Below are 105322 nucleotides of genomic sequence, written 5' to 3' on the forward strand. Positions count from 1 at the left end.
TAAGTGTAAAGTAATAGTACACTAGCCAGTGGTTAATCAGATTTTAAAATCTGCATGCAAGAATAGCATGTTGGCTAAGGGTTTTGGTTTTGTATGTCTTTTTTCGGTTTGAAATTTTGCCATGTTTTTGTTCTGTTGCCATCAACTACACTATTAAACAGATTTTGAGTGGCAGCACAAAACATAACACATCTAAACAAAATTTAATATTAGAGATCATGCAACATATTAACTACTTTTGAGGACATTTCATGAATATTAATTAACACTGTATTATATAAACAAACTACTGTCTACATTAATACAAGACCACTATTACACCCAATGCACAACAGCAGCTGATGTAAAAGCACACTACATGCACCAAGTTAGTGGTTAACAGTGCAAAGATAACGGTTGAAATGCTAATGATGGTCTAAAATACTTTCACTTTCAGTTTACAGTAAATCATGCTCTTTCAAGAAGGAGTGTAATCACGTGACAAATGGGTGTGTCTGTGTGTGTCTGTGTGTATTTGTGTGTGTCTGTGTGTGTCATACAGAGAGAAAGGGATGCAACAAGGTAATGGTCCAATGGTATCAAACTGTGGATCTTCACATCTAGCTAGAACTTCACACACATTTAGAGACGTATTCTGAGTTGAGTAAAAAAGACCACACCCACTTCTGGTTAAAGTCTGAATATATGAATATTTGTGCACCAACCAAATCCAACTTAAAATACAAATTACTGTACATCTTGATATATCTTCCTCATTCATCAGAGAAGAATACAAATGTGGAGAGAAAAGCATATGAGCAATGAGAGGACTTATCAGCAAAAAGCTTTGTTATAATGCTTTAGGTGAAAAACATGTGAATGAAATAGGCATTAAATTTGACTGATTTCAAGCATAAGGACATTGATTTGTTCCTTTACATCCCTACCAAGCACTTTCTTAAACCATAAACTGAAAGCACATATAAGTAGATCGCAATCCATATGTATAACTGAATTTCCATGAGAATAAAAAGTTAAGAACCCCTGTGTTAGTTTATGATGAGATTGTCATTGTCATTGATGTCAATGGGAAAAAAACACCACATTCCATATTGTCTAAGCTTTCTTGCCATTAATAAAACAAAAAACTCAACCCATGACACATGTCTGAAATCCTCTCTACATTTGAAGGCAAATTGTGAATATCACATTCTCAAGAAGCATGGCTAAGCCTTTTGTCAAAACTGACTGAAAGGTATTTTTGTGTATATACACATCATAAATAATCAGTATTGTATGTTACTCATGGCAGTTTTGTAACCTTATGGGAAAAAAAACGTGATTTTTTTTTAACTCAAGATTTTGAGTTAAACTTCCTGTTTGATCCTGACCACCCCTCACCCCTTTTTTTTTTTTTTTTAACATAAAGATGCCTTTATGTTATGGCACAGTGAAATTCTTTTCTTTGCATATCCCTGCTTGTTAGGACATTGAAGTCAGAGTGCAGGGTCAGCCATGATGTAGCACCCCTTGAGCAAAGAGGGTTAAGGGCAAAGCTCAACAGTGGCAGCTTGGCAGTGTTGGGGCTTGAACACCCGACCTTCTGATGAAGGTCTAGTTATAATGTTACATAATAGCCATCAATAACCTAAATTTACTAATCATCTTCATTTAGTAATGTGAACTCTATTTCATTTTCAGATTAAATTTACAAGAAATGCACTTACTTTCAGTTTCCATTTACAGAAAATACTGTCAATAGCCGTTACTGCAGTGGAGGATGAGTGGTGCAGGAGGAGGAGTCACCAAGAGCTGATGCTATAAAACTGCAAACTGAAAGATGTGCTACTAGTGGAGCTGCGCAACCATAAACTGTGAGTACATCCTCTTTGCAGATTTATTAAATATAAAAAGTGTTACATCCATGCTTCTTAAGTACTGTGTTATCTGACTGTAGTTTCTTATATCTGTTTCCAAAACCTTTTACTTCATCGCAACTTGCTTGCATTCTTGAAAAAATAACACTAATTTATTTAAATAATGGCAACTACATCTGACATCAACTGCAACTGAAAAACCTAAATATAGTTGATTTTGGCACATTGGGTTTCTCTCTCTTTTCTTTCTATGCTTTTTGTGTCTGAAGAATGTGTCCTATTGCATGGATGTTTATGAAAAAAATGAAAAAGCGTAGAGAGCAAGAAAGAAAAGAGATAGCATTATTATGTGAAAATGTCACGTTATTACATGAAAAACATTTTGTTATTACGAGAAAAGCATCATGAGATAATTAAGCAGTATCACCTGAGCAAGAGTGCTGTTGTAGTGAATATCAGCAAGATTGTGATTCAGCTGTAGGTAATAACAACAGATCTAAAAAAAAATATGTAATATTAGAGATTCAAACAACAGATCTACAACTGTCTACTTTTGAGGACTTTTTGTGATTAGTTACATGATTATTAACTTCTACATTATATAAATAAACTATACCTGCGATATTAAAAGTGAGGTGTGTGTGTGTGTGTGTGTTTGTGTGTGGGAACTGGGAAAGCTAGTCGACCCAGTGAGAAGCTGTGAGTATATCTTTACAAATTTGTGAATTGACAAAATAAAATTTTGAACCATAATATTTGGAGTCATTTTTGAATATTTATTTGTTTGTATGACTACATATAGAGTTATTTCTACTTTTTTTGGCTAGAACCCAACATTAAAAGTCTTTCTATATTTTCTACTTTTCTCATCAGGATTCATTGAATTGAATAAAATGGGAGAGTCTGAGTCCAAACCTTCTCCACCACCACCATGTACACCTTCTGCACCACCTCCACGTACACCTTTTCCACCAACTCCATCATCTCCAGGTGAGTTTAGTGAGCAGAAGGAAAATCACCTATTAGTCTTCTAAAGTTTATCAGATGATGTTCAGTTAACCTCAACATTACATACTGAAACCGGTTATTATTTACTTACAATTTAGCCTCGTTAGTTATTCTTTTTTTTCTAATCATGGGAGTTAATCTATGAGTAAGAATGTGTAATTCATGAGTAACTGATGTGACTTGACCTAAATCATGGAGCACAGCATAGAATTAACATTATTTGAAACAGGTTTAATGCCACACACTCCTGTGTTGATCATTTCTAATGCGTTCTAGATAGAACAGAATTTCAGGGATAGAAACTATCCATTAATAACAACAATAAAGTTAAAATCAGGAATAATCTTGTTACAGTGTCTCTGCTGTAAATGAGAAATCCTTGTATAAAAAAATACAATCACAAAGTCAATGCATCTAGCAATCAGGTCTATTTTTTTAAACATTGCCTCTGCACCTCATGGAAATATATTGAAAACTTTGTATTTTGAAATTTGAAATTTACAGGTTAGCTATATTTGTTACGATCACCAGCTGGAGTGCCCATGAACTCCACTAGAGGGCACTCCACCCCAGACTCAAACCAAGTCCTTGTTTGTATTTTGGATTTCACTTTGTTAAATAAAAGCTGCACTTGGGTTCTTCACTATGCTCGTCTCAGTGGACTATTGTTACAATATTTCACATATAAACACAAAACTGTAACCAGTTTTTTTTTTTTTTTAGAATTTAATAATCCATGGAGGTCAATGCCTTGGGGGTAAGTTGCATTAACGTCCATAAACAAAATATCTATAGCCATTTGATCATTTAAGCCTTTGTTTAAGTGCACTCTGAGCATTTATGCACTTGTTCTTATTTCAGCTTCAACACCTGTCATAAGTTGTCAGAGCTGTAAATTTAAGCTTACATTTCAGTTTAAACAGATTCTGTTTTTATTTGACTATTGACTATTATTTTAAAAAGTTTCTTTTTCAAACCACCAGGAAATAAAACTGTAGGATGTTACCGATCCTTTTGTGACTTTTTGTGTTTGTGATAGGAAAAAAGACACTTTAGAAGAGAAACTGAGGAACTTTAAGCTCAGCTCTCCTCATGTTAAGTATGTCAGGATTCTGATCGTTGGTGAAGTTGGAGCAGGAAAATCCAGTTTTATAAATTCAGTCAATAATGCTTTCCAAAAGCGAATCACCTGTGGGGCTCTTGTTGATGCAACATCTGGAACCAGTTTCACAAAAGTTGTAAGTACCGCATCATATTCAATGATCCCTGGTCCTCTTGTAAACGGGGGTCTAGGGCCAACTTCAACATTGGAGTGATCCAATGACAGGCTGTGCATTTAAAAAAAAGCACTGTTCTACTTTGCTTGAGTGAACAAACAGTGATGTTTGGTATTGCACAGTTGGGAAAGAATTATTCGATATTAAAGCAAACTCCATCCCCAAATGAGCCCAGAATCGGCCCTGAGTGCAGACTCATTTATTCAGGCAAAGTGTAAAAATGCCCTATGGAGGCTTTCATACCTACAGCATTTATGCGAACAGTGTTTTATTCGATTTGGAACCCTCGTGTGTTCTCTGCCTCAGTGCAGTTTTGTAGTCAGGTGAGGAAACAGTAATAACTCTCAGGTCCGAGAGCATCAGAGTGAGGTCGTATTGAAGCTAGAAAGTGTTTTAACTCTGAATTGACTGTTAAACCGAAGCACAAACTAATCAAATAGCAAATAAATCAAATGTATCAATTTTGATTCATACTCTGCTAACAGACGTCTATTTGTAAAAGCAGCTTATGAGCTGAGATCAACACCCTAAAGCAGGTGTACAGCACTGTACATTCCAATATTATGTTTAATATGAACTTTCAAGAATACTTGAACCTGAGCCAGAATGCACAGCAAAAAATTTTAATACATAATATACAGTTTGTGTCTTTGTCTTGCAGTACAAAACTCATTATATCAAGGGGAAGGACGGCTCCCGTTTGCCTTTTGTCTTCAATGATATCATGGGACTTGAACCTGAAAAAGAACACGGAGCACATGTACAGGACATTGTCTCAGCCATAAAGGGGTCTCTTGAGGAAGGACACAAAGTGAGAATATTCTATATTAACTACATGAGACAGAACAATTACTTTTAGCAGTGTTACACTATATAATGTTACTGTATATGGAGAGTATATGTTAGAATGTTGTTCAAATAGTGTTTGAATATCATAGTACAACTGTAGTTCTGTAGTAACTTACCCAAATTGATTTTTGCATAGTAAAATGGGAGTAATATATATTTTTTTCACCAATTTTCAGTTTAATCCAGTTAATCCTGTGTCCGAGAATGACTCCAACTACAAAAGCAATCCCACAGTTTCTGATCAAACCTTCTGCCTGGTCAACGTTCTAGCAGCAGACAAAGTGTCACTCATGAACAAAACGGTTATTCAAAAGCTGAAAGAGATCCGTGAGAACGCTTCAAAGTATAGTAAGTCCCGATACTATAGTTTAGATTCATCCCAAAATGTTATAGTGGCATAATTATTCCTCAAACATAATATCATTGAGATTGATTTGGTTAGAAGGTGTTGATTGTTTTTCTATAACAGCAGCCCTGACAATAGTTCCAACTGCAAAGCAACTCACAGGTTTAGATTAATACGCTAATTCTAATAGTTTCTATAGTAACACCTCACACAGGGACTTGTATTTATTTAACATTTATGGAAGGAGTCTCCAGTGTCCACGCTTTGTAACAGTCAGAGGTAAAGCTGTAATGGAGTTTTCTGATCTATAGGACTGAGGAGTTTACACTCTGTGGTTTCTTGGTAACACGACAAGCTGCAGTTTGTCTTATTAACATCAGGGGAGAAAAAAAGAGAGAGCCTCGTAAGAATAAACTGTTTGTAGCTGCTATAGCATAAGTGATAACAGAAGCTTGTTTCACGAATGTTCCACAGCAATGAATGTAACTAATTAATAAAACTTTAAATTAATAAAAATTGTAATTGTTGACAAATTACTGTGATGATAAGAATTAAACATTGTGGGACGTGCAGTTATAGGAAAATATTTGGGGTGGTAACAGTTATAATAACTCCACTTTATGACACCACCCAGTCGTTGATTATTTTCCTATAATTGCATGCTCCCCAAGTGTTTTAGTCCTATCATATCATATTAGAATTCCTATTTTCGTCTTATTGTAGATATTAAACTCTTCATCCTATTGTACAGATTTGCCTCAAGTAATTGTCATGACCAAAGTGGATGAGCTCTGCCCACTGGTTAAAAAAGACATAAAAAAGGTCTACACCAGCAAGAAGGTCAAACAAAAGGTAATTGTGTAATTAATGGTTTAATGAATTTTCTGTGAATGTAACTTATTACAATATTGGGATTGAACCGATATGTTCTAAATCAATATAAATACAGATATCAATAGAATTCTCCTCTATTTAATTGGCTCTTTTTATCTAATAGAGCTCCATATCACTGTATTTTGGTCTCCCAAAAATTATTCAATTAATTTTAAGAATATTAACATCTACAATTCGCATGTATTTTTTGTTTTTTTTTGTCATTCCTAAATGAACACACTCCATTGTTATTAAAAGAAAATCTTCCTTGAAATCATAAAGCCATCAAAAATGGACCCACAGCAGCACTGCCTTTCAGCTTTGTAGTAGATCTTTATACCGAGTCCACTATGAACTTTTCTAATCTTTCTGGAATGTAACAAACCCAGAAAACTGAAGTAAATCTAATTTATTATTATTATTATTATTATTATTATTATTAAGTGGTTGCTGTCAACTATATACAGCATAAAGCTTGCGAGGAAGTTCCACATGGCATCTGGTTAAGAAGTTAAAAAATGCTCTGTTCTGCAACTTGCTATTTGTTATAATTTGTGAATGAAAATGACTTCTTTATCCAACAGCCCTGTTTTTCCAGTGTTTCTGGGGCATAGTTGTAAATTTACTAATTTATCAGTTAAATAAATCATTTGATATGTTTGTTTTTCAGATGCAAGAGTGTAGTAATTTGTTGGGTGTTCCAATGAGCTACATCTTCCCTGTGAAGAACTACCACGAGGAGGTGGACACAGACGATGACATGGATGTTCTGATCCTCAAGGCACTTGATCAGTTTGTGAATATTGCCAATGATGCTCTGACAGAACAAACCTCTGGTGACAAATCAGAGTGAAGAGTTTTTTCACTCCAAAGATCACAGCATCCTGGACAGGATGAACAGGCCAGCAACTACAGGAACATTAAGAAACATTGTGTCATAGAAAACCTGTAATGTAGATATTATTATTAAAGTAAAGCTCATTTCTTCTACTTTCATCATAACTGGTTTGTGTTTCTGATTACTGCCATTGTCACTGAGGTATGCTTACTTTGGACTTATAAGTAACTTTTTTATATACCATTAGTTGAATGAATACATAAATCAATTCAAACAAATAAATAAATAAATGAATTTTGATTATGTTTGGTTCTACTTATTTTTGAGATTTATACCATTACACAAAACATGTTTTGACAGATACAAAAGCACATATACAAGTGGAAGTGGTAGCTCAGTGGTTAAGACGTTGGGCTTCTGATCGAAAGGTTGAGAGTTCAAATCCCAGCACTGCCAAGCTGCCACTGCTGGGCCCTTGAGCAAGGCCCTTAACCCTCAACTGCTCAGTTGTATAAATGTGATAATTGTAAGTCGCTCTGGATAAGGGTGTCTGACAAATGCCATAAATGTAAATGTACAAGTAACTTTACAATACTTTACATAGTTTCATATTACATAATTATGCAGAGCCAAAGCATTCAAAGAATGAATTATTTTTCATTAACTACCAAGGAACTTAGTGAGATTAATTACTCACTAAGTAATTGTGTCTTGTCTTGTCAGATGTCAGTAACATGACAAGCTGCTTTGCCAAGAGAAAGTGAGGGAACGGCTGTTTATAGTTGGAACTAACAGGAACTAATTTGTTCTTTGTGATATAGCTATCTGTCACAGGACACAGAGGACTAGGTTCTTTTTCCTTCAAGGTTTCATGGCTTCTTTCTTTTCAATAATTATTTTCTGTCAAAATGTTTAACCTTTTAATGTTTTTGCAGTGTGATTTGGACAAAATGCAAACACAACAGTGAAAAATATGCTAGTGCTTTACACTAATTACAAATTGCTTTATGGTGAAATCATTTGGTTGTCAGTGTACTGTGCTGACAGCATTTTGTGGGCTAATGTTTCATTAATGTTCCATTTTGTTCATACACACATTTTTAGCTTAGCAATGCTGGGAAAGTAAAGTGCAATTAAGCACACCTGCAATCTCCCAGGAGCTGTTTGTTGGTGCAGACTCCCTTCAGCGAATATTTACATTTTACTCTTAGTTTCACTGTAGTTCCAGAATAATCTATGGCAGTTATTATTATGAATATTATGCTATCTGAGTAATAAGCTGAAATTTTAAAGAGTTAAAAGAGAATAGCATACCTGTAACAACACTGTGCTTCTCTGAGGAACTACAATGTTCTGTTAGAATATTGTAAAAAATAAAAAAAATAAATGTAAAAAAAGCCTCTTGTCAAGTTGAAGTGGTTTGTGTACTTCGCTGCTATATCACCATGACTATACCCTTGCAATGTAACCAGGCTTGGGGAATGTGGAACGTAAGGGCTGCGGTACCAAACCTCTTGATTAGGGCTAGTGTCTCTCTCCTTCTATGGAGTTCCTGCAAGAGTTAGGCCTCAGGTGGGGAAAATTAGTACACCCAGGCTAAAGGCCTTGTAATTGGAGTTTTTTTTCAGTGGATAAGGCAGATGCCCCCATGAAATTTCAAGTCTCAAACTATGACTGTTGTTTGTGCATATGAACCAAATAGCAGTTCAGATTATTCAGCATCTTTAAAAATTTGGAACAGGTGCTTGAGAGAGTAGCTCCTACTGGGGAACAGGGGAATGATGGCAACCCTGTTGTGAGTGAGAGGAACGGCCTCAGGGATCTGAACCAAAGTGCTGAAATGTTATTAAACTTCTATGCAAGCCATTGATTGTCAATAACAAACACTTTGTTCAAACACAAGGTTGATCATATTAGTAGCACCTTCAATGATCAATGATCAGTTTTGTGGTTGTATCGTCAGACTTGAGGCCATATGTTCTAAACACCAAGATAAAGATATAGGCAGAGCTATCAACTCATCACCACTTGATGGTGAGCTGGATTCCTCGCACAGGATGCAGGCCAGATTTACCTGGTACACCAGGACAGCTTTCCCTCTTGCTTGGGAATGATAGACTGAAACTTAAATACATGACCTTACCTCATAACATGTAAAGGAGTTCTTCTGTGTACAGAATGAGGTTGGGGATGTTGAGTCTGAATGAACCATGTTCAAGTCCTCAATCGTAGAGGCAAATGCAAGAAACTGCAGCCGGAAGGCTGGTGGTGCCTCTCATGGAGGTAACCCTAGCACACGCCTTTGGACACCAGTCATGAGGGAAGGCATCAAGTTGAAGAAAGAAGTCACCTGAGAAATGTTCGAGCACTGCACCAAAAATTCCTTTCGAGAGGAATTGGATAGTAATATGAGCACTCCCAGTGAAAACTCACATAGTCAAACATCCCTCTTGTACAGCCGGGATTGACGTTCTTGATCCTGTAGCAAATTCTCCTTTAGTTCACCCAATGTGTGGAGTTTTGTTGTCAGTTCAGGAATGTATTGAATATCATTTTTACTCTGTGAAGGTCATGTATCCCAATTTTTCAAACCCACGTATGACATTGCAAGGCTTGCTACTATATAGTAATTCAAATGGGAAGAACCCCTCGAGGCTTGCAGGACCTTTCCGACTGCAAATAATAAGTGTTCGAATCACTTATCCCTATTCCAAGAATCATCATGCATGATCTTACAATTCATATTTTTAAGTATTTGTTTAAATCATTCAACCAGTCTATTTGTTTTCAGTAAAAAAGCGGGTGCAAATTGATTTAATCCTTAATAATTTGTACATTTCCCAAAGTGTAGGTGATAAAAATTGCTTAACTCATTGGAACTAACACAAAGCGATGCCCTTCTGCACTCCATTCTAATGGCCTGACAAGGTCCATACCAAATATTTTGAGGGAGACCTTGACATCACTCAATATAACATATCCTTGATAATAGAATATTACAAATAGAAAAGCAGTAATAGAAAATTATGTGTAGGGCACTGCAGCATTTGGCTGGACTCACTGACCATCAATTATTTTCACTTAGTCAGAGGTGAAACTAAGGTTTTTTCCTCGGGGCTGCTCCAAGGGGAAATGCATCCGAGAAATCTTCATGGAAGAGGGTAGGGGGCTCAGATATGATGTCAACGGCCCAGTCAGCACTGCGCAGAATACACATAACTGAAATTTCACCCAAAATTCCAAGAATCAGTGAACGGGTGAGACAAGGACTAACCACTCTTTCAATTTTATTGTTTTGATGTCAGTAATGATGGAAACCAGGGGATATTCGTGAATATCCCTAAGCACACACCTCCCTTTCACCTGATGTACCTTTTCCAAGGTCTTTGAATCAGGCTTTGGTGGTAGAGGGTTAGTTGTACCTGGTGTGATATGTGGCCAATGTTCCCATTTCTGACTTGGCTGGTTGACCTGCTGGATGATCACTTTCTTCAAAAACTCCAACTGAGTTTCTAATGGGAGCTGCTGGTATTTTGTGTTACCATAGACTTCCTGTCAGCTCTAATTAGTCTGGCCATTTTTCTCTGACAATTCTCAACAAGCCTTTTCAACCTGCAGAACTGCTGCTTACTGCCACTTTTTGCTCCATTCTTTGCAAACCCAAGAGATTTTTAAAAAATTATCCTTTCTACATTGCAACAGGAAATGAATAGGCTTAACACTGGCTCTCTTTCTCCATCCCCTGTATGTAAATAGTTTTTAAAAATGGGTGCATTTTATAAATACAGAAAAGCTATATAATATATAATAATTTTATGAAAAATGATATGGAAGTGTGTATAGTATGGGAGGTTCTGTAGTTATAATGTTACATAATAACTATCAATAACCTAGATTTAATAATTATTTTAATTTTTTTTTAATTAAATTTACAAGAAATGCACTTACTTTCAGTTTCAATATTTCAGTTTTACTGGAAATAATATATAATCCATGGAAAACTGCCAATAGGTGGTTCTCCAGCTGTTTAATATGTGGAGGATGAGTGGTGCAGGAGGAGGAGTCACCAAGAGCTGATGCTTTAAAACTGCAAACTGAAAGATGTGCTACTAGTGGAGCTGCGCAACCATAAACTGTGAGTACATCCTCTTTGCAGATTTATTAAATATAAAAAGTGTTACATCCATGCTTCTTAAGTACTGTGTTATCTGACTGTAGTTTCTTATATCTGTTTCCAAAACCTTTTACTTCATCGCAATTTGCTTGCATTCTTGAAAAACTAATGCTAATTTATCTAAATGTAGGCATCTATATCTGACATCTACTGCAACTGAAAAACTGAACAACTCTTTTCTTTCTTGCTGTCCATGCTTTTTGTGTTTGAAGAAGGTATCCTATTGCATTATCTTCTATTAAAGAAGAAATTTGCCATGCTAACGCACTGACTGACAGACTGTAGTAAGTAGTAAGTGTAGTAACAGTTTCAGTGTAACAACCTATTGCTAGAATTCGAATTTTATGTAGCGAACACATACAGGGGAAGTGATACACATAGTGAAATGTCCGAGTGCTGTTATACTAAACATCAGCACTTTTGGAATGCCACTTGTCCAATCAGATTAATGGACAGGAACTGACTGTTGAGAATGAAATGAGAAATGAAAATGTTCTGTAGCTATGATCTTGGCCCTGTAGATGGTGCATGAAGAGTGCTAACACAAGGCATGCTGTGAATAAAATGTGCTCATTTCTTATGCTGAATTCTTACTGTTTCATTTTCTCCTCTAATGTTCTTTAAAATTCTCTAACATCTCAAAATCTGATAAATAATATGAAACGAAGTATAATATACTAAAAAATTCAATATAAAGACCCAGTTTGTTTGCTTTTGTTTTAGTTAATTTTGTTTCTTTGTTTGTTTTATTGTACAGATAAGTCCTGGAGTAAAAGGAGACACTGTAAAATGTTAACAAAAGAGTGTTTTGGTGATGTGGCAGCGTTGATCTCACCTAACCAAGGACATATACTAAATGGCCAAAAATTTGTGGACACCTGACCATTACACCCATATGTGCTTGTTGAACATCCTATTCCAGATTTAGTCCACACTTTGCTTTTATAATAAGCTATTCTATGAAGGCTTTCCGCTAGATGTTGGAGCGTGGCTGTGGGGATTTGTGTTCATTCAGCTAGAAGAGCATTAGCGAGGTCAGGCGCTGATGTTGGATGAGCAGGTCTGTGGAACTTATTCGGCGTTCCAGTTCATCCCAAAGGTGATCAGTGGGCTTGAGGTTAGGGTTTTGTGCAGGACACTCAAGTTCTTCCAGACCAACCTTCACACACCATGTCTTCATGGAGCTCGCTTTGTGCACAGGTGCATTGTCATGCTGGAACAGGTTTGGGCCTCATAGTTCCATTGAAGGGAAATCTTAATGCTACAGCACACGAAGACATTCTAGACAATAATGTGCCTCTGACTTTGTGGCAACTGTTTAGAAAAAGCCCACATACTGTATATTTTACAAAACCTTGAATTCAAAGCCTCTGAAAGTGCAGGTCGAGCTGTTGGGTGTCTTTTCAAGAGAAGTCTCTCACTGACCTCAGAAGAAGCTGAAGCTGCATTAAAACTCAGTTCCATAGATGACATTCTAGAAAGTGATGTAAAGATAGTTTGTTCTAGTTTGTCTTTGTTTGTAAGGACAAATGGGACACAGAATTTCTCCTAGAAGAAATATTGGATAAGAGAAAGATGTCTATATACAGTATATTGTATACTTGAAATTGATTAAAATATATATATATTCTACTCATGCTCGTGAACCTCGATCAAACAAAATGAAATCCATGCTCTTATTGTTGGAGCATTTATATATTGATTGATTCATTCATTCACTATATGACTAAAATTACATAATTCATATAATATAGCCTATGGTGTTGCTGCAATCCTGCGTTAAACTGTCTTTCTATATTTCCCACTTTTCTCACCAGGATTGTTTACTGTGGATTCACTGAATTGAACGAAATGGGAAAGCCTGAATCCAAACCTGCTTCTACAGGTGAGTTTAGTAAGCAGCAGGACAAACACATCTTAGTCCTGTATATCACTATTAACTACAGACCACAGATTCATAATTATTTCCACACAACTTGAGCATTTTGCAATTAAAAAGAGGAATATATTAAATGAACTATTTCAAATAATGTTTAGATGATGTGTTCAATCTGTTCAAATTAAATATTAATACTAATTAAGTTAATACTAATACAAGTAGAACTGGACACCACATTTTTTGGTGGAATTATTATCCATATATCTGTTTGTTACTAATTTGTAGGCCAGAATTACCATCACGATATACTCCAAACAGGTAGGAAGCTATTGAAGAAAAACTGATTACAGAAATTTGACCTTGCTGTAACTTTGACCCTGTTTGGGTCGATTCCAAAATCTAATCAGTTCAGCTGCTGGCTACAGTGATATTTCCTCATAAATCTGACAAACATTCAACCACTCGTTCTTGAGATATTATGAGAATCTCAGATGGATACATGGATGGACAACCTGAAAACATAATCCTCTACCACCTAGTGGCAGAGGCATAAAAAAAGAAGGGGAATGGCAACACTTTTTTCTTCTGTTGTTCTTTTAGATTAAAGATGGCGTGATTTTATCCCATGTTCTCAGACATGGCTTGAAGCAGAGTAAAACCCAGTTACATGTGATAAAAACACCGTAATGAGCCTGAGTCATTCAGATTTCTGACCCGAAGCTCTCCATTTATAAAACTGTTAAAATCAGGAATAAACATATTTACTGTATTTCAGCCAATCCTTGTGCATAAATAAATAAATAAATAAATAAATAAATGTAGAGAAAAACTGAATTAAGTATATGCATCTTTTTTTTAGATCTTTATTTTAAAATAACACTGATCCTGCACTTGTGACTTCTGACGCTTATTGACTTTACAAACTGTAGAAACTTACATTACCTATTCATTTATCGACCACTTTATTACGTACACCTGCCAGTTCTTGTAATTCAAGATTCAAAGAACTTTATTAATCCCAGGGGGAAATTGCTTGTAATGGCAGGAGCACAATGCAGAAAAGTTTCAAACACAACAATCTCTACACAGAATGGAACAAAAAAAAAGGAGAATGGTCAGACTGGTTCAAGCTCACAGGAAGGCTACTGCAACACAATAACCACTCTTTACAACCATAATGAGCAGAAAAGCATCTCAAAACACACAATTCGTCAAACCTTGATGAACTTGAGGATGAATGAGCAGGTGTAAAGGTGTTCCTAATAAAGTGGTGTTATATATAAATGCAAAACCGTAACCAGGCTAATTTTGTCTGTTAGAATTTGATAACCCATGGAGGAAAGCGTCTTGGGGGTAAGTTGCATTAAGTTCTTTAAAAAAAATGTCTATAGCTGTTTGGTCTTTTATTGCATGCCAGTGTTTAAGTACATGCTGTACACTTCACATTTTTCACATAATATTCTGATTTTATTCGACTCTATTAATTAGAAAAGTTTCCTCATCAATGGTAGGATGCTTCAGGACCTTTTGTGAATTGTGCTTTTCTGTGTACGATTAGGAACAAAGACAATTTAGAAGAGAAACTGAGGAACATTGAGCTCAGAATATCTGATAAGTATGTCAGGATTTTGGTTGTTGGTGAAGTCGGAGCAGGAAAGTCTAGCTTTATAAACTCGGTCAACAATGTCTTTCAAGGACGAATCACCTGTGATGCTCTTGTTGATGCAACATCTGGAACCAGTTTCACAAAAGTTGTAAGTATGTCAAAATATTAATCTGCCAATAGAACAACATGATTTCAAGCTTGAAATGAGTAAAATATCTAGAAATATGTTTATAAAATTAGTATTTGTTTAAGAGAATTATTAGTTGAATTTGCCTATATTCAAGATAGATTCTGGATAGTTGGACCAACAAACAAAAAGAGAAACTAAATGCTTGATGTAAAACACAAAATGCTTACAACTAGTTATTTATATAATAATAGAATTATTTATTTAGCACCAGCACTTTGTTCTCTATGCTCAAGTCATTTTTTTTTTATATGTACTTGGTAAAGTTTGGTAAACGATTTTCCTTTTCTTGTATTTCTGACCAATGAATGAAAGAATTTCATAAGTACGTTTTCAGCTACACATCCCTCAGCTAATGTTTTTTGTGATACAAACCAAAGCAGTTTCAATGTCTTCAAGAGGCACAACACTGTACAGTTCACTGTGTTATGTTTAATAGGGACCTTCAAGATTATTTAACCCAGAGCCAGATTCAGTATGTGTCTTTGTCTTACAGTACAAAACCCATTATATCAAGGGGAAGGACGGCTCCTGTTTGCCTTTTGTCTTCAATGATATCATGGGACTTGAACCTGAAGAGAGCCGGGGCGCACATGTACAGGACATTATCTCAGCCTTAAAGGGGTCTCTTGAGGAAGGACACAAAGTGAGGAGAACATTCTATATTCATGAAATGAGTCAAACAATTCCTTCTAGCATTTTAAAACCAGATATCATGTTTATATCTAATGTTACATGTACATGAACATGGTTCAAATAGTTAATGTCATAGTACAACTGTACTTCTGTAGTAACTTACCCACGTTGCTTTTTTTGCATAGTAGAATGTGACTAATATTTATTCTTTCACCAATTTTCAGTTTAATCCAGCTAATCCTGTGTCTGAGAATGACTACAAAAGCAATCCCAGCGTTGATCAAACCTCCTGCCTGGTCAATGTTCTAGCAGCAGACAAAGTGTCACTCATGGACCAAAGGGTTATTCAAAAGATGAAACTGATCCGTGAGGAGGCTTCAATAATGAGCAAGTCTTAATTCACTTCTTAGCTAACTTTTATTTATAGTGTCATGTTTATTTCTCCAAAACACTGATAATGTAATAATGTCCACTGGTAATGTCCTTGATTCTCATTGGTCAGAAGGTTAATTTTTACTTTTTTTTTTAAATAATAGCAGCTATGACAGCAGTTCCAGCCGCAAGGCAAATCCCAGAAAGCACTCGTAACACATGATCATTTCTATCATTTCACTGAAGTATTCTATAAGAAGGCGTTTATGTAATATTAATGAAGTGTGAAGAGAGAGAAAAATGAGAGGCTGGGGAGGGAACGACTGTTTATAGCTGCTATAAGAGAAATAATAAGTTTGGTAAAATAATAAGTATACAACGCTGCAGGGTGTGCGCTTATAGGAAAATAATCTTCGGGGAGGTAACGGTAACTTCTCTGCTTCATCACACCATCCCGTCATCGATTATTTTCCTATAACAGCACACCCCCAGGTGCTTTATTCCTTACATATTGAGATGGGAAAACAAAGTGTAACCACCTTTCTAGCTTCAAATTGCTATTTTTGAATCTTTAACTCTTCATCCTGTTGTGCAGATTTGCCTCAAGTAATCATCATGACCAAAGTGGATAAAGCCTGCCCACTGGTTGGAGAAGACATAAGAAAGGTCTACACCAGCAAGAAAATTAAAGATAAGGTAATGGTGAAATTATTGGTATATACTAGGGACATAACCACATATAAATTAATTATTAAGATTGAACAAATAATGTGCTCTAAACAAATACAAATACAGATACAAATAAAAGATGCACTACAGGGCTGGGTGATATGACAATAATATCATATCACAATACTTGAAAACATTTGTACAATGCACATTATAGCCAATCATTTAGCAAACAAAAGACATCACGATACCAACGATATTTCAGAAAGTGTATTGTGACATATTTATCATAATATCGTTATTATATCGAATTGCATTATACTGTACTAGAATCAGTCCTGGTGTTTATCAGGACTGAAAATCACGTAGGACAAAAGAAAAAACAGTTCTCGTGCTGAGTATGAAGCTTGTGTGCAGGGTTGCCAGGTTTCTGCAAAATTTCCACACAAACTACATAAAAATATAAATTATGTTCGGAAAAAAAGCTATTTGTAGTTGTAAATTTAAAAAAATTCCTTTTTTCGCTCCCCAGCAGCCACATTTTGTCCAGTGTTTTCCAGGGCTTTCTGGGGAATAGTGATATGATCCATTTAAAAAAATAACAAAAATATATAAATAAATAAATAAAATTACATTAAAAAGCACAGCTTGTCAAAAGATTTTACCAAATTAAATCACCAAATTTCATTTAATGTTATTTGTTTCCCCCAACAGAGTATTTGGTAGATTTTAATCATATTTTTTCCTAGATGTGATTCCATAAATTCTGAATTAATTTGCTAAAAATTAAAAATCATTCACATGCTTATTTTATGTATGAAGACCATCTCCTGTGTGAACTCTTGACTGTAACACACTTGACTTCACACACACAGACAGACACCCCCACTCTTTATTTTATTCATCAGTTAAATAAATTATTTAAGTGTTTTATATGATGTTTAAGTGTTTTTTTTTTTTTCAGATGCAAGAGTGTAGTAATCGGCTGGGTATTCCAATGAGCAACATCTTCCCTGTGAAGAACTACCACGAGGAGATAGACACGGACGATGACATGGATGTTCTGATCCTCAAGGCGCTTGATCAGATTGTGAATCTCGGCAATGACGCTCTAATAAACGAAACCTCTCAGTTGGATGAAGAGGCGAAGCCTTGTTGCTTCATAAAAAACAGCCCATAATTGAATCTGTAGTAGACATCATCCCTTGTGAACAAAATACCAGAGCTGCTAACAATGATTTTGGTAATAGGTTAATCCATCAATTATTTATATTATATTTATAATATTTTCTGCAGCATTTCAGTCAACTAACACTATAGAATTCTTATCTAAATTAAATAATAGGTAAATACAGCATTACTGACATTTCTCAGATATTCTATCATAGCATGAGAATATTATCAAGTGCTTATTTCAATTTTTATTTTATATCAATATTTATTCACACCTAGCAAATTCAAAATAAAATCAAACTAAATATCTGCTGTCTGTCTCACTAAATGCTAAATTAAGTTTGCTGGCTGTGTGTGTGCAAAATGAATCATTTTCACTGTGTAGAATCAGCTCCAAAGCTTGGTTTTCCATGCCTTGAACACATCATCGACTCTTTTTGGAACTAACTCCAGTGTGAGCGCCATTTTGTTCAACTTGTCTACTGAGCTTCATTTAGTAAGACGGCGCCATCTTGTGCAACTTCCTGATAGAACTTCGGCTAGTAGCAAACTATTAATATGTTCGCTGAGAAATTGTTCAAAAACATACAAAAGGAGCTCAGTTACTTACAACTTTGGACAAGAGGTTATGATTTAAAGCCAACAAACTGCCACGAAAAACACTACAACAGATGAATTGTCCATTTTAAGCTCATGTTAAATGAACTTGGATTGTGCTAAGCTAATCGGTTCAGTAACACTTTAGCTTGAAAGCTTACATACAGTATTATAGCAGGAAAAGTGTTAAAATTTAAAAAATTGGCAACAAGATGATGTTAACATTGAGCTGTATGTCAACTTTAATGTGATCATTTTTACTCAAAGACTGGTTCTCTACATTACTGGTAGATTTAATTTTAAAACTAACTGCTAGTCAGCAGCTAGCTAGCTGTCTTCCCTTAAACTGTAACTTAACTGAATCTTTTTGAAACATTTTATTTTATTAAACTAAAGAGCAGAAATGGAACTGTGGGTAAAAATTAAAACATTACTTACCTTAATAACACAAAATAAATAGAAAAATTAGATAGTATTAGATACAAGTACTAGTACGAGTAAACTCTGAAACGACTGTGCAAGAAATTGTGTTTATTTATAAAAATGAACCACACAAACTTGGAGGAAATCCTCTCTTTTTTTTTTTTTTTAAAGGAGAAATCAGAGCCTAATGATGGCCTCCTTCACTTGCATTGAGATCTCCTTGGACTTCATATTGGTAGCTCCAGTCAAACAGCCGCCAAATGCCAACTCAACACCTGATATCAACTCCAGACCTTTTATCTGCTTCATTTGTCTTGAAATAATGAGGGAATAGACCGCACCTGGTCAATTAACGTCTTGTCAGTCAATTGTCCAAATACCTTTGAGCCCCTGAAAATGGAGGTACTTTGCTGAAAATGGCTGTAATTCCTAAATGGTAAATGCCATATTTTTGTGGAACCTCTTAAAATAAAGCTGAAAGTCTACACTTTGATCACATCTTGATTGTTTTATTTCAAATCCACTGTGGTGGTGTATAAAGGCAAAATCACAAAACCTCTGCGATTGTCCAAATACTTCCGGACCTGACTGTATATCTGGCCGGAGAACAAGACTATTTCAAGCTTGGAATTAGTAAAAATGTCTAAAAATAGGATTAATAGTCTTTGGTTTATCATAATCTTATATTAGGATATACTAGATACTAGAAATTCAATATTTTGACGTGCTAAGATGCTGTTTTTTTGCAGTGCTGGAACCTGCTACCAAGCATTTCACTGCAATGAAGATACTGTGTGTTTCTCTTTGTATTTGACAAATAAAACTTGAAACTTAAAACAATTCTTGAAATATGTTAGTTCCTGTAATTAGATACACTATATTGTCATTCCATCACCAGCTTTCTTCTTTCCACAAATGCAGGTTGTTATGTTCCCTAAACACCAGAAAGCGAAACTAAACTCCTCTGTCCTGAGGAATTTTCCATGGTCTAAAAGTTGTCACTGACAGTCCTTCCATAAAATGTTTGATAAATGCCTCCTCACAGAAAATTTCACCATATCAAAGATTTTTTTTAAATCTATTTACTGTGCATCCAGCATATATGTCCCCGCGAATGAGCTGTTACTATAGAAACAATAAAGTATTAGAACAAGCACATTAATATAAAACTGTGATTTGCATCTTCACTATTGTCAGAGCTGCTGTTATAGAAAATTAATCAACATCCTCTGACTAATCAGATTTTCTGATAGAAATGCTTGATTTATATATACAGTACTTAGTCTTAAATGCCCTATATTTTAAGTACAAATTTTCTTTTAGATGTTTATTTTATGACTTATTGCATGCATTATTGAGTAAGTATAAAAACATTTTACATGTCCGAGTATTAGTTTTCCAACAAAAAATTAAGGAATTAAATTTTTATGTCAGGAAAGAAAGCAACATATTACATAACAGATAACTTTTTAGACAAAAACATAATGAAGGCTGCTGGGTTTTGCTGTGAAAGAAAAAGGTTGTCGCACCAAACATTGACTTTGTTTAGTTTATTTCTGTTTACTGCTCGTTCTCGTTATAGTATTTTCTTTTATGTAGAAGTGTTACATTTCTGAAGGTATCTTTGCTTTATAGCATTTCTTTGCACAGTACTATATATTTATTTAGTTATAATTATTTTTGTGTATATATATATATATATATATATATATATATATATATATATATATATATATATATATATATGTGTGTGTGTGTGTGTGTGTGTATGTACTGTATATATGTGTAAAGATGTAAATACAATATACACAGAGAGCATGATTCCTCTATTTTAAAAACCACCAGCCGCTAACGATGTACTAATTCTTACCTCCACTCTACTCGTCTCCAAGGCTTCTGGAGTTCTAAATTCAGGAATATAAATAAATGTCAGATTTGATCAGATTTAGTCAGATTTGGTCAGATTCTATATGTGAAGTTTCTACCAAAATATTCTTGAATTTGTTTGTTTGTTTAACATTTTTAACCTTATGATTTGCATTTAAATGAAAGTATGAAAGTAAACAAAATAAAATGCAATATTCATTCATTTGGTTTTGGTTTCGACTGCAGTGGATTCACAGCCTTATTTTTTGCTTTATTGCCATGACAACCATTGTTTAATCTGCACAGCCAAGGCTTGTGTTACAGGGTGTGGGAATAAAAAAGTCAAAGTAAAAACACTGCTAGTAATAAGAAGTGCCAAGAAAAGTTTTTTTTTTGTTTTTTTTTTTGTCCAGTATATGGAACAATATATCATGATACATATGTCAAGTCCATCACAGGACACAACACTCACAGCCTCACTCACATGTATGGGAATTTTCAATAGTATAAATGTGAACACAGTTTAGTTCGCATTGTTACAGGTTTCTAAGTCAACATCACAAATGGCTCAAACATACACAGGACTGTAGGGAAATAGAAAAGTGCAGGTCATATGCAGGTTGTTATCACTCATAACAAGGAATAATGATTAATACCTAACTTATGTTACATGTTTAAATCTTCAAACAGGGTAATAATAGCTTCATGGTGTGAATGGATAAAAGATTGATATTATAAACACCACTTGCATTAATCTCCAATGTGTGCCATCCTTTATAAAGCATAGTCTATAATATTTACACATTGACCTACATGGGATATTCTTTTATAGAGAATAGAGATAGAGAAACTCGCTGTACTCTCATATTCCCTGTGTTGGTTTTTCATTTTATTTTCAAACTCAGATGCTTTTTGTGAAAAATAACTAACCTGGTGAGGGAGGAGGTGAAGTTGGAGTGGACTGACTGGATAACATTTCCTGGTCGATGTTTTGACGATGGTGGTGGAGAGCACTGTCTAAAACAGCAATCCAAAATCTCTCCAAGGTTTGAACTATGCCAGCAAAATAAATGCACAATAGAGTGACTGTTTTTCTTTCCTGTAATTTATCACTTGTCTGACAAATACTTACACTGCTACGCTCTTCCGTGTTGTCAGAATCATTATGATTTATATTTAAATACGACTGGAATGTCTATAATAGGAGAACTATAACATTTTGTAATAAGGAAATGAAAACATTTTGCATTGTTATCAACATTGTGCAAAAATAGACTCACTTACCTTGGAGGGTCTTGCTGGACTGAGCTGTTGTGTGCAACTGCTGGCTGTTGCTTGAGAGCTGTTTTTAAGGGTGTACATAACATGTCCACATCTGACGAACAGTTTCACTTTCTGAATGACAGTTACTGTGTGATCAGATAAGATTTCCTGTTTGTCATCCTATTACATAAACAACTGCCGTTTCCATTAAATGTGCTATTAGTCTAAATTAAGTGCAACTAATATATATATATATATATATATATATATATATATATATAATCAAAAAATCAATTATATAAAATCATTACATATATATATATATATATATATATATATATATATATATATATGATTTTGGGACCTGGCGGAAATGATGAAGCAGGAGGCAGGCTTGGGAACAACTCAGAGGTGTTTTATTCGCCAGTTTCACTTTCACTTTCAGCGGTTTATTTTATTTTACACACGCGCGGCTCTGTGCTGGATAGCTCTCTCTCTCTCTCTCTTTCTCTCTCTCTCTCTCTATCTCTCTCGAGGCGCTCGTCTTTCTCCTTTTCATCCTCACTCCAGCTCACTACAACACAGACACTCGTTAGTAGAATTCCCCGCAGGTGTGCATTCCTAAATTCGCAAACCGGCGCTCGACCACGCCCCCGCTTCCACATACCCCCACCGCCCAATTCAGGCCGGGGAGCCATCCTTCTCCATCGTGCTGTACTTCGTCTATTGCAAGGAGAGCTTGCGGCTGATGTACAGCATGGGGCACTCCTCCCCTTCCACCACCTGGGACAACATGGCCCCCAGCCCTCCGCCACAGAGAGCAGCTTTTACCTGAGTGCAAGCCTGCTGGCACGGCTCCATCCACTAGACCGGATCTGGCGCCCGCTTTTTAGTGAGATCAGTCAGCGGGCTGGTGACATCCGAATAATTAGGCACAAACCTATGATAATAGCCAGCTAGCCTTTTTGGTCTTGGGTCTCAGGCAGGCCGCAGTCGCTGCTGCCTTATCAATTTGGGGACTCACCTGCCCATGGCCCAAGTTGAAGCCCAGATACCATACTTCCACCCGCCCAATCACACACTTCCCTGGGTTCGCCGTGAGTCCCACCCGCCTCAATGATCTCAGAACAGCACTCGGGTGCTGCATGTGCCACTGCTAATCATTACTGTAGATGATAATGTCATTCAAATAAGCAGTGGCATAAGCAGCATGTGAACGGAGATTCTGTGCATGAGTCACTGGAGTGTCGCGGGGGCCTCGAACAACTCAGAAGGAAGGCTCATGTATTGGTGTAACCCAAATGGAGTGGAAAAAGACGTTCTTTTGCAAGATTTTGGAGTCAAGGGGATCTATCAATACCCCTTTGTCAAATCGAGTGTCGAATAAAAGTGAGCCACTCCTAACTAATCGAGCAGCTCATCAATGCGAGGCATTGGGTATGCGTCAATCTTAGACACCATGTTGACTTTTCTAAAGCCCACACAAAAATGGTCTTGGGCACCAAAACCACTGGGATGCTCCAGTCACTGTGGGACTCCTCGATTACTCCCATGTCGGGCATAGCCTTGAGTTCATCCTGAACTACATTTTTCTTGTGTTCGGGCAGACGATAGGGATGGCTGCATACTATCACCCCTGGGGTTGTCTCTGTGTCATGTTCTAGGAGATCAGTGTGACCGGGGAGAGGTGAGAACACATCGGAAAACTCCCCTTGCTATTTAGCCACATCCAAGATTTGGGGCAGCATTAGGCTGAATTCACTTACCATCAATTACCCTCACTTGGTCAAAGGCATGCCTGAGGCTCTGATCACATGACTGCTCCAAGGGGAAATCCCCGAGGGAAATCCCAGCCAAGAGGGGAGGAGCAGAGCTCCTCCTGCTCTCAATGTCCCCCTGACATGGAGCTGACATTGACAGCCCCAGCACCACCTCCCCAGCCAATGCTGTGAACATCCCACACCGTTTTTCACTACTGCAGGACCCATCCACAAACATTTCTCTCGCTAACGCTCAGAGCCCCGGCCAATTTTTCCCGAGGATTAGTGGATGGGTGAGGCATGGACTAACCGCTGCCTCTATTCTATATTTTTGCCCCAGAAGTGAATAATGTCTGGCACTAGCGGATATTCGTGATCATCCCCATGCACACACCTCACCTTCACCAAACTTGCCTTACCTGTTGCAAAACAGCCCGTTTCAGGTCTGGGTAGTCCAGCATGTTGGCGAACCGCAGCTGCTGGGCCACGAGTTGGGCTTCACCAGTCAGGAGAGGCAACAGGCGGGCCGCCTACAGACCCTTGAGCCAGCCCCATGCTACCACGGAGCGCTCATACAGCTCCAGAAATGCTTCAGGATCTGTGGTCCCATCTTGGTGAGGGAGACGTGGGGAGTGGCCCCAGGCCTTCTTTGATTAGCTGTTACTGGTCTCGGCGCAGCTGATGGAGCGCCTGATGCTGGGTCTCGTGGAGGCTGGCGAGGGATGTGATGATGTTGGCCAGTGCTGAGGATTCCATGATGGTGTCTTCCTCAACTTCCCGGGTTTCAGCAACAGTGTAGCAAACCTTACGGGTTCGGTCAGAAATCAGTAAGCAGGAGGCAGGCTTGGGAACAACTCAGAGGCATTTTATTCTTCAATTTTACTTTTGCTTTGAGCAGTTTATTTGCGCACACACATACAAACGTGCACACACAGCTCTGTGCTGGATAGCTCTCTCTCTCTCAAGGTGCTCTTCTCTCTCCTTTTTATCCTCACCCTAGCTCACTGCAACACAGAACACTTGTTAGCACATCCACAGGTGTGCATTTCTTACCACTCGCCTTCTCCTGCTCCACCCTCCATTCACAAACCGGTGCTCGACCACACCCCCGCTTCCACAGTTATGATTACATTTATGGCATTTATTATTATATTGTAATATCTTTTTGCACTTTTTATTCCACACTGGAACTGTGTACTGGTCGGCACTGCACTGTCCTTTACTGTGCCTATTTTTTTAACACACAGTTTTATTAATTATTGTACTGTCTTGCATTGTTTGCACACGGTCCTCGAAGAACATTGTTTTGTTTCACTGTGTACTGTACCAGTTGTATATGGTTGAAATGACAATAAAGCCACTTGACTTGACTTGATAAATTGCCTCGTAAACATGCCAGGCCTTTTTGTCTATCTTGTAGCTATTTGCGTAAAAGCTTGTGATAATGAATCAGAGTTAGATGTGTTCTCTCCTCCAGACAATTTGTGCGCCACTCACCTGCCAGCCCACTGCTGTGTATGGTGTCTTTTAGTTTTTCTTTCACATTGCTCACCGTCTGACAAACATTTTTGTCAGTATTTGCACATAGCTGCATGATTCTGAAATGCTTGTCATCCATGTACACTAATGAATCCACCTAGTAATCCACTTTACTATATGTCTCTACTGCAGGAGGTGGTGGGATATAACTAACACAGAGTCAGTTCTCATTTTTTGTCCTACATGTCAAGATTTATATTATTACAGAAATATGATTTTACAGATACAAATAACACAAAAGAAAAGAAACAAAGAAGTAACTGATTACAATACCTTTTTAATAGTTATAAGTATCTACGTAGGGCCAGTGCAGAAAAGAATGAATAATCCTTCATTAGCACTAAAGACACTACTATTACCTACGAAGGGACACTGACTAATTACTCGTTAAATTTAATGATTGGTGACATAATTAAGCTGATTTGTTTGAGCAGAGTGCCTCATTACTAGTCATCTTTTTCCAACTCACGTTCCACATAGTCATTGGCAAAATTTAGAATATCTCTCAATGCCGTGAGGATGAACATGTCGATAACTAGGTCCTGAGTGATCGATTCGGAGTAGTTCTTCACTGGGTAGATGGCGTTTAATGGGATGCCCACGTTAACACTGCACACATCCACCTGAGGAAATAAAAATCAGCATGCATTATATGGAGAAATACATAGGACAGCTGAAGACATGACTTAGTAAGGAGTGGGAATGAGATAATTAAGTCATGGCCATGTAAATCTAACCTGAAAAAATGTCAAACACTGCGATACATGTGGGGCTATTGCTTGTGCTAAAAACATGCCCAGACACACACACACACACACACACACACACACGCACACACAGATTACCTTCTCTTTGATCTTCTTGCTGTAATAGATTTTCTTTAAATCCTGGCTAACTAGTTCACAGGCTTTATCCACCCTGGTCATGACAATGACTTGGGGGATTCCTACAAAATCAAAATGAAATTCTTTAATACTCAAATCATTTTCATGCTTGGTTTCTTTTATTTTCTGCTCTAGCTAAACCCTGAACACCTACCAAGATAATTGTACATAGGTTAGCCAACAGAGACTGGTGAGGAAACAACTGTTTTTTTTAGCTTCTATAATGTAAGTCAGAACAAAAACATCATTTGCAGAGGTTCCACGATATTAAACATAACTATAAATGGATAAAGACTATATATTTTTATTGTAATATGTTATTGTTTCAATAATAAGGGTTAATTCACAGTGACTTGTAAATGGACTAATAAATGTGTATAATCTTTGATATGGTCAAGTTTCCTGTAAGGAAAATGTAAGGGGCAAACCTCCCTGGCCCCGGCCCACCACTAGAGGGAGACAGAGAGCTGCCTCTGGGTAATTAGCTGCAACCGGCTCCACCTCCGACCAGTCTATTTAAGGGCTGCTTACAGGTTGCTCAAACTCCATGTCTTGAGTTCACACTGTGAGGGCAGGTATTGGTATTTTCAAAACTACAGCTCTATCCTAGTCCTTTCCTCCGTGCCGGATTGTCCTCGCCTTGTCAACCTAGTCACTCTCTCAAGTCTTAGTATCTTTGTTTCCTGGTTAGCTCTCTGTAGCGAGCAGTCAGAGGTTTCTCCCCTGATGGTCCTAAGTTTATGACTTTAATTTCTCCTTTGTTCTCATTCTAACTAGTTCATCCTCCTTATCTACTCTGCACTTAGGTCCTATCTCTTGAGTAATGGTTCTGGCTCACTTAGTTTTCCCAGTCTCCTGTATACTGAGCCCTGGGTTTGAATCCGGCACTGGGTGAGTCACCACATTAGAGACGTTTATGCAACATTTACAGAAGGAGTCTCCAGTTTCAGTACTTTATAACAGTCATAGGTAATGCTTTAGGAAGAAATTTTACATTTCCCGGTAACATGAAAAACTATTTTTCCCCCTCTATTTAACTTGAAAGAAAAGAGAGGCTGTTTATAGCTGCTATGATGGAAGTAAAAATAGGAACTAACTTGTTTCATGGATGTTCTGAAAACAGTTAAAAAGTTTAACATGCCCTTTCATTGATTAAAAAAAAAAAGTAATCATTGGAAAATTGCTATAGAATAAAACACTTAAGTTAGTTCATATAAAAATTAATGTCAATATTTTTTTCTTTCAGTGTTCTTCAGGTGTTCTTCAGTGAATATGTGAAATGTGTTAAACAGATATATGGTGATTTTAATTGGTATATTGTTCTATTGTATATGGGGTGAAGAAATCAGCATCTAATCCACCATTGACCACTAAAAAAACACATATAGCGTATGTCGACCACTACTATACATCGGCTTCCAGCTGGCTTTACTGGTCTGCCCTGTCTCCAGTTCCCAGTACAGATTAATAACACATTTGAATAATAATCAATAATAGGTTAAGAGCAAAGCTAGAGCAGGAAAAACCCAAACAAAATTATTCATTTATTTTACCCAGCAGGCTAGCACTCTCTCTAACTTTCTTCATTTTTTCAAAAACGTTGTCTTCCATTCTTGAGACTGACTCCGCAGACAGAACGCACACCAGGCAGTGAACCTTATCACTCAGAGTTGGGTTCTTTTTGTGTTTTGGGTTGTCATCAGTTATGGCTCCAACAGGATTAAACTACAACAGAAAAAAAATAGTTTTTAATGTAACGTGGCAGGTGCCTTCTCAGGCAGATCCGCGGCCACCTTCACGGGCTTTTATAGCACGGCGATCTCAACAAGGTAATCAGCGTAAACATGCAGCACCTGGCCGCGCCTCTATATAAGCCCTCTGATTGTCTCACTCTGCGTGCGGACATAGATCTGTGCCAGGTAACCGAGCAGCGCCACGCTACTCTGATTGGTGATTTTGACATGTAAAAAAAAAGTGAAGAAAAGAAATAAAATTAAAAATATTTATGCTTAGAAAGAAAAGGAAAGGGAGAGAAATTTATTGAGGGAAAGAAAGAAAAGGGAGCTCAGGATTAAAGAGGAAGTGGCACAAAACTAAAGAGGAGGACAGACTCCGCAGGGCCTCCACGACATTTATTGAACAGCTTATCGCCTAGCCCCATAACAGTATGTCCGCACCAACACCGGAGCCAGCGGATTTAGGACGGATAGCGGAGATTGTGGCCGGTCAGGCCACAGCTCTGGGGAAGCATGAGCAAGCTCTGGCGGCAATGTTTTCAGAGATTCGGGGTGTGTCTGAGCAGGTTGCACAGATTCAGTCCATGTTGCAGCCCCAACCCACTTCCCCAGTGGATACAGATCAAGGATCGACCCGTGGGTTGACCGCCCAACCCCAGCCCATGACACAGTCTCCCTCTACCCCTGCTGAGACAAGGTTGCCCGCTCCCCAGCCCTATGCAGGAGATGCAGGGAGATGTAATTCTTTTATAATGCAGTGCTCACTGGTGTTCGAAATGCAGCCCTCCCAGTTCCCATCTGAAAGGGCGAAGATCGCCTTTATGATTTCTCTCTTAACTGGAAGAGCGCTAGCATGGGCCACAGCAGTGTGGCAGAATAGATTAGCTGACCACCCCACTCTGGATTCATTTGTGTCAGCACTAAGGAGCACCTTTGACCATCCACTCACGGGGGAAGGCATGACGTCATCCCTTCTGCGGCACCGTCAAGGTAGCCGCTCAGTGGCTGATTATGCCGTGGAGTTCAGGACTCTCGCGGCGAGCTCAGGTTGGAATACCCAAGCTCTCCTAGCTGTATATGTGCAAGGCCTCTCTGAGGAGTTAAAGGATGAACTGGCTACTCGTGACCCTCCTAATGATCTAGAAGCATTATATGAATTGTCAATCAGAATCGATAACCGCCTGCGTGAACGACGCAGGGAACGCCGTTCAGCCACAGGGAACATGCTGGCTAACAAGTATAGACAGGCTTCCATAGGCCTCTCCCGTGGGCCCGAGTCTGACGACTCTTCGGTAGAGCCTATGCAATTGGGCGCCACTGGCTTGCCTCCTCACGAGAGGGAGGCTCGTAGAAGTGAGAATAGGTGTTTGTATTGTGGGCAGATGGGTCACTGGCGTTCACGTTGTCCCCGCCTGATGCCAAAAGGCCAGGGCCATCCCAGGAAGAGGGACCTGTGATGGCCCCAGACACTGTTCCTCACCCGTCTGGCCTCTTCATTCCCGTCGTCATTGATTGGGGAGAGGGCAAAGAAACCAGTCTGCAGGCCTTCGTTGACTCAGGGGCGGCTGGCAATTTCATGGACGAGACTCTAGTCAAGAGACTAGGGCTCCCAGTAGACCCACTTCCCCATCCCATACCCGTCTTCGCACTTGACGGGCGGCCATTAGGGTCGGGACCCCTAACCACCCAAACGTCACCGGTCACTCTACAGTTAGGCCACCACACAGAACGAATGACCTTCTATGTGACTCGGGTACCTGAGTTGCTCCTAGTGCTCGGGTTCCCTTGGCTCCAAGCACATAACCCCCGCATTGACTGGTCTACCAGGTCCATTTCTGTTTGGGGCTCTAGGTGTTCCCAGAGCTGCCTCAAAGGAACACCCTACCTCCAACTACTGTGGAACCAGTAGATTTATCCCACGTGCCCCAAGATTATTGGGACCTCCAGGAGGTCTTCTCCAAACAAAAGGCCCAGACACTGCCGCCCCATAGGTCCTTTGATTGTGCGATCAACCTACTCCCAGGAGCTGCTCCACCTAGGGGCAGGTTATTCTCCTTGTCACCCCCAGAACACCAAGCCATGGAGGACTATATTAAAGAAGCCCTGTCCTTGGGGTTTATCCGCCCATCCACCTCCCCTGCGGGGGCGGGGTTCTTTTTTGTCAAGAAAAAAGAAGGGGATCTGCGGCCTTGCATTGATTACCGCGGCCTTAATGCCGTGACGCAGAAGGATAGGTACCCACTGCCTTTGATGAATTCTGCATTTGAGCGCCTGCAGAAGGCGAAAATTTTCTCAAAATTGGACCTACGAAGTGCCTACAATCTGATCCGCATCAGGGCAGGGGATGAGTGGAAGACCGCGTTCATCACGCCGTCTGGGCACTATGAGTATTTGGTGATGCCCTTTGGCCTGATGAATGCCCCCGCGGTCTTCCAGCGGTTCATTAATGAGGCCCTCCGGGAGGCCCTGAACCATTACGCCTTCGTCTATCTAGACGACATTTTGATTTTTAGTAGCTCGCTGGAGGAACATGTGGTTCATGCACGCCGGATCCTTCAGCTCCTTCTCCAGAACCGTCTATATGTCAAGCTAGAGAAGTCCCAGGTTCATGTAACCACTATCTCCTTCTTGGGCTTTGTGGTGACCCAAGGGAGACTTAGTATGGACCCAGACAAGGTAAAGGCAGTCACACAGTGGCCACAACCCACCTCAGTCCGGCTGGTACAACGCTTCCTGGGGTTCGCAAACTTTTTTCGACGCTTTATTCGGGACTTTAGCACCCTGGCTTCCCCCCTTAGCGCACTGACCAAGAAGACCCAGGCTGGGTTCAAGTGGACTAGAGAGGCACAGCAAGCCTTTGAAACCCTGAAAAAGAAATTGACGACAGCCCCTGTGCTGCACATGCCTGATCCTGAGGCTCAGTTCATAGTGGAAGTCGATGCCTCAGATATAGGAGTGGGTGCCATCCTCTCCCAGCGTTCAGGGCCAGACCAGAAATTACATCCGTGCGCATACTTCTCCCACCGTATAACCCCGTCAGAGAGGAATTATGACGTTGGGAACTGTGAACTCCTGGCTGTAAAACTGGCATTGCAGGAGTGGAGGCACTGGCTGGAGGGTGCCAAGCACCAGTTCCTTATTTGGACGGACCACAAAAATCTGGCCTACATTCAGGGGGCCAAGCGTCTGAACCCTCGGCAAGCCAGGTGGTCCTTGTTCTTTACACGTTTTAACTTTGTCTTGTCTTATAGGCCAGGGTCCAAAAATCTTAAACCGGATGCACTCTCTAGGCAATGGGATATACCCTCACGGGAACCCAGCCATGAGCCTATAATTTCCCCTCCCCGAATAGTGGCTCCCTTGCGCTGGGGCCTGGAGGAAGCCATCCGCACGGCGCTCCGTCAGGAGCCGGACCCGGGTGGAGGTCCCCCAGGAAAACTGTATGTACCCTTGACCATACGGCCTCAGGCCCTGTCTTGGGGTCATACATCTCCATTTGCAGGGCACCCTGGGGTCACCAGAACCCTGGAGTTTTTGCGCCGACGCTTCTGGTCGCCCAATATGGAAAAGGACGTCCGGGCCTATGTGGCTGCCTGTCAGGTCTGTGTGCAGAACAAGGAGCCACATACTCACCCATTTGGTTTGCTTCATCCCCTCCCCATACCCTCTCGCCCATGGTCCCACCTTTCACTGGACTTCGTTACAGGTCTGCCATTGTCCCAGGGGATGGCAGTTATACTGGTCATCGTGGATCGGTTCTCAAAGGCCTGTAAATTCATTCCCTTACCCAGAGTCCCTTCAGCCAAGGAGACGGCCAAGCTCCTACTGCAACACGTGGTCCGGGTCCATGGCTTTCCGACTGACTTGGTCTCCGACCGGGGACCACAGTTTACCAGCCGATTCTGGAAAGCCTTCTGCCGTCTCTTGGGGGCTACAGTTAGTTTATCCTCAGGTTTCCATCCTGAGTCCAATGGCCAAACCGAGAGAGTCAACCAAGATTTGGAGCGCTCCCTCTGGTGCCTGGCCTCCTCCAATCCTTCATCCTGGTCGGAGCACCTCATGTCGGTGGAGTATGCCCACAACACTCTCTGGCACTCCTCACTAGGTATGTCACCGTTTGAGTGCCAGTTTGGCTATCCACCACCCTTGTTTGCAGAGCAGGAACAGGAGGTGGGGGTTCCCGCAGCGGAACACATGGTGCGCCGGTGCCGCAGAATCTGGCAGAAAGCCAAATTATCCCTGCAAGCTGCTGCCCAGAGAAGTACCCGTGCTGCCAATCGGAAAAGGCGTCTGGGCCCAACCTTTCGTCCAGGACAGCGGGTGTGGCTGGCGACCAAAGACCTTCCATTGCGGCTAGAGTCCAAGAAATTGGCCCCACGGTATATTGGGCCTTTTAAGATCCTTAGGAGAATCAATCCGGTGGCATACCGCCTAGCACTCCCCCGCACTATGAGAATCAACCCTACCTTCCATGTCTCACGTCTAAAACCGTTCCTGTGCAGCCCCCTGGTGACTTCCACCCACCCATCCCCACCTCCTTCTCGTATTATTGATGGGGCCCCAGCCTTTACTGTGAGGCGTATCCTGGACTCACGCCACCATCGGGGGGGCACTCAGTACTTGGTGGACTGGGAGGGTTATGGTCCAGAGGAACGCTCCTGTGTCCCAGCTCGGCACATCCTGGACCCGGCGCTCATCAGGGAATTCCGCAGGAACCAGGCAGCTGGTATGGGAACGTCAGGAGCCGTTCCTAGAGGGGGGGTAATGTAACGCGACAGGTGCCTTCTCAGGCAGATCCGCGGCCACCTTCACGGGCTTTTATAGCGCGGCGATCTCAACAAGGTAATCAGCGTAAACGTGCAGCACCTGGCCGCGCCTCTATATAAGCCCTCTGATTGTCTCACTCTGTGTGCGGACATAGATCTGTGCCAGGTAACAGAGCAGCGCCACGCTACTCTGATTGGTGATTTTGACATGTAAAAAAAAGTGAAGAAAAGAAATAAAATTAAAAATATTTATGTTTAGAAAGAAAAGGAAAGGGAGAGAAATTTATTGAGGGAAAGAAAGAAAAGGGAGCTCAGGATTAAAGAGGAAGTGGCACAAAACTAAAGAGGAGGACAGACTGAGAGTCCTCACTCCCAGATAGAGATTCTGCCATCTTAAGTTAGAGATTTTGTCTCATTTGGTGCCTTTAAGTTCGGCCTGAAGGAGGGCCAGTTTTAAGTTGTGTTTTTCCGCCGCGCTGCGGCGCTTTGAGTTCAGCCGTTAGATTTGAGCTTCCTGATCCAGTATCACAAGCACTGCAACACATCATAAATTCCATTCAATAAAATTAGCTCAGTGGGTAACATCACTGCTTGCGGTTCACAACCTTTCCGGTTCGTATCCCGCTTTAGGCAGCTGCATTTTAGGCGGAGTCTTTTAATCCGTCTCCGCACTTGGCTCCTCTCAAACCATATATATTGTCCTCTCGGGCAAGCAGGGCCTGCGCGACATTTATTGAACAGCTTATCGCCTAGCCCCATAACATTTAATGACATATTAAAAACAATTAATCCTCTGTAATCACAAGCAAGATTTGGGAGGTTTGGTTTTGGTGTTTGATGCGAAGTTAATTATCTTTCCTCCAGTGCTAGAAATAATAGAATTTATTGAAGGGAAATGTATTAGCAAATGACCAGAATGTATATGTACTTACAGTGTAGTCATCTAAAATGTGTCCCTCAAATGCTTTGATGATGTCTTCCTCTTTTATTCCTCCTTCTGCTGATTCAAGCCCCATGATGTCAACAATCTCCAGAGGATAAGGCACACCTCTGCCCTTCTTCAGCTTGTGTATGTTCATCTGAAGTACATTTAAACACGGTTAGACAAATCGTCTTTAATATTTCATTGCCGTAACGATTAGGAGTGAGGAGCAGGATGTAAGCGTGTGTAATTCTAATCTAGTGCAAAGACTTATCAGCATTACACCACAATGACAAATTCGCATTAAGTCAATGCATGCTCAGGAGTAATGAGAACAAAAGTCTAGCAGTGAAAACCACCATGGGCAGAGATACAGTAGTAGGTCGCTATTTTCCTCACAAATGCACGACGCAATGAAAAAAAAGATCTGCTTACAACCCTATGAGGATTTTGTTTACATACTGATTATGAGTCTGATAAAGAGGAAATGTGCCCAGGCATATCTGGACAGGGAGGAATGGGGGAGGAAGTGTCTAAAATGGAGGACAAGGCTGAACATTACACAGACTGTGAACCGTCTGTTGAGGGAAGATCTGGACTGGAAGAAAACGGCTCTGCTGAAGTGGAAGTTAATTATATTATATTATATATTTTTTAATAACTGAACGCTGTTTTGCATCTGTGATAATGATGGAACTTATATATACTCTAGTGACCGCAACGAAATATAAACTATGATATTCTTAATTCAGTGGTTATTTGATGTAATATTTTGTGTACATCACTGTACATCGTAATTGATTGTTACTTACTTTTTTTGTGAAGCTTGTTCCTGTACATGTGTTGTTTTCCAGAGCACTCATGGCATGACGGCCTAAGAGGACCCTCTGGACTGAGTTGATGAAGGATGATTTCCCAGCGCCAGTCGGTCCATACAACACAATTCTGAGGGCCTCAATGCTGGGCTTGAATTCTTTCACTTCATGCAGTATTTCATCTTTTCCACTGTGAAGCAGCAGAAAGAGTTTTGTAAGGAGACTACTGTCATTCAAGGACTATTAATATAATATTACAATAAATATGTAAAGAATAAGACACTGTGTGCCTTGCTGTTATAGGAGAATAGTGCATTGTTATGACACATTTCTTAAAATTAAAAAAATTTTGGTATATCTGGTATATATTTGAAGTGAGGTATGTTCAATATATTTTACATAATGGGGGCAAATAATTGTTTATGGAATGAAATGAACTGAATATAGAGTCTTACCAGTCCATTTTCCTCCAAGGCTCTGTGAGTACTTAATGCAAGAACATAAATAAATGTTACTTATTTTGTGGATCACAGCATGATAGATTTGATCAGTATCCTCATCCTCCTGGCTAAAACAATACACAGCCTACCCTAGTTTATTTATTTTATATATGATTTTTTAGAGAACCTTAAGATTTAAATTTAAATGAAAGGTGCATTATAAATAAAAATGTCAATCATTCTGCATGGGATCTCACTGACTCCAGAGCTTAACTCAAGATCACTGTGTGAAAAGTGTGGAAATACAAATATACCAGGAAAAATATCACTAATAATAAGCTTCATGAGGCATTATTACTCCAAAAAAACAAAAACCATTACCACACTTATATAGATTATAGACTCAATTTTTACTTGTTATATTATCTGATTTATTACATCTATTATTTTCTACTTCAGTAATTCACTTATTTTCAATCATTCTCAATAGCTTCATGAGGCATTATATGACTGTATAACATGTTTATAAAGCATTGTTAGACACAAAGGGGGAAAAGCATGTCAGTGTTTCTCAATCCTGGTCCTAAAGTACAATCTCCCTGCACTTTCTGTGTGTGTTTTCTCTGCTCATAACCTCCAAATGCATGATGCTCTATGATTTCTGATATGTTGTAAAATTATATATTGCTAAATGTTAACGCTTCTGCCAATCTAAGTGTTTCTCGTCACAGCACAATACACCATTGTATTTGGGTGAAAAACACCTGGCGAATCTTACCGGCTGGTTCAGGAACTGGCAAAAACACATCTGGAACCAGAAAAACAAAAAATAATGGGTTTAACAGTCACTTTGCCTCCTGTTACTGGCTACATCCCAAACTGAGTAGCAGCGCACTAAATGTAGAAACTCTATAAAAACTGTTACAAAACATTTTAATCAGCGGAGAAAATTTAATATGATTTCAGAAACATACTCTGGGACCGGGTTTGTGAAACACTGATCTACTTCATTCTACCCTCATATCCCCTGTGTTGGTGTTTAGTTTTATTTTGTAATTCAAATCCTTCATAAAAAAAAAACGATTAAAATCTCGACATCTTCTTTGAAAGATAAAACTCACCTTGTGAGGATGGAGATGAAGTGGATAGTTGACTTCCCATTTCTGTGAATGGTACATGAGTGATACAACAAAAAAAAACAATCAATATATGACAATTTGAGGTAATTTGAGCGATCTTTTACTCCAAAAGTGTACTTGTGAATTATATGTACAGTATAACGTTTCATTCAATACTGATATTGTAAAAAAAAAATAATAAAAAAGACTCAATTACTGTACCTTGGATGGTTGTTCTGCTCTTGAGGGTTAAGTGTAACTACAGTCGGTTGTTACGATTTTAAATCTGTATACAGCACAATACCTTTATGTGCTAAATAGTTTCATTTCCTGAATAATGTATATTATGTGGTCTCATGTTGTCAGGTTTCTTATACAGAGGATAGGGGCAGGCCTAGACTGGCCAATCAGGAGATTCTGGAAGAAATCCAGGTGGTTTTGTCTGTTCTGCAACCTATGCTGGCGTTTTAGGCCACTGTTAAAAAAATAAAAATACAAGTCGTAAAATTTTGAGAATACTATGATATAATAATACTATGAAAAAAAGATACATATAACACTCACGTGTTAAATAGAGGGACATTGAGGATTTGGTAAAGTTACCTTCAAGGCTATCAGTGGTTACATCTGTGTGCCATTTAAAGAGATGGAGTTGAGATATTGATGAATAATCAATCCTGAAGGAGCGGCACTCTGGGATTGCAATACATTTTGGCATATAGGCTCATATGATAAACTTAAGCCTTATGACAAGCCAGTATTTCAGTTTCAGAAGCGCTGATTTTGTTCCTACTTGCAGATTTGCATTTGGTGACACCCACAAAACTCCATAAAAGGCAAAGCAGACACAGTTAAACTGACAAGCAAACAGCAAAAAATTCTCAGGGGGAGAAGTGAAAGTTATTTCGACTCATGTTTATCTATAAGAGCATAAAAGCAGCTGAAAGGATATAAAAGTCCAGAGCCGAGTTACAGACAAAGTGAATTAGATATGACTAAAGTGAAAATGGTTTAAGATTAAACGGAGAGAAAAAAAATCTACTCTGTCCAGTCACTGATGGCCATTGTTTTTCCGTATGTGCACTTGTTCTTCTTTGACAGCTTCTTCTTCTTTCTCAGTCCCTCAGTTACAACAGTGGAGGGCTATTACAAACAACAAGTGGATCCTCGATATACTGGAGAAAGGATATCATCTTCAATTCCATCACAGACCCCCATCATGTACCCGTGTCCGGCCTACAGTGGTTCAGGACCCTTACCAGAATCTTGCCCTTGCTGCAGAGGTCCGGGAGCTGCTGAGGAAGAGGGCAATAGAACCTGTGGATAATCCACCCCAGGGGCTTCTATTCGAAATACTTCCTTGTTCAGAAAAAGGACGGCAGTTTCAGACCCATTCTCGACCTCAGACGTTTGAACAAGCACCTCAAACCTCTTCCTTTCCACATGTTACGCGTGGTGGATGTCTTGCATGCCATCGAACCTGGCATGTGGTTCACCATGGTGGATTTAAAGGATGCATATTTCCATATACCTATTGCTGTCCATCACAGACAGTTTCTACGGTTCACATTCCAGGGCAGAACATATCAGTACTGTGTCCTTCCATTCGGGCTGTCTCTCTCCCCATGCATGTTCACACGATGTATTCAGACAGCCCTGGATCCATTACAGCGGGATGGCCTGCTGTGTGCCAGGACGTCTCAGCAGGAAGTCAGCAACACTCGGTGCCAACTGGAGCCTTGCGGCCTTGAGATTGAGGGTAAATCTGCGGAAAAGCTGTCTGGTGCCTCACCAGTTTTCTAGGCATGCGCCTGGATTCCAGGTCAATGAGGGCTACTCTCACAGTGCACAGGAGCCAGGCTGTGCGCAGGACATTAGCAGGGTTCCAAATTCAACGCAGGCTACCCTACATCAACTTTCTATGTCTGGCTGGGATACTCACCGCAGCCTCGTCGGTCATTCATCTGGGCCCGTTACACCTTCGGCCATTTCAACGCTGGATAATAGCCAGACGGTTGTCACCAATTCACAACCGATTAACTCTGGTTCATGTCACAGCCAGCTGTCCAGCTGTTTAACCGTCTCTGGCGGTCTTCCACTATTCATAGAACCATGGTTACACCCGTAACCAGCATTCTATTGGCCAAGTCCACAAGAGGACATTAGCTGGTATAGGGATGATCAAATGAGAAACACCTAGGTTCCTGGTTTGTTACATAGTTTACTGCTGAAACATCTGTGGGATGTGAGACTGAAAAATGTTCCTGATATTTCTTTTCGGTGCTCAGTGCTTGAAACTGAGGGCTAAATGAGCTGGCTTTCTTTTCTGAAACTGTTGTTCACTGCTGATGTGATGTTTGAGATAAGACATTCAAAAATGTTCCAGGTATTTCTTTTGGAATCGTAGTACATTTGGTGGTTGAAGATGGGGGTTAAAGGATAAAGGAGTTGCCCTTCTTTACAGACATGTGTTGTTGTTCACTGCTGATGTGATGTTTGAGATAAGACATTCAAAAATGTTCCAGGTATTTCTTTTGGAATCATAGTACATTTGGTGGTTGAAGATGGGGGTTAAAGGATAAAGGAGTTGCCCTTCTTTACAGACATGTGTTGTTGTTCACTGCTGATGTGATGTTTGAGATAAGACATTCAAAAATGTTCCAGGTATTTCTTTTGGAATCGTAGTACTTTTGGTGGTTGAAGATGGGGGTTAAAGGATAAAGGAGTTGCCCTTCTTTACAGACATGTGTTGTTGTTCACTGCTGATGTGATGTCTTTGAAGATAAGACATTCAAAAATGTTCCTGGTATTTCCTTTGGGTGTTCTGTACATTTTATTGTTGAAGCTGGAGTGAGGTTGGGGTAAATGAATTACCTTTCTATAATTAAATATTTTGTTGTTCACTGCTGATGTGATGTCCACCCTGTTATGTTGTGTCCACCCTGTTTCTCACCTTTGTCCACCCTGTTCCCTGTGTAGTTTTTTTATATTAATTAAATAAAATCAACACATATTATGCATATATTTCTGGTGACTTGCAAGGAATGAATAGACAAAATGAAATCACTTAAAAATGGGGCTTAATTGTATTGACATTCCTTTTTATTCGAAATGAAATGCGTTAAATTTACATCGTGTCATATAACATATCTTTTTTTAGATAATGCTTGTTTATTAATGCTTTATTAAAATACAGCTGGGGGTCAAGTGAAGGACAGTTTAGCACTTTGAAAATGTAAATATTACTGCAACTATTTATTCTAAACACTTATTAAAAGAGATGAGAATGTCCAGTAACAGGGGGGGACACTTGGCTGATGTCACATGTGAAAAATTTGGTTAAAAATTATTACATCTTAATATCCTGAACTGGATCACTATGTTTTTCCGAGAGTTCAATAAGCCCTCCTTCAGATGAAATGATAAAATCATGGAAAATCTGGCGTTTTTTCATGGAAAGCACCCTGAAATGGCAAGGAATAGCAGGAATGACCCTTGTACAGTATACAGCATCATCAGCTGCAGGTGGATGTGTGGTGTTTTAACCTTCTCTCCAGCAGAGGGCGGTATGGAGCAGCCATGACTCTGCTCTCCAACATCACGAAGAAGAGAGACTATAAATATAAGTGGGGGGATGTTTCTCCTCCTTTTCGTTGTCGGGGTTCTCACCATGTGGTGTTTTCTCTCTTTCTTCCTTTCTTACGTTCCCTTTTTCTCTCTCTTCATCCACACAGCTTCATGTAAGTTAAAGCAGCTCAGTTTCCTTATCTTCCTTTATCTAGGCTTGTTTTTAGTGTCTATCTAGTGCACTTTGTTTATTAGGGAGCCATTTGGGACGCGGCCTTTTTATTATTATTGTTATTATTTTTTATTATTATTTTTTTTTAATTTAGTTAAGTGCTAATCTGGATTATTGAGATGTTATTTCTCACCTAGTGTGTTTTTATTCTTGTTTTTTTTTTTTCTTTAGCTTGTAGTCAGGATGTTAAATGATCTCTAATAAAAATTTACAATGTAATAATTAAGGATAAGAAATATTGCCACCCTGTTGTTGATTATGATTATTTTCCTGAAATTCAGTGAAGAATTAAACAGTGCTGTGGAATAAAGATGCAAACGTTAAAAATGTTCTGGTTTTTTTTCTTTTTTTTTCTTTTTCTTTGACTAAATCTAGGCTCACATGGCTTGGCCGACTGGAGTAACACATGATCCCGCCTTCTGCGTTGTGATTGGTTCCCAAACATGAAGCAGTCCTCTGATTGGACGGTGAATTTGAGCTGTCCATGAAGTGTAGCAATATGAGTGGAGAAAGCAGGACTCTAATGGACCACGTTTGAGTTCTTGAGGTACAAACCTTGTATATTTATATATTTTTAAATACATTTCTGAACTGCTGATGACTCCTTTGTATTTTTCTGACACCTCGTATGAGCGCTGCTCAGCAGTGCCTGATTTATAATTCACTCTCTGAGGTTCATTAAATGAATTTAAACTACAGTGTGTGTTTAATACAGCTGTTGGAAATGAATCGTTTTGTCTTTGTTTGTAATCAGGATGTGAAGTCGCAGGAATATCAGAGACTCCTCTTCAGCTGTGCAGAAGGTGAGTTTAATATTGGGCCGGATTTCTCTCTCACACACACACACACACACACACACGTGGTATGTCCAGATGTGACAACCTTACTGCATTAATGCATCACTTTTCTTCAGGTTTGTCAGGTTCGTTTCTCAAATATGGAACGTTTCAGCTTTAAAATGTTCCTACGTTTCTTGATATTTGCTTTGCAGTCGTCTTACACTGCAGAAGTAAGGATTATAAATGGTACAGTTTGTGCGTCTTCCTGCCTGTTGAATGCAGTGATGAGAATTTGTTTATCTGGCCCTTATGCTAAAGGGATCTGATGATAAACTCTCTCCCTGAAGCTTTAACAGCCTTCCTGGAGCAACTCTAGACTCCAGGTCCTACTGGATTTTCAGCGCTTTGTCTTATGTAATCATTTATTTGATGTTCCTTGTTTACAGATTTGGCTCTTCCTGATTGGCTGAAGCCCTTTAATCCAAGGTAAGTTGCATTTCAGTATCCTAGGATGATATTTTTGATCTTGCCACTGATGACTCCTTTAAAACATTTTTCTGACACCTTCTCTGAGCGCTGCACTGCAGGCTTTGATTACAAATTTGAACCTGAGGCTTGATTTGTATAATGTTACAGCTTTTTTTTTTTTTTTTTTTTTTTTCCCTGACCAAAATGTTAAGTGTGTCTTTCTTCTGCAGATGGAAATCAGCGTGCTTAAGAAGTCCAAGATCTTGCATCACCCTTAGTGGCGTCCTTGCATCACTTCTAAAATCAGTCATGATGTTATACACCACACACGTGTTATGGATTTCATCTTTTCCAGCTGCATGTTGAAGTGACGCCTCACATGTAACGAGAAATAAATGGATTTTGATGGAAAGCTTCACTTTTTTTTTTGGGTAAATCAAGTCAGGAAAAAACCACGACCAGCATTCTGTTCTGTCATATCCATCACACTACCCTCATTGTTGATTGTTTTCCTATAACAAAATGTCCTGAAGTGAATTTATTTATTAAATGTTTGAAAATTACTTGAGACTTTTACTTTATCATGTGTTGTAGCAGTACTAGTCTTTTCCTCATTGTTTTTATATAAAACATTTAGTGTTTTAATTTAAAAAAATGTCTTGTTTATTTGATGTTTTGAGACATCTCTACAGTCCTTATGGTTTCCCTGATAAACAATAGCAATTTATTTATACTATGAACCTGAGTAGAAAGCGTCACAGCGCCCTCTAGTGCATTAGCGGGGTATTTTAATTTAATTTTTTTTTTTTTTATAAATTTGAGTGAAAACCTAAATCGTAAAAAACGCACATCAGATTTTCTGGCATTTAGTAGGCTATATTTTTTAGTTTTAAAACTACTCCAGAGCTTATAACGTGTTATAGAGTCTTAATAATGCTTATGCTAATTTTAAGCTAATTTATTTAACACTCCTTAATGTAGTGTTATTCACATTTTAGCAAATATTCCTCACAAAAACAACAATTCAGGACACAAAAACAAAGTGACACTCTTGTATTAATCTTAAGGGTTGAACTAGAAGTAAAATTGAAAGTGTGTTTTTGATAAACAACATCCTTTTTCTTCACAGTCCCTCCCTGTGGTTTTGCTCTGAAACCGCTAGCGTTCTGTGTCTCAAAATGGCGTCCGTTAGAACACTTCAGTGCCCTACGTAGGGCGCATGCGCTATTCATTTCCGCGGGCACCGGATTGAGACGCGGCCCGGGACTTCCGGCTCTTCGCTCACAGTGAGTCGACTCTCTGAGTGTTTATTGATTCAGAGTGATGCTCAGTGAGCGTCGTGGGCTCGCGATAAATGAATGTTTCCGGACGCGATTAATTGATGCTGGAGCTTTTTTTTTTTTTTTTTTTTTTTTTTTTTTCTGGATTAAACCACACACTTATATACAGTTTTTTTTTTTTTTTTTTACTTTTTTTTTGCAATCTTCTTGAAGCATATTGTTTAAATGAATCTTGTAAGGTAAGAGGCTGGATCATGCAAGTCGCACCCTGACTGTAAACATTTAGATTGTGAACACTGTAACATCTGGACATTTTATTATTATTATTTTTTACATTATATAAATTTGCGACAGGTTTATAAAAGGACCATTTCATTTCTTTAAGATTAGGTGTGGATGCATGACGCATGTGTGTTAATTAAAATATGACTCAGTAATCAGTAAATTCATGCAGATGTGGATTGGTGTGCATTGTTGTCTTGATCACTGGACACATCTGGATTGCATAACTAACTCGTACAAATCTGGAATTGCTCCATTCACACATATTTGAGTCAGTTTATCCGTACACTTCAATCCTTTTATCCACAAAATGATTTATTCCTGCAGCTGTGCACATCTGGATTGCTTCATCCGTACATTCTGATATATTTTGAAATGAATGAATATGCTATAGATCTGGAGCGCTGTATCCGAAGCCCACACGTCTAGTTTGTATTATCTGATTGATTTATCCACATAGACCTCAATCTTATTCCCTACACCTCTGGATTTCTTTATCGATATACTGTTGATCTGTGTCGCTGTACACATCTGGATTAATTTATCCACACATATCTAGATTGCTTGACGCATCTGGATTAAGCCACTTTATCCACATATATCTGGATCTCGTTAGTCTTACACATCTGGATTCCTTTATCTTGATCTGTTTAGCTGAACACATCTGGGTGAAATTATCCACACAGCTGGATCACTGTATTTAAAGCCTGCATATCTGAATCTCTTTTCTTCATATACATCTGGATTACTTAATATTTGGATCTCTTTATGCTTACACATCTGGATTCCTTTAATCCACACATATATACAGATCTCATTGTTTGTGTAACATTTGGCTTTATCCACATATAGCCGAATATCTTTCTTTATACATCTGGATTGCTTGACCCACATATCTGGCTCTCTTTATCCTTACTGTTTAGGTCTACACATCTGGAATGCACATCTTTTTTTTCTACTGGATTATTATTTTTATCTGAATTTCTGCATTTAAAAAAGTAATGCTTCACTCATACACACATGGATCTCTTTAGGTACACATCTGGATTACTTTATCCACATATATCTGGATCTGTTTATCCTTTATCCTATCTTTATCCTGTCTTACTTAAAACATCTGGATTGTATATGTTTACGTTTTATCCATCAATCTCTTTAATTGAACACATCTGGACTGTTTTATTTAAAAAAGAAAAAAAAAAAAATCATCAACACGGTCACTTTAACTGTGCGCATCCGGAGATTACTTTATCCACAAATACCTGGATCTCTTTGTCTATTATAATCACATCCTTTTCTTCTTAACACATCTGGATTGATTTACCGAGACACACATGGATCGGCAAATCCACCTTTATATTCTGCACCTGGATTATTTAGTCCTACACATGCTCTTACCTGTACACATCTGGATTGTGTTATCCCTACAAATCTGGCTCACTATTTCAGTGCACATCTGGACTGAATCCTTTTACCTGTGCATGTGTTATTTATGCATTCACAGGTGTAAGAAGAGGAAAGTACCAGGTTTAATGGGGGTCAGGTTTACTGTAACAGCACCTTGAGGTTCGCTTTGCCAGGCCACTTATTTAGGCTGCTGTATTGGGTCGCTAAGAATAGAAATTAGAGCGAGTGTATGATGTAAAAGCTGCTAGGAGTCTGAGCTAACTGGGGTGTGGACTTCCTAATGACACTTATACACTTTTTATCATTAAAAGACATCTTCTTGTTTGCTGTTATCCTAAACTAGGACTTCAGAAGCTAGAGCAGATAGACCGTAGATCATCATACTTGTTCTGTTTCCTGAATGTGTGTGCATGGAAACCACTTAAATACAAGTTAATTCTGTTAGAGACTCTCAAATGACAAAAGCAAAGAGACAAAAAGGTGCCAAAGTGGTGTACTAGAGGTGTAATGTGACACCACTTTCTGTATTTGTATCAGTTTAGTGCTCAATATAGCTGTATGTTTGTATTCAGAGTTGAACTGGAAGTGGGCGTGGACTAAACAGATGTTTTAAAGTTGGACAAGTTAGTTCCTGTTATCACTTATGTTATTTTCTTTCTCTTGAAGTTAATAAGATAAAAAAGACGCAAAGAAAAACACAGCTCATCATGTTACAGAGAAAGCACTGAAGACTTTCTCATGGTGGAAAACTTCACTTTACAGCTTTACGTATGACTGTAACAAATCGTTGACAGTGGAGACTCCTTCCATAAATGTTACATAAACGTCTCCTTATAGAAAACTTCACCGTATCATGTAACGATTAGCATACGACCGTACAAGTCCCTGTGTGTGAGCTGTTACTATAGAAGTGATACCGTATTACCAAGAAATTCTGGAAAATTTCTGCACCTTCTGACCAATCAGAATCCAGAATTCGACAGTACGTGTTGCAAGCGTGTTTACCGGATTCGCACCATGGATCACGATGATGTGGTGGTTCGCTTGCCTGTAAGGTGTCGTGTGCTTTCACACTGTATACTGTACATTCACAGTGCAGAGAGCAGGTAGTGCACTTTATATAAGTGAAGTTAAAACAAATATATATATATATATATATCTATATATATACAACACCGAAAAGGATTATGGGATACATTTTGCGTCCAGATTTCCCAACACACTCACTCTTGCTGCCTCAGTGTCTGCACGTCCTATGTTTCCATGGTGACGCTGACATCATTTCCACATAAAAAAAAAAAAAAGAAATCCTCAGTCATCCTTCTCCATGGTTACCAGCTGTTGCCAAGCAACTGTCAGGCCCGGCAGCGAGTAGCAGCATCAGCTTAATTCGACTAGCGATCAGTCACGTGATCGGCTGGTTCAGTGATCACATGCCATGCACACACACAAATGCTGGATTTGTTTCGCCGTGTAGAGTTTCAGTCATTTGATTTATGTTGAGGAGTTTGGTTTGGTCCTAGAGATTCTCCAGAGTAGTGAGAAACATTTTTGCAGTTTATAAGCATCAGAGATGAAAAACTTTCATTTCATCTATAAACTGATTTTACAGATCTGCCAATGATGTTAATTCTCGATTGTGATTGGTCAGTACCTCTGATAGTAGTTCTGGCTAAAAGCTACATATTAATGTGTTCGTTCTAATACGTTATCGTTTCTATAATAACAGCTCACTCACAGCAATATGACATGTATGGAAGGAGTCTCCAGTGTCAGGTTATGTTTTCAGACAGGACAGAGTAGTTCACGCTTTTTTTTTGGTGGTTTCTCTGTTACTTTTTGTCTTATTAACTTCAAGAGAGAGAATAAAAGAGAGGTGTTTTGAGTGAACGACTGTTTATAGCTGCCGTAACGTAAGCGAGAACAGGAACTAACTTATTTCACGGATGTTCTATAACATTAAACGTGACTATAAACAGATGTTTACAAATAAACAAATATTTGTTACTATTTGCATATTGCTGTGGTATAAGAGAAATAAAGCACATGCTGTTGTTGGAAAATAATCAACAGTAACTCGTTGTTGAATGTTTTCCTATAACACTACGCCCCTCGGGAGTTTGAAGCAGGGATATGAAGGTTAGATTGCACTTGACTGATCATTTTCTTTCCTTTTAGATTTATGAACAGCCGGGCACCAGCTAATAAGAGGTATCAGCCGACAGAATATGAGCACGCAGCTAACTGTGCTACACACGCGGTGAGCTATGTGTATGCGCTCTTCATTTAATAAAGTGGTTTCGTCCAGTTTTTTTGAATACCAGCGAAAAATTTTAGGTCATTTGTATTTTTCACTGTGTCTTATCATTTGGAATTTACAGAGTGAAGACTAGTATTTACAAGCAACCTCAGAATTATTTTATACGCAATATCTAGGTTAGGGTTGTACATTTTAGGTAACGAGCCACTTTACGCTTGGACCTAATTCAGTGTCAAGTGGATGGAAAATATCAGTTTACTGAAAAAGAGCACATCAACAACTCATTTTAAATGTACATAACATCGCGAACTTGTGTTTTGTAAAATATTCACTGTCTAAATTAGTTGTTTTGGAAAGACATATGGTTACAGCTTCAAATTTTTAGCTTGCTAATGAAGAATTAGATGTTATTAGCACATTCATTTATGGCCTTGAGGTTCTTGCTCTATTTTGCCCCCTAGTGGAACAACAGAGAGCTCTTTTTTTTTTTAATCTTTCAACTCAATCACTGTCCACAAGAAGATTTTAATTTAGGACGCGGATTCACAAATTCAACTGAAGGAACAAATTAGAACCTTTACGTTTATGGGCTGTATGTTTGACACCCCTGATCTTGGTGTTTAATACCTTCATTTGTTTTCGTAGCTCTGGATCATTCCCAGTATTGTGGGTGGACTTTTGCTGTACTTCCTTTCTGATGACCACTGGGAGGAGATTTCGGCGTGGCTCTATGGTGCAGGCTTGTCGAGCCTTTTTATCATTTCCACGGCCTTCCACACCATCACCTGGAAGAAGAGCCATATGCGGTACACACACACACGCACACAGTCTAACAAACTCACTAGTCTTATACTGCCACTAGTTGACTGATATATTCACTATTAATGCAATACGTTGGATATTAGTTAAAAAATGTTTTGCTTTAATGGACTGTTAACACTTTGATATCGCTTTGATGAAGTGTAGATATGTGAGCGAGACTGCTGAAGGAATTCCCTTTACAGAAATTTTTGTTGTCTTTTAAAGAGAAATAAGATAAAATCTGTGCACTGTGATCCAAGCAGAGTGAATTTCAGAGCCGCGGGTTGCGCATCACTATCCAATCCCACTAGGTTAGAGTCAGATCTGCAGCTCCAAGACGCTGATCTCAGACTCCTTTTCGGACACTCATGAGTCTGGAGTTGAACATGGCGGAAAAACATTGTTGTTGTAGACATCGCATCCTCCATCTATCGTTACGCTATAAGAAGTTTCCGCGCCATGCGGCGAGCTCTCATTTTCAGAATCAACAATTGATGAGCAGTTTCTTTGCTACACAAAATATAATAAAAGAGCCTAAAAATAACAATGTCCTAAATCATTTTTTTTCTCTAACCATACAAAAGATGACTGTTCGACTACTTTTTGGAATTCGCGCAACCCGCTAACTGTCATTTCTATATTGCAGGATGGAATATCGCAAAAGAAATCGTTTCCCGGACGATGTTTATTGGTGCTCTTTTGCATATTTTTCTCTTTCTAGATCCATCGAGCAGTGTTTCCACATGTGTGACAGGATGGTGATCTACTTTTTCATTGCCGCATCCTACACACCATGGTGAGAGTTTTATGTACACATTCAACTTTTTTTTTTTTTATTAATTAACGAGATTTTTCTGATCTACACATCACCAGGTAGGGTTTTTTTTAGTTCTGGAATGACTTGGGGCAAGACTTGGCAGAATAAAAAAAGTGTGGGAATCACTCTGTGTGTGTGTGTGTGTGTGTGTGTGTGTGTATTTGTCAGGCTGACTTTACGGGAACTCGGTCCGTGGGCCGCTCACATGCGCTGGGTTGTCTGGGTGATGGCCTCTGGAGGAACTGCATATGTCTTCTTCTTTCATGAGAGGTGTGTGTGTGTATATGTGTGTGTGAGTGTGTGTGTGTGAGAGAGAGAGAGAGAATGTTTCTGTTTAATCATTATGCAAAAGCTGTGGTGTGGAACTTCACAATTTTTTTGTGTTAACACTGAGTGTGTAAAGTACGTAAAGCATTCAGAAAATCCAGCCTGCAATTACTGTAAGAGATTTTAATATTAAAAATAAAATATGGCATGCAGAAGAATTAAGACATAAAAGGAAATAAATTGCTAAAAAACCAGAAGTATACATTACAGAAAAAGACTTGCATAACTGCTTGAGCACTTTAAGTATATGTACACTGACAAAAAAGTAAAAAAGTCTGTTAAATATAGTTGAACCGCAGCACTGTGAAATTCTCAAATATGATTGATGTTAATTAATTTCCGATACTGCACACGTTCTAATACGTTATCGTTTCTATAGTAACAACACATTTACAGGGACTTGTGATTTATGGAAGGAGTCTCCAGTGCAAAGCGTAAACTCTTCTGTCCTGAAGATGTGGGAAAACTGTACCGGAAGCGCTGACACTGGAGACTGTGTTTTATATATATATATATATATACAGTAATTATATATAACGAATATACATTACAGAAATGGAAACTTAAATAGAGTTCGATAGCTTTCAGTCAATTTCCTGCTGATGTGCAAAGTACAGCGAATAAAGCTGAAAATCGTATTAGCATCATCTCTTCTTGGACTGTGTTGCAGGTATAAAGTGGTCGAGTTGGTCTGCTACACAGCAATGGGAGTGTTTCCAGCAATGGTTATTCTGTCTATGGTAAGAAAGTATGTGGTCACATGGCTGAAAAATATCCTAAATTGTTTCTGGAAGGAGTATGAACTTTTGTTGTCTCTCTCTCTCTCTCTCTGTCTCTCTCTCAGGCGGACAGGTCGGGTGTGTGCGAGCTGTTGGTTGGTGGCGGGTGTTACGTGTTGGGGATGGTGTTCTTTAAAAGTGATGGAGTGGTGCCGTTTGCGCACGCCATATGGCACCTGTTTGTTGCCATGGGGGCGGGCATCCATTACTACGCCATCTGGAAGTACTTGTATACACCTGGCAATCAACAGACCAGCACCGCTCGGTGACACACACACACACACACACACACGCTCTCAGTTACCTGAGTGTAGTATAAAAAGGTTCAAACACTGTAATCTAAATGACTAAATTGATTGCGGAAGGGAAAAATATTTCATTCCAAATTGGTTTACACACTGCTGGTGGGAAGCACAGCTACACATATTGTCCTTATTAATCAATCAGGGACTAATCAGTGGTGGCTATATATATATATATATATATATATATATATATATATATATATATATATTATATATCAGCCATTCAACAAATGTTAATCTTCATAAAGTCCTCATTAACACCTCCATACATTTTAAATCTTACTGAAATAATAATAACCTCTTTAGAGTGAGCAACGATTTTTTAAAAGCTGTTGCTGTTTAACAGATGTAAACTGGAGTTCCATTGATTTCCACTGATTTGCAATCGTGGTGCAGCGTGCTCACTGCCCCATTTAGCGCCATAGAGCTATTATTGCACCTAGTGGTCAAAAATGGGAACTGCAACAATAGAGGTCCACTGGGCCACTGGGGCAGGAATCACGCTGCCCCATGCGTGGAGGAGGAGCAGCAGACAGGACAGTTAATAACAGGGTTGCCAGCAAATAAATCTAATCAATTTCTGCAAACAAAGGCAAAGTGTAAGTGCAGACATTGTGTCTATGACATACAGAATCATTTCTGTTGTAAGATATATTGTAAAGAGAGAAAGGGGGATTATGGAACGGAAAATGTCCGTACATCAGAAATGCGTGCGCACCTCGGTGACCTTGTTTCCCAAAACAAAGGCTGTGTCTCTCTTTTCCAATGCTGATTTTTTTTTTTTTTTTGGGGGGAAGGTCTTTTCTCTGGAAATTTTGCTGAAACTTGGCAACCCTGGTTAATGATATTAGCTCTTCTGTATGCATCTCACTGATGATGATAAACACATCTGCTGAATGGAGTACAGTTGAACAAAGGTACATCTATAACTGCTCAAAATGAGCTACTAGACTGTACGCTGGATGTCTGTCTGTATGTAGTCGACCCTCAACTGCTTGTTACAGGGTTAAATATTCACTAGAGAGGAGCCTCAAGTGTCACAGCCTCTCGACTTCATTTTGTTAGAGACTATCTCATTATTAATCTACGCTCAGGAGCCGCTGCTGGGATTAATGTTCACGCCATAAAATGTAATTGGCTCCTGTGAACAGGTATGAGTTTTAGTATGAGGCATCTCATACATTTGTTAGGATGTAAAGATGAAAAACTGAAGTTGATTCTGGACGAGCTCTGCGTTTCAATACTGTTTTTGACATGCCCTTGGTGACTTCCACTTGACTGGAATGTACTCAGGGGTACCACAGTGGGCTAGACTGTAGATTTCAGGAGCAGAACCAACCCAGAACGTAAACATTGACATATTAAGATATAATGCAATTTCTTTTTCAGTACAAGTTAAATTACAGGTTGATCTTTTTATTAATTAGGGGTGTGACCCAATGCCGATCGGTGTCTGTTTATTGCTCTAAATAGCAATAACTGACTCTACATTCAAATTTATTAACTATATTCAGTTCGACCAAAGCTCGTCCCTCAGAATTTCCAACCGCTGGCGAAGAAAAAACAAAGAAATCACCCCCTCAACTCGGAAAGCTGGGAAGGTTTCCTCAAACCGTCACATCACCATGGCCACTCACACCGTCGACAGTAAATAAAACATCGCTTTATAGTAGAGTTACAGTTTATATTAGTATTTACTTTAGATTCATCAACTCAGAGACAAGTCACGTTCATTGGTTAAATCTATAACCCTGACTGTACAGCTTGCGCTTTTGAGAACGTAAATACATATTAAACTCATGATCAGTAATATCAGCTAGCTAGCTTGTTTCTAACAAAACACACATTTTCATGGAGGTGGCCATGTTTTCACCCCGCTTTGTGGCTCAATCGTACCAAGCTCGTAAATTACTTAATTCCGAGTTCAGACTTCGCACCTTCAATTTAAGTCAAATGCAGCATTAAACCTGAAGTGGGTGTGGCCTAAATAAGAATCCTATACCCCTGGAAACACTAAAAACAAAAACAAAAACAGAGGTAGAAATGCTAGGATTGTCAGCATGATGTGTGAATTCAGGCTCCGACCAGTTCCTCAACCTCAGCTACATCACTCCAGCTCATAACTGGTCTCAGCTCAAATAACTTGTTCGTATTTAATTACATTTCTATTATAAATGTAAACAGAAACCTCATAAAATCCCTTATATTATATTTTTAAAATATGAAATGTTTGGCTCTATGTAAATTGGGTGCTAGGTAGCGAATAAAATCCGTAGGAAATCTCTTCAGGTGTATGATGATCATGCTAAAATGTAAGCGGAAGGTGTCAAGGGCGTGATCAAATTTGGTATTGAAAACATCAGCGTCGTCTGGATTTAACCCCAACAGGAGTGTAAGCCAGTGTAACCTGCGAAAAAGACACATTTAAAGAGTAGGTGTGTGGCGGCCTGGGAAAACCCTTTACAAACTACAGCCTTTCCTGAAATGAAGTATGCATCATGAACATTTAGACTGCACTGATTCGGAGTACTTCGCCATGGCATATAGCGATCCAACAACTTGATCAAAGCTTGGTGTTCACTTCAAGTGTGAAGAAATCAAGCAGATTGACTGGATTTACTGCTGTGTTTGTTCAAACGGCTCCTTACACAACATGGTCTCTACTAGGCAAGGTCAGAAAGTAGACAAAATAAAAACATTTCCTTGTTTTTTTGTGAAAAATATTTACATTTTCTTAAAGCGGTGAATATTAGCAGTGTGGATTGTCCTCTTTCAGACGATGCAACACTTAGTATATGATACAATACAACAAGTAATGATTCTATAAAATATGATTCGGTGCAGCAGTGATGTGATTCGATTCAGGTCTGATCTAATGCGATTCACTCTTGAGGACAGAAGAGATTACAGTTATTTGACAAACTGCAACTTATAGCTGCTATAACGTAAAAGAAAAAAGGAACTAACAGTGATTTTAGTTTCCTTTTTTTTCCTTTTGGATTCGATCTGAATCTTGAATTGTAAATGCTGTACATCTGTGGAGAAGTCGAGTTTTTCCCAGACCGCCACACAAATATTAAATATGCCATACATTTAAGAAAAATGAATGCAAATTAGAGAAGTACAATCGTATAGTGTAGTAAAAAGTACAACAGAGATATAAAGATACTTGAAACATGTATTCTCTCTTCCTGCCACTGCCAAAAGCAGAAAAAGCGAGGGATTTCCCTTGTATTACCGTTTACTCCGTGCGGTTTGCTGTGTATACGCAGTAAGAGGCGGACAGTTGTATTTATAGTATCACTCGTCTGGGTGCATTCTCGCATTTCAGTATTGTGTCTGTGTGAAATGCCAAAAGTGCTTCGAGCTTCAGTCACTTAGTCTAGTTCAAAGTCCTAGTTTTGTGTCGTTTTTTTCTGTTTTCCAATAAAAATCCCTCTTTTTTCATTGCCTTTTTTCCCCATTTAGCTGTTAGTGTTAAGTAATAACGGTCTACTTCAATCATCCAAGTCTCAACACAGTTCCTCAGGACCACCGATTATTATAAAGATTAGCCGGACCACATGAAGTCCACAGTTTTGATTGGCTGAAGTGGCCAAAAACTTTGTTCTCAGGGTTAACACATTGTCCGGTGCCATCGCCATCTCTCCAAAACATTCCACTGCTGTGCAGAAAAAATTTACATTAAAATTAAAAATTAAAAATGCTAATAGATAAACTATGTATGTTACTTAATGGCTTATTATTTATTATTTATTATTATTACTATTATTATCTGTAATATTTAAAGTGAATCTGTAGTGAATGTATTATTTGCATAGTCTGAAATATCATGTTGATAAGCGAGCTTTTATTTATACGATAGCTTCAATGCACAATCCAAATCTGTTTATAACTGAAATCATGAGTATGCTGATTGTTTATGTGTTTAATTTGGGGGGAAAAAAAGTGGATTAAATCTCAGAAAGGTCTCATTAACGTTCAAGGAAACACACAAAAATATTTAATGCCAGTAACTAAGCCAGAGGTAAAATCAAGCTCTGAAATATTTAGTTTTGGTATGCGAAAGATAGTATAGATTAGGCTTGTGCAATATTGATTTCTTTTCCTGCTTGTGACTTCTCATTTTAAAAATCACAGGAAGTGATTTAATCATCCAGAACAAGCAGTTTCAGAGAGAGAGAGAGAGAGAGAGAGAGAGAGTAATAATATTACCTGCTGTGCAGTCAGGAACTGCTTGATGGCAGCACCAACTGTTGGATTTTTAGGTGATTCTGCAGTAATGCGCAGTAAACCGTGATTAAAAAAAAAACAACAGCACATTTCTAATATATTCCTTTTACAAAACGGTTGATTAATGTCCACATGGATGACATTTCCTCTGTTGATCTGCTGCTCAAAGTGTTTGAACTTGTCTGAACACTGACTTGTGCAGGGAGGCAAAAAAAATACATTGATAGATTTTATATAATATTAATATTAATTAATATAATATTGCATGTCACTGGATATCGTGGCAGTGTAATATAGTGTAGGGATGATTAAAGTGTTATATCGCACAAGCCTAATATATAACGTCTCTCTCTGAATTTTCATTCTTTTCTCAAAAATTTGGCTTTAGAAATAAACATGCACTTACAAGATGCTTATTTTTGACAGTTATTTTCTTCCAGAACTTACCCAAATCAGAGCACTTTCTAACTAAATAATAGAAGAAAATGTGAAAACAATTGTTGACTTGAAACTAAGATACTAAACCAGAATAGTGTTATGACCAATATTAATAAAAAAATAAAAATTGATAGAGTATTTATTCCTTTTCAGCTATGCTCCTATTAAAGTATTGCCACCAAATCACCAGTTACAGGCTAAATGTAACCTCAGTATTTCTCATTGTGTTTCCACCACTGTTGCCTAAACGTTTATCCTGCTCAAGTTTGCAAATTTGTATAAAATGTATGAAACGCTTTATATGAATGTTTCGCTTTCATCTCACAGCTTTATTCATATGAAAGTTCTCACAGATTTCACATCACAATGAGGTTTTTATTTTATTCTTTATTATTTCTAGTGTATGGTAGTGTCAAAACTTTTCATACCTATGCTAATGTTCATTTCAACAATTCCTTATGCTTACATTAGTGCTATAACTCCAAATTTCATTAAAATAGTGATACGATTATTAAATTTGTACGATCTGAACTTCTGTGTGGCTCTAGAAACGCTGTGTAGTTCGCTTAACTTTTACCACATTTACAACGTTTACTTACATCCGCTGGAGTTACTGCCTGGATTCTTATGTATAATATATATATATATATATATATATATATATATATATATATATATATATATATATATATATATATATATATAAATTTCAAATCTTTATCTAAATGAACACCCTGACCTCACGTTATTGCATTTGGGAAGAACTGGAGATAATTTTGAAGATTTATTTATTTATTTATTTATTTATTTATTTATTTATTTACAATTGTTATTTTTATTTCATTGTAATTATTTATTTTGCATTTTTTTAAATGTTTTATGTCATATTTTGATATATAACTTATTTTTAATCATCGTTTTATTTTGGTTTTAATGTGTCCACTTGAAGACTATATGAAATGGAGACAAATTTCTCAAACTTACAAACAACAGCTCTCACTGCCACATACATTAAAACTCCCTAAATTTTTTAAAAATGTTTTTAAAATTGGGCCTATTGCAAATTCAGGTAATTGTGAATTTATTATTAGAAAAATAAAGTCATAACACATAGAATAAAGTCAGCGAATAAATCCACATACTGAACATGCCTTATCACTGTTTATGAATATTAAACTCAATCCTAATTCAGGCCTTAATGGAAAACTCAACTGATTATTTTTAGCTAGATTTTAGTCTCTGGGATTGATTAAACTTGGATTTGTGTCTAAACCTATCGCAGAGGTCATTGTAAATATCATTTGTGCCTTTTCCAGTTTCGGCTCCTTTCAGAGCAGTTTTTTTTTTGTTTTTTTTTTTTGGAGTTGTTCTAAGCTTTGCGAAGTCTGTCATCCTGCCAGAACTGCACATTATAAACATTATAAACATTCATGACAATGTACAAGTCTAACTTTCCGATGCGATTTGTGATTGTTACTTTGCTGCAATGTTTGTATTTCTATTTCTGTATCTGTATGTGCGCATTTTATAAATCTTGTCATTTAACAAAAATGCATTTCATGAGAAAAAAAACACCTCCTTCTTGTGTCATTATTTCCGTAGCCCAAGATGAAGCCGACAAAAACATTGAGTATTTTCCTATAACAGCACATAGTGTTTTATTCCTCTTATGCCACGGTGATCATATAAATGACATTCCGTGCTTTTTATCCATTTATAGTTACATTTAATGTTGTGGAAGGCCTGAGAAAAAAGTTATCGAGCTACTAAGAGCGTATTAATATAATTACTAAACATTGTAGACGCAACTTTTGCCAGAGCTGCAGTTATAGGAAATGAATCAATGCATTCTGACCAATCAGAATCGAGAATTCAACATCGTTGTGGTATAAATTTTTATATATTTAATGGTGGTTTGGGGAAAAATAAAATAAGAAACACGCAGAAAGCAGCTTTTCTGTTTTTACGCACATTTTACATGAAGTGTCTGTGCGTCCACCAGTAAATATTATATTGTATAAATAAATAAATGGCATTTTATACCAATTTTTTTTTTTTTTAATGGTTTAGGATGTAAGTTTTGGTGGCTAAAAAGGTTTTGTGCTTTCTTTACTTGTCGCATTGCTTAAACTCTACAGCAGGGGGCACAAAGTATTTTTAAATAGTTACAGTGAGTGTGTGCTAGAAAGATAATAAGGAGAAAATCATTTTAACCCTAAACATGATACGGCTAATTCGAGATTCTTTACACAAATATACTGAAATATGTACTTATGGCTAAATAGTAGGAAAGTAATTTATTCAAAATTGTATATGATATATGATACCTCTATTATTTAATTAAAAAAAATAAATAAGTGCCATTTTAGCTTCCTGTACATTAGTTTTAATTAATAAGTAGAAATTAAGTAATAAATAAGAATTATAGTAAAAAAAAAAAAGGTCCAAAACAGAGCTCATTGGCAATTATTATTATTATTATTATTATTATTATTGTTATTATTTGCTTTTGTTGACGAAACCTCCATCCTACAACATTAAACATGTATACACTGAAATATTTAAATTTGCACTGCTGGTATATTCTCTCTCTCTCTCTCTCTCTCTCTCTCTCTCTCTCTGTTTCTCTCTTGCGTTGTCTCTCCCTCTGTCTCTCTTTTTCTGTCTGTTCCTCTTTTTCTTTCTCTCTCTATCTTACTGTCTCACTCTTCAGCTCTTTACTGTGCAGTCTCTCTCTCTCTCTCTCTCTCTCTCTCTGTTCCTCTCTTTGTCTCTTGCTCTGTCTCTCATTTCTGTCAGTCTTTCTCCCTCCCTGTCTCTTACTGTCTGTCTGTCTGTGTCTCTCTCTCTCCCTCTCTCTCTCTCTCTGGCTCTTTCTGTCCACTCTAGCCAGTATCTCTCTCTCTCCCTCTCTCTCTCTCTCTGTCTCTCTTTCTGTTTCTCACTCTGTCTCTGTCTTTCTCTGTCTGTTTCTCTCCCTCTGTCTCTCTTTCTGTCTGTTCTTCTTTCTTTTTCTGTCCATCTGTCTTTCTGTCTTTCTGTTCACACTAGCCAGTCTCTCTCTTTCTCTGTCTGTTCCTCTATCTCTCTCTCTCTGTTCACACTAGCCAGTATCTCTCTCTTTCTCTCTTTCTCTCTCTCTCTCTGTCTTTGTGTTCACATTAGCCAGTCTCTCTTTCTCTCTCTCTCTCTCTCTCTTTCTCTGTGCACATTAGCCAGTATCTCTCTCTCTCTCGCTCTCTCTGTCTTTCTCTGTGCACATTAGCCAATCTCTCTCTCTCTCTCTCTGTGCACATTAGCCAGTATCTCTCTCTCTCTCTCTTTTTCTCTCTCTCTCTCTCTCCCTCTCTCTCTGTGCACATTAGCCAGTATCTCTCTCTCTCTCTCTTTTTCTCTCTCTCTCTCTCTCCCTCTCTCTCTGTGCACATTAGCCAGTCTATCTCTCTTTCTCTCTTTTTCTCTCTCTCTCTCTCTCTCTCCCTCTCTCTCTGTGCACATTAGCCAGTCTATCTCTCTTTCTCTCTGTCTGTCTGTTCCTCTCTCTCTCTCTCTCTCTCTCTGTGCACACTAGTCAGTCTCTCTCTCTGTGTACATTAGCCAGTCTCTCTCTCTCTCTCTCTCTCTCTTTCCCCGTGTCTCTCTTCGTCTCTCTTCGGCTCTTTCCGTACACACTCGGCTCTCTCCCTCTCAGTTGTCACACGGCGGCGCGTGCCCGATGGAAACGGCAATTAAAACGGCGATAAAGGTGATAAAATGGCGAGGACGGTGCTTATGAAAGAGGGAAATAATCCCACAGCGCTCTGAAATCCACACATTTAAGCAGGGTGTAAGGCTGGAGGACAGAGCCGCATCGCCTCAGCTGAGCGCGTCGGAATGAGCCCTGCTACCGCAGTCACTGTGAGTATTAAGCGGAACATTACAGTGTAGCGCTGAGGGAGTTTGATTTGAGAGAAATAAAGAAGTTAGGTTAGCTTGGTAGCTAACTGGCTGCACAAACTAACCAACTTTTGTGGGCTATTTGTGGGATTTTAGCGCTACCTTCCCATCACAGGACAGGTAGACGAGACGGTGTCGCATTCCCTCAATTAGGCTGAATTAGGTAACAAAACTAGACAAGTGTTATTTATTGTATTTTATTTTGAATTATTTCAGAAAATGAAGACGAGGCTTTGTGAAGGATTCTGACCGTTAAGACGCAGAAGCCGATTAAGGCTCACGAGCTCAAGAGGCAGTTTTTTTTTTTTTCGCCCCACGCGCCGCGTTGCCAGTAGCGACAGAACCGCAGTATAAAAGTGAACCTCGCGCGCACGTGTCAGGGTTTATCAGTTTAAAAATTTAAAAATTAACGGTCAAAACGGTTTTTTTGTTGCTGCCGGTATAACAGCAACGATAAGGAAATGACTCTACATTTAAGGAGAAGCAGTTGACCTTGAAATGTTCTTATTAATTACACCAAAAGTTATGTCAAATTATTATTAGTTACATCGAAAACTATTAAAAATGTGGCAAAACTGTGACTAAAGAGCTTTTTACCCCCAAATTCAGATACAAAAGATAAAAGTGCTGAACATTTTTGAATAGTTAACGTCTATACTGTAAATATTCCACATTTATAATATAATAAATCCCCAGATAAACCCGAACCAAACTGCAGGTGTGTGTGTAAATATGCGGTGTGTGTGTGTGTGTGTGTGTGAGGGCTGAGTGAGAGATACAGTACGCTAGAGTAGTTTAGGGCAGCGTCCCAAATACTAGCGCAGTAAAAACATTAGTAGGCTCCGTGTGTACAACACAGGCGCCGTGTTACTGTAACCTACTAATTAGTGCACTAGAGTCAGATTTTGGAGGTAACCTGTTTCCAAATCAGGAGCAGATGGTCACTGCATAGATTTTCTGTTTCTCTATCTATCTATCTATCTGTCTGTCTGTCTGTCTGTGTAGCTGTTTGTCTATCTATCTATATATCTATCTACCTAGCTATCTGTCTGTATATCTCTCGCTCTATAGATAGATAGATAGATAGATAGGTGTGTGTGTCTGTGTCTGCCTCTATCTATCTATCTATCTATCTATCTATCTGTCTGTCTGTCTGTCTGTCTGTCTATCCATCTATCTGTGTAGCTGTTTATCTATCTATCTATATATTTATCTACATAGCTATCTGTCTGTATATCTCTCGCTCTATAGATAGATAGATAGATAGGTGTGTGTGTGTGTCTGTGTCTGCCTCTATCTATCTATCTATCTATCTATCTATCTATCTATCTATCTGTGTAGCTGTTTATCTATCTATATATTTATCTACATAGCTATCTGTCTGTATATCTCTTGCTCTATAGATAGATAGATAGATAGATAGGTGTGTGTGTCTGTGTCTGCCTCTATCTATCTATCTATCTATCTATCTATCTGTCTATCTATCTATATGTGTAGCTGTTTGTCTATCTATCTATATATCTATGTACCTAGCTATCTGTCTGTATGTCTCTCCCACTATATATAGATAAACAGACAGATAGATAGATAGATAGATAGATAGATAGGTCTGTCTGTCTGTCTATCTATCTATCTATCTATCTATCTATCTATCTATCTATCTATCTAAATATCTGTATGTTTGTTTTTATTTTAATTTAATTTTTTATTTCAATTTCAGATCAATCTCAGATGGTCCAGCTGATGTGTTAATGGGTTTGTTAATAAGCATGATAAAAGAAAGAATAAACTCATTTTATTTTATTTTATTTTATTTTATTTTATTTTATTTTATTTTATTTTATTTTATTTTATTTTAATCAGCTCTTATCATTATTGCAGTTTTGGCCATTGCAAAATGCAAATGAGCACACAAGCAGACGTTTTTAGCTGTTTTGATTTGTTAACTTCATTTATCTTACATCAGTCGTAGGTGCTCCAGGCGATTTGTCAGGTTGTGGGTTTGGTGATAAGCGTGATCCGTTAAAAAAAAAAATAATAATAATCTATCTAGTCTGTCTTATTGCCACACTTAATGCAGAGTAAACATTTTGAATTCATTAATTAATCTTATTTTCTGTGGGTGTGTTGACAAGTGTGATTAAAATAATAATAATAATAATAATAATAATAATAATGATGATAACTCGATCAAATTAGGCAAATCTTTAATCATGAGTTTACTAGCAGTGTATCGCAATGTGCTCTTTTGGTCCATATCGTACATCTGTAGTTTTTCTGATGTCAGACCCTTTATTTTAGACGAGCAGCTAAAAGAAATGTTTGTAAGAGACTGAAGCGAATCCTGCGTCCAGAGATAACAGCCGGCCAGCTCAGTTATTCTCATATACGTAGTTTCCATTAAGCTAGTTTTCCATCAAATACTTGGCAACATCCCTGTTTGCTTTCAGACAGGCCCATCCTGTCTGCCATTGTGTGTGTGTGTGTGTGTGTGTGTGTGTGTGTGTGTGGGTAAACATGAAAGTCATTAATGCAAGTTATATATCATCGAATGACACTCATGAGATTAATTCACGGCAAGACACTAGAGGTGAATAAGGAAATGTTAAAAATGTGGCTTTGTCTAATTAAATGCGCATAAATTTGAATACTTAACACTTAAAAAACCCAGAAATCTAGTCTTTTGATGTTATTCGGATTGAAGTTTTTTTGCGGGTGAGATTCTCTTAAGAGAAAAAAAAACTTTAAGGAAAGTTTTGTTGGAAAGTCATTTCTTCATCAATGTTTAATCAAGAAAATATCATGCAGAGTTATAAAAATATATATATATATATATATATATATAACTTACACCATTTTTCAGTCAAAAAGAAAAATCAAAGCACATTTACAATTTCATGAATTCAAGTCATCTTATTTTTATAGCTTTATAGAAAATTGATATGTATATCATAATACATAATAATAACTTATCAGGAAACAAGCTTTTCATGAATATATGATATGATGTGATTGTGGAGTGGGCGGAGTAATAAACAATAAACAATTAAAAATAAACTTTTATCTGTAAATTTTGGATATTATGACTACACTTCAAGGGAAGTATTAATCTTAGTCATTGTGTGTATAATGTGTTTTCAAATTTGACTGCTGTTGGTTAGGGGGTTAATTAGAAACTTAATAAATGTGTTTATTTTTTTTATTTTTTTTACAATATTTAAACTCGTTATTCTCGGACTAGTGTATTCAGATTAGCCTAGAGAATTCTATCTAGGTCTGTGTACATTGTATTCATGGATCCAAAAAAGAAAAAAATGCCCACTGAAGTATGTTTCGGCGTGAACAAATTCTGACTGTTGAAAATGACTCATTTACGTTAATTGAAATGCTAGCTAACATCACAAAGCTAAAATATTTTTAAATTGCAGCATTTGGAAAATCTTGTCGCTGCGCTGTCTTCCTTTTCTGCAACACTCTTGCTATTTTTGAAAAGCATATAGTTATTCAGATTAGCCGTACATCAGGCACTAACGGATAGCTTTAATCTACACTCTTCCTGCTGCTAGCTACCCAGTAATTACTTCGTAAATACTATGGGGAAAAAAAGCCAAAAAATGATTCAAAGATCTCCTCTGCATATAATTTCTGAAACGAGAAACTAACGCAATGTACACGGACCTAGAATCTAGAACACTGGTTCCCAATCCTAGTCCCGGGAAAGCCCTGACCTTCACTTTTCCCTAACGCTACCAAGCTGAATATCATCCATCAGATCCCACCCTTTCTTGCTCATTCCTGACCAAGCATATGAAATGCTTGATAATTCCAATTTGATTGAGGTGTTTTAAAATGGGACAGAGAGGCTGACATCATTCATGGAGATCTACAACCTAGCTTCCAACACATCTGGCTCTAATATCCAGCTGTTAGTCTACCTAAGACCTTGCTTCAGGTGTGTTAGGTTAGGGCTGAAACCAAATTCCGTAAGACCTTAACTATCCTGGAGCAAGCGCCAAGATCTGTAAGACTGGGATTCGGAACCACTCGCATATTGCTTCCCTAATTAACCTTTATGTACCCTGTGGTTCTCTCAGTCCTAGTCCCTCCAACCAGAAAGTTTTGGCACCATGTTCTACGGCTCCTCTTCTGCCAGCATGTCACTGCCCTCAAAGAGCCGTCTGAAGCGCCAAAGCCGTACCATCACACAGGTCCTTTACCGGACTCTGAGCTACCGGGACCGTCGCTCGGTTACTGACCTTCCCGAGCAAGTGCGGGATGACCCAGCTGAGCTGTCCACGCAGACCTCAGCTCCAGGTGTGCTCAAAATCTTTGGAGATGAAATCAGCGCTGGGGCTAACTACAAGAGCGTTTTGGCTACTCCACGTTCCAGCGCACAGGAGCTCATAAAGGAGGCACTGGAGCGCTACTCACTGAGCAAAGGTTCAGCCAGTAGCTATGTGCTATGTGATGTGATCGGGCGGTTCGAGGGTGCTGAGCGACGGTGGAGGACAGAGTGCTTGCGGGCACTGGGCAGCAACGAGAAGCCTCTCCTTCTGCAGGAACTGTGGAAGCCAAAGGAAGGATTCGCAAGGCGCTTCGAGCTCAGGCGGAGGGCCGAAGTGGAGGAGCTGGCAGCTAAAGAGAAAGACACGGTAACTGCAGGTAACTGATATGCATGGACAAAATGAAAGCAACTAGAAACATTAGCGTCTTCAGGTCATTTTGAAATAATAAACAAACAAATATTTCACCAATTTCTCTAAAGCTGGTTTTAGACTGCACGACTCGTTTAAGATTATTACATCACACTGTACAAGACAATCCTAAAAAAATCTCAGAGGAATTCTATAGTAGGCCGTGCAGTAATGATCCTCTGTGTCCAATTCTACGTTGATCCAATCCTCTACCGATAGACCTGCAATTAAAGAAAATTGCTACGTTCTGAGTAGTTTACCTTATCACGCAGCGCGATCCGGACTCGAGCAAAAAACTGTCTCACATAAATGCAAACTTGCTTAGGATAATAATGTTTATTTCTGTTCATAGAATGAAATCCACCCTGCAGAAAAGTTAATTCACTGAAGGGGAAAGGGTGCAGAATGCGAAAAGGCCAATTTGCTTCTGGTAGCTTCTTTATCTAGGTGACGTGAATTTACCAGCCAATAGAAAACAAGTGGGCGGGGCCCACAGCAGGGCTCACAACAAACTTTTTCCTTACAGATTTCTTACTGTTGCTTGGTGCAAATCTGGAAAAAAAGGTATGCATTAGCAATTTTGTGGTAAAATTCTTTTTTTTTCTCTCTCCCTACTAGGATTTAGCAATGTCGGCACCTCTGACCTTTAACCCTGTCCTTTGTGCAGGGTGATGGATATCGTGTCAGTGTTATATGTGGAGAGAGGAGTAAATATCGCACAAGCTTAGTGCTAAGTATAAACATTCGTAGCTTTTCTTGTAAGATGTTACGAGAACGTTTAACTTTATGTGTTTCCACTATCAAACTACAAAACCTCTTTCCCAGAAAAAAATGGACGCTCACTATGCATTTTGTAATTTAACCACCAATTTAAGTTTATTATAATGTGATAATACTACTCACTACTTTTATTTATTCATTTATTTTTTGCTCAAGGTGTCAAACATGATGGAACTTCTGAGGCCTGATGAGCTATCTATACAGTTTTTGCCCTCTCCTCTATTCTTTTATCCCCCCCGTCTCTCTCTCTCTCTCTGTCTCTCTCTCTCTGTCTCCTCAGCTGTATTGTTTGCCTCAGCATTCGCTAAAGACACGGAGAATCTCCAGAGACTTATTTGCACTCGGGCAGGAAGAAAAGAAGCAGCGTAGCCCACAGTCTTCATTTCTCTGCACTCCTGCCACTGTTTGCACCATTCAAATACCCATATACCCAGATTATTAATGTTTCATTCTTCATGGTTATAATAACCATATAATACAAATACAGAGTTATTTTTAGAATATGCCATGAATGCGTTTTAATGCACTTTTTTTTTCCCCCATGAAGAATTTGAATATTCAGATTTGCATGGTTCTATTCATCAGGAAGGAAGCATTAATGAATAATTCCTTATTTTCATATAGAAAGAAGAACGTAAGCTTTTTTTTTTTTTCTATCTTTCACTACATAGTAGTATGCCTCTGTCTTTCTCGCTTCCTCTCCCCTTCCTTTGTTTGCTATAGTGCTAAATTAGGAATTTAACAAGGTGGCCATTGAGCCAAAACATGAAGTGGAGGTCAAAATCAATATCCGCAGTGTTACTCAGGATAATTTATCCTCTGCTTTTTCTCTTTTCCCCACAAAGCCTGTCTGTGTGTTTGTGCTCGTGTGTTTACGGGGACAGTCTGTGGCTCGGCTGCTGAACTGATAAACTAGAATTACGCTTAAGGAAGCTTCCAGATTTGTGTAGCTAGACTCTGTTAAACCAGAGAGTTGGAAACTCCTCGTTATTCACCTGCACAAGCCGGACTTGTCACTGGATTCTTTCGTTGTTTTTGTTTTTTTCACGATACAAAGAATGTAGTTTCCTTCAAAATGTTTTTGCAACAGGAATTTTACAGAATGCACCATGGATTTGGAACAGGTTATGAATGAGCGAAGATGGAGATGTGGGAGGAATACACTTGCTGCTTACTATTGCTAATCCGCGCATACACACCGACACACACACACACACACACACACACACACACACACCAGACACGCATTGAGTGACAGAAGCCAGGTGGCAAGGATGCAAAAGTGCTGAACTATTTAACAACACACACTGACACCATCATCTCATCAATAATGTATGAACCACTAGTATTCATACCACACCTCTGTTGAATCCTCGATTCTGATTGGTTGGTCAGTTTTCTATAATAGCAAGTTGCTTTAACATAGCTCGTGTTCAAATGACGCCCAAGATATACATAATCTAAGGTTAATAATAATAGAATTAAGAATGTTTTTTTTTACTTAACAAAGAAAAATAATCATTGATATGGTGTGGTTTACTGTAAGGAGATGTATTTAACATTCATGGAAGGAGTCTCCAGTGTCAGTGCTTTTTATAACATAAGTGATAATAGGAACTAACTTACTGCAAGTGCTTTATTCCTTACTTATACTTATTTAAATAAAACCATTTTAAGTAAAATTGTCTAAAACAAACTACATGTACTTAATTTAGCCCTGATGTTTTTATATAACAATTAAAATGTCTTTTTTGTTCCTAGTAGGTTTATTAGAGATTATTTGAAAATATTCACCATCTTCTGTGGATCGTTCCACAATGGACAGAATGATGCACCCAGCTAACAATTTTAAGCTAGCAGAATGATTTCTGCCATGGCTTTTTTGGGTGTTCTGAAGAAATAACGTTTAAAGTATGTTCCTACAATGTTGCTGCAACATTAATGCTAACATTTCCACGATGTGAAGTTGTGTGAGCAATGTAACAAATTTACAGATTGTGCTTAGATTACAGGAATGGTGTTTTCTGTAATGCCAAACAAGTTACTAAACATCCTGTTAGCTGAATAACAAGGCCAAGTCAGTTAATGCGGCTAATTAAACGCATTTGCTATGAAAAGTGTCTACAGTGAGCATGCTGTCAGTAGAGCCTTGCACTGCCAGTTGACTTCCTGTCCTTTGACAAGCAACAGTGCTAGAGTTCGGGCCATGATGAACTTTGTCACAGACTTCCAAGTATCAGAAGGTAGGACTGCCAGAGGATGTCGTGTCAAATTGAGGACCTTGGTTCACGTGCCAGGAGAGGCTTCTTGAAATTGCTGAGTGTCACATTGACAGGACACATGCATTTCAGCATTTTTTATTATCGAGGGCAATCCAGTAATTATTAACCATAGTGTAGACAAAACAAAGGCAGCCAAGTACACAGAGGGAAAATCTATAATCAGGAAATGGACAAACAGAGTACAAAAAAATAACAAAAGAGGTCAGATAGGTTCACAAACGATGAGAATTTAGACTAGAAAGAGGAACTAAGTGAGAGGAAACAAGGTATAGGTGAACATAATATGGAAACTAATCAAAAACAAGGGTGGAAATGGGGATAAAACAAAAACAAGAGATTTCTGTAAAGTATTTATTTATTTTCTGGTGAAGTTTGTTTAGACCTTGTTCAAGAAAAGTCACTGCCTTGAAGCATGCTTGGAAGAATTTTCAGTGTACTAGAGACTTGTTTCTATAGACTCTAAAGTCTATAGTGGACGTGTCAAGAGTGCTCTTGGAGATCTTATGTGGTAGCTTCATGCGTCTACACGCGGTGTCTCAGTGGTAAGATGAAGGATAGCTTTCCACGGAGAATTCTGCAATGGAAAAAAGAGAGAGATGTTACAACACAGTATGGTACATAAATCTATAGTCAAGCCAATAAGCCACCAGTCAGGAAGGATAGACGTGCTTAGTATGGTTGAATGTTTAATTTTAGCTTCTAGTGTTTGTGGTGTAACTTTTGGAGATCTGGCTTAGCAACAGCCATGCAGGAGTGTTTTCCCTCATAATGGAGACAGTGCACATTTAAAAATGGATTATATACATACATTTGGGTTAAAACGTTATAAATATCAACATCCAACCTCCTCCTTATTAAGTGCATGAGTGTGTGAATGTGTTTTCTTTACTGTTTTATTGATGTATTCTACTCTGCTGTGTTGTGCACCTGCCCCCAGGGCCTCACACGCACTCCCCCGTGTTAACGTCCACCCTGAGTAGGGGGGGACATGGTAAATGCCAGCGGAGTTCCCCCTGGGGCTGGCGTATGGTACTGCCCAGCACTCCGAATCTTAAAGGTGGGGAATGTGCTCAGGTACGGCGTCAACCACCAGCCCCACCAAGCCCTGCCTGATACTCCACTGCATATTCCACCTTCACATCCCACCACGGTCATATAAAATATTGATTGCAGTTAAGTTAATGTCATTGTGATCATTAAACGCTGCATTCCATGGAAAAAAAAAGATCAGTGCACACTGGAGATTTCTGTATTTAAAGTATTTATTTATTTTTTGTAAAATATGTATGATGTTCATTGTTTAAGTGCTAAACACAAAACATGCCTTTTCTAATCAGCTACATTTCAGGCAAGTGGAAAATTAGTTTTCTCTGTCCAACCATGTGTTTAATTGTATGGATCACAGTTGTTTTGGTGATTAATATAACTATTAGTACAGTTCTAGTATGCTGTGTACACATTTATACCTACACACCAATATAATTACCCAATATACCTTTATTTTGTGTAACCATTGTTATTTACATTACCGCTATACAGTGCCTTGCATCAGTATTCACCACATTTTAGTGGAACTGAAGTGGACTTAATTGAGAGTGAAGCATGGTGGTGGTGGCATCATGGTTGCTTCTCTGACTATTGCTCTATTTGGGATTATATATCATGAATCTGCATAAAAAAATATCCCATAATGTTGAAGTAAGTGGAAAAGTCAATATAGTTTGCAAAATTATTTATAAATAAAAGCATAAGAGCTGATGATTGCATAAGTATTCACCCCCGTTGCCAACAGATTTCACATAATTAATTAAATGGAGTTCATCTGTGTGCAATACAAGCGTCACACATTTTAATGAAAAATACACATGCTCATGGATGACATTGTTACCTGAACAAACATCATCATGAAAACTAAATGAGCAATTAAAACAAGTATGGGACAAAGTTCTAGAAACGCATCAATCGGGGTTTGGTTATAAAGAAACTTTGAACGTCCCACAGAGCGAAAAAGGAAGGAATATGGCACAACTGGGACGCAAAGGTGGTTCTACCAATTATTGACCCAGGGGTGTGAATACTTACGCAACCCACAAATGTCTGTTAATCCCAATTTAGTCCATTCTAGTTCCAGGTTGTAACACTACAACATGTGGGAAAAGTTCAAAGGGGGTGAATACTTCTGTAAGGCACTGTATTTATTATAAACGTTTCTTGTTCAAGTTTTTGTGAGTTTTCATACACACACTATATCCCTATATAGATATATCAGGAAAGAAATAAATATAGAAATATTGTGATAATTTGCTGTAATAAATAACTACAGCGTACTCACACACTCCAAAACCTCATTTCCATAACCTCAACGGTAAGTAACGTCTGAGAATAATAATTACTTGGCTGTCCCAGTGTCCTTCGCCAACAACAGAACACTTACTCACCTCTAAAAGCTGATATAGCACCATCATCTCCGGCAGTTACTTTATATCAATCATAAACACCTCATACATCACCAAACCGCCACCAGGATTGTGCTATTGAGTATTTATTTCATGCTACAATTCTTTAATTCCTGTATTTTCATTATGCTACCTTATGTATTTTTTGAACATGATGTTGTATTGCATGCTACGTCATTTCATATGTCCCTTGTATCAGGGGCCACTTCATTTATACCTGTATTTAGACTTGATTGATTTTATTATTACCTCTCTGCATTTTATTGGAATGATTAATTATCCTTCATGCTTGTTTTTTTTTTTTTCTCCCAGAACTACACTACATGTTTCTCTTCATTGTTCAGTAAACATCTTACTCTGGAACACTCATGGCAGGGTCGTAATAGGTTTCTCAAAGGCAAGCTGAAATGTAAAACTCTTAAGTGTAAATATTTATCTGAAACCTTTCTCTTTATTAATATTTCATAGAGCTGTAACCATAATGTGTCAAGATACACATTCAGCGGAGTATGCTAGTACAGTTTTTCTGAGACAGCATGTTTCCTGCATTCAGCGTTTGGAATATAGGGATGGAGATGAAGAGGTAGAACTTTTGCAGAAAGCTGGAAGCATTTTGTACGGTTCAACAATTTTTTTCAAATATGTTCAGGTCGGTTCAGGTCTAGGTTCACTCATAGCACTTTTTGTTTGAGTTCCTTTTTTTCTTAAATTGTCATCATCTGCAAACCACAGCCTTGTATCAGTGCTATGTTGAATGTTTAGTGTATGTTTGTGCACTTGCGCATTTCGTCTGCATCATTAATGTTATAAGCCTTAAACCCTTAACCCTCATTCTGGCCGGATTGCACTCTCCATATGATTAGCAAGTTGGTTGTTAATGATAAAAGAAGGTGATAGTTTGATAACTGATTCTCTCTGTTAGATATAAATGCACAGGCACGGAAACTTCAGCGGAACCGTGCTAAAGGAACGATGACCCTGCAGCACGGCTCGTCCTTCTGCCGCAGCCTCAGCGAGACCAGTCTCAACCTGGTGGGCGTGACGGGGGAGGAACCGAAGCGCTACTCTACACTGCCCGGGTCAGGCCGAGCTCGCTCAGATGGACACAAAGAGGGGGGTGGAGTCAAGCATTCCCTCTACCAATCACCTCATTTGCTGCTCCTACAAGGATATAACCGACAAGTGAGTGATAAACTCTCAACCAAACATAGGAGTTTATATAAAAATTGCGCACATCAGTATTCAGACCTCAGATGTAACTACAGACGATACTTGAACAGGGGTGGAGTTTGCCGAAGACTCATGAAGTCTCCGTTAGACAGGATTCAGACCTCAAACTTGTTTTTAAACATGAAGTGAGCTTTAAGCGTTGCAGATGAGTGCTTGGTCAGCTTATCCTTCAAACCATTGGCATGTTTTGTTTACAGAAGACAGCATCGAATTAACAAAAACATGACATTAATTTGTTAATTAAAAGCATGATAAAATAGCCGTTATTGGCGTGTGCACAATTAACTGTCACTCCACGATATGCAAAATAAATTCAGGTTTAGGTTAGGATCGAGATGCAAACCAAACAGTTCAGAAAGGTGGTGTAATTTGTTTGAAAAATCTTACATTTGGTGTTGTATTATTTATCCATTTTTTTATTGTGACAACAGGACTGCCTGGTTTACCTGCTGAACAAAGAACAGCACACGGTGGGTCAGGAGACGGCAAGCACGCGGCCAAACATCTGTCTGTCGTCTCCGGATATTCTCCCACTCCACTGCCGCATACGCCGCCGACGCTCGTCTTCCTCATCCTCCTCGTCCTCTTCTTCTTCCTCCTCTTCCTCAGACCATCGGCTTTTACTGGAACCGGTCGGCCACGGCACTGTGCTGATCAACTTCACTCGTATCGAGCGTCCCACTCCTCTGCGTCATGGCGACCTGCTGTCATTCGGCGCCCATTACATCTTCCTATACAGAGACCCACTGAGCGCCAGGCCGCTACCAGGCCACACCCTGACCCGCCTCCGCGCCCTCGGCGCCAAAAACGGGGAGGCGTGTCCGACGTGCGGTGCCGCCCCACGGGAGCAGGTGGGATTTCGCCAAAGCTCAAAGAATGCAAAGGGTCCAAAGAAGAGGAAGCTGGCGCTGGAGTTTGAGCGAGCCCAAGAGGACGCACTGGTGAACCGCGTGCTCACGCTGATCGAGCCGAGTGGCGACGATCACAAGCTCACTCCCGCGTATCTGCTCTGCCTGTGCATCCAACACTCAGCTCTTTCATTCCCACCCGGCAGCTTCGGGAAACTGCTCCTCAAAATCGCCAAGAAGATCCAGAACATTGCATGGGTTGGTCCTTCATTTTCTCTTTGGCAAAGTTGACAGTTTTTTCTTAGCTCCACTGACTACTTATCAGTGAATTTTCCATTGGTTTGGATCATACTTATTGATTTCATAGAAAATTATGCTTTTTGACTTTAAATAAGTAGATAAGCAAAATAGAAATTTTGTTGTACATAAATATGATTTTCACTAAACAAAAAAAAATGTGAAACTGATCCAGGCACGTACATTTTTATGTTGGCAAAGTATTTTTAGCATTGTTCTACATTTCTCAGTGGTTTAAAATGTGCCGTTTTCACCTCATTCGAACATTTTAAACTTAACATTATGCCATGGTTGGTTACAAAGCTCCATTTTGACCCAAACTGGATATTTTTCACAAAAATGTATCCATATGGCCAAAATCAAACATTTTCACACAAATACAATCTCATGGTCATTTAAAATGCACCATTTTCACCTGAGTTATTTATCTTACAAACATGCAATCGTACGGTAGTTTAAGACACGCCATTCTGGCCCAAATCGAACCCTTTTAACAAAGATACAATCCCACTGTAGTGTAAAATGTGCCATTTTGTCCCAAAATTTAACATTTATAACAAATATACAGTTCAGTTCTATATAATTATTTAAAACACAGCATTTGACCCAAATAGAACATTTTTGACCAAAATATAATCTCATGGTACTATAAAATCCATCATTTTGACCTGAATCAAACATTTTTTCACAAAAATACAAGTCTATGAAAGTTCAAAATACACCATTTTGAACCAAATTAAACATTTTTAACAAAACTACAATCCTGCTGTAGTATAAAACACTTTTGACCATTTTGACCAAAATCAAACATTTTTAGCAAAAAAAAAAAAATCACTCTTACGGTAGTTTAAAATGCACCATTTTGACTGAACATTTTTAACAAATATAAAACATGGCAGTTTGTGCCATTGCGCCTTGCCATTTAACTAAATTAATTACAAGACAAAAGGAAAATGAGCAGTGGTTCAGAGGGGACGGATTCTCCTCCATGAAGGTCAGAAAAGTGCCTCGTTCAGCGTCTCGTCTTCGTTCCCCATCGGCTTAACATTTACCTTCACGCGGGTCAGCATGAAGAGCGCAGGAGGAAGGGTGTCACGTAATTTGGGAATCGACTGAACGCCTGTGAAAGCATGCCAAAGCATTTAATGACCGGTCCAAGCCCACTCCCTTAACTGATTAATTATTAAAATCCAATTACAGAAGGTCAGTTATGTTCGGGCTGAATATTAAGAGAAGGGATGAGCAAATAAAACAGCGAGAGAAAGAGAGGAAGAGAGAGAGAGATTGTGCTGAGGCTGAGGTATTATTCCTCCCGTGTGAAGCTATTCAGAGCTATTCAAATTTTAATGACACTAATTGTTTTTGTGTGTGTGTGTGTGTGTGTGTGTGTGTTACAGGAGAAGACAAAGGAATTGGCACAGAAGCAAGCTCAGCAGTGGGTATCATATTCCACCTTGTAGCAGTGTGTGTGAGTGTGTGTGTGTGTGTGTGTGTGTGTGTGTATTTATGTGTCTTTTCATGGTCTTGTATTTCTATTTAAACCTCCATTCAGCCACAGCTTAATTGTATTATTTGCTATTTTTTTGTCCCTGCAGTAATCATGTTTATAGTAATTGAGTGTGTGTGTGTGTGTGTGTGTGTGATACAGTCAGGATCCAGCCTCCCTGTCACTGCTTAGCATCTCTGACCTTGTGCCGGATCTTCAGGTCATTTTCTTTTGGATGGCGAACGCCATCGAGATCCTCTACTTCATTCAACAGAAATCGCCTACGTACATGCAGAATATTGAAATGATGGACAGCAAAGGTACACACACACACACACACACACACACACACACACGCACACACAGACACCCATACACGTGACATATGATACACAACAATATAAATCCCACAACAAGGATGACTTTCATCTGTCATTCAGTAGCTTTCTAACAAATTAAAGAATCAATAAAAGCTGTACCGCAGGGAATAAAAGGTCAAACTCCATCAGTCCTGGATCTGTTTTTCTCTTATAGTATAACAGCGGACACTTGAATACTCTCTCTCTCTCCTGATTGGCTGCTGGCTCTTGTCTGTCTCTGTGTAGCTGGACTTATTTCGAGCCTAAAGCTAGACTGTGATGAAGTTTGATGTATCTGAGTGGACACAAATTTCAGACTCAGCATGTTATAAAGAACTTTCCCTCCTCTGACAGAATAATTATGTTTTAACTTACACATTACAGCTTTAATATGTAAGATATTTAATATGCGTTGGTCACTCGGTCCATTTATTGTCTGTTTCCCTTTCAGCTGGATCTAAAGAGTCGCTCCTCTCGGCGACAATATCAGCCAGTGAAGAGGTGATGACGATTCTGGAGGAAGTTATCATGTACACATTTCAGCAATGTGTCTACTACATTACGAAGGTAAAAGAGCGCTGGAGATGCTGCTGATTCTGTGTGTGTGTGTGTGTGTGTGTGTGTGAATGGTTCGCGTAGTAAATACTGATCGTACGTGTGACCTTGGTGTCACTTCCGGGTTGAAAAACGATCCACCAAAAACAAAAAAAATACGTACTGTGTAGTCAGGGATGTATTAAACTTTACGCAATTAGCAACAGCCAGTTTTTAGCATGCAAATTAGCACCAGGCATATAGCCAATGTTGCCAGATTAGCATCTTTCCTGCAGGAGTTGGCTATTCTGGAAGATTTTTTTTGTTATTTTTTGTATCATCATAGAAGAACAAAATGTTTACAAGGTCACTGCCCTACCTCATCATATGTATCAGCCATTTAACAAATATTATCCTCTGTACTTCATTCTAAATTTCGTTGAAATACTAATTACCTCTTTTGAATGACTAACAATTTTTAAAAATGTCACTGTTTGACATGATATAAGCCGTTCTATTGATTTGCTTGCCTTTCCAGATGTTGCGCAGTTGTGGTGTGGTGTGGTGTACACACTGCCCCATTTAGCTCTACTGAGTTATTATTGCACCTAGTGGTCAAAATGGGAACAGCAACAAACACTAATTGAAGCCCCTTGGGGCAGGAATCATGCTGCCCCACACTCGGGGGAGAAGCAGCTTACAGGACAGTTAATGACAGGGTTGCCAGGGTCATAGTTTTTACACCAAATTGGGCTTGTTTAAAAATACTCTGCACCCACCAAGATCTTGTTTTATAGCAAGTAATCAGAATTAAATGTAATTCATCCTTTATTTCTTCTCCTCCATTGTCTACGTATTGTGTCTATGCGTATTGTGTCCTCAAAGCTGTTTGGAATTGTCAGTCAGTGTGTGTGTGTGTGTGTGTTGTGTTTTTGTGCGAATTTCCTCCAGTCCTTGTACGTGGTGTTGCCAGCCTTGTTGGACTGCAGCCCGTTTGGAGGCGAGTCGTCATCGGAGGCATGCCGGCGGGCGACGGGCGCGCGGGCGTGTGTGTGCAGTGTGTGTGTCATGCCCGAGGCCGTGCGTCGGGCTCTGTGTGTTTTTCAGACCACAGCTGACCTCATGCAGCAGTATCAGGTCCACGCCGAGATCCAGAGCCAGATGTTTGCCTACCTGTTCTTCTTCACCAATGCCTCGCTCTTCAATCTACTCATCGATAAAGGTGTAGGATGGATGGATGGATGAATGGATGGATGGATGGATAGCTAGCCAGATATATTACATTCTGTATGTCTGTCTGTTAAATTGCCTAATAAGACAATAATATGCCAAAAAAAAATTGCAGCTTATTATTCCGACACCACCAGCACTGATACTGGAGACTCCTTCCATAAATGTTACATAAATGTGTCCTTTCATAAAACATCGCTGTATCAGTGATTATACTTTTTTCTGCATGTTTTCGTTTTTCATTTTGTTTTGTTTGTTTTACAGTAAAGTCTGCCCCCATACAGGCTCTCTCACAAATGCTACCTACAAACACACACTCGTACGTGCTATGCCATATCCGCACTGTCATATGTCTTCATTAAGCATGTAGACAACAGCTGCTCCAGTGATAATAGAGAAAGAGAGGGAACGAGAGCAGTAGGGCAGGTAGCATGAAGGTGAAAGGGACGGACAGGATTAGAATGGGAAAGTGGACATACAGGAGAGAATGGAGACTGATGAGCCGCGGCTGGGGTTTAGCATGACCTCTAGTGTCGTGCTCCACAGCTTGCAGCAGAGTGGAGTTGCCAGTGAACTCATTTTTTCCACACACACACAGTCATGGAGTGGAAATGAAGCCAGTAGAAACAAATAGGCTGTGTCTGAAATCACTTGCGTACTCACTCGTTCAAGGTCGTATATAGATCAGGGGTTGCCACCCGGTGATCCATGGTACAGATGTGGATTCAGCAAAATATTTCTTTGGACTGAATTGAATACTGTAGCAGAGCTGATAGACATGATAAATGTGGCAGCTTTGCAATTTCAGGAACTGCTGATCTCCTGGGATTTTCACACACAACAGTCTCTAGAGTGTAGACAGAATGGTGCGAAAAATGGTGCGGCAATTCTCCTGGGTGGAAACACCTTGTTGATGAGTTACATCAAAGGAGAATAGCCAGACTGGTTCGAGCTGACTAAAATAGCTACTCTTTACAACCGTGATGAGCAGAAAAGCATTTCAGAATGCACAAATCTTGAGGTGGATGGGCTACACCAGTAGAAGACAACATCGGGTTCCACTCCTGTCATCCAAGAGCTGGAGTCTGAGTCTACAGTGGGCACAGACTTACCAAAACTGGAGAGTTATACCATTTATTAGTTATTTAATGATAACTAAGGGATACATAATGTGGTATGGGAGCAAGTATGACCAGAGGTGGAGAAGAGCTGCATTAGCGGGCTGGTTGAGATGGACAAAACGTAAGCATGCAATACATCCGAAGAACTTATGGTTAAAGCTTTGGCAGATATCCAGCACAGTAATTCGCTGATCCATAAATTTTAGTCTGTCCAGTCCTTCCATTGGATCATAGTTGAATGAACAGTATGCATGATGGAAAAGGAACACTAAAACCTCCATAGCAGCTAACTGAAAGCCTTAAATTAAAGCTACTGTTATTGAAGTGGTATGGAAGACAATATTTTAAGCAGGATTCAAGCAATCACAGCCAGACCTCCAATTAGCGAGATCGAGCATCTGCTATTTCTGTAGTAAAGGCCACAACTGCAACTAGAAGAATCCTAAAGTGGACCAAGTCTCTCAGCGATAGTGTCTGAGTCCCACTGACAGGTAATTATGTTCAGACTGACTGTTCCCTGCGAAGAATAAATAGAGGAAACCCCACAGTGCCAGAGAGAAAGAGAATTTTGCAGACTTGATCCTCTCATTGAAGTACTGAAAGGTCTATGTCTAGAACAGGGGTATCAATCTCACTTTAGGTAAAGAGCCACATAACACTTCATCCAGTGTTAAAAAAAATCAGCTTAGTGACCAATAACACATTAACAACTACTCTTGTGTTCATATATCAGAAGTTATCTGATTTTTATTTTTTTTTTTTTTGGAAGGGACGTGGTTACAGAATCAAATTTTTTTTAGAATTACGTCATTAGCACATTTCGTGAGGTAGTCCTCACTGCAGAGCCGAAAGGTCCGGGGGTGATCGATCTCTTTCTAAGCCTAACCCTAACTCTAACTTCTACTCCAAAATCCTAACCCATGAGATGCTGTACAACAAGGAACAACAAACACACATATCCACACAATTTTCTCCACCAACTCCAACCAAGTAAAAGGAGCTGGATTGGATCTGACTGCACGCTCTGGATTTTGGGTTTGACTCCAGCCAGGTTGGAGGAGTTGGATCAGGTCCGGATCCATGTTCTGGATTTTGAGTTTGACTCTGACCAGATTGGAAGAGTTGGATCAGGTCCGGCTCCACCCCTGGACTTCTGGTTTGACTCTGACAAGATTGGAGGAGCTGAACCAGGTTTGATTCCACCCCCTGGACTTCTGGTTCAACTCTGACCAGATTGGAGGAGCTGAACCAGGTTTGATTCCACCCCCTGGACTTCGGGTACGACTCTGACCAGATTGGAGGAGCTGAACCAGGTTTGATTCCACCCCCTGGACTTCGGGTTCAACTCTGACCAGATTGGAGGAGCTGAACCAGGTTTGATTCCACCCCCTGGACTTCGGGTTCAACTCTGACCAGATTGGAGGAGCTGAACCAGGTTTGATTCCACCCCCTGGACTTCGGGTTCGACTCTGACCAGATTGGAGAAGCTGGACCAGGTTTGATTCCACCCCCTGGACTTCGGGTTCTACTCTGACCAGATTGGAGGAGCTGGACCAGGTTTGATTCCACCCCCTGGACTTCGGGTTCTACTCTGACCAGGTTGGAGGAGCTGGACTTTTGGTTCTACAGTGAGAGTTCCTTGCATTTTGTCAGAATCTGAGTTTATGACCTTGAGTTTATTACACTACTTTGCCCTGTAGTGAAAAAAACAAAAGGCTATTTTTTAATTCTTTCAATTACATTACAGTCCACAAGATGATTTTAATTTAGACATGGTTTCTGAAGTTATTTGGTCCACAGGCTGCATGTTTGACACCCTTGGTCTAGAATCTTCTTTTATTTAGACCTCAATGAATTTCTCCCAATGAATTTGTTGCTAATTTACACCCACTAGGAAGTTCTCCCCTATCGCAACTACCAGTATCTGCCAGCTACAGCTAGTCAGATACAGAATTATTAGAACCCTGCAGAGAGTGAGCAAAAATTATTAATTAAGTTTCAAAATGGCCGAGAAGTTGTGTAGAAGCTTGCTCAGATCCTCCCATACGTTCATAAAAATGAAAATGAAATTTGTCGAATGTGTAACTGTGTGTGAATTAACTTCCCACTGAAGTAGCCCTACTCCACATTGTGTGTCATGTGGAATTACATCACTTATTTCCTTTTTTAAAAGGACAGCTGGGTGGCATATGTTCTGTGAGAGGGCACTGTGAGGCCACAGTTATTTTTCCAGACGCCCATAATCCTCTTTGTGTCATAACAGACAGGACGATTAAATACTTTGCTTAAACACACACTCACACACACACACACACACACACACACACACACAGAGACAGACAGATGTTCAAACAGATAACACAGCAGGATAAGGATTTATTTTGTTGCTGTAATAGGAGGTGTCAGGCACAGCCATTTATTTTGTTCAGAGCTGGAAATGAAAGGGGAAATGTGCCACTGTTTCTTTTACTCTGTGTGTGTGTGTGTGTGTGTAGGTCCTGTGAGGGGCTGGTTCCAGCGTTCCCAAGCATTGCAGATACAAGCGTGTTTGCGGATGCTCCTAGACTGGGCGAAAGGAGCAGGACGCGCTCAGATCGCTCAGAAGTTTTTCGCCAAACTATGCAGCGTGGTTACCATCCTGATCACACCCGCCCCACAGCTCTCACAGGTTACACCAGAGTCTGTGTGTGAAGACGTAGATGTGGACGTGTAGGGCTTTTCTGTACTCAGTTTCAAATACAAAACTTTTTAGGAGCACTGGACGGTGAAGTGTCGTATTTCAAGACACTGCTTCAACAGTTCTGTCACTCATGTCAGATTGTGTAGAAGAAAAACACTAAAATGTCTAGAGAATGGGTTTTGGTGTAAAAATGTAAGCAATAAATTTAAAATCCAGATTACAGACTATGCATCCTTGCATCAAGTCTCTGTTTGGATGAGTCATTCTAAGTGAAACTATTTTCTGCTCTTTTATTGTGTTTGTGTGTATAGATGAGTTGGAAAGTGTTGCGTGCAGAACATCCGTCTCTGAAACCCGTCCAGCTTCACAGAATTCTTACACAATACCAGCTGACTGGCGAGGTGGGTTCTGTTCCAACCTGGCAACCAAGCAGCGAAGATGAAGCCTACGTTTACAGAACAGGTGAGGGATGGTCCATTGTGTCCTTTGCTTTCTTAAGAAATTTTTATAGGCCACATCACACCACACTATCACTGATTGATTGATTTTCCAATAATGGCATCCCCACAAGTGTTTTTTTAATCCGTAAAGGTTTAACATAATTAATTTCACGTTAAGAATATCACTTTCTAGCGATTTAACGGCAGCCGTGTTAGCAAGCTAGCAAAATCAAGAGTGCTACAGTAGTAAAAGACTGACCCCTACTGACAGTCCCCTTCCTTCTGACCACCTTAAAAGATTTAAGGTGGATTTAAGGTGGCTAGGATATGACAAATGTATGTTTTATGAATTTTGATGGTTAATATCTAGTGTTTAAGGATGTCATTTATTATATTATATGTGTGTGTGTGTGTGTTACAGTGGATCTGTTGGAGAGCTTTGATAACCACCCTCCCATCGTGTTACCCAGCGCTGGTTTTAAGGTGGACCTGGAGAGCGAGTGTGTAGACGACAGCATCTACAGACAGCTGCTTTACATCCGCCACTTTCTGTGGGGCCTCCGGACCAAGACCCATGGCAGCACAGACAGACAGGAAGTTCAGGTGTGTTTCCCTTGCGTGTCAAAGAAAACGTCTTTTGAGAGTCAAAAGTTTGAAGGCGTTTTCTCTGGATGAGGAAAAGCTGCATAATGGCTGCATTTTTGGACATTTTTCGCTAAATTAATGTTCACATTTCATTCCCTCGAAGGTGTAAAACATTAACCTCACCATAAGACAACCTCAAAGTATCCATTTCTGACATAAGTTTTTATGACAACTTTGAATTAACTGTGTGTGTTTAAAAACCTACCATACATAATATTTCTGCTGCAGTTACATGGTGTTGCTGTTGGTGTTGTTTTAAAATATAATTCACCATGAAATGATTTGATGTGAACCAGTTACACATGTCGCATCAATTCCTCTTTCAGCCTTTGTATGCGTTTAAGGCTCATTTTCTACCTTTCTGTTTCATCCTGCAGTTCTGTAGATCATCACGAAAGTAATAATGCGTCTCGGTATCGCAGTTGTTTTTGCAGTTCTTCATATTTCCACTGTGATGGACCAAAAAAAAACAAAAGAGGATTTGCACGAATACTAATTTTTACTAGTCATCATTTCCGTACTTAAAACAGAAAACTGTTCACTTTTTTTTTAAATTAACAGACACACACAAGCTACAAATCACATTTCCAGATTCGGTGCTTTTTTTTCCGTTACACTGTTAGTGACAATAGTAAATAAATTGGTGCATTAAATGTCCAAAATAATAAATCTGTGAATTATATTACACTATGTATGCACTCATGTGGAGAGCACGCAGCATGGCATGGAAACTCCTTAAAGGCAGCGTCTGGGAAGTTCTTCCACCACGTTTAACTCCACTGATCTGAATCTAAACTAGCTGAGTTGGATTGGATAGTGATGCGCAACCCGCGGCTCTGAAAGTGCTCTTTCAGACAGCGCTGGTCTCTTAGTGTTAACAGTCTTTTAAAGAAAATAAACTAAAATTGCAATTAAACAGCCTACGGCGAACCAGACTTTATTTATTTGCAGTCAGCTGGTTTTTTTGTTTTTTTTTTGGCACACATTGCTAGACAGGCGATTGATAAATCTGATTAAGGGATTAGCGCTGTAATGCAGTGCCTATCTGATAGCGGGATTATGGATAGCATGTGTGTGTGTGTGTGTGTGTGTGTGTGTGGTGTGTTAATCTCTTTCAGAAGAACACTGTGCTGTACTTTATGCAGAAATGAACACAATTTGTTCGATCAGTTGTTTGTATCTCAACTTTGTTTTTTTTTTCTGTCTCTTATAGTTATTTATTCAAAAATGGCACCTTGTCATGTTACAGAGAAACAGCAGTGTGTAAACTGCTCAGGCCTGAAGATGTCAGAAAAGTTACAACTTTTTTACCTCCGATTGTTCCAAAGCGCTGACACTGGAGACTCCTTCCATAATTGTTAAATACACGTCTCGCTACAGTATGTGTAGTATAATATGGACGCCGCACTGCAGACTGGACATGGACTGATGTTAATTACGTAACAGCTTTTGTAAAATGATAGAGTGATATGGTTTTTTTTTTTTTCCCCAGCGTGGAGAGGGAGAAGGAGAAGTGCGCATTTCTTCCCTCGGAGGACGAGGAGAGGGCGCAGGAGCTGAGGAAAGACCAAGAGAACGAACACACACACCACATTACAGAAATGGGACGAGCGTCCGGCACGCTCCGGACCCGTCCTGCCTGCTTACTCCGCCGAATACACCTCTGTACCCGGACTTCACACACACTGCATACGCTAAACACTCCCAGCAGGAACGCATCCCGGCCAACGGGTGTACACGCTCCACTCCTGAGCACAAGAAGATCAACGGATACATCAGTAATGGTACTGAAGGTTAGCCACAGACTCTAATGAGTTTGTGTGTGTGTGTGTGTGTGTGTGTGTGTCTTTCACTCATTTCACATTCAGAATATGTTTTGTGTTTGTGTATATATTCGTGCATGTGTGAGTGTGTATACACTATAAATTCTGCATGTGTGTGTGTGTGTGTGTGTGTGTGTGTGTGTGTCCTTCTCCAGGCCCTCTTAATGGGTGTGGATTTCCTTTCCCCATCCCTCTGGCCCAGACCCTGGGCAATAACTCTGACCCTGTGTGTTCCGTCTTTGTAGTGGACTTGGACAAAGGACCCTATGGCCTCGGAATGGGACTCATCGACGGACTCGTAAGTGCCATAATTGCTGCTCTAATATATCCTTAAATACCCATTATTAGAGTAGTACAAAAAAGTATTCACTCCCATTACTGTGAAACCCCTAAATTTGTTCCGGTGCCATCAGAAGTCACATAACCAGTTGAATGGACTTGATCTGTGTTCAGTTAAAATGTCATATGATCTCAGTATATACAGATATGTACAGCTGTTCCTGGAAATTTATTAAAGAACATACCTGAACAAACAGCATCATGATGACCAAAGGATCTGTCACAACAAGTCAGGGACAAAGTTCTGCAAATGTATCAGTCAGGGTTTGGTTTAAAATATATCCTAAACTTAGAACATCATCCTATAGTTTCATCACATTTGCTAAAACCCATTTCATCTTCTTTCATCTTCTTTAAGTCCAATATAAAGCAATGGCTGTGTTCTTTACACAGTACAAAGGCATAAAACACAAGCAGCTCATGATCATAGGTTTTAGTGGAGCAGGATGACATTATTAACGTAATAGCCTCAAACAAAATGAAGATGAGAGACTATGACACCAGGGTTGCCAGATTTCAGCAGCATTTCCAGCCCAACTACATCTCAATGGACAATCGCATGGGAAAGCAAGGTCACTGTGGTGCACACGCATTTCTAATGTTTAATCTTTACAGTATATATTACAACAGAAATGGTTCTGCTCATCACAGACACACTGTCTGCACTTACACTTTGCCTTTGTTTGCAGAAATTTATTACAATAAATTTTGTTATAAAACAAGATCTTGGTGGCTGTGGAGGATTTTTATTCTATCCCAATTTGGTGTAAAAAAAAAAAAAAAACACGCTGGCAACCCTGTCCTCTCCGCTGCTCCTCCTCATTGCAGTTCCCATTTTTGACCACTAGGTGCAATAATAACTCTATGGAGCTCAATAGGGCTGTGAGAACAACATCTAGAAAGCTGAGCAATATATGAAGATCCATGTTTTTTTTTTTTAATCTCATTCTGCATTCTGTTAGTTAGTAGCAAACTTTGTGATGCTAATGTTGATCCTGAAACCTTCACACACTTCACCTTTGCTCCAAAACCTCTGTGTACAGCACACTCCTCTGAATTCACCGGGGATCTACATCCGCACACTGATCCCTGACGGACCAGCCGCTTCGGACGGCCGGCTGCACATCGGAGACCGGATCCTGGCTGTAAACGGAAAAAGCCTCATCGGAGCCGATTACCAGAGGTTTCACACGCATATCTATATCTCTCGCATATTCACACTCATTTTAATAAAGTCATGATCCACAGTGTAACAACAATAAACACCCAGGCTACAAACACACACTATACAGTCAGAATCTAGAAATCATCGATTCATATTCTACAAAAGCAGCTCTGACGGCTGTAAAGCAAATCACAGGTTTATAGATATAAATGCACTCGCTCTAATATGTGATAGGTTTCTATAGCAACAACTAAAATTTGTAGTAAAAAAAAATTTGAAGTTTTCTGAAAGGAGATTTTCTGAATATTTAGCATTTATGGAAGGAGTCTCCAGTGTCAGCCCTTTGCTGTAACTTTTTCCAACATTTTCAGGACAGTAACATGACAAATAACCACTCTTTACAATCGTGGTGAGCTGAAAAGCATGGCAGAACACACAACCTTGAAAAAAATGGTTACAAAAATAGACAAGCTATGTTTTTTTTTTATTTAACTTTTTTTTTTAACTAGAGCCAGATGAGAGAACAGCTGCTATAACGTTCATGAGAACTTGTTTTGTGAATGTTAAATGTAAATATAAATGGATAAATAGTATGACGTGTCATTCTTTAATGAATAAAAACAGCTAACTTTGGAAAATTGCCGTGGTGTAAGAGGAATTTCATGGTGGTAACATTGCGAAAGTGTTTCATTCCTTACGTATTTGTTTCTCCATCTTGCTCTTTTGCTCCTCAGTGCCGTGGATCTGATCAGACTGGGCGGAGGACGGCTTCGCTTTCTCGTGGCTAAGTCAGATCCTGAAGTGTCGGAGAAGATCAGTGCCTCTTCCTGCTGAGCGAGAAAGAACGAGGTTCGAGGTTTGAGGTTTGAGTGTGTGTTTCGGGACAACGAGTCGAACCGAAACGTCCTCTCCGAGGTGAGGATAAAGAGAATAAGCACATCGATAAGAACACTCAGCGACTCCTCTCCTTCATCTCGCACTGCGCTCAGGAGAGAGCCTTAGCACAGCGAGCGGATTTTCCCACAACGAGCATCACAGCGTCGTCGTCTCTTCTCCTCCTCCTCTTCTTCTCCCTGGAGTGTTACGCCAATTATCATGAAAACATTAACAGAAATTTCACAAAATTTAACAAAAGACACAATATATCCTGTTTACAAACATTTCTATCATATCAAGTTGGAGAAATACAAAAAAAAAAAAATCTGATCTTGTACATGAACGTAAATATAACGGAACTGAACAGTAAACTGCTAGACGAGTGGTGAAAAGACCAAACAGCTTTATTCGGTTTGCGTATTTATTATTAACCGTTGCACTGGATGAAAATGTCTTCTCTTCTCTTCTCTTTATTTTCTTTTCTCTGTTCTCTCTTCACCCCTCTTCTCTTTAGGTCTTCTCTTTTCTGTTTTTTAGTTTGTTTAGTCTGTTTTCTCTTCTCTTCATTCTTTATGTTGTTTCCTGTGTTTACTCCTCGCTTCTGTTCTTTTGTTTCATCCGTTTTCTCTTCTTTATTTATTTTGTTCAATGTTTTGTCTATTTTCTTCTCTGGTTTTTTTTTATTTTGTTTAGTCTGTTTTCCTTTCCGTTTCATTTTATTTTGTTACGTATTTTCTCTTCATTGTCTCATCTTCTCTTTTCTTTTTTATTTAGTTTTATCTGTTTTTTCTCATCTTCTCTTGTGTTTTTTTTTTCATTTTGTTTTGTCCATTTTCTTTTGTTTTTTTGTTGTCTGTTTTCTCTTCTTTATTTTGTTTATTCTGTTCTCTCTTCTTTGCTGTTGTGTGTTTTGTTTAAGTCCTCTTTCTTCCTCACTTCTCCTGTTTTTATTTTGTTTCATCTGTTCACATTTCTGTTCACTTTTTTGTTTTGTCTATACTCTCTTCTTTTCTGTTTATTTATTTTGTTTCATGTTTTCTCTTCTCCTCAGTTATTTTATTTAGTTTGTCTGTTCGCTCCTCGCTTCTCTTTGTTTTTGATTTTGTTTAATCTCTTCTCGTTTCTCTTCTGTTTTATTTTGTTTTGTTTCATCTGCTTTCTCTTCTGACATCGCTTTCGTTTTTATACTTTTTATCATCTGTTCACACTTCTGTTCTCATCTGTTATTTTATTTTGTTACATCTCTTCTCTTCTCTTCAAATCCTATGCACTTCTTTCCTGTTTCATACTCTTATATTATTTGATTTCACATGTTAGTAGCAGTATGATTTTTTTTTTTTTTTCCCCGGTTTAAAGCCCGTCTCAGGGATTGTTTAAACAGTGGCCTCAGGAGTAGTGCTGACTTTACCATCTACAAGCACCGGATGTTACTCTCGATTACCATTTGTACATTTCTGATGGAGTAAAAGTGGCCCGCTGTGTCGATTCCTGATCGGCGCTTTAAATTCAGTCACATCACGCTCTTGACATGATCTCGACACGAAAAGAGTGTTCACGGAAATACGCCAAAAAAATTCGAAGAATGAAAATGCCATTAATGACGTTTTTATTTGTACTGGGGGAAAAAATGGGGGAAAAAATGCACAAGATTTACAATTATGCAAAAAAATAACTTTTATTTCTTCCACATTACTTCATGTTTATATATTATCTGTATTGATATATTGCATAAAGGCATTTTTGTTCTCAACTGAACTTGTATTTAGAAAATTTATATATGTCAATATGCATTACAATTAAAGAATTCTAAGAAATCCATCGTGTTCTTTGATAACTTAAAAAGATAATAAATGAAATTTTTAAAAAGCTGATTGAATCTAATCAGATTGTGGATAAGCGTTCCACCAGGAGATGGTGCTGCAGGTCTAGAGTGGTACTAAGAGACATTTTTACCAGAACAAAATCGTTTCTAAGTTCAAAATCTTTACATCACAAACCACATCTGGTGGCTAAAATCTATATCTAAATATCTATATCTAATCAAATAAATTTATAAATAAAACTGTAAAATTCAGTGCGATTTGAATCCTTTTCAAACCTTTTCAAGCAATTTATTCAGCACTTTACTGATGTTGTTTATGTAACATTTTATGGAAGTCTCCAGTGTCAGCGCTTTGTAACTTTGTCTTCAGGGCGGAAGAGTTTGCAGTTTCTCTAACATTTTACAACAAGCTGCATTTTTTTTGTCTTATTATTAACTTCAAGAGAGAGAAAAAAAGAGAAGGATCGACTGTTTTTAGCTGCTATAACATAAGTGCTAAGAAGAACTACCTTCCACAAAAAGTATGATAAAAAGTATGATATGTCATTCTTTAATAAATAATATAATGCAGTCCTCGGGAAATTGCTGCGGTATAAGACGAATATAACGCTTCAGGATGTGCAGTTACAGGAAAATGATCAACTTCAGGCTGATAACGATCGTCCACCATGTCGCGTTTTTTTATTCATTGTTAGTTTTATATATTCATTTGAATTTATGCAGCTTTCATAAATAATGCTTTACAATTCTTTCGTTCAGAAAATGCACATGGAAACAGAGGAGTGGACTGATAATGCAGGAAGTGGTGAGAAGTCAGGAAGTGAGGAGTTTTAGTAGACAAACAGGAAGAGAAGACAGGTATGTGCTTCGAGGAATATTCAGGTTACGTGGAAATTCTCAAATCGTTGATAGGAAGTGAGAAAATTCATACGCAAAAAGACTAATTACCCGCAGATCATCAGAGTTAAATGCTCGAAATGCAACGTATACATCCGCTTTATCAGTCTGTAAAATAATTAAACACTGAAGACGCTTGTCGTTCTGGAAACATGCCCTAAAATACCCTCTAAATTATATATTGATTGCAGATGATCTACCTAAAGTCACGTAGATATTCAGGAAAATTTTAGATCATTTTCGTAAGCACCCTTCCACCCGCCTTAGACAAAACTACAGAAGTGAAACAATATGCTAGCTACAAGTAGTGATGTCATTACCCTAATTATGTTTGTCAGTAGCATAGTAGTAGCTGTAATGTCTCTTTCCAGTAACTAGCTACTTTTTATTCGGTGTAGAGTTTCTAGCTAGCTAGATATTTCCAGAACGAGAAATAGTAATAGATCAAGCCCTGTCTTTGTTTATTTTGTTAACAGTCATGTTAACTGCTTCATAAGAATGGTTTACAAATAAAAAAAAAGCGTAATCCTTGTTAAAAACGCTAAATATATTAGCTGTACAATAAAATGAAAACGCCACAGTTTGACAAAGTAGCATCAGTATCGTTAGCTACTTTTCTGGTTGTAGCTTGTAGTGAAGCTAGCAGCTTTATCAAAGTGGTAGCTTAGCAATTTTAAAATCATGAGTAGCTCGTAGCTTGACAAATTACATCTGCAAAGTTTCTGAAACACTACATGTGTTAGCAATACAGAAACCTAGCCAGTAGGTGTGGGCGATGTGACAAAACATCATATCCGATTCTCAGACACATTTCTAAGATGCACGATATGTATCACGATATATAACTTGCGAAGTCTTTCCCAACAATACATTATTGTTGCATTTTTTCAATGAGATTTAATGTAAAAAAAAAAACATTTTATGAAAAAGACTGTACCACTGAAAAGGATTAAAATCTGTAAAAATATTAAAAAGTTTACAATTTACAGGCATATAATATATTTTTAATTATGTACAAAGTTTTAACATCTGCTTCAAGTCAGTTTGGATTTTTTTTTTTTTAAATCAATAAAAAGATATCACGATACCCATAATGTCTCAGAAAACTGTATTGTGACATAATTTGTTATGATATCAATATTATTATCATTATATCACCCAAGCCAGGTCAAAAGAACTGTTTATGAGAAAATATAGTTTTGCTGCTGCAAATAATTAAATTTCAGAAATTGAATAAAAGTCTCTTTCTTGCTCTAGAGGACTAGTGAAGAAAAGTAATCGCAGGCCTCATGGCTCACTCGTGTCATTCAGAATTATTATAAATATCAGTATAATCAACAATAATTTTTTTTAAAAATTAACATCCATGAATGATCATCATTATTCCTAAATTCTAGTTAAATGAGTTAATCATGGCTACCTGGAAAGTACAGAAATGAAAGCGAACCTTTTTGTCCACCAGGGGGCAGTCTTGGCGTAGAAATGTACTGTATGATCTGTGTATTGTGTATTAAATTGACCTTCCTGCCTGTTTGCATACTAAGCAAAGTCATTACAAATCTCTTTAAGCGCTTTATCTCTTCCGGTGGACAGAAATTTTCAAAATAGGGTCGTGGAGTACACAGAATATCAAAAAGTGTTTCAATGTTTGGCTACTTTGAACAATAACGATGATTTGCATGAGACAAAACATGGGAGAGAGATGGGAATGCTTTGTCTCTGATACAATAAATAATTTAGAAGTCTTGCTTTGAAGCACATTTAAAAAAAAAAAAACGAATATAGAAATGGAGTTGTTTGATTTGATTTGTGCTGCAGTCCATATGAGTACATCACAACAAAAGATTTTTTAAAGACCTTCTTGACAAAATGTCCGTTTGAGATTCTAAACCGATAAAACACACAGGTGCGAGGTGAACGTGGTCTTGGCAGCACGTCTGAATTTCAATTGAATCTCCCCGAGTCGCAAAAAGGGCTACCTTGGCTCCTCGCTGACAGGTGTAAGATTAACTTTGTTAGGCGCGGGCTCGTCCGTGCGCAACAAATTAAATTAATGGAACAAATTTCCCCTGTAATTAAGATAAAAATTCATGTCAGCTATAACCTTGCTGAGCGCTAATTATGTACAAATGATTTATCATCTGTTTCGGCCGGAATATTAATCTTCGCCTCTTCTCCTGGTGTTAAGAGATGAGGCTTGATTAACACTGACAGTTTTTGGTAAAGGGAAGAACGCAGCGCACAGCCAGGCTGTGGAGGATTGCCTCCTTAGTTCAAGCCTCACTCAATTAGCAGCTAGCGCATGTGCAGGCAAGCAGAACCTTTCTGCGGTGACTAAATACCCGAGCTTTCACACAGAGGCACAGTACAAAATTGTTGCTGTTGTCGGCAGTGGGGCTTTCACACGCAAGCATGATGAAAGAAAGAAAGAAAAAAAAATCCCAGAAATATCACGAGCTACAAAATGGTTGTGTTACAGAAATAATGGGATGAAAAAAAACAACCCATGCACTTTAAGTAGGAAATAAAACATTTCTAGGTGCTGTTATAGAAAAAGGGGAAACAATTGCATATGAACAACATGAAAAGAACATTTTTCTTAATTAAAGTATGACACAACATTCTTTTTTATCCATTTACAGTTACGTTTAATGTTGTGGAATGTCCATGAAACAAGTTAGTTCCTGTTCTCGCTTTCGTTATAGCAGCTATAATCTGTATTAAAAAACACAGCTTGACATGTTACCAAGCAACCGTATGGCGTAAACTCCTCTGTCCTGAAGATGTCGGAAAAGTTACAAAGCTCTAACACCCTTCATAAATGTTAAATAAATATCTCCTAACAGAAAACTTCACTGTTTCAACAATTACACGTGTTTTTAAGCATGTTTATGTGGAGTGTCTTCCGTAAATGTCCCCATGTTATTATAGATACGATAACGCAGCCAGCACTACTGTGGTGCTGTTACACCTTCCGACCAATCAGAATGGAGAATTCAACAGCGCTTAATAGACTAAGGTAGCTTCTATAGATCCGACATTCACATTAGATTATTATATTGAACATTTGGCTAAGTGTGAAAGCTGTTTTCGAGCCAGAGAACCAACCCCTGGTCCCCTTGAAAAGGGTGATCTGGGGCTCACATCAGGTGTTGAAGCTATCCGAGTAACGAGATTGGTTGAACTAGTCACATTGCTTCCTGTTTCAAGTTTGGAAAGGGTTGTTATGGTCAGCAGAGAAGATGGAACGTCTTTATTGATATATAAAACCAGACTTTCACTGGACTGGAGCACTGTAATTAGCTCACCCCTGTGGTGTTAAATCTTTTTATACGAGGATGGCTCCTGGTTTGCAGATATTCCCGCAAGATGACATGCCAAGCGCCCAAAATGCACTGTTCTTCAAGCAAATGGATGGAGCTAGTGCCTCCCTTTTTGCAAGCCTGCGTGCACAAAAGTGATGTGAGAAATTGCTAAATCAATTCACGGCTCGGAAGATGTTCTTCTATGTGAATGCAAACCTGTGATTATTTTAAGCCCCACCCCCAACCAAGGCCAGGATCGTTCCGGGGTGCAGACTCGAGCATACCGAGGCAGGTATTTTGTACCTTTATATGAGCAGGATCAGTCTGAACGACATCATGAGTGCACCTGTCGGTGTGTGATGCTAGCAAAGAAATCACCAAATCACTAAACTGTATATGCTAAGAACAGGTTCAGTGCTTTTGAACTCACTCTCTTTGAAATACCTTCGTTTTTTCGCGAGCAACCGTTTCGTGAAGCAGGATCTTCAAACATTGGTGCTCATTCCCAAACGGGAGGGGGTTTTTGACGTGATGATCAGGCAGCGCCAAGGCCTGCTAATGGCGGATCAGTTTGAGGCAGAAGGAGATTTATTCAGGGCTGCTGACACTCGCTCTATATACCGCTGATAACAGCGGAGACCCTGGATACTGCGCTCAGCAGTGGATGATGAATGGAGTGCCGAGCTGTAATTACTTATCGTTTCAGCCTTTTCTTCTCTTTCCCCCGTCCCTCCTCCTCCTCCTCCTCCTCTTCTTCTCTGCGACGGAAGCACCGTCTTTGCCCTCCCTTTTTTTCCCCCCGCCAACTCTCCTTTTTCTAACCCCCCTAGTCTTAGTAGTAGGACTTTGGGAATACGCGATTACAGCACATTGTCTTGAGGCACAAATTAATTTATGGAGGTCCAGTCAAAACGGTGGCGTATCGTACGTATTGTATTCAAGACTTGTCATGGGGTGTAGGAATGGGTAATTGTTAGGAAATGAAGGAAGGAACTTAACTTTCGCTGGTGTACCCTTGATTTTAATTTGCCCCTTGATGCAGTGTGTTTTTGCTGGAATTCCGAACATTTGCAAATGTTACTGCAAATGGCTGGTGTTCCTCCAAGCTGGTTATGATCAGTGCTTTGGCTGGCGTGACCTTTTCTTCAATACTGAGAACATTGGAAGTTTATTGGCATGTACTTCAAGCAAGAAGAATCCAATAAAGAAAGCAACAATTCCCAAGAAGAAACCCTGTTTGATTTTGGATTTTCGTTAGTTTTCCTTTGATTTACATTCCAGAGTTCTCCATTCCAGTTGGTGACCATATTCCGGACAAGTCACTAGAACTTTCTTTACTGTAAACACGATGACAACAAAGGGAAGACTTGAAGGTCTTATGATCAATAGTGCCAGATTGATGGGGTGTTGATGGAAGTCTGGGTAGAACCTCAACAAAGGTTGTTCAGTAAAGGGAATTTTGAGAAACGTTTTCGAAGTGAGTTAGTAAGGTCATCACAAGACCTTCGATGGTGGATTCATATTTAAACTCATGTAGCTAGAGGCACAAGCATCACATGAATAGAAACACAATCGGGATACAACCGTAATTTTTGTTCATTACTGCTGCAATGGACTTCCTGTTTCTCCAGACCACTTTTATTTTGAATTTGTTTATTTTGAAGTAACCCAAATAATGCTACAATATCTAATAACTAACATATAATAATTAAATAAGTAGCTAAACGAAATTAAAATCCTGTCACGTTTCCCATCAAGGTTTTTTCTCACTTGTTAGGGATCTAAATAGAAATCTACATCCAGATTTCTGTAACGTTGCTTTCTGATGATGAATTGAATTGAATATATTTTTACAGAAATAGACACAAGTGTCCTCAAGAAAACTTTTGTTGTTTGTACAACAAATTTTTTTTTTTTTCTCAGGTCAAAATGATCCCAATATATTCCACAGCGCTGTTGAACTCTCGATCCTGATTGGTTAGTTGTTGGAAGGTGTTGATTAATTTTCAATAACAGCAGCTTTGAGAGTAGTTATTGTTTCTATAGTAACAACTTACACGTGTACGATGGATGCTCCACATAAACAGATTGAAAACTTTTGTATTCGCTGATATAGAGTTTTGTAAGGACACATTTAGTCAAGATTTTTTTGGAAGGAGTCTCCAGTGTCAGCATTAATGTAGTAACTTTACACTTTGAGGACAGATGAGTTTCCACTTTGTGGTTCTCGGTAGGCTGGTGACGGAACGACTGTTTATAGATGCTATAACTTAAGTGAAAGCAGGAACTAACTTGTTTCTACAACATGAAATGTAACTATAAGTGGATAAAAAGTGTGATGTGTCATTCTTTAATTAATAAAAAAGTTGTCATTGTTTAGCAAAGTCAACTATAAGCATGATACTGTACATTGTTTAATGGACACCAAAATGCAAAAGGACACACCCATGATTTGCGAGCATGTTTGGGATGGTGTGTGTGTGTGTGTGTGTGTGTGTGTGTGTGTGTGTATGTACATGTGTCATAGGGTGAGGGCACACACACGATCAGGAGGGCGACTCATCTCCTGCCGAGGGTGAATAAATCCATTTTTAATGACAGTTGCTTGTACTAATAATCCTCCCTGCAGCAGGTAGACTACAGCATATGGGGTGATGAGGACAATCTCTCCAGTCACTGAGCATGTGTGTGTGTGTGTGTGTGTGTGTGTGTGTGTGGGCCAAGGTCCAGCACCTGCCATGTAGGCTGTCCTTGAGGCTGAATAGCAGTGGAAAAAATGCACACACACATACACACACACACAAACACACACACACACACAAACACAAATCCACCATGCCAGCATTGCGGTGCCTTTCATTTAAGTTTAATTGAGCACCAGTTACATACATATTTACACCACAGCACTGTTGAATTCTGGATTCTGATTGGTCAGAAGGTGTTGATTAATTTTCTATAACAGCAGCTCTGACAGTAGTGCAGCTGCAAATCACAGGTTTATATCGTTTCTATAGTAACAGCTCATTCACAGGGACTATATAATAATAAATGGATTAGGAAACACGCTGTTATTTAACAAAGAAAAGGTGAAATCGTGATGTTTTCGGTAACGAGACGTTTATTTAACGTTTATGGAAGGAGTCTCCAGTGTCAGCACAGTTTTCCACATGGGAAAGGAATTAATAATAATAATAATAATAATAATAATAATAATAATATAATTATATAATAATAATGTAAAAATTTCAAAGCAATATATTGTTATATATAAAAAAGTATGTATAGTTTTGAAAACAAAAATAATAAAAAAGGATTAATAAATAAAGATATTCCTTAATTTAAAAAAAAAGAAAGAAAATGATATTTCTTAATTGCTTTGAAAGCAATAATTCCTGCAGGTCGGATTTATCCTATAAATGTATAATGGCAGATTTTGCATGTCAGGCATGTGGCTTGGCCTCAAAGCATGTTTGTCCTCGCTCAAAAGGATTTTCACACTCCACTACACTCCAAATCTCTATAGATACCCCTTATTGAAACTACAGGCTGGTGCTCTTTGTTCACTCTCTCTCTCTCTCTCTCTCTCTCTCTCTCTCTCTGAAGGATGGGAACGACTCGTGGAGATGAAATGAAAGAAGAACTGGTCCAGTTTAATGGGGTGACAAAATGAATCACGGCTCCTCCAGGTATCCATCACCACCAACAAAAAGGTGACCACAAATGATTTGTGAAGCAGTATATATTGATTACTCGTGTAGTACAAGTGTCGGCTTTAATGTTCGCCGCGCGCCAAAAAAAAAAAAGGGCCGGCTCGGACAGCTGCGGCGCTAACTCTCCTCTGATGGATTTTAATGGTGAAATATTGATTTCTGTCTAGCCAAGGTAACCAGTACGGGCCAGAGTCATTTTTGTAAAACCGGACACCCAGTTTGCAGGTCACAATCAATCATTCTGGCATGGTATGCTGAAAAAAAAAAGAGAGAGAGAGAGTGAGAGGGAGAGAAAGAAAGTCACAAAATCCTTTTTCTTTTTTTTTTTTTTTTTTAGTCTGAGAGTAAGCCCAATTCCCTCTTCGTGGAATTTCGCACTGGTTCATGAAAGGAAATATAAGAGCGAGGTCGGTTTATTGAGTGGAGAGACGCGAGCAAATTGCACGTGACGTGTGAGATAGGTGTGGAGAAGAGAGTGAGAGAAAGAGAGAGAGAGAGAGAAAGAGAAAGAGAGAGAGGAGAGAAGCGACTATGTTTTATTTAAACATCCTTCGGGAGACTGGAGGCTCAGGTAATCTGTTGTGTTACAACTCAGTGCTCCTCCGTTCCCCTCCGTCCGCCGCCGCAGACTAATAGGAAGCCATCAATCACAATAAGCTTCCAATTTCGCCCGGTGTCTCCTCGCTCTTGTCTGCTGTTTAACGCGCTCTAATAACGCTGATAACGTACTCCTACAGCAGGAGATAGCAGCTCCGCGCACACGTGAGAGCACGGCTCTGAGTACACGTCAGTGTCGTGCAAAGAAATCTCACGGAATCTGAATTGTTACGTGACGGTTTATTATATCACATCGCAAGAGAAGAAGAGTTAATGCGAGGTCACTTGATCTTTAAAGAACAAACATGCCTAGGTTCAAATATGAGACATTTCTGATCTATTTCTTACATGAATATCGCTGGGTTCTTCAGCAAAAAAAAAAAATTGAAATGTAAAAATTACAAAAGCAGTAGGGGGTTTTATATGTATATATATAAAGAGTAAAAACAATAAAAAATTAACTATAACAAAAAATTATACTGAAAATATATCTTTCTTAATTTAAATTATGTGGTTTTTTTTTTTTTTTTAAAAATCTAAAAAAAAAAAAAAAAAAAAAAGGTAATGATATTAAAAACATATATATGTAAATATTTGAGAAAATGATGATTGTTTTGAATTTTTTTTATTTTTTTAATTACATTTTTAAAAATTAAATGATGAAAAAAAGAATGCTAAAAACAATATTCCTTAATGAAAGAAATCAGATTTTTTAAAAGGTAATGATAATTTAAAAAATACTAAAAAAAGAATTTCAATTAAAAAACAATACCGAGTTATATTAAAAATTTTGAGAAAATTATATTTTTTAACTAAAAACCATATAAAGTTTTTTTTTTACTTTGAGAAAATTCTAATTCTTTATTGTTTTGAAAAAAATAAAAACAATAACAACTCAGGACTTTCCTTCAATGCCATATGGGGCTAAATACATATATAAATAAAACAGATAAAATATTATTTTTAATTGTTTATAAAAGACTAAATATTTTTTATAAACGTTTATTATAATTTTAAAGAAACTATAATTAATTATACATAATTTCTTAAATGAATTTCACTGTGTCCTTTAGTTTAAATAAGAAATTTAAACAATTAAAAAAATAATACAAAAGCAATATGGAGCTATATATACAAATTTAAGAAAATTATATTTCTGAATTGTTTTGAAAACATTAAAAATTGGTGGTAAAATGATACTAAAAGATATTTCTTTGCTGAATGCCACTGTGTCCTTTAGGATTACAAAAAAAACAGATATGAAGAAAAGTGATATGGGGTTAAATTTTTTAAAAAAATGATAAAATGATTTCTTATTTGTTTTGGAAACATTAACAATAATTTTAAAAAGTGGTAACACTAAAATAAATAAATAAATAAATAGAATAAAAAGCGGCTAGTGGTTTGCTGAATACATGTCCTTCAACATTACAAAAAAAAAAAAAACATACGTGAGCAATGTACAGGGACATTTTAATTTTTCTGGAATGATTTTGTTTTATTCTGTTCTTCTCTGTTGGAGAAGTTCTTTTTATTCAGATACACCGAAGTCGTCGTGTTTGGGGTTAAAGAAATAAAGTTGGCAACCCTGTGAGAAACAGACTAAGCTAGAAAACAAGATGAGAAGTAAAAGAGAGAGAGAGAGAGAGAGAGAGAGTCGTGGATGCTGTGCGAGCCCAGCACACAGATGGAGACGGGAGATGACCTTGGAGAGAAGCTCGGTGTTGATTATCTCACTTTACTTGATGATTTTTGTGAGTGTGAGGCCGGGAGTGAGACGCTGTTCAGGCATGTCAAGGCCTCGCTCAGGTTTTCTTCCCTCACTTTAAACAATCGTAAAGCGTGGAGCTGCTGCGCGGACAGAGAGCTCGACGGCGAGATAAATGTGAAGTGGCTGGGTTTGTGGCGCTGTAATGAACACGCCACGTCTGGGAGGCCGACACACTCACAGCGCACTAATTACAATTCTTTATCAACCTGAGCCGACGCCACGCTGGAAGAAAAGCAGCCCTTGTTTTTTTTTTTTTTTTTTTTTTTCTTTTCTTTTTTTTTCTTATACGCATAATTACCCATGTCCTGTTTAACCACACAACAAATCTGTAGCCTATAGGGTGTTAATTACGTGTTTCTTTTATTTTCACAAACTCGTATTCTGCTGATTTATAGGGAGCAAATAACAGCTTCCAAAAAAAAAAAATTAAATAAATACTTTTAAATAAAACTTCCACTATATGGGAACAAACACACCAACAAAAAGAAGAACCAAAACAGTGGAATTTCACCATAGGTGTGTTAAAATTAAAAAAAAAAAATTAAATAATTTTTTTTTAAAAAGGATAATGGGATACACTGTGAATGTGACTTTTTTTTCTCATCTACACAGAATCTCTGTGAAGTCGATCATTTTTAGTTTTAAACCGCGAGCCTAGTCCTTACTTTTTTAAATAATGGAATAAATGACATTTCTTAATTTTGGGGGGATTTCAGCATTATGGAAAATAGAACAAATAGATAAAATAAATGAGAAAATAAAAAACGGGAAAAAAATCTAGTGATGTCAAGATGTCAAAAGTTTATTAAAAATAAATAAATAAACAAATAAATAATTTTAAAATAAAAAAAAATTGAATAATGGAATAATGTAACAGTTATGTAAGTATAAATCTGTATAAATAAAGCTTTTATTTTTTATTTTTTTCATGACACTTCCTCCACTCCTTTGGTAAACTATTTCACTCCAAAATTCCAAAGTTTCTTCCTCTTACACAATTTCTGATTTTTTTTTCCCCCAAAATCTCCAGCAGGTGGTGCCGAATCACCTGATTTCCAAGATATGGAGTGATTTTTTTTTTCACTCAAAAAACAAAAAAAAAACAAACAAGCAAACAAATGACAAATAAATAAATTAGCAACTTTATTTCTTTGAATCAAATCATAGAACGCTGCTGTAGAAATGATTTCAATGAGACAAAATGGCTGCTGCTGCTGCTGCTGCTGGTGTAGAAACTCTGTTTACACCGAACAAATCTGTGATAGAAGCGGTGTAGATGAACGAAAACAAGCAGAAGTGTTGTACAAAACTTTCTTTGCGTTTAAGTCAGAGCAGAAAGTGCGGAAATGCTTTCTTTACAGATTTGAAGAGGTGTTTTGGAAGAAGTGTCGGCTTTTTCGTTTTAGCTCTGTTCACAAAAGTGTGAGGTGAAGAGCTGTTTACTCACAGCATAAAAAATACAGCATTTTATTTGTAAAAAAAAAAAAAAATTAGCAAAACTGTATATTAGATCACGCACTGAGCATTAATATTGTGCGAAAAGAAATCAGATGAATTCGTGAATCATTCAAATCTAATAAACCTCTCATTATTATTATTATTATTATTATTATTATCAAATTTAATTCTGTTAGCTCATTATGCAGTAAAACGTAGCAGCAAATAAAATGCCTTTCAAAACAGTGTGTGTTAATGGTGTGTATTTCATCTGTAATATTTTCGCAGCTTGCAAGCAGGCAGCATTCGTGTTTTTGCATAAATTTTGGCCCCCGTTCACAAGAAATTCCTTCAGATGAGCTACACAGTCCTGGCAAATCAAACATTCCTCAGAAGCTTCAGATGCATTTTGAAATACTTGTGGATTAAAAAAAAAAAAAAAAAGATTTATTATGACACATAATATCACAGAATAGAAATTTTTCATTATGAAGCCGAAATAAAGTTATGTTTAAGATTAAATTATTCCTAATAGTAAGGCTACAATGCTCCTAAAATGCAAAATAATATAACTAAAAATATTTAATAAATGTAAGTAAATAGTTTGCTGCAATCATATAAGACATTAGCATATTTATTTTTATTAAATATTTATCACATATTTAGATGATTAATTTTCTTAAATATTTATTTTTATTTTTATGATCCTTGTAGGAAACATTTTAGAAAAGATATATTTTAAACATGGCCTGACAAACAACAATAGTTTTAATATCACAAAAATTTATATATATATATATACATAAAGAAATATTCAATAAATATAAATAAATAGTTTATATGCATGTAATCATGTGAAACATTTATTATTTTATTTTTTGATTTATAAAAATGATTTAAACTATGAAACAATTTCACGCTAAAGATTCGTTCTATTCGTTGTATTTTCTCTGCAGTCACGGTTTCCATTTAAATTTTATGAAATAGTAAAAAAAAAAAAAATAGTGTTTCTTGTTTTTTTTTTTCACCGGTCAGAAACCGTTCTTGGTATTTCGTAGGAAATAATTACGTAGCTGAATCAGACTTCAGTACTTCGATAGTTTTGTGTACATTATGCACCGAAAACATACTAACAAAAAATTAAACCGTGTTCCATAAATAATACTATTGTGAACAATAATTATTTACAGACAAGTTATTACCAGTGAATTAGCATAGTTTAAAAATTAGCGTTATATAAAGATGTTTGATAAGTTACCAAAGACTTCTAATAACTCATAATGTAAATAAATCACAGATTACATTTCAGACTACATACATTTTAAAAAAAAGCTTCTTCCGAGTAAGCGATTAACCCAGGTATTGAGTTAAAGGGTGACAGGCGGGCTTTGCGTTGGATTTGTAGCACCACACGAAGGGTTTTGGAGCTCTGAGCATGACAATAAAAGGGTCGCGACCCGACAGAGGATTTCACACCACCGCTGAAAAGACACTCGTCCCTCAACCCCTCGTGCTCTGTTCACTACTTAGCAGTGGGTCTGTTGGAATTGACCCTGGGCTTCTCTTTAGGTTTTTACAGCAGTACAGATTTAAAATGTCTTTTTTAAAACACTCAAGATATCTTCGTTAATCTTCTCAATGATTAGCGATATTTATTTAAAAAAAAAAAAGACACAAAAATTTTATAAAAGATGACAAATTTTCAGCATCTAATACATCTTTTTCACCCGTTTACTGAACTGAGCTGAATGGAATCTCTGTAACATTAATATCACTTTAAAAAATATATTTATTAACAAAATTCAGCCAGTGTAGTATTGTTCAACATTTAAGGCTTGTCAATATGACAATATAATTTTGATATGTGTTTTCGTGAGTATCTTGTTGTTGTTTTTTTTTTTTTAAGAAAATTACATATTCTGATTTAAAGCAATGTAAAAATTTTATACGTAACCATTAATATTGTAAAATGTTAGCATTTTGTATACATCTGGTAAAAAATCTCTTTCCTTTATGTATCATTAAACTTAGATCTTCCTGTTTTTTTAACCTTTTGTTGTTTTTAATCCAAATTAGGCGTTATTATAGTTTAATTAATTTTTTAAACCTGTGATTTGCAGCTTTATTAATGTCAAGGCTCCTGTTATAGAAAATTAATCAACACCTTCTGACCAATCAGAATTCAGAATTCAGCAGCGCTGTGTTAGAAAATATCTTTATATTAATTATATACTTGCGTTTTTCATCAACGTGAATGTTGCAATAATTTTAAAATAACTTTACTAAAACACATACTGTAGCTGTTGTCAAAATAGCTGGAAGTTAAAGAGTTAAAGTAAAAAAACGTTTAAAAGTTTGTATCCAGACTTGTCGAGACGTTCCACAACATGTACACTACACGTCAACATACACCTTATAACTGATTCATCATCTTCAAATAGTGTCGTAAAAATGTTTTCAAATGTCACAATATGATATTTTTTACCATATTGTACACCCCTTAAGCTATATAAATGTTTTCCGCAGCCAAATATTTTCCGTTATGCCATAAATTGTACTTTTCTTCATGTACAGATATGCATATGATATATCCTGTTGTAACTACATACACTTTCCTTACTATATTTAATGTTACAGCTATTCTATGCTAAATCTATGATTTATTTGGTCTAATGATATCGTTAGCAGTTTATTTTACGTTATGGTAAGTAACTGGTAATTACTAGGGATGTACGTGGTAATTAGCTAGTAATACTAATTAAGTATGAAGTAAGTAGCTAGTATTTAATGGGGTAAGTAACTGCTATGTAACAGGTAAGTATGAAGTAATTAGCTTGTATTTAATAGAGAACTTTGTGGTAAGTAACTGGTAAGTAATAGTTAAGTATGCGTTGATATGTTAGTTTGTATGTAACTATGCACTGATTAGCCTTTATCTAACAGGCAAATTTGTACTAAGTGTCTGCTACGTACGTAATTGGTTAGTATGCAGTGATTAGCTTGTACTGGTTAGAGACATTTGTGGTAAGTAACCGGTAAGTAATAGGAAAGTAGGCTGTAGTTATCTTGTATTTAATAGGGAAGTATGTGTTAAGTAACTGGTAAACAATAATTAAGTAAGCATTGATTAGCTTGTGTTTGTATTTAATAGGGTGTTAATTTATAACGTACGTAATTGGTAAGTATGCAGTGATTAGCTTGTATTAAAAAGGGAAATTTGCGATACGTAACTGGTACTTACCTGTGTACACACTGATTGTTCATCTTTGAATAGTATTGTATAAATGTCTTCAAATATTGAACAACTATGTACACTTTGTCTTACGTACACTTTGTCGATACAGTGATGCTTGCAGTAATGTGTTTGGTAAATAGAATATTTTTCGTAACACGTTATTTTACACTGCAGTAAGTAGCTGGTAATTAAAGTGTGTGTGTGTGTGGGGGGGGGGGGGGGGGGGGGTGTTTGGGGGGGGGGGGGTGTTTACATGGTAATTGTCCAATAATTATAATGAGTATGCAATAAGTAGCTTGTATTTAATAGAGAATGTTGTGGTATGTAACTGGCATGTAATAATTAAGTATGTGGTAATTACAGGAATTTTCCACTACATACCAACTAGCACTTTATTGGATATTTAAGTTCATAGTAACTTATGTGAAATCTATCAGGTTTCTATACGTGAATTTGGTGCCATAAGGCAAAAAATTACCCAGAAACAGCAAGAGAATAGTTCCTATTCACTTTAACCATGTACAAATGCATTTTTTGTACATGGATAAAGTGAATATTGTCAGATCTTGTATTTCTTATGACAAAAACATGTTTATTTTACAGTTTATTATAAGGAGTTACTTGTATATGTGCCTAGTAATATTTACATCTGGTTATGGTATTAACAAAGAATTGAATTTAATAGCAAACATTTGTGGTAAGTGTCTGGTATGTGACGGGCAACTCTGTGGTGATTAGCTTGGATTTAAAAATGAAAGTTTACAGTCTGATTATCACGTATTACAAAAGACCTACCTGTAAACCTGCTAATGGTGAAAGGAAAGGTATTTTTAAAATCAGGTATATATGTAATTAAATTAATCAGGTTGGTAGTACCATTATAATTTTAGATCTTAGCGTTAAATGCTCCTGTATACATGGTACTTATCTGTGTTAAGTATGTACTCACATTTACAACTTACAAACGATGCACCAACTATTACTTGTACTTACTACATAATTACCTACTAATTTCTGGGTAATTATTACTTCACCAAAAAGTTTTCACATAAGTTATTATGTACTTGAAGATCAAATAAAATGCTCTTTGTTATGTAAAAGAAAATACTTATAATTAACACATATTTACTCATTAAATATCAGCTACTAAGGACATTCCTTCCTATTACATACTAGCTTCTTCCCAGTTACCTACCCATTAATTACCAATTACTTTCAATACAAAAATAATCAATAATCAATCAATCAAGTGCAGTAGTACATAAATTACGCAAATGCAAAGTACAGCACGAACAGATATTACCCTTTTTAATTGCGTTACTATAGAACAAGTTGAGTTCTGTACAACAATAAGGAACATAATAGTACAGCAAATGTGAGGTAATGTTTCAGTTTTCTATATTAAGAATTAATTAGTGTCTATACTGTAGATAAACAATACAGAAATGATCTTTATTATCATTATTATTTTGAGTTAAAACGTCGTTATGACATGACATGATGTATCTTAGTCAGTAATTATCGCTTCTGGATGGCGTGCATATTTATACGTAATGACAGGAAGTGGAAATTAGATAGCAAATGACTTGAAGGAGAAGGATGGGTTGTAGAAAGTTCTTCTCACATCACATTTCCCTACACTGTTAATTCTGCTTCACTTCTGTTTCATTGGCCTACATACTTCATGATCTAATTATACAACAAGGCATTATTACAATTATTATTACAATGTTATCACAGTAAGGTTTATTTTGAGGGCAAGTTTTCAGCAGCATTGCTTCATGAGCTAGAGTTTCTTTGCCTGGTAGCTTGTGAGGCCTTCATTAATGTTAATGTTTTTTTCACACTCTACTATCATAGCACAATTGTTATATATATATATATATATATATATATATATATATATATATAACGTAGTGAGAAAATGTAGCATTTTGTTAGTAACAATTTCCACAAATTCACAAAACATACTGACCAAATAATGAAGTTCACATAGCAACGAGGTCAACAGTGTAAAACGTTACAAATCTAAACGTAGCCTAACAATGTTAATAAGGGTATTATGGCTACGTTTACCGCCGTGCACTTTCACACTCTAGCAAATGAATTCCATCTGACGAAGTAGAAATATTTATACGGTGTTAAAGTTAACAAACACATCATCATGTGGTATAAAAAAAAAACAACGCAGTCGAGGTCTCTTTTTGAAGCTCAAACCCGGAAAAAAGTACAAAGTTCTGTCGCCGAAGCGGTGTGTGAGTGTGTGTTTGGCAGAACAATGCTCCCGGTCACACACGAGGAAGCTGATCAGTGTAGCATGGCCACTCCAGGAGGCCCCGTGGCCCGCAGAATCACTGATTTATCACACGAACAGATGCTGCTCAAAAAAAAAAAAAAAAAAAAAAAAACACGCACACAAACACTCCAGACACAACAAAAAACACGATGTTTTTTTCTCTCTCTTTGTTCTTTACTTTGTCTGTAACCGTAATATCAAAAAAGTTTCTGAAACAGAAAAAAAGAGCAAGAACATTGAGTAAAATTAGACGGCTTGAGTGAAAATTATTTTATTTTACAGGTTTTTTTTTTGTAAATATTAACAAATATTATATTTTTTAATAAAAAATATATAATATAATATTAATAGAATATCATTTTTATTACATAATATTTATAATTCTTTATAATATAAACAAAAAGTCATGTTGGAAATAAACTGAAAGTGTAAAAATACAAAAAAATGTAAAATATTACAAATAACAGAAAGGGTTAATGATTAGCAATACATAGAAAAGGTTTTTTACTATCTTTATTTTTTTCATCTTTTGAATCTAATTGAAGAAATATGTGGTGTATTATTATTACTATTATTATTATTATTATTATCATGTAAAAATACGGATAAAGACTTGACCACACTTACTTTAAAAAAAAAACAACAATTACGCATTTATGGCTAGTCTTTAAAAAAAAATACAGCTTCTAAAAGATTCCTTGAATTCCTTGACTCTTACCCTAGTACTGTATATTTTTAGGGTTAGGATAGCAAAGCCGTGAACAGCTGTGAGCGAAGTTGATCAAACATGGAGCGCATCACACTACGCTACACAGGACGGGGTGAGATGGGAGATGGGAACGGACGGCTACGAGACAATGACTGGATTCAGGCTTCGAGCATATGGCTTTGTCATTAGAGCGTGATTTGCAGCACTGACATCCATGTAACCTCCATGATGCTGCAGTCGTGGAGGTCCGACGGAGGAGACAGATCAAAAAAAAAAACCGAAGTCTAGTAGAGAGAACTGAAGATAATGCGAACCACCCCAGCTCCAGACCTCCTAGACGCTCATTAAAAGCCTTCACTCCGCAAGCTGAGATCGCTCTAACCCGACGGCGAGTTACGTTCAATAAACACGTACACTCAGTAGGGAGGAGTCTCGTCTCGTAACCCATCTATTAGGTCAAAAACCAACACCAAAGCCGTAGAAATTCGAATGCTAACCTCGTTCTCAACCGAATGAAGCTTTGTGTACAAATTCACTCATTCCTAATAACTATTCATACCAATGGAGAAACCATGTTGACTTTGTCAACTTGCTAGCCATTATCTTACCAAAGCTAACACCGTCTGGGTTGCCAGGTCTCAACAAAATTTCCATCACAGTAAAAGATCTAAAACTAGTTTAAAACATTTCCACGCATTTCTAATTTGCAGTATCTGCCTTTTTTCACCATCATTATCATAACTAAGCTAAAATGACCAGGGTTGCCAGGTCTCCATCAGACGCTACCTGAAACTATCCCAAAAAGTTAAGTGTTTGTAATAAGAAACACATTTTTTTCTCTTTTCCCAAAACAAGTTCACAGTGGTGTGCACGCATTTCTAATTTGCAGTATCTGCAATACGCCCTTGTATCATCACATGGTACAGACATTATCCGCTGCATTCTGTATATATAATCCCCTTTCCCTCGCCTAATCTTTGCATTAGAAATGGTTCAGTACATCGTAGACACTCTGTCCGCACTTACACTTTGCCTTTGTTTGCGGAAATTTCTTAGATTTAATTCAGATTGCTTGAAATCTAAATATCACAGAATATTCTCAAACGAGCCCAAAAAAAAAAACGCATGGTCTTACTTTTTTCACCTGAAAATCTTCTTCCAAGTTGGCTTGACCCTGGCAACCCTGAAAAAAGCTATTGCATGTTCTCTACACTTTTCCAGAGTAACAGAATCTCCAAATACTTATCACTATATTAATTTATTCCAGCCATTAGAGCGTTCTATTCCTGAACTTTCCATTTCACACAGATGCAGATGGAGATATAAACTTGAGTCAAATTTATTACTAATTTTGTACTAGATTTACATCGAGGATATAGCGAGCTGTACATTCATACCGTATGTGTACCACTGTACATTCACGCTAAGTCTAATGGGCGGGTCTAATTTTGTTCTATTTTTTTAAAAAAGTCTATCTATTATCACCATTCTCGCTCCTAAACTAATAGCTAGGTTAATTTTCATACAAATAAACCGAGTTGTTATATGTAAAGAATAAAACAATTCAAAATGTACTGTTATAGGAAAGTAATCAACAATGTGGTGCTGTGATGAAGCACTGAAGTGAAGTTGAAGTTACTGGTACCACCCGGAAGGTGATTATTTTCCTATAACAGCACATCCCCAAGTGTATTTATGTTAATTCAGGAACCAGACATCATTTTTTTTAGCCATTTACGGTTACAGTTAAATGATATAAATGTCCTGAAACTGATGTCTGTTACATACGACAGCAATTCAGTTTTTTATTTAATGAAACAGTTTTTATCCGTTTATAGTTATATTGTGGTTACGTCATGGAATATCCATGAAACAAGTAAGTTCCTGTTATCTCTTACAGCTAGGGACTCGTTCCCTCACCAGGGTTTTTATTTTACTTAAACATGCACATTGTCACGTTATGGAGAAAACTCAAAACCCTCCATACGGAAAAACCTAACGGCTTTACCTCTGACACTGGAGACTCCTTACAGACAACTTCACCTTATCAACAATTAAGGTTGTTTATGTGGGTGAGCTGTTACTATAGAAACAATAACGGTTTAGAACGAGCACATCAATATAAACCTTGAACTCTGCATGATGAAAAGCAGTACAGATTAAACTCCTTCATGAGTGTATGAAAAAATATGAATAAAGAACAATTAAGAGCTTGAATATATCCAGATGAGGGTTAAAGATCAGAAGGATTAGAGATTAAACTCCCTCATGAGCATTTCCGCGTCTAACCAGGGAACGTCTGGCGCAGGCGTGGGTGGCTTTACATTGGGGTTAATGTAATATATGTGAGTGTGTGTGTGAGTGTGTGTGTCACGGAGGGTTATCTCTCTAATGCCACCACCCACGGATACGAGACGTCGACAAGTAGAGCTGTTTAACCCTTAACCTGCTTCCCGGGATCATATAACAGCTACT

General features: G+C 38.1%; 5 protein-coding genes and 2 non-coding genes across 11 annotated transcripts; 6 read left to right on the forward strand and 1 right to left on the reverse strand.

The window, feature by feature from the left end:
• The first annotated feature begins 1755 nt into the window (after positions 1-1755).
• LOC113535392 (interferon-induced protein 44) lies at positions 1756-7344 on the forward strand. Of its 2 annotated transcripts, none has more exons than XM_026928646.3 (9): positions 1756-1853; positions 2538-2555; positions 2730-2846; positions 3588-3621; positions 3904-4102; positions 4803-4952; positions 5167-5338; positions 6088-6188; positions 6880-7344. In XM_026928646.3, the coding sequence occupies exons 3-9, from the start codon at positions 2750-2752 to the stop codon at positions 7060-7062; spliced, it is 936 nt and encodes a 311-aa protein (XP_026784447.3). In that variant the 5' UTR covers positions 1756-1853; positions 2538-2555; positions 2730-2749; the 3' UTR covers positions 7063-7344. The 2 variants fall into 2 exon arrangements, with proteins under 2 accessions (XP_026784447.3, XP_026784446.3); XM_026928645.3 differs by having other exon boundaries at positions 1804-1853; positions 2534-2555.
• Positions 7345-13072: 5728 nt separating this feature from the next.
• LOC113535770 (interferon-induced protein 44-like) lies at positions 13073-17769 on the forward strand. Its single transcript, XM_053229656.1, has 6 exons — positions 13073-13146; positions 14659-14854; positions 15390-15539; positions 15754-15916; positions 16497-16597; positions 17535-17769. Exons 1-6 carry the CDS (start codon positions 13073-13075, stop codon positions 17748-17750), a joined length of 900 nt encoding a protein of 299 aa, XP_053085631.1. The 3' UTR covers positions 17751-17769.
• Positions 17770-25373: 7604 nt separating this feature from the next.
• On the reverse strand, positions 25374-35558 carry LOC113535431 (interferon-induced protein 44). The gene is made up of 7 exons (XM_026928712.3): positions 35533-35558; positions 34770-34800; positions 34312-34504; positions 33510-33656; positions 27629-27800; positions 26037-26137; positions 25374-25814 (listed from the first exon to the last, which is right to left on the reverse strand). The coding sequence occupies exons 2-7, from the start codon at positions 34775-34777 to the stop codon at positions 25638-25640; spliced, it is 798 nt and encodes a 265-aa protein (XP_026784513.2). The 5' UTR covers positions 34778-34800; positions 35533-35558; the 3' UTR covers positions 25374-25637.
• A 3904-nt stretch (positions 35559-39462) lies between these two features.
• On the forward strand, positions 39463-54481 carry LOC113535415 (monocyte to macrophage differentiation factor 2). 2 transcript variants are annotated; one of them, XM_026928689.3, is made up of 11 exons: positions 39463-39612; positions 40047-40218; positions 40426-40474; positions 40897-40936; positions 41149-42437; positions 46066-46147; positions 46793-46953; positions 47670-47744; positions 47934-48035; positions 48763-48832; positions 48937-54481. In XM_026928689.3, the coding sequence occupies exons 5-11, from the start codon at positions 42424-42426 to the stop codon at positions 49138-49140; spliced, it is 708 nt and encodes a 235-aa protein (XP_026784490.1). In that variant the 5' UTR covers positions 39463-39612; positions 40047-40218; positions 40426-40474; positions 40897-40936; positions 41149-42423; the 3' UTR covers positions 49141-54481. The 2 variants fall into 2 exon arrangements, with proteins under 2 accessions (XP_026784490.1, XP_034155841.1); XM_034299950.2 differs by having other exon boundaries at positions 41149-42204.
• LOC113535830 (small nucleolar RNA SNORD60) lies at positions 40261-40348 on the forward strand. Its single transcript, XR_003403644.1, has one exon. It is a non-coding gene; the product is annotated as a small nucleolar RNA SNORD60 (small nucleolar RNA).
• Positions 40978-41067, forward strand: LOC113535824 (small nucleolar RNA SNORD60). Its single transcript, XR_003403639.1, has one exon. It is a non-coding gene; the product is annotated as a small nucleolar RNA SNORD60 (small nucleolar RNA).
• A 2958-nt stretch (positions 54482-57439) lies between the features above and the next one.
• Positions 57440-84835, forward strand: radil (Ras association and DIL domains). Of its 3 annotated transcripts, none has more exons than XM_053230186.1 (15): positions 57440-57744; positions 61878-62445; positions 68918-69177; positions 69657-70331; positions 71768-71805; positions 72019-72176; positions 72667-72782; positions 73701-73971; positions 77596-77768; positions 78092-78242; positions 78642-78823; positions 80358-80649; positions 80844-80986; positions 82071-82210; positions 82927-84835. In XM_053230186.1, exons 2-15 carry the CDS (start codon positions 61911-61913, stop codon positions 83024-83026), a joined length of 3234 nt encoding a protein of 1077 aa, XP_053086161.1. In that variant the 5' UTR covers positions 57440-57744; positions 61878-61910; the 3' UTR covers positions 83027-84835. The 3 variants fall into 3 exon arrangements, with proteins under 3 accessions (XP_053086161.1, XP_053086162.1, XP_053086163.1); XM_053230187.1 differs by having other exon boundaries at positions 57441-57744; positions 80358-80658; positions 80934-80986; XM_053230188.1 differs by having other exon boundaries at positions 57441-57744; positions 80934-80986.
• Positions 84836-105322: the final 20487 nt, after the last annotated feature.

The sequence above is a fragment of the Pangasianodon hypophthalmus genome, chromosome 26, assembly GCF_027358585.1.
Source record: "Pangasianodon hypophthalmus isolate fPanHyp1 chromosome 26, fPanHyp1.pri, whole genome shotgun sequence".
In the NCBI taxonomy this organism is placed as follows: domain Eukaryota; kingdom Metazoa; phylum Chordata; class Actinopteri; order Siluriformes; family Pangasiidae; genus Pangasianodon; species Pangasianodon hypophthalmus.

Excerpts from the sequence above, each read along its gene's own strand:
- LOC113535392 (XM_026928646.3), top strand. The coding sequence starts at position 2,750 with ATGGGAGAGTCTGAGTCCAAACCTTCTCCACCACCACCATGTACACCT. Across the intron at positions 4,953-5,166 it reads CTCTTGAGGAAGGACACAAA|TTTAATCCAGTTAATCCTGT; the intron begins GTGAGAATATTC and ends ACCAATTTTCAG. Across the intron at positions 5,339-6,087 it reads TGAGAACGCTTCAAAGTATA|ATTTGCCTCAAGTAATTGTC; the intron begins GTAAGTCCCGAT and ends CCTATTGTACAG.
- radil (XM_053230186.1), top strand. The coding sequence starts at position 61,911 with ATGTTCTACGGCTCCTCTTCTGCCAGCATGTCACTGCCCTCAAAGAGC. Across the intron at positions 73,972-77,595 it reads CAATCTACTCATCGATAAAG|GTCCTGTGAGGGGCTGGTTC; the intron begins GTGTAGGATGGA and ends GTGTGTGTGTAG. Across the intron at positions 78,824-80,357 it reads CAGACAGACAGGAAGTTCAG|CGTGGAGAGGGAGAAGGAGA; the intron begins GTGTGTTTCCCT and ends TTTTTTCCCCAG.
- LOC113535431 (XM_026928712.3), bottom strand. Across the intron at positions 27,801-33,509 it reads ACATTTTAGATGACTACACT|TTTAATCCTGTTGGAGCCAT; the intron begins GTAAGTACATAT and ends TTTCTGTTGTAG. Across the intron at positions 26,138-27,628 it reads AGAGAGTGCTAGCCTGCTGG|GAATCCCCCAAGTCATTGTC; the intron begins GTAAAATAAATG and ends TTGATTTTGTAG.
- LOC113535770 (XM_053229656.1), top strand. The coding sequence starts at position 13,073 with ATGGGAAAGCCTGAATCCAAACCTGCTTCTACAGGTGAGTTTAGTAAG. Across the intron at positions 14,855-15,389 it reads GAACCAGTTTCACAAAAGTT|TACAAAACCCATTATATCAA; the intron begins GTAAGTATGTCA and ends TTTGTCTTACAG. Across the intron at positions 16,598-17,534 it reads GCAAGAAAATTAAAGATAAG|ATGCAAGAGTGTAGTAATCG; the intron begins GTAATGGTGAAA and ends TTTTTTTTTCAG.
- LOC113535415 (XM_026928689.3), top strand. Across the intron at positions 46,148-46,792 it reads CTAACTGTGCTACACACGCG|CTCTGGATCATTCCCAGTAT; the intron begins GTGAGCTATGTG and ends TTGTTTTCGTAG. Across the intron at positions 47,745-47,933 it reads GCCGCATCCTACACACCATG|GCTGACTTTACGGGAACTCG; the intron begins GTGAGAGTTTTA and ends TGTATTTGTCAG.